The sequence below is a fragment of the Micrasema longulum genome, unplaced genomic scaffold (assembly GCF_059751315.1).
Source record: "Micrasema longulum isolate JH-2025_06_02 unplaced genomic scaffold, ASM5975131v1 h1tg002168l, whole genome shotgun sequence".
Taxonomy (NCBI): domain Eukaryota; kingdom Metazoa; phylum Arthropoda; class Insecta; order Trichoptera; family Brachycentridae; genus Micrasema; species Micrasema longulum.
In genome coordinates, this window is record NW_028279333.1 from 1 (window position 1) to 106124 (window position 106124).

Here is a 106124-nt window from a genome sequence, read left to right on the forward strand (position 1 = left end):
TTACAACCTCATACTCCACATCCGCAGGTATTTTTACATTGCCAAATTTAGAAATGGCAGAAACAACTAGCCTTTTTTTTAACAACAATTTGTATCACACATCGTGATAAATTAATGTAAAATTAGTGCCACTGAATTTATTATATTTCAAAATAACATATAGATAACAAAGTATATTGTTTAGCAATAATTTAATGACAGAAACAGCTTGACATAGAAATGTCAAATATTGTAGTTCTCCTTGGAATCTTTTGTAATGTTAATGTTCTATCTGCTTGCATATTTTTATGAACATATGAGTGGGCACCTAAAAGAAACCGACCAAAAAAAAAGTAATTTCCAAAAAAAAAACATTCATCTCCTCCAAAATTCTCTCCATTGGTGCTAATGCACTTGTCCAATCTTCTTTACCATTGTTGGAAACAATTTTTAAATTCATCTTTCGTGATGCTTGACAGCCCCTCTGTCGTTTTTTTCTTCACCTTAGCAATCGGCTGAACGCTATCCTTTCATCTATCTTTTCATTCAATAAAAAGAAGTCGCAGGGGGCTAGATAGGGTGAATAGGGGGGATGGGGTACAGTGGTCATACCTTTTCTCATAAAAAAATTGCAGCTACCCTTCTTATCCCTAAATCTTTGATTAAAATTCGCTGCACTGAAATTGAAATCACTAACAGGGCCACGATTACAATCGGAAGTTAAGGACATTATACCTTCATCATGATGTCAGATAAATTTTCCTGAGTGATTACGAAGATACTCTACTGAAGCTCTATCTTTAAGTTTTGAGGTAGGTACATTAGTATGTACTGACAGGTCTAGTACGCGTCATAGCCGCCATATTGGATCATTTCGGTGTATTTATTGGATACACCTCGTATACCGTCTCGGTATGTTTCGATGAAGATAGCCTTTGCAATCGCCCCCCAGATAGCTCCATAACTTCTTCGATGGTCTGTCATCGGTCTTTGTGTCTAGGTTTAGCGACATTTTCATAGTTTCAGGTCGTCAAAGGTCGTCCAGAGCGGGGTTGGTCATCAAAAAGTACTTAATTTTAATTTTTTGATATCTATTGTATTCTTCCTAGTAGCCTTTATTTAAATTTAAATGAAATGTATACCCCACCCCACACACAGGCCATGCCATGACTTTGTGGGTTTTTTTTTGTGTTTATGTAACGGTTCTTTTTTGTATTTGTAACTTATGCATACCTATTGTAAAATGTAAAGAAAAAATTATAACTAAAAAAAATAATTTAACTGACATTTCCCATCTTTGAAAACGGGAAAACCACAAACACTTCATCGCATCATTTTTATAGGCCGTTGTTAACATTTCGAGAGTTTCTGTCCAGTTTTCCCCAGCAGAAAGCAAAACTTCATGGCCGCGCGCTCGATCATCCTTTGCAAAAATGATAACCACACAAAACAACTGTCATGAAAAAATTCACACCCGCCAAATGGAACCTTCTCCAGCTAGGACACTTGGCAGTCTGACTGGAAAAGGTTAGCTCTACACAACACTTCCGGCAAACCCGGTACTACAAAATCTCCGCCTACCACAATATTAGTTCGGTTTCTTTTGGGTACCCCTACGTTTACGACTCCCATGTATTATATTAATTTATAGCTGAATACAATAGTAAATAAGATATAATGTGTATAAGATGGCTATTGTTCGGTGTGTTAAGGTGTCTGGGCGGCCTTCGCTGGTGTCGTCCATCTCCCTGGCCACGGAGCACGCCTCCCCCCACCCCCACCCCCACCCCACCCAACAACAGAGTCTGGACCGGGCCGCCTATCGCCAGCGCCACCATTACCACTTGGACCGCACTGCGCGGGATAGGTTCTCTGACAGGTAACTCTCATGTTCTTATAGCAATATCTTATTGTAGCATTTCAGCGATATTATAACAAATACAATCGAGCAATATTTCAATAAACAGCAATTTCCTCTACCAAATTTCCAGTGTCATTAAAAAAATATATTTTAAAGATGAAAAATGTACATAGAAAGAAATATATACATATCTTATAACTACTTATGAGAAAAATTTGATATGATAAGTTTCAATTTTATGAGTTATTCTTGTTGATGTTTTGCAGGCATATTGACAAGGAACGCATAGAGGAGAAATTATTAGAGCGTAATTTAGAGCGTGGATACCCGAGCGACAAGCAGGCCATGTACAGTGACAAGGGTTTCAGGCAAGCGAGCCTCGAACAGCCACGCACCGCACCTGCTTGGACACCTAAAGACATTACTAGGTTACCTATTCTTTCATTTACCTGCTTCTCAAAGTTATTAAAAACATATATATGTACATTAAAACCCCTAAATTACATTTTTCAAGGGACTGACAAAAAATGTAAATGGAGGGTAGTAAAAAGTAAAAAAAATTCAGTAAATTATTTTTTATTAAAAAAAGTTTCGGGGTTTTTTTTTAATATGCAATAAAGTAAATCGAAATTATTGCAGTGTAAGTGCTATTTCAGATTGTAAAAGTTAATGATTCTACCATCAATATTTTACTGCAGGAAGCAACAAGCTGAGCCCGAAAGACATTCGAGCTCAAAACATAATACCACGGGGAAGCAGACTTGTTCCACTCCTGATAGTCATTCTTCCAAGTCTTCTTACCACCACCCAGATGCTCATACACCAGCAGGTACTGCACCATTTAAAATATGTATACTAAATCATAAATCAATTTAATAGCGAAGGTATTATTTAATTTATTTTACTTGTATTTTTAGGTGTGGGATTTGGCATGAAATCTCTTTCTCTGGAACCACACTTGACCAAACCCAATATAGATAAACATAACATGGAATTAGAGCGAGAAAGAGATCGTCATAAGGACAAAGACAGAAATCGTGATAAAGGAAGAGAAATACCTATTAATGATAATACTGAATCTGAACCAAGGCAGAGGGGTCCTAGAAAACAAAGTAAGTCAAAATAATTTTGAGTATATAAATATGCTTTTTTTTTTGTAGCAAACCTATTTCTAAAATGTTTAAATCAACAAGATATAGTGGCAAGGTATTGTCTTAATAACAGAAGAATAAAAAAATAAAAATGGCAAAGACCTCTCCTCCGAGACACTCAATCATTCTATCTACATATTGCCGGGTTGTGACATCAATTTTTTTTAAAAAGTAGTTTATGTTACATAAAATCATGTAAAAATGCCTGATTGTGTTAATTATCTATTTATGTACATATTTTCAAACAACACGGTCTTCCATGACGTACAATTTATAATTATAAAATTTGTTTTTCTTGTGTTTACAGTGAAAAAAATATCAACTGTGTTTAATACAAAGGCTTCAAACCACAATTATGGAGAAAGTGGTTTCTTTATTGTAAACGTGTTTTTAACCAATTACGTGGGTCTTATACTAAAGTATTCTAAAGCACAGTCAAGGAGACATGACCACGAGTCCACTGCGTGATATCACGTGATTGGCCCATTTCACACCATGGAAAAAATCCACTCGGCGTGATAAAATAACATAGGGTGGATTGATGTTTATTGCATTATAATTATTTATTTAATGCCAGGCAAATGCAAAAACCAGTACACCATAAGGCTGACCGATCTCCACTCGATTTTCTTTTGCGGGATTTTCACCTGAACTTTCCTATTGCTACTTAGCCACTGAATAAAAATGAAATAAATACAAATAAATATAATAAATGTCGATCCATCTTTATTTCCTAAACATCGATACGTATGTCTCTCGGTGAACCTGCAAATTTTGTAAGGGGTGTTTTACTTTTATGTAATAACAAATATTGACGATTTTTAAGAACAAAAATCGACTATACCTAAACTTAATGTACAAAAGTAAACAAAATCAAAATCACGCTAAACTAACTAGAACAACAACGCATGTGATTTTCTTCAACTTAACATGAGAACGGTTAATTTTTGTTTTTACAACGAAAAGTATATCATTTGATAACTGGAATATAAAGCCTTAAAACCATTTTAAGATCGATTACAAAAGAAAGTCAATGTCGCATTTTTCGCACATCCGTCGTTCTATGATCACGAGGAAGTATAAGTTTGTTTGCACGTTTCTAATTGAACACATTTTTACACTCTGAAGTACATAATTTTTTTTTTTTTAGAAGTGTCTACTGCAATGGACACACTGGAGAGTGGCAGTGGCTGTGAAAACGGTAACACCTCTCCATTGTACTCCAACTGGGATTTACATATGCAGCACCTTCTACCTTTGCGACATTACATTTTGGAGCAAGCCAAATTATCAGGTAAAGTTCATATTTCTAGTAGGAAGGTTCTGCGCTAGATTTCCTTGCTAGAAACCCCGATAAAGAAAGAAAAATACCTAATGACAATATTGAAATGGGACTAAGACAGAGGAGTGGCTTAACTTTTTTAACATAACTGGATAATGGTTATAAGTTTGCGGACATTTTTCTCTCACAGGATTCACTCATATGGACTCATATCGTAACTTTCTTCATTTTTGGAATACATATTTTGCTTTCGATTGGATCGTAGTTGATGGTTTGAAATAAATTTTATTTACTCTTATTTATTTATAAATTTGTATAAACCACTTGTTTACGTCGGCCGGTTTCAAGGTTACTTCCTCATTATCGGGACTTGAAATAACTTGGAATTACTTGTGTTGCTATTTGTAATATTAAATATTGTAAGAAAGAAACGGAAGAATGAAATTAGGAAAGAGAAAAATATGAATCATAACGGGAATATTTTTAAAAGAGGACTCTAAGTTAAATTTAATGGATTATTTATTATGGAGAGTTTTCGGTTAATGGCTTTACTTATTTACAATCTTTCTAGATTGTCTAAACGAAGATCATTTTTATAAATATATAATATTTCTACACCAGTTTCTTGATTAAAATTGTGGATTTAGGATATAAGATGATTTGTGAATTCTGAGAAGTTATTATTATCTTATCTATTCTTTGATTATAATTTTAAATTTATGTGAAAATTTTTGCAATATAGAAATTTGGGCTATTTAAATAATTTAATTTTTAAATTCTGGAATGATTCAATTTATCATCCTTATCTTTACAATTTGATAAGATTTTACCTATGTAATTAAAAAAAATAATTTCATAGTTTATTCAGAACTAAATACAAATTTTATATAAATTAAATACAAATATTTACATCAACGTTTCCCATTACGTAAAAGAAAAAACAATTCTTGTGTACATAATGGGGAGTGACGTCTTACAATAATTATTTTATTTTGAATTAGTAAATATTTTCAGCATAACATAAATTTCCAAAAAATATATAAGGTGTTTTCAATCAGTGCTAAACAAAAAAGAATTATGAATATAACTTTTCACTTCCTATAAAAAAATAAGTGCAGTATTCCTGACTGCACTTATTTTTTTCCTTTGTTCATTTAATTAAAGAAAAATATTTCTCTGTAAGTATAATGATGTTGTGCTGTAGTTGTTTTTAATTTTGGAATTAAGGTGTTACTAGTTGTTCTAGGTTCGCGTACCTACGTTTTGTGACATAGAAACACTACTATTTATGTTGTCTTTATGGATTTGAAGTAAACAATTATTTTTAAATAACGATTTTATATCTAAAACCGTAAATTTTTTAAACAAAAGTAAGTTTAGGCAAAAGTAGACGGTTTTTTTAAATATAATTTTTATAATTAATTTTTGTATTTTTTCGGCCGGTAAAATATTTGTTCTAAAAGCACCACCCCTATTGCTAGTATAAAATGCTGACCTAATGTTGCTAGGCTAAATATGAGTGATATTATTAGTAAATGAGTTAATGTAAAATATTCTATGGCAATTATCATTATTGTTTGAAGAATTTTGAGAACAATATAAATATTTATTTCTATACTTGAGTTAAAGTTTTTTTTATTTAAAATATGATCAATTAATTCTGATTCATAGCCGTTACTGAAAGCAATGTTTTTTAAAGTGTAAAATGTCAAAATTATTTTTATTTAGTGATATTGAAATAAGACTTCAAAAGTTAAAGTGGTTTATGTGTGTGTCACCACAAAGTGGAAAATGTTTTTGATACTAACCTTGGACACCGAATGTTCGTATAACACCCCATTCGTTGATTCGACAAACGATTTTTGTGGTAGATATTCCTAATTAAAAACATATTTATTTATACACAGCATTTCTGCCATTTATATTACACATTATTGAAAGAGTGTTTCCGAAATAATAATACAATATGAGATATTATTAATTATCACATACATGTATATAAACAAAAATGAAGGTTTTTATTATGTTTACTATTCAGATATGTGAAACAAACGTTGCTGGACATAACTGTATTGAGAGACCGTGGCGAGCACTGAGTTGACAAGCTACAACATGATCATCATTGTGCACAGCAAAAAGATACAGCATATTTGCTATTTAGGGTTAAAAAAATAGATTGTATATGTATGTATATATACATACAGATCTTATTTTACTAATAAACTGCAGGGACACTTTTGTTGCAGACTGTTTTTTATAGGGACACAATATCTCCTCCTACATCATTATCATTTATCATATTTGACAAATTAAAGATGTTTTTAGAGAACCCTGCATTAAAACATAGATGACCTGTGTATTTATGAATGAAATGATTTATTTTTAGTGCTTTTATAAACACTAAAAGAGTCTTTGAAAAATCCCTCACAATGAATGAATGAATTAATGAATGAATGTGTTGAATGCTATATGCGATATTCCTCCCTAGTGAAAATACCCTATTATTTATTAGTATTATTAAAAATGTTGAATTTGTATTTTTGATATGCTGGTTTTACCATTTTTCAGGTTGTTATCGAGTGGGTGACCCACTGGAGGGCGGTTCCGGAGACTCGGACTCCCTCCACTCCTCAAGATCCAGCTCCGGGGCACGCTCCCTGTCGGGACACGAGCCAGACAACGAGGACTCGGACCGCTCCGGCTCCAACGATACCTACCTGCAGCACCAGCCCCCGCCGGCGCCGCTTCCTCCCCCCAGCCACAGACATGATGGTTAATACATTACTAGAGAAAGATAGTATAAACTCGAATATTGTTGAAATATTACCCATATAAATAACAGTTATTAAACAAAAAAATAAAACAGTTGCAAGCTAAAAGTTTACAATGACAGTAACAGATGCCTCCTTAAAACTTGTCACTTAAGTCTATGTAGAATACAGGACTTGATATATCTCTCTTATCATATCTTAACTCGTTTTTTATACCCGCATTTCAAAATATATATTTTTTTTACTTAATGTAGCAGCGTCTCCGCAGGAATTTTTTAGCGCAGTCTTAGTTAATTAAGTCTTAAATGTTTTGATTTAAAAGTACTCCTCACTGATGACTTGTTCTAAAGAGGACTGTATTGTATTGATTTATTTTATTAATAACTAGCGGACCCGACAGACATTGTCCTGCTCTAACATTGGCTTGCCTGCCATTTGGATTTTGTTGGATTACCGTATTTTTGTTGTCTTTTAATTTTTCTTATCATAGTTGTTTTTAAATAAGATATTAAAATATTGTTATTGTTCTTCGGGTTTTTATTATACGAAATTGTCACTTTATAATTATTATTGAATTCAGTTTACCGATGTTATTTTATTCCGTTTAAATATGCCATTTTGTCACGTGGTTTAATTTGTTTGCTTTTTTGACATTTGCAAAGTCACATTCCACAGTGTAATGTGTAAAAAATGAATAAAATATAATATTCCATTTTTGAGATTTGGAATCGAAAAAACAGGTTAAATTTTCCTTAAGAAAAAAGGGGGTGAAACAACGCATTGATAGTAAAACCGAATTCGTTAATAAATTAAACTATGGTAAAACTCCACTTTTATTAACGATCAAACAACCTGGCCCAAGAGTCCTTGTCGTGCTCAAATCAAAATCATGCAAAAATCACTGCTATAGTGCCATAATCCAGGGAGAAAATACGGGAATACGTGTTAATGAAGAAAAGTCAGACTGCGTTTTACCCTAAGCCCTCTAAAATTATGACACTCAACTCATGCCTAACATGAATTTAGTCTTTATTTAACAGCCAGCCGGGTTTTGACGCGATCTTGACATTTAATTTGAAACCAAAAGAAATTTCAAGAAAAATGTCCGATTGTGTCGTGAAAGCGTGCAAAAACTGTCTGGATAAAAGAAAATAGACTTTTCATTGTGTGATTAAATTTCAAAACTAAAAATTGTTAATATTCATATAATATTGAATTTAAGTAGGTAACTAGGTACCTGTTAATGGTTGAATTCCAAAACATAAACTAAATAGTTTTTTAAATATGGCATTCTTTTTGCAAACGCCAAACTCTGGTCTTCTCACAAACAGAGGGGTGTACTTGCATTGAAATATGATTTTTAAAAATGTATTGAATTTAATATTATTTTACTATTACCAAAAATCCAGTAAAAATAAATAAATACCTAGAAATTATAATCAATTTAGGCAAAAAATCTGATTGAGATCCACAAAAAACAAATGCTGTTTGTAAACATTCAAAAACAAACTTTTTTTATACACAAAAAAAACAACATTTTTCCATTTTTTTGTAAATGCATTCTCCTCGAATGCAACCCTGGTAGATCGATGAATAAAACATTTATGCTCCTTACTTCTTTTTTACATATTAGATTGAAGATTTTTATATCTACGAACACGCACAGCGCAAAGATCTATATTTCTCTGAAAACCGCACGTAAATCGGTTAAGCCGTTTAGGAGGAGTTCGGTGACATCACACGTACAGAGGAAATATAAATATAAAGATTATTAGTAATTTTGGTTTGAAATAAATTGATTTATTTTTATACTGTTACAGAATATATGAATCACGGTGTGTCATACTACAATACCTTTGTTGGATTTGAAAAGGAGAGAGAACCTCCAATTGGTGTTCATAGGGTATGTAGTTTTTTTTGTGTTTATGTTACATATTATGTTGTCTGTGTGTAAACATTATACAAAATGTTTGAATATGTATTTGTAATGTTTTACTTTATGATATTTCAGTCAGCTAGTGGCACAGGCATGGGAATGGGCATGGGGATGTCGGTACCACTGCCATCTGTCCCCATGGCCGTGTGTGAGGAGTTGTATAGTCCCGTAAAGTCGCATCCTGCCCTCCATCACACCCTTAAAGAAACTGATATCGAGAAATTCGCTCAGGACAATCTAAATCTACATTCCAAAGGAATATTTAGGAAAAAGGTAAGAACAGCACAGAAAATTGTATTAAGAGCACAGAGTATACACAATGCATTTATCTGCGTATAGGGAAAAAAGTTGAACAGAAACAAGTAAAAAAAATATAAGACTGAAACTTTAATTTACTTAAATCATTTATCGTTTATTTTTTATAATCAATGAGCTGAATCCGGCAATGCTTTGCTATTGCTAGATTTGAGTACATACTCTTATGTATATATTAAATGAACACAATCGAAAGTTGGATATCAACTATTGTATTTAGTTAAAATTAGATATGTACATATACATGATTATTTTTTTGTTTCGGATGACATAAATTGTGAGGATATGCGGTGACAGGGAATTTCGATAAATAGGTATTTGAATGTTGTTTTCCTGTCACTGTCTTGTAGATGCCTCCCTGATGCTATGCGAAAAAGACAACTGCATTTCGTACCTTTTGTTTGTTCATTGATCATATCGACGTTTCCGAGTATCAGAATGAAATTTTCTGTATCGGTATGTTTTGTGGTTTTCAAAAATAGTTACCATATTTGTATACCGCGCACCCGAAGACCGCAGATAAAACTAGTAATTTTTATGGGTTTTTGGATGATTCTAGTTCCCTTAGTAAACTTAATCAGTAAAGCAAAACTATTGAGACACGCCAATGGTAAATATTTAATGCCATAATCCAGGGTGAAAATACGAGAATATGTTTGTATGAAGAAACGTCAGAGCGCATTTCCTCTCGAGATAAAGCATTATAAGGTATACTTACAAAGTTTGCTTCATAATGCTTTTACGTAACCAAAGAAACAGGTTCGGTTTTCTTAAATAAAACCATTGACCTATTAGTACACATGGACACACCCTGAGCCCTCTAAAATTATGACACTTAACTCATGCCCAAACGCTTAAGTCATGGCCAACGCGTATTTAGTTGTTCTTTAACCGCCAGCCGGGTTTGACCTGAGCTTTATATTTCATTTGAAACCCAAATGTCGGATTATGCGTGTTAGCGTGTAAAAACTGTTCGGATAAAAGGAAAAAAGATGGTGTAACTTTTCGTTGATAAGTAGGAACCTAGGTACTTGTATGAATTCCAAAACATAAAATACTTACTTTTCAAAAATAGAATTGTTTCTGCAAATGTCAAGCTCAGCTCTTCTACCAACAGGGGTGTACTTTATGTAAAAATGCGATTTTCATAAATGTATTGAATGTCGGTTAAAATTATTTTAGTATTACCGAAAATTCAGTAAAAAGTAATAAATGGGTAGAATTTGTAAGGAATTGATTGGGATCCTTAAACAACGAATGTTCGAAACATTCAAAAACAAACTTTTTTTTATATACAAAAAATTACATCCTTCAATTTTTTGTATATGCATTCTCGGCTAATGCAGCCTTATTCAGCGATGAAAAAAAACATTTACTACATTTCGCTGAAAACCGCATGTAAATCGGCCCAGTAGGTATTCAGTCTATCAAGGACACACATATGAACATTGCCTTTTATATATAAAATAGGAAGATTGTAGTGAACTTTTACCAAAAATTTTTACTTTCTAGCTTAAATGTTTTTATTATTTATGTTCAAAGCATTAATTTTTTGGTCAAACTTTTTAATGAATGTTAATAAATATTAGTATTTAACCACTTATCGACTTTTTATGTCTACCGGTTTCGAGACATACCCGTCTCTTCGCCAGGACTCTCACTGCATCAACATGCAAATACTAAAATACACTTTCACCTTTACCATCACCGTAGTATACATAGTATTTATGAAAAAATACATAAATTATATGCTGAGTTAGTTGAAGGGGATACAGACACCATAATGTCTGAACATGCAATGAAACTAGGTTGATAATATTCAGCGATATATTGCAGAATGTGTTGTGGTAGGGATTAGGAAGTGGAGGAGCTAAGGGGTTGAATGTTACACGATTATTTAAATTTTATTAAACAAATTGCAATACATAACGGCCACCCGCCAACATGAACTGAAACCCTTTTAAATAGAAAACTAAAACAAAAATCGATCAATAAATTCTTAAATACTCCTGTAAATACTAACAAAGATCTATATGTAAATAATTCCTCTACTAAAATTTCAAAATGCTTGCCAAAACATACTAAAAATAACTTTGGAAAATTACTGATAAATTATAAAGATAAACATAATATATAGATTTTATTACTTTTACTCTTTCTTGACAGTAGAGTTTTGTATTGCTTATTCTTAATAATAAAGAAATGTGTAATTTGAATTCCAGGCATCCGTGCGAGACATGCTCTCGTGGACATGTTCTGGAATCAGTCAACCCATGTTGGGGGACAGGAGAGATAAGGCGCACAAGAAGGCAGCGGCTGAGGTGTTCCGACTGGTCCAGATATATATGGGAGATAGAAAGGCTAGACCCGGCATGACGCTTAACTCAGTTGCAATAGATCTACTGCACTCTGCTTACACTAATCCTGCGTAAGTCTGGATTCTGTATTCTTTTGACAATGTATATGTACTTTACAATAGAGTGGTAGACAATATTTTTTTATCAGTTGGAAAAATAATGTTTAAGTGAAATGTCAAATTTACATTATCTGAATATTTTCTTCTTTTAATACTTTTTATGTGTAGTTTTTGAATACTCATTTAATGTTATTGGTTCACACATTTCAAACCCAACCTTGAGTTTTTTGATATAGAAAACATTAAAACAGAATTATTTGTATTGAATATTGTCATTTAAAAATGAACTATTTTTATTAGCAGTCAAAACAATTTATAGAATTTTTCTTTTTAATGCGCAAATATGAAATAAAACTAGGCTCATGATTTTTTTTAAACACTCCCATCTCGGGTTTCTTGGTCTCTTGAAAAATTTAAATTAGGGATGTATTATTATGATATTATGCATTGTTTGCTAAAATTATATTTTTGGTTGTTTAGTTTATTGTCATATTCATAGTCCCCGGGCCGGTACCTGAATCGTAAGACTGATCATCTTACCTTCATGTAACAAAAATGATCAAGATACGCTGCAATCGGTGTACCAATGCAGTGCCCTATGCACCGTTTGATTTGGAAAGGGAATGATGATGAATTAATTGTTGTTTTTAAACCTTATAATAAGGAGATAATTTCAGTATGAAGCTGAAAGTAACTATTGATGTTCGTAGTTTACACTGAAAATTACTACTTCATATGCTCTGAAATAATGTACTCTTTCTTACGGTGTGTACAATTTTTATAGTAAATAATGTTGATTATCTTTTACAGTTTGCGAGATGAATTGTATGTTCAGCTGTGTCGCCAGACTACAGAGAACCCCCAGCGTGACAGCTTACTGCGAGGGTGGGAGTTACTGGCCGTTAGCTTGGCCTTCGTGCCCCCCTCCCCAGCCTTCCAACCCCCACTCCTCAACTACATGAACAGGCACCGCGATCCTGCCTTTGCTGACACATTTCCCGAGGTATTCATTAGTGTTTATACAGGCAAGAGAGCACAATGGTTTTTATTTTCACACAAAATTTTTAACCTGCAGTTGTTCCATTTGTTTTAATGATGGCCTAGATTTTTCAAAGATATGTGTTTCTTGCCCAATTCATCAACCAAAAATTGATTGGAACTGACTCGTGAGAGATGTTTAGTTCACGTACAAGCTCTCGAGCTGTAATGACGATTTTCAATGTTTTCTTTAGTATTCGACATTGAAAGACGTCCAGGGCGAGGCGAGTCTTCAACGCTTCGTACCACCTGAATGCCCCTATTCTCGACAGAAGAGTCACCGTAGGCTTTCTGCAACATTTTCAACATGTCTGAACTCTAAATTTCTTTCGCAACACAAAATTTTAGATAAATTCTTTGTTAAAAAAAAAATCCATAGTAAACGTTGCAATACGCACTAGAGTAAATATACCCGATACTTTTGACTGCTGATAACAAACTAAATGAAAGATCGCGCTCAAACTTTGGGTTAATATAGAGTACAGTTGTGCCAACTTAGTGGAACAAATATTTATCAGAAAAATCATTTACCAGGGCCTTTTAAATGACTCAGTCCCGGTATTTATTTGACAGAAAGTATACCTAGAAGACTATAGGTACTTTTAACAAGTATAAAGCTAAAAAGAGAGATCTTGATTCCATATTATGTACATAATTGCCATAAATTGGTAAATAAAAAAATATATTTTAAACTCCTCCATAACTTTCTTTCAGGTAGGAAAATGGCCAATCCACGTACAAGTTTCTCACTATGCAGGTGTGGCCTGCAGACGACTAGAGAGAATCGGTCAGTGTGGAAAGAAACAACCGAGGAAACCTACCACGGAAGATATTGATCAAGCTCGGGTAAGTTTTCTTCGTCTACTCGTCAGTATTTCATTGTTCTTGAGGATGTACAATAATGATATACAATGCACGATCCCATATATAAATCATATTATGTTTCTACCTGCGAAATTAAATGCATACCTTTTTTATAGATACAAATATTCCGAACGTCAATGTTTGGAAATACACTGAGTGAAGTAATGGTGCTACAGAAAGATAGATTCCCAAACAGACAACTACCGTGGGTTCAAGTGGCACTATCCCAGCAGGTATATTCCTATACTAGATACGTATGTGGCAACACAGTGTATACTCCTGACTTTTTCTATATTATATTCTGTAATCTGACACAGGTTTTGGCACTGCAAGGGAAACAAACTGAAGGCATTTTTAGAGTTTCGGCTGACGTAGACGAAGTTAATGTTCTGAAGTCTAAACTAGACAACTGGGAATTGCCTGATCATATGCATATAACGGGTATGTAAACATAAATATTAACTTTCTAGTTAAATAATATGAACACTGCAATGTTTTCTTATATTATTCATCTATTTTTTATTTGTCTTCAGATGCGCACGCACCAGCCAGCTTACTGAAATTGTGGTATCGAGAGTTGTATGAACCCCTCATTCCTGATACACTATACGCTGAATGCGTTGCTGATCCTGATAATACTAATAATGCTTTTGATATTATCCAACGGTTACCTAGAATTAATAGATTAGTAAGTAAAATATTCGTCTTCATAGTATATATTTTTTAATATGGTTTTTAAGCATTTTTAGAAAATTAATATGACTGCATCGTCAAAATATAAACAAACTCTCCAGTTTATTCTCCTTAATTATTTATGATTTTGCGTTACCGATCATATCATATCACCGATTAAAATTTATGAGGTTGTCTATTTGAAACTCCATTTTCGGATCTATTAAGATTATTTAATTTCATCTATCATAACAGCGAGTCAAATAAGATGTCTTTAACCTGCGTTGATTGTTTTTAGGTGCTGACTTACCTGGTATGTTTCCTGCAACAATTCTCGACCCCGGACGTGGTCAGCCAGACAAAGATGGACTCGGCCAACCTGGCGATGGTGTTCGCCCCCAACTGCCTCCGCTGCACTTCGCAGGACCCGAGGGTGATACTGGACAATGCTAGGAAGGAGATGACATTCATGCGATGCCTGATACTCAATATGGATACGCAACAAGTCAGAGATATGCTGTGATCTATTTATTTATTAGTAATGCTTTCAATTTATTCATGGCCTCACTACTAACCATCTTCATTTTTCGATGAGATCTGCATAGTTACATTATGTGTATCTCTATTATTATAAGCAATGGAAATGTAAATGCATATGACATGTAGTTATTTATTGGAATGGCGTTTTTTTTTATATAAGTGATGTGTTTTTATAAATTATTTATTTAATAAACTTACTTTAAAAAAAAGGTTACAATGCAGAAAAAACTATTTTAAAATCCATAATCAATTGCTATCCACTTTTACAATTATGATATAGATACTTAGTTTCAGCATATAACTATCAGTAATTAAACTAACAACTAAATCATAATCAACTTAACTGGTTTCACAACCGGTTGTAGGATGAGGAAAAAGTACCAAAATCTTTTTGTTTATTTTTTTTAATATGATCAATCATCACCATCTAATATCTGATTGATTACTTTAAATGTGGTAATTTGAGCATGGACTTAAACATGTGTACGTGTATGTGCATATAACAAAATATTGTTTTGTTTTACACATACGAATGTAATGAATGTTCAGAATTTGGAATTATCAAGCATTCTTTATAGTGGGTATCCTACTTGTATGTAGGTGTATGTACTACACTTTGATTTATTCAAATATTTACTTTTACTTATGTTTCTGCAGTCGATATTGTCTAATAAATAGAACTGCATAATTGTACCATATTTGATGAATAAAATATTTTAATTATTTATTGCAATGAAATAATAATTATTTCATGTAGTATTATTTTATTGACGTGCAAAGTTTACTAAAATATGTATTGAAATGCATAAACATTTCTGCATAAATTATCGCAAGTTACATCCATAAATAATTAAATAATCAATCACACAGTTAATAGCAGTTCCACAAATCATTTCCAGGAGTATTAAAGTATGAATGGATTTTCTGTACATATAGTATGTATGTGTATTGGAAAAAAACATAAAGCACTGAAGCATTAGTATGCTACAATGCTTTATGCTTTTTTCCATCTAATTTAATGAAACATTAATGTCTGTAGATAGTAAACTGTTTCAATCTATGAAATAAAACTATTCTCTCAAACATGGTTACACTTTGTTATATATATTGCCATTGGAATCAAATTTTAAATTCCATTCAGTTTCAGTTTTTTTGAGATTTTAAACACGTTTAAGTGCCATTTTAAACTAGGTGTTAATTGTTTTACTTGTAAAATATTATTTCGTATAAATAATAAATAGGAATACTTAAAGAGCAGATATGTAAATATTATATACACAATATTAAAACCTTAACATAGTCTTAATGTAACTTGAAATATGTTTTGTGGTGCTGTGTGATGTTGATATTCTAAATTCTTAATTCTTAATATAGCCCTGGCAAATTAGACTTTTTGAGGGAAAAAAGCCCAGAGTCAAACTTGGCACGATTGTTTGTTGGTATCTACTGCATAACATACATAGTCCCCGAAGGGTAGGAGGAGGGGTTTCAAGGTTGCTTTTCATGGTTTTTTTTAAATATCTCCGTAACTATCAGTCGTAGCGAAAAATTATTAAATAGTAGGTTTATATAAATAGTATTAAAATAATCGCACCTTTTCTTAAAATTTGAATAGTTTTATGTTCAAAATTCATCTCCTGCTGGCAAAAAATCCTCATCGAGTTCCTCGTCTTCTAGCTGAATTCCATTTGTACAAGTTCGCTGACAGTTTCCGCATACTAAAGTGCATTTTAACGTAGTTATGCAGAAAGCACCCAGCCTTAGAAAAGTGAAACTGAGATAATACCTTTGTGAGAAGAGTGAATTATCAAATCTACACAACAGTTGGAATGTTTTAGACTTGACAAATAATTAACAATGAATACATTAGTTTTTTTGGTATTACAAACAAGAATCTTATTATGTATTTGAACAATGAAAGCATTCACCCCTTTCCCGAAACTGTTCATAAAGACTTTTGTCTTTCTTCAGTTTCGCATATCACTATCAATTTTTAAAAAACTAATTAAGCGAAAATTTTACATTTCTTCACAATCAAACCGCGACAATAACAAAACAAAGAAACTTTAAAAGCTTTCATTGTACCCCTCACTGCAGTATTGTCAATTTGTGATCAATCAAATACACATGGTCAGCACAATCACCTTTTTCTAATTTCCCAGTATGACAGTGAAAGAATACAGTGTTAGTTCCAAATTGAGACCGCGGATCCCGCCTCGGAAAGGAAGAAGAACGTAGTAATACAAACAAATCAAACAACGACACATAACCCAAATACATATAGGAAACATTAGAATAATTTGCCCTATACAACATGCACTCGAGCAACAGAAGAAAAACAATACACATCCATACCAAATCACAGAGGAACATCAAATTATCAAGACACTACTGGCAAAACCCTAACACAGATCTTAACATGATTCCTATCGAACCTCAGGCGAAATTACTTCTCTTTGAACAGTGTAAATGAATTTCAAAGTACTGTAAGATTTTTCTAGTCCTGTTAGTGTTTTCTGCAAATTGAGAAATTCCGTTTTTGTGATCGGCACTATTTTCAGAAGGTGATTTTTACAGTTTTTTTGTATGAAAGCGGTCTGGCTGTTTTTAGCAGAACATATAATTGATCTTACTGCACCCGATAACACCAATATCTAATTTTTTCGAAAGAGTGCTTTCTGCATAACTACGTTCATTTAATTCCGGCCTTTTGACATCCACATGCACAAAAATGGTGTTCAAGATAGTCAGGTATTGCACAGTCCTCTGTTCATAGAATGTTCCGTCGTTACCTTGTATCCACCATGTTATTCAACCACTGCTGCACTTGCATTGATGAGGCATTGTAAAATACATCGGCAATGGCCCTAAGAAGTTGTTTTTTTCTCAAAAATTTTAATAATCTGTGCTTTTCCTTTTCTAAATAAAGATGAGGTGGGGTCCCACCCCCTAAAATCGTGTATAAAAAGATTACTTTGTGAACTACTTTCAAGTTTTTGTAACTCTAAGGATGAATATATTTTTGTGTCAATTTCCCTCCCACCCCCTTGGTTTGATGAAAAAAAATTGTTGCGGAGCTAAACTAATCAGCAAGACGAGCAAATCAATATCTTCTCCCATACCTGCAGTGTTAGTGTTATTTAATGACTACTTAATTACACATCGCACAATGCTGGTGTCGACATCTCCATCAGCTATTTCTGTTTTAATGCGTACGGTTGGGGATGGGTACTATGAAGAGCCCTCGTATCTTGTAGATATAAATCAATAACTTCTCCCATACCTGCGCAGTGTTAGTGTTATTTAATGATTACTTATTTCCACATCGCACAATGCTGGTGTCGACATCTCCATCAGCTATTTCTGTTTTAATGCCTACGGTTGGGGGTGGGTACTATGAAGAGCCCTCATATCTTGCAGATATAAATCAATAACTTCTCCCATACCTGCAGTGTTAGTGTTATTTCATGATTACTTAATTCCACATTGCACAATGCTGGTGTCGACATCTCCATCAGCTATTTCTGTTTTAATGCCTACGGTTGGGGATGGGTACTATTAAGAGCCCTCGTATCTTGCAGCTATAAATCCCCTACCCTCGGGTACTTATAGTATGTTATGCAGTAGACACCGACAGACAATCGTGCCAAGTTTCAAAACTCCGGGCTTTTTGTCCTTCAATCACCCTTTTTTGGTCTAATTTACCTGGGCTAATAGTCCAGAGCTGTTGACCACAATATATTTGCTCTTTCACTATTGTTTACTTTTTCGGCTATTTCCTAACCACACATGTTCATACATAATTATATTATTTATCACCTAGAATCTAGTCCTTCGAGTTATTTTATGCCTACTATTTTGTTATACAGTATTTTTATTTTCGACAAGATTTTGACTTTTAAAATCCCCATTTTCATTTTTACTCACAATATCCCACTGTGTCGCCTTTTTCGTCTAGTTGTTATACATTTCCAAATGAGTGTTAATGATTTGCGAACTAATTTGTGAGTGATGATGAAATGACATAGGTGTGTGTATTTAAAATTTATTCATTTTTAACCTATTTTTTTGTGTATTGTTTAAATGTTTCACCATACAACTAAATGTTCATATCATTATTACATATACCCATGAAAATATTTTTTACATACAATTTTTAGGAGCACTTAACTTCCTCAATTATGTTGACTTCTGAACTCATAAAATATATAATTATTACTTATTATTACTATTCTTATATTAAACTACTTATTTTAGTTGATATCTGTATAGGGTAAAGTATGCAGTTGTCGGCACTTAAAGAGATAAATTATAATAGATATTAGAGTAAGTGCTAAATTAGATACGTTTATGATATTTTAATAAAAATAATGTTTTTTTTTTATCATAAACAATTTGCATGAATATATTTTTAATACTCCGATAACAAATTCTTTGGAAAATTAGAAAAAAAATATCGATATCCGATGCTGATAAACTAACGCACTGCATTATTTTGTTTACAGATATTCAGCGCCATGCCCAAATGCTAAATTTAAACAAAAGTGGTTAATAATTTAATCTTCTTCAATTGATATAAAATATTTATCGAAATAAATACTAAAAATAAGATTTTAAATTCTGATTTAAAAGATGATGACAGAAAACCTTACCTTGTTCCTTACGAGAAACACAACTGCCACCATCAGATTCTAAATTGCCACTGCAGTAGGCAAAACAACTCCTTATAATACGATTATGCTGCACTCTGGCGGTAGACTACGTGCATTATATTTATCACCAAAAATGTATCTATGAGTAAAATAACTCCACAAAACTATTAGATGTCAAACAATCTTATTTTTTACATTCAAATTAAATGTTCCGAAAAACTGGGTAGTGACCATGAATTGTATACTTTACCCCGTTATGTATATCAATAATTAAATTCAATAATCATTAAATATTAGAGAAGAAAGTACACATCTTATACCAGTGAGACATCAATTACGGATATTGCGAAACTTTATTATTTAACATGTACCACTAGCCCAAAGCACAACGGTGAGGTGAAGCTGAAATTTTCGATTTTCAGATACACACGCAGATATGCTAGTATAATGTTTGTTAATGACTCACGGATCAGAGGTCCGAGGTTCGAACCCCACTCTACCCCACTCGTTGGAAATGGCCACCGAAATTGAAATATTTGGGTAAATTATAAGATAGCTACAGATAGACACTAATATTTATTTTTTACAATAAAAAACAAAAAAAAAGTTTTCAAATAATAAAGTATTGATATTAGATAGGTTAATTACTTCAAATGATTCCATTCAGCCTGACCCTTTGCGCATTTCGAAGTCCAATTATCTCAGAATATGTTTTTCAGAGTTATCTCACTGTTGCTTTGGGCTAGCGATATGCATGGGTATAATGTCGATAGAAAACATTTAAAAAGCCAGAAAAAAAATCTAGTAGGCTTCTGGAAAAAATATAACATGGATACAATATTTTTTATTTACTTTTGTTAGATTTTATGTAAACAACTTAGTCATTGAAAATATAATGTATACCTACCATTTATGTTAAAAAACTAAATATTGTGTGGTTGGAAATAGACTTAGTGACAATGTTTCGTGTAACTATAAATAATTATTTTGTTTATTGCGAGTTTAAAATTTAACATTGTTTACCAAAATCTTGCAACCTTTCACTAGTCAACCATACTTTGTTCACCATTTTGATTTTATTTTAATAGATTATATATTTTTTTATTAAATAATACCTACATTTCTCAATCTTTGTCATAAATTTTTATGAAGTGATAGATTCACACTGTAGTGTAATAAGTGTCTAAAATTTTATTTTAAAACTTATACTTTCCCCACAAAGGATCCATTTATGTGTACAGTAAGATTTGTAAACTAGTTCGTACGATTTTATTATGAATATGCACTACATAATTGATTATATCTGTAACAGAATCTCCAAAAGCTTAATAGCCTTATTTCGACTATTAAATCTAATTTGAAGTTCCCCAATGTTTGATTGTACTGTGGCATTTTGGAACATTATTGTGATGTCACTATATGCACTTCATACATATTTAATTGCCGTCAAATAATATAGATAATAAATGTTCCCATTTTTTACAGTGTAAGAATGGCGCTACTTACTTTTCTCCCGAGCGTTAAATGTTCACGTTTTGTGACATCTCTAAAGGTGCGATGTACATTGTACATGCCTCTATATTATTTGAGAAATGGCAAATTTTCAGCATCAATATTAATCAGTTCCAACTTCACTGACTAGATAAGATAGCTCTTATCGTATATAATTATAATGTATCAATTTATTTAAAGTACTACCACCTAGTCTTATCCCATATTTTTTTACACAAACATTCATTAAACTTCTTTATATTTTGTTTTAGATTCTATAAAAACAGCTTATTGTTTTCATTTAATTTCATTGAAAACACATTTATGTATCAATAATTCAAGACTGTTTAAACAGATAATTCTTTACCTACCGATAACCGATAATATTGGGAAAGTACTAAGATATAGTAATTGAATATGAATACAATCTTATTATGGTAGGACATATTTCACTACTTAAGTTTATTTTGTATTTAGTAATAATTGCAATTGTTAACTTTTGCCACTTAAGATAAAAGGAATCTGCAACTCAACAGCTTATTAGTTAGCAAAATGGTGTTAATACATATTTATAACAGATGTAATATAGTCGTGCACAAATCCGAACTGTTAATATGTCATTTGATACATTATTTTGTTTTGCCTGCCAACAAATCACGTGGAGAATAATGGATCGTGTTCCATCTTCATATAATATAATGTTTGTACAGAAGACATATCTAAATGAAACATATTTTCGTATGTTTTTTCATTTAATTTTACTTAAATATACTTTCTAAGCCGCCTATGAAGGTGGAAGTCGTCGAGCCTATTTAAATGTAGACTAAGTAAAAGTTGCCTAATAGTTATAAGTATTTATCTTACAATTAGTAATATTCACAAAGATTATTATTTTTATGAAATGATAAAGGGTTTTCTCCATGACATAATTTATCGATCAAATGTAACACTTATTTAAAGGAGCTTTAATCTTTTTTAATTCACCGAATTAATTTATTCCTTAACTATTTTAGAGGGCATAGTATTATATTGAATCAAAACTTATTATTATTACAAGTTATTTTTTAGTGCTTGAAATATTTCAGATATAGCAGAAATTATTTTCTTTGATCAAATAGGTAATAAAATTAATTAATGAATCTTTAACGCACTTGAGCTTGATTGCGATTCCATTTTAAGACTTACTATATTTCATTGAAATGTTTATAAAAAATGCTTTTTTTTTTCATCATCGTCTATTAAAAATTACGAATGGAATATTGGAATTCAAATAGTTATGCTAATTTGAAGAATGTAGATGACTGTAGAAACTTCACGAACAAGTCACTATTTGCTGTCTGCTAGACTTAATGAACCCCCTAATTCTTTTCGAGGTATATAAATTAGAAATGGTGCTGCCGAGTAGGTAATACAACAGATGCTATCTTTGACCAATGTCTTTCTCATGAATATTATTAAATATGTTTAATATTTTGTTGGAACTTTACTTCAATTGGATACGCATACATTAAACCCTTTCAGACCTGAATTAATTACTGTGTATTAAAAGAAATATTTTGTATTCTGTATGTACTAAAGGAATCATGTTTGTATTTTTGTTTTTTAGAAATGATTTAATGTTCATTTAAATTAACACTTGGTCTCAAACTCTCTGGGTAATTTCATGAAACGTTTCTTATTATCTTAGAATATATCGCTGGGTAATTACTACAACTAGGTAACTTCATAGATATAGAAAAAATAAAATTGATTTGCTACATTAGTGTATATATACTTCCAGAAAAATTTAAAAAACAGTGAAAAGTGGAAATTGACAATATTTCTTTTTCCTATTTCAATGATTTCACTAAAAATATTTTTATACTTTTTCAAACAATATTATGTAATCTGTTTTTTTATTTGATTTAAAAACCGCATCTTAAAATTATAGAATTTTGAGTTTGCATAAAATAACATAAAATAATTTTCCTTTCAATGTTGGGAAATTTTATTTATACGGTATCACCTTTTTTCTATGGTATCACTAAAAACAACTGTCATATAGATTGCGACAAAATTGTTTCCACTTTTATGACAACTTTTAAAACCATCTTTTTTATAACTTTAAATATTTCTATTGTTATGTTTTAAACATCGCAATTTAATTAAATTAAAACTTTATTATTTCTAAACGTTTGTCAACTGCGTATCATGATTTGTTCATGTCAATATGACGTTTTTGTTCGAATGAAAACTAAGACTAACCCTAAAAGAAGACACTTAAACAAAAAGGTCAATTACACTGCGCCTGCTTTGAATTTAGGTAAAGACAATAATTTATCCTTTATTATTTGTTTACCTGTTTTTATTCTTCATTCGCGTGGTAAACGCGGTGGCGCCCGGGCCGCGGCATCATTATTACTACATCATAATAACGTAAAAACGAGGTTTTACTGATTGTGTTTCGGTGGTTAACTCAAAAATCCTGATTTTTAAGTTACCTAGTTGTAGTAATTAGTATATGTTTATTCAATCAAATTAGGTTAATTTTAGTGAAATTTATTTAAAACTTTCCTCAAATATTTTGAAAGATGGATTCGGCCGAAAACAAATGAGCCAGCTCTTAAACTAAAAATGAACTTTTCTGTGAAATGCCAACTACCAACTTATGCAGAAAAAATAGAGACACATTAAGGGATACTAGTAGTTAAAAAATAATCTCACGTGTCCTCAATGTCCGAAAGGGTTAAATTATTGTCTTTTTTTGTGATATTTTTTTATTTACTGATTAAATCCTGTTCAGATTTGTTCTTTATTTTTTAAATATTTTTTATTCTTAATAGATTTGAACAACATTGTCATTTTAGCTTTTAGTTTACTCAAAGGGGTCTGATAATATTTATTTTAAGTCAAATAACTTCTGCCCTAACATCGAACAAACAAACAAACACTATAGCAATATGTCGTCGCTTACAATATAACACCGCACATTTTAGTTTAGACAGGATTTCAGGAGCGACAAAAAACCTTAAAGTTGTCTCGAGAAATTATCTAGAAACATTGCATTTGTTTTACCGATACAGTGCCCTTTGCATCATTGGATGCGAATGGGGATATGTTCAAATGAAGAATCTTGAGGGATTGAAATATTCATCTAAATCGCATGCACAGTTTTAACTCTTAAAAGACTGCCAAAAAATTCCTCTGGAAACGGTGCTGTGGTGCTGTAATGTCGTGTAACATTGAGCAAAAGACAAGATTTTGAAATACAGGTATTTTAAAACAAAAATCTAACATGAACATGCTGTTTAATAATCTATTTTCCCTAATTTGTAAAAAGAACACACGCCTGTCATAGCAAAATACTAGTTTATTATTTAAGAAAATAAGAGAGATATATCGAGTCATGTATTCTATATAGACTTGTGTGGCAATAGTCACACAGGAGTTATAATACATAATTTGAAGATATGCAGTTGTTTTATGTAAGCGGTGATATACTACAAATTAAGAATGTTTAGGCAAAGACAATTTCATTCATAGTCTGAACTTAGGCTCAATTTTTTTGTGACCTCATAATGTAATCAATATGAAAATCAAGTTTAACATATTCAATAAAATAATTTTAATTGTACTTCTCCTAAGCCTTAACTAATTATTGTTTAAACGATCTGCCTAATAATATTATTAAAGCTGTATTTAGTCACAAGTTTATATTTTATATCTCAAGTATTGTCACTTAGTAAGAAGTCCTAATTGCATTCACCGAGTAGTTATTCAACTTTTAATCTCAAATAATTCAAAGTTACTAGTTTCGAAGATTTAGTGTCGTAGTTTCCAGTAAGCGATAGATATTACCGAATGGATTTAAGCTGTGCATATCTGTTTAGTAAAAAAGTTACGCAAATATTAATTTAATCATTTTTCAAAGCAAACTATTATTGTTAAATAATATTAAAACAATATTTTTTTTATCGTTATTATTTTTGTATACATACTATAATAATTATGAACAATTACTATGTTTCTCAAACAGTATGCCAAAAATATAGATATATAAAGCTGCTAATGTTAATATAATTAATATTGTAATAATTATTAAAAATATTGAAATGAGAATGTCTTTTATATTGCATAACCTTACCGATATAATTTTCCCATCTCTAGAATTCTATGCATTTACTTAAGCCTATGATCTGTCATTGGTTGGTAACATTACTAATTCTGCTTGTGTGTGAACTTATCAGGTGGTGCTCATAACACTCTTATTTATTTATTTATTACACTATTTATTTATTTATTCAACACTTTATATACACATACAATTTATATACATATAAGTGCGGGCATATTGCCTTAACGTAATTTCTTCCTACCTATCCAAACCGTTCAGTTTGAGAAAATTACAAGTACATGGACATATTGAATCTTGCAATTTTATACAAAAATTAAAAACAGATTAACAAAATAAAAATATATTTAAAAAACATATGAATGTAAAAATAAAAAATACATTATACTATGAAGAGAGGAGAGGGGATGGGAAGGAAAGAAGAATTTATTATATACATATTTAGATAGTGACATTTCAATCTTGACCTTAATGTAAATAAAGAAGGGACGTCTCTAACATTAGTGGGTAGATTATTCCACAATCGAGTGGTATAATTTTAGCCTATTTAAGTTTTTCGGAAAATATACCTTATACCATCGCTAAGTTATTGTGGTCTACTAAAGGTTCAGCAAGTTCAAATTTACAATTTTTTACCGTTGTTGGCGTTACACCGTCCCGCAGTTGCTCGTTGCTCGTTGCTTAAGAGTAGAAATTATTATCAAAACTTCAGTTTTAGATGTTTTAGTCATGAAATGATTAGGCAGCTTTTGTTTGCGCCTTTATTGTATATAAATCACTTGGAAACTTTTTTATTTTTACAGCCAGTTCTTCTCCGATCAATATGAATAAATTATTAAATGATTTATTTATTTATTTCTTTTTATTTATTTGGGATTTTTACAACTATTTACAAAAAAAATAAGTACAAATATATTAACAATACTAGACAGTGGCGGCGTAGCGTGGGTGGGTACCCGGGGCGGTTTTCAAATGAGCCCTCCCAAAAAAAAACAAATACTTAACATGCTTAAGTGACTTTATTTGACTAAAATATTTGATAACATGGTCAAAGCTTACTTTTCTTTCCCTTTCAATTGACAAAATAGAGAGATTGGATAGTCACACTTGGCTCATAGTTGATCTTAAATACGATTTAATTAACTTTAATTTTGAAAAGCTTCTTTCACATGAAACTACCGAAACGCAAATAGTTAGTAAGAATCTGAGACTCAGCACTAGATTCGGAATGGACTCAGAATAGTCCCATTTTTCAATGAATCTCAGAATCTGCAGGGTAGTCCACTGGACTACCACTTGGCAAGAAATGCTGGTGTCTTCCAAGTGGCGCAGCAGTCGGACAATCTCCAAAAAAATGTCTTCTTCAGAAAATTCATCATAGATTTTTGTCAAATTTGCTACTATACCACGAAGTTCTTCTTCTGTTGACGTAAATAAAGTTTTAGGCTGCACAACACCAAATGAAATTAGGATGTCATCCATTGCTTTGTATCGATGGTTTAGTTCCTCATTAAATCTATCGACACATTCTAACATTGCTCTCCGCAGCTCTTCTGCAGTCCAGAGTCTCTGGCCTCTTCTCCTGGCATACGTTTTCGGAAACTCCTCCTTCCTCTTCTTTCAATTGAAAAATCCAAGTCCTAATACTTTTTAGTTGCGTTGGAAATAGCTCTTTCCACCATTTGGATACGTTGACTATAAAGGAAATTTTTTAGCGCTTTAATTTTTATCACACACTTTTCCAGGGATGACCCAGATGTCTGTATGTACTTTTGTGTCTGGTTCATTTCTTATAGGACTTCACACCAAAAAGAAATGTAACATAAAAACTAAAGTCACATAAAGCCGGTAAGAGTGTGGATGCTGCTTCTCCTATCTGTTTCTACTCTGCCGCTGCTGGGACTACACATCTCTTCGAGTGTGAAAAATTTGACGGTTTGACTAAAAAAATGTACAGTTTCTTGTGCGGTTTGTAAACTGTCCCGTATAAAGCGAAAACTGTATGGAATATTGAATGGTCGGCGCGACGTTTGGCTGACCTGACAGTTAAAGTTTTTTATTTAAATGTTTAAGTAGATATTGATATATTTAATGGTTTCAAAAACGTAAAAACAAAAATCATATTTACGTAATTAGCTATACTAACAATATTTTGCGTGTAAATAGACAACAGTAACTTACGAAAGCGCTTCAAAAAAATAAATATTTGTGTCATGGATAAGCGAATGAAGAATTTGCTCGCCCTCCGCGCTCACCCCGCTCACCCCGCTCACCACGCTTGTCAAGCGTGCTCGTGGTTGTGCGAGTATTTTTTTTGAGCTGCGCTGCGGATGGTGTCACCCCTTGGTGCTGGGCACCTGGGGCGGACCGCCCGCACCGCCCCCCCTTTACGCCGCCACTGATACTAGAGCCAATTAAAAAAATCCACTGTTAATCTTAATACATAATATATAAGAAAAGAGTTTATAAAATTGTATGTGTGCGATGTTTGTATGTGTATATAAATGTGTGTGAATAAATGTGTGAGGATGTGTTTGTGTCGGTGCGTAAATAAAAAAAGCTATTCAAAACGTGTATATGAGAGAACTAGGTAAGAGGTTTGACTATGATACTACTATTTGTTCCGATTCATTAATAGCTTCGTCATTAACAATAAGGCAGACACATTTATCATTAGTTTTTTGACGATTATTTGTCAATACAGAGTTTAAAGTTTGCCAACTGTGATCATTTGCACACTCATTAAGCAATTTACTCAAATATTTTAATTTAATTACTCTCGTGTAGTTTGTTACAATATTTCTAGCTTTGCTTTTGAGAGCCGTAAGCGACGCGTTTCCAGGATCCAATTTACATTGTTTATGTAGTTGATTCCTTTTTTTGATAAGTAAATCTAGTTTCATATTAAACCATGGAGTATTACCTTGTCCTCTATTACCAATATTCCTGTGTCCACGTTTGTTTTCCTCGATGGCTGCTCTGACGTGTTCATCAAAGGCATTATAGTTTTCATTTACTCTCATTATGAAGAAAAGTCAGACTGCGTTTTACCCTAAGCCCTCTAAAATTATGACACTCAACTCATGCCTAACGTGAATTTAGTCATTCTTTAGCCGCCAGCCGGGGTTTGACGCGATCTTGATATTTAATTTGAAATCAAAAGAAATTTAAAGAGAAGTGTCCGATTGTGTCGTGAAAGCGTGCAAAAACTGTCTGGATAAAAGGAAAGACTTTTCATTGATAAATAGGTGTGTGATTAAATTCCAAAACTAAAGATTGTTAGTATTAAAATATTGAATTTAAGTAGGTAACTAGGTACCTGTTTATGGTTGAATTCCAAAACATAAACTAAATATTTTTTCAAATATGGCATTCTTTTTGCAAACGTCAAACTCCGGTCTTCTCACCAACAGAGGGGTGTACTTATGTCGGAATACGGTTTTTAAAAATGTATTGAATTTAATATTATTTTACTATTATAAAAAATGCAGTCAAAATAAAAAAATACATGGAAATTATAATGAATTTAAGGAAAAAACCTGATTGAGATCCACAAAAAACAAATGCTGTTTGTAAACATTCAAAAACAAACTTTTTTAAACACAAAAAACAACATTTTTCCATTTTTTTGTAAATGCATTCTCGAATGCAACCCTGGTAAATCGATGAATAAAACATTTATGCTTCTTACTTATTTTTTACATATTAGATTGAAGAGTTTAATATCTACGAACACGCACAGCCCAAAGATCTATATTTCTCTAAAAACCACACGTAAATCGGTTAAGCCGTTTAGGAGGAGTTTGGTGACATCACACGTACAGAGGAATTATATATATAAAGAATATAAAACGGATATTTTTATCATGTTAAATAATATTTTATGTTTTAAAGCTAATGTCGGTCGAATGTCCACCACGGCGTTGTTTAATCCGAGATCCAATTTTCATTAGTTTTCTTATTAGATGAGCAAAGTAGGGTAAAAAAATTTACTACCCTGGCAACACTAACGAAATGTCCATTTTGTTTTCTTTAACAATCTGACAGATGAAAAAATAATTCAATTTTTAAGCAATGTATTTGCTACTTACATATGAATTTACTAATTACACATGAAATGTGATCCCATCCTGTTTCTTAAAGATCCCAGTAATCTTTCTACACTTTAAAACGACGCAACACCGCATAGTTGATTTCAAATCGGGAGTTGCGTACTGAGCGACGTCTACAAAGAAACTAATGGGTCAAAACGTAAAACTACTCTTTTAAGAGTAGTTTAGTCGCCTTCTGTTTGATGCGCGTATGCGGTTTCTGGACTATTTATAATTTCTATATATTTGAGTATATTTGTGATTCATTCCTTGAATGCTATCTGACCGTATCTTCAATTTCCAATAAAAATGATGAAAAATCAAATTTGCCGATAAACTCGATGCATCGATAAAAACACATTGATTAGATATTGTTAAAGAGGAAACGAGAATCCTTGTTACATATATATATATTTTTTTGTACTAACGACAGTATTGTTTCCTTTTAAATTTGTAGGATTAGGTTTTTGAGGGTTGGTTGGAGTTCCTACCCCAGTTAGAGATTGACAGAGAAGACACGATATTGCTGTTTGATGTTTATTTATTACACGGCGAATAAATAATGAATTATGTCGCACGAGTGTTACGGCGATTAGGAGTTGAAGTAACTGCACTTGGAGCGGCCTTCGTTGTATACAAAGAACACGAAAAGATAGACCGGCGAAAACTAAAACTTGGAAATTAGTGTTCAGTCTTCCAGGCAGAGCTGATTGGTATTGAAAGTGCAATTTTATGGTTACAAAAAAAAAACTAGTCCCACAATTATCACAATTCACAGCGATAGCATGTCTGGATTACTCGCGCTCAAATCTGTTTACTCCACGAATTCCATTATAAGCAACATTCAAAAACTTCACTATGCGCTCAGCACACGAGGCATATATGTTCGATTCTGCTGGGTTAGAGCTTATGTTGGGGAAATCGGAAATGAGAGAGCAGATGAGCTAGCCAAGGCTGCTACGGTCAAAAAAGTGAGGCCGAACTTTGACGAAGTCCCAATAAGCCATGTAAGGTGGTCCCTTTCAAAAGATAAATCAAATGAGTGGAGGAAAATTTATGAAGAAAAAACTACCAACAAGTGGGATCAAGCAACTTTTGAGAAGCACAGACGAGGCCAAAACATTTTGGAAGCATGAAACGCATACATATGAATTGACTCAGGCTCTCTATAGGATATATAGGAAGGAAACTTTTCAATAATTTACCATCAATTCTACAGGAAGAAATAAATTTACCAAAATTTATAAATAAATGAAAGAAAAGCTTCCTTCCATAGTCAATATTAACTGTATTTTTATTATAAAATGTATCTTAGTATACATGTAATGTATGTATTGTATAAGTAGCAGAGGCGAATCGTCTACATAAGCGATTATTCGCAGCTTACCATTATATTTGACTTCCATAATAATGTTTTACAGTAACTTTATTTACAGAAAAACAAACAAATTATTATTATTTCTTATAAATCGTTGCCACCGTTTGTATTTTTCTCCAAATAAAAATAAAAATATTAATTAAACGCGCCCAGCGCCAGCAGTAATCCAAGAAACTAGCTGATTATTCCAGATTATTTCTTCATACAAAGTATACTATATTTTGAACATCTTAAACCCAGTCGTGGTGTTTTTCTCCTAGTGTAAGCTTGCAGATTATACAAATTATTTGTAGATTCTCGATTTGGAAAACAGTATTTTGAATTTTTTTTCTTAGGGGCTATTTTTCTTTGAGACTATACAGTTGACATAAGACCATAATTACTTTCATGCGTCATATCGCAGGACATGTGGCGCTTGACGCGGCTGTTTTTGGCACTATTCATTTCTAGAACAAATCGGCCAGTTGACATTTCAATCGTAATGGAAATACCTAATACCTACTGAATTCATTGTGCTATTTATTATATACTTTTATATAATTTATATATTGAAGTCATGGATAATATAGCTACATAATATAATAAATCAAGAAGTTAATAATAATCGTTATTTAAGTTTATTTCATAGATGAGCGATGCTCTTGTATCACACAGAACCACAGAAAAAATAGCAATTTATAGTATATACGAGCTGAACCCGGTAATGCTTTGCTATTAATGAATTTGAGTACATACTCGTGTACATATATGTATATAATGAATATATAGTGTATATATAGCTCGATTGTTGTGAACTCCTGAATCTCATTAACTTCAAAATACCTAATCGAGTCACTAGAAGTACGGAGTTGTTTGCAACTACGAGTACATACGTGGGTACTAACTATGCACGACACTCTCCGATTCCGCGTTTACATTCCTTAGCCAACAAATTTACTTGTGAAATAGACATTTTTAATACGACAATTATTAATTTTAAAACGTTCTTAAATGCACTGTTTGAAGCAAATTATTAATGTCGTAATAAAACTTTCTTTTTCATACAATTCTTTCTCTGTTTTTGATGTGTATTATTATTATCTTATCTCTTTCTGATATTAATTTATCAAATATTTTTGTGTACCGTATATTATATTATTTTCACACATATACTTACTGTTAACTAATTTTCATTATTTGTTTTTAAGATTAATTTGTTAATAACATTTTTTTTTATACGTATATATGTGTATATATGTGTGTATATATATATTTAGAATTCTTAACAAGTTATTTACAATTTGTTTTTTAATTTTAACATTGTTCTTATATTCATATTTTTAATCTTTTTTTTTTATGCAAAGTTTCGCTTTTTATTTTGCATTGCAGTTTGCTTTTTATTGTTTCTACATGTATATAAAATCTTTTTTTATTTCTTTTAATGTGTTGTGTATTTATAAAATTATTACTTTCTTTGTTTGTAGTTACCTGTATATTTATTTTTATACTTATAAATATATGAAAATGTATTTATTTTTTTGTTTGAATTCTTTACAAGTTACTTACAATTTGCTTTTTAATTCAATTACTTTTATTATATCCATATAAAATTATTTTTTCTTTTTACTATGTAAAGTTTCACTTTTTATTTTGCATGGCAGTATGCTTCTTATTGTTTCTAAATGTATTGTTTATCTTTTAAATTTTTACGCACTATGTTTGTACTTAACTGTATATTTTTTGTAAATGCCCCTTGGGCGTATTGTAAAATTAAATAAATAAATATATAATGAATGAATCCATTTTCCAAAAATGTATCAAAAGTCAGTTATTTTTTTTAAAGCATTACTAAAAATCCGTTAAAAATAAGTTAATATGTAGAAATTGTAAGGAAATTTATCAATTTAGTATCCATTAAAAATAATTTTTGTTGGTAAATGTTAAAATTAAAAAAAAACATTTTCCGAATTTTCCAATTTCATTTTAGTCGACTGCAACCCTGGAAAATCGACGAAAAACAAAAATATGCTTCTAACTTGTTAGATCAACATATTGAAAATGTTACTATTTATAAACCTTGATGTAAATTAGATAATTTTGCAAAAAACACCCGTAAATCTGTTTAGCCGTTTTCGAGTTTTTGCGAGACTAATAACGGCGATTCATTTTTATATGTATAGATTACTTATATTATGTACTATTTTATGCTATTTTTTTATAGGTTACTTGTAAATAAAATCACCGTTCGCCACTAATAAATAGGTATATATGCATATTATGTATAAATATACCTTAACTAATTAATTTGTTTTTTTCAGTATTATATTTTTTAAATTTTAATTGTTTATTTATTTATGATTTTTTGCTTGTTATGCATTTTTTTTTCTATTTTATATTGAATACTGAGTAGAAGTGATCGATTTTAAACTTCCTGGCAGGCAGTTCTCTTACGCCAACGTAGGGTACAAATGCGGAACCTATTTTGCCATTTAAGAGACTGCCATTAGTGAAGATCCTCAATTTTTCCTGTTTCATGTCAGGCAGCGTTTTGTCATTAAATCCATAGTCCATCTGGTACCGCTCCGCAGGGAGAAAAAGTTTCCGGTTCCCTGATAAAACCTGACAGTTGGCAAGTCTTCTTGACCTCTTAAGCCCCTGCAAGCTTCTTGATTCTAAGGCTGAGTGGCATGAAGCCGCCTTGCAAGACCTGATGGCAATTTGTCTTTGAAAAGAGTCCAATTTCTTTCTGTTATTTTTTTTATTAAACACACCTTTCGACACACTTGAAGCATACGTAATCAGAGCCTCGAAGCTCTTACGTATATTTGCTACATTTGATGCACCCCATGTTGGTTTAGCGGCTGGAACAAGTTTGTTTGTCGGTAACATCTGCAGCTTTTTTACAAACATTGTCAATATGTTGAGATCAATTCAGATGCCGATCTGTGTTTAGACCTTACATAATTACTAACTCAGGCTACTAATACTAATTACTACTACTAATTAATACTAACTCAGGCTCATATTTATTATGCTGCGGTTCATGCGAAGCCGAGTACGTGGGCCAAACGGGAAGGTCGTTCGAAACAATGATTAACGAACACTTCCAAAGTTGGAGAAATAACAAGGAAAACTCCACGTTTGCGAACCACCTTATTGAGTCAAATCATGTTTTTGATAAAAATACAAATGTTTAATTCCTTCACACATGCAGCAAAGGCCAGAAATTAGATAAACTTGACATTTTAGAAATAAACCGCTTAAAGAATTGCCCCCATAAAATAATATTAAACGATCAGGTAACACACGTTCATTCCCCATTATTGTATCCATTAAAATACAAACAATGAAACTTATCGAAAACAATTAACTGCCGGGAATTTTGCTTTCAGAGAATCACTTAATTACCTCGGGCCCGGGGGACATAGCTGTCGATGGGACTACCAACCAGCGGCCCCTGTTATAGTTTTAATAAAATTTAAAAACATATAATTTCAACACATTTTCATTATAAAACTTCATAAAAATTACATCATTTACACCAGTTTTTATTATATACATTTAAACAAAACTTATATTCATATAATTGTTATTTCCTTATACTTAATAATTTACAATCCCTGCTTGCACTTGTATATAACATAGAAATTTGTTTAGTCTCCCACCAGTCTGACGATGTCGGTCACGACAAACCCGGTTTCTGGTAAAAATTTATAAATAAAAGTGTAATAAATACAAATACGTATTTTATTATTATAATTAAACATAAACAAGTTTCATTTTTAGTTTTTAATTTTTTTTATGTATGTTTTGATGTAAAATAAAAATTATGGAAGGACTTCATGCCAGTGCCCGCGGTCGAGCCGAATCCCGGCAGCAGGGGCTGCAGCAGCGATAGGTAGCTTCATGTCTCTTCCTTCCTCTCTGAATATAATGAATGCGTTTTAACAAGGCGCATTTATTAGCGGTCCCTGATACATTTGTATGGGTCTTACCAGACCTTATCGGCGCCAGCTTCCCGAGGTCTTAGAGTCAGATTTATAATAATTCGTACGCCTAGTTTTTCATGTTATCTTTTTTTATGTTTTTTTGTCTATGTATATATTAGAAATATATATAACATATCTTTTAGAAAAGTCGAATTCATTATTCGTTTTATATTAAAATGAACATAATATTGACATTACAAAAAACCTACTTTTAAATATTAATGTTGTCAACATTCTCCCCTATCTAATATTGCCCGATCAGATCTGATAAGTCCGCATTTATTTCAACATTTATCAGTAGCGACATTCAAAACAGTGTTTGCGCAATAGCAGGAAATTTCGTTTAAATTGGTTATATGTATTAATGTTAAGTACGTTTAAAATGGAGAAATCAAATACAGATGGTAGTGACTCTTTGATTACACGATTTAAAAGGTATTTTTTTATTAAGTTATCATTTCTGCGCAACAGTTTTTGTTGTATTATTTCGTAATGACTTGAAAAGGGATACACCTCAATTGTCAATATATTTCTAGAACATTCTCCAGACGAAAGGGAAAAAAGAGGACCGAGGCAACAACTCCGCAAGTTATAAATCATCTATCGACAAAGGATGCCGAGGTTTTCGTTGAAAGTAATGAAGATCCTCCAAAAAATATTAAAACTCCCGTAAACGAAATCAAAGAGACTCTGTCTAACAGCGCGGTTTCTCCAAATCTCGAACGTTACTACAAACTTGATGACCGAAGAGAAAAAATAGGAATAATATTTAACCATTATAAATATAAACAGGATTATGCACAAGAAAGAAAGGGAACTAAACAGGATGCGAAGAGAATGGAGAACTGTCTGCTAAATTATTTAGGATTTAGTACAAATCTCTTTCAAGATCTAACTGTAGACCAAATTTGCGCTAATATTCAAGAAGGTAAAAAATCAAAGTATCTAGATAGATATCTAGTAGAATTTAGATTCAGTAGCAAAAATAATTAATCACCAAAGCAAAAGCAATAAAACTAACTGCGATCTTACATGTTCAGGACTTGGATACAACAGATAAAATTAAATATCTTGGTGTATACATAGACCAAAACTTAAAATGGACAGACCATATTAGTGAACTAGTTTAACGAATCAGAAAATGTAGATACATATTTATTAGATTAAAGAGTATTTTAAAAATCAATAATTTAAAATTAGCTTATTACTCAATTGTACAGTCTTTGTTGAATATGGTATTGTAGGGTGGGGTGGTTCATATGCCAATATATAAAAACCTCTTAAAATAGTACAAATATTAATTATTAAAGTAATTCTAAAGAAACCCTCAACATTCAATACGTAAAGTATATATAAAATATTTAAAGTTCATACAGTAGACACTCTTTATAAAATAAATTCTATTATACAAATTTATAAAGAAGAAAAAATAAAAGAATTTGAGATGAATAAGTCACTCAGATTCCAACATAATACTAAAATTCCTAATTTCCACTTAAGTCGTGGTCAAAATAGCTTTGTCTTTAAAGGTGTAAAAAAATATTATAATCTTCCTCGTGAACTAAAAACTATTAAAAATAATATATCAATAAATAAATTTAAAGTAAATCAAAAGAAATTTTTCGAACACGTGTAAAAACTACATTAGATTTTAATTAGTATGAATGTATTATTGTTTTATGATTTTTCTTTATATATCCTGTTTTTTTTTCTCATGTACTCGTATTTAAAATTATATAAACTCTTATAAATAAACAACTTCAAAAGTGTAAGTCACTCTCCAAGACAAGAGATCTCTTTTTTTGGAGAGTTACAGTGATAACATTTACTAGATGTGTAAAAGTAGATATGTTTAGAATTTTTTAAAAACATATACATTTTATGAAATTTATTAATGAAAAAAAATTTATTTATGGTGTAAATACATAATACGCATTTCACACGTTCTGAAAAAACGTCAGTTGTTTCAAACTTTAACTAAAGGTTGAAGAGAAAAAAAAATCCGTTCAGAAACTAGGTGAATGAAAATGAAATAAATGCAAAGAAATAAATATACAGCTTAGATTATTGAATTTTATGTACATTTTGATAAATATGAAATCTTACATTCGTGTAATCGAACGCTGCATTTCGTACACTAATGCTAGAAACATGATAATAATTATACAAATGATAATACAACGTACCTATTACATATGAAAATTTGGATAAGAAATCCTTACTAAAAACCAAAATATTATTTTATAAAATACCTTAAGCATTTATATATATATATATTGAAAGCCCCGTAAAGCCGAGACTTGTCTAAATTTCCTTCTCAAAAGGGTTTCTTCTTATTTATTAGAACAGCTGTTCTTTTGCAGTGAGCAAAAAATCGTCCGCTGATGTGAGTTGTATTGTGATAGTAGTGATGACCCACGGTGGGAACAATGGAGTACTGTATGCCAACGACAGGGTGTATCCAAAGAGATATCTAACGGACCCATTTCTACAAAATGATACAAAGCTAGCCGGTGTTCCTAAGCTTTTCTTCATTCAGGTAACAATAACTATTTCATTTAAAAAAAATATCAATAGACATTTCATAGACATCTTAACTTAACTGGAGATGCAGGAATACCGATCACAATTATATGTCTTCCTGCAAAAAACACCACTTGCTTACTTTAGAAGATCGCCGTCTACTGTTGGACATGGGGGTGCTTCATGACATACTCAGTGGACGCCTTGATAGTCCGGCTCTTTTGTCGAAGTTATCATTAAATGTCCCCGGCTACCGCACCCGTCACACGTGGAGCTCTATATTTCATGTGCCAGCAGTTCGTACGAACTATGCCCAGAACTCTCCTCTTATACGTTTTGCTAGTTTTGAACTTTACCCTTATTGATCCATTTGATTGTAAAAAAATAACATTTAAAATGCGCGTCTTAAAACACACTTTTTTGTCTTTATACTTAGTTTCAATAATAAAGTCTTATTTTATCTTATTTTATTTTATTTGATTATATTTTATCTCTAATTCTTAATATTTTATATATATTTATATTTTCGACACTTGACACTTGTGCAATATTTACACACATGTCCACCCTCATTCCAATATAACACCCACTCACCCACCCTCTCACACTAGTATGTATTGTACGTGTATTTAATGTATTTCTGTGGATATCTGTCATTGGTTTTATTCTCTGTATATTTTATCTGTTATATTTTTGTTATTGTATAACAAATATTTAAAAAAAGGTTTTGTACAATCTGTTTGTTTCAAGTTTGGTAAGGTGTGTAAGATAAATTTCCATCGATAAAATATATTAGCATACTGTTAAGCTAGAATTTCCTAGGACAGCGGTGCCCGTATCTTAACGGCCGTAGTGAACGGTGATGCGGTGGACAGCCGTCGTAACGGTGACTAGAAAATGATTTTCTAGAAAAACGGTGTTAAATGGTGTTAATAACACCGTTTTCCTAGGAAACCACTCTCTAGTCCCCGTTACAACTGCTGTATACCGCATCACCGTTCACTACGGCCGTTAAGATACGGGCACCGCTGTCTTAGGAAACCCTAGCTTTAGCCAAACATCTCTATACTTATAAAAATGCACAATCAATCGATACAAAATCGTAATATATTTTCGGACGTGACGCCAAACTCGTTCCTTTGTTCTCCTCTGAGTCCCGCGCATGCGCCAGTTGGCGCATTATAATTGGTGTGCCTAGAGCTTATGTCGCCCCTAGCGGTAGATCACGGAAGTTGTACTTGTGGCGCTAATATTCAAATATTAGCTAGCAATACATTCTTATTCATATTTTCGTCCCTGCAATAATGAAAAAGTTTAGTGCTACCCGAAATTCTATTCTAAAAGTATTTTTTCAGATAGACTAACAATATTTTTCTTCAGATTTAAATCGTTGGAATTGTTTGCAACAAAAAATCACATCTTCTACTCGATGACCGTTCAAAGTAGATCAAATCAACGAAGGCGGGAAATGTAACGTCCAACTAACAAGCATCGCCAAGATCATGAAATCTAAAACATTAATAAAACCACATTGTCATCGAAATCGCATTAAATATTATTATTATTTGATATTTCTTCGTATATTTTCGATAACTTAACAATATTTTGCGTTTGTCCAACCAAATGTTTCTAGATAAGGGCTGGATTTTTTTTTTCAGCCCCTAGAAAGTTATTAAGATTAATATAATGCAACAGAGATGGAGAAAAAAATGTAGGAAGGATACGGAAGCCTAGGCATTTACAGGGTTCATCAGTCACTTTACACACTGTAACATCCACCATGCCCATGTTTAAACATCCATATTTCTTCAATTTTTCCCAACACAACCACAAAAATCAACAGACGGGAGAATCGATCCCCATTTAATTTCTGGTGTCAGCTAATAATATTTGTGTATTTGCTAAAGGCGTGTCGAGGAGAATCTCTCGATGGGGGGAATCGAGTGTACACAGACGGAAGCGGTTCCGGAGAAGTTTCTACACTGCCATCGCACGCTGATATACTCACCATGTATTCTACTGTAGAAGGTTAGTAGTTAGTATCCCCCGTAAGATTTTTTGGGTTATTTCTTCTTCCTTTTCGTATTTTCCCTTTTTTCCTGTTCTTTCATTGCGAGTCTAAGATATTCTTATTTATTTTAAAAGAGTGGACTCGGTGGTTAAACATTTCTACTGATCTAAGTAAATATTAGTACCCATGTGACCACTCGACGTCTACCGGTTTCGACAAGTACTCGTCTTTTCGTCGAGACCTTACCACGTTAACATGCAAATGCTGGAACAACATTTTGAATGTTAAAATTCAGTGTTCAGAATAACCCATCATCGGGTGTTTAATTAATATTATTGTATTCCATCATTCATCAACTCTGCTTTCAATATTCCCAATACGAGTATATTTCCCATTTACTCTACAAAGATTTATTTAACATTTTAGATTTATGAATCTGTGGTTGGAAGACTGGTACAAAAGTTAGGCAAAGTTGATTCCGTCTACGGATTGCTAAGTGTGATTCTAATTTTAATTCAGCCGCATTAATAGTATAATGAATATATTTTTATCGTATGTTCGGATTGATCTTGAGCACTGCAGCCATGTTTACCCCTACCCCTATTTTAATCGCAAATCGAATGTCACAATTATTTTTACGAAAGTTTTTTTTTGTTTGGATATTTTTTTACTGTATAAATTTTCCATATTGCATTTTCATATTTTACAAAACAGTATCCTTTAATGCAAATTCAATGCGAAAATATGTATGTATCAAATGACTAAAATACTTTATTGGATAAATTATCGCTTCAACCCTCTAAGAATATTTTCAGACCGGTAGAAATATAAACTAAAATAATGATTTCCTTTTAGATTTCATATCCTGGAGGGAATGGAACGGGACGTGTTTCATCCAATCAATTTGCGAACAGTTGGAAGAAAATAATGGCCAATGGGATCTCTTGCAGCTACTAACATTCGTGAATGGGGCAGTAGCTAGAAATTATGAGAGCAATACTTACGTATCTACCATCCCCACTAGTATAATGAGGCACAAAAAGAAGCAAATGCCCCAAATTGAATCTACCTTGACTAAACTTCTCAAGCTCCCGCAAATCAATTAAAAATAAATTATTTAATGTGTTACTCTCAAGAAATCCAACAAGTTATTTTGGAGTGGTGTTTTGTTTTTAAAATATTACATTATCTAAGATAAGATCTAAGTAAGCTCTTATATGATATTTGAAAGTTTCGATATTAGTACCTACAGATCGGGAGGACTGGAGTGCCAACCAAATGTCTATATCAAATGTATAGTTTTATGACCAATGCAGGTACGAAATGTATAACTATTAAAACCGTTAAAGTTAAGTATAAGTATATAGTAAGTATAATTATCTATAAAGTTTGTGGGAATCATATAATATAATGCTTTTTGCAATTGCTTATAAATGTTAGTTTGTTTTTTATACGAGTAACTATGGAAAATAAAAATTAATCAAAACAAATCTCGCATTATTCGCAGGAAGTTCATGAAACCTGGTAGTAAAATTTGATACGTGAGGCTTTTAGAAGTATTAAAATGTTTTTAAAAAACGAATATTTGAAAAGAAAAATAACAAAATACTGATTAACATTGAAATTGTGAAAACTTAGTATTTTAATATTCCGTTTTTTTATTATTTGTTTTTAACCGTTTAAATATGTTTAAACATTACGATAGTTTAAGTATTTTTAACTGACTGAATCGCTCAAATGCTTGGATGTGAAAATATTGATAATTTTTTATGAGCGGCCTGAGTTCTGAGTTCTTTGTCCTAAAATTTACCAAATCCGCCGGGTATTCAAAATAGTAACAGCAATTATACTCAAAGGTTTAAAAATAAATCAATTTAAGGAATGGAAAATGTACCTTCACCACATAATATGACGGTCATCCAGTCAGACGAGTCCGCAAAAACTAAATTGAAGTTAAGTATGCAGTTTTATGTAAAATTTTCCTCTCTTTCTGATGCACTCCTCGGGTGACTGCAAAATGTAGAAATATAATGGCGAAAAACTTCTACAGAACTAAATGTTAATATTGATTGGGACACTTCAAAAATATTCAAAATGCATGTTTTAATAAACTCGCTAAAATGCTAAATAGCAGTCATATTGCCAATGTACGCAATCACTAAACATCGATTAAAAAAATATTTTAATAATCATGCACAAATCCACAATATTAGATTTTGTGTGATGATTAAAATATTAATTTTTCCAGTATCCCTGAACTTGTAATATGTAGATGGCCGACTGATGAACTGGACGATCGATGGATGTGCCATCACGCTAGTAAGTACATATTAAATTGCAGTTCTGAGATTTAAAAACCGCACAATTCGCATATTACGCTTTTCATTGTATTTATCTTTTTATTTATAACTCGGCAACATCGAGAACTCCAAAAACATAATTTTTTCAATTATATGCGAGTATTTTATTCAACTTAAAACACCAAATAATTTTTCGTTACCTATATCTGAATCCAAATCTCGGACGAAACCGAATCGCAAACTTAGCTACGATATGAAGTTTAAAATATTCGCGTAGATACGATTCGATGGGGTTGTCAATTTGCAAAAGTGCCCCCATCCCTCGTCCGAACTTCTCTACATCCATCGGCATAGACTCACTTACCTGAGAGATTTTCCGTGCTCTTTTTTATTTATCTTACGCAAAAATTATTTTGGTCTTCCGAGGAGTCTCAATTCTCAATGCTAGGATAGTTTTTCTAATCAACCGACGCACCCGATAAGAGTACCGCGTTTAAGCACGGCGCACTTAGAGTGGTTTTCACAAAAATCTTCTTCTAACTTTATTTTATCCAACGTTTATTTCGTAAAGTTTCAATTTCCTTGAATTAAATATTGTGGTTTTCTTAATTCCTTTTCTTTATCCGCATCATAGGCCGCTACAATTGCCAGCATTAATCTGATGGTATCAATTATTCGCAGTACTATTTTGACCGTAAATCACATTACTCGATGATCGGAATTTTCATTCTAACCCAGTCGGAACTCGAACCGAGGATTAAGATTTTATATTAACTAAGATTTTTTAAATAAGATTTAGTCTTGCCATGTATGGGTAACGCAGCCTAAGTTGAGGCGATTACAGTACCCTTACAAGCATAGATATTAAATACAGAGTGATTATTTTATCTCCATATTATATTTTATTTCTTAAATATTTCATTTTAAACCCTTTTTCTTTTATTTTAAATAAATTCACGAAGGCCATTTACAAAACAAAACAAAAATATTGATGTGTTTATATATTTAATCTAGAAGTATTCTAGTAAATTTGTAATATGTAATACAATGAAACATTTTATTGTAACACGTCAGATACTATTTATCGTAATGTGAGGTTGTTTATTATTGGTATTGGTGGTTTATTATTGAATTCTTTGTCCTTATAATTAGGATTATTACTATAACGTTTGCCTCGTTATCAAAATCTAATAATACTGAATAGGCGGAAAAACCTTTAATTGACATTCGGCGCATACGTCTAGTAATTAATTATTAGAATTAGTATAATGTAATAATAAAGTAAACACCTATGCCATAGCGAACGGAGAATTCTCAAGCGTGCACATAAATTGAAACAGCGTGAAAAACTAATAGTTAATGATAAAGATATTAGCAAATGGATAATTTGGACACACAATACACATTTTTTGCGTTTTTCTGAGAAAACTAAATTAATATAAATTTGAAGCTAAATAAATGACAAATTAAAAATCATCATTAGTAAAGCGTCTGCATACCTACAAAAAACAAAAGCATAAGATAAAAACCTTGGTTACTCATGAAATATCTATTGAAACTAATTTATTTACCCTAATATTATAAAATGGTATAAAAATAATATGTTTAGTCTTCCAGCAGGTAAAACGAAAAGCACCAAAATAATATATACAATACGGTATAGTGGTTAACGTGTTTGGTTTCCGTGCATGGGGTAAACTTTAAATATTTATTCAGAGTGATTTTACGCAGCAATGTTTCCTGTTAATGCGGAAATAATTAATGTGTATTATTATATTTATTTATTATTTAGTTTTAATTCTTATTTTGTCTTTTTATTTCATGTTTTATATTTTTGATATTATATTTTTCATGCATACACCAAAATACTTTTGTTTTTATTTACCACGAATCAGCACCGAAATAAAACTTGCTTTACTTTGTATTCACTGGAATTGCTGCCGCACCATAACCGTTCTGTATTATTATTTTTTTTATTTTATTATTATTTTGTCATTGTATTTCTTAGTAAATTATACGAAAAAAAAGGGAAAAAAAACATTTTTTAATAAATTCTAAAACCATCCTGTACCTGGGTTACAATTACTCTAATCATGTCATAAATCATACCTGGAAATATGGACCATTTCACACAGCGGTAAAATCCGCGCGGTACAATAATATAACCGAAGGTGGGTTGATAGAATTCTAGTTATTTTCTGAAATTACATTTATTTATTTAATTTCAGGCAAACGCAATAAGGTGACTAATCTTTACTTGATTTAATTTTGCAGGATTTTCACCCAAGAGTAGCCCCTGAATTAATTTTAAATAAATACAACATAATATAATCAATGTCAATCCATCCTAATTTTACCGTGCCGTGTGGATTTGGACGATTCGTGTTAATTGGGCCTACGCGTTCAATAAATACACACTATTGTATCCTTCGGAACCTGTGGAGACACACTAATACTTAGGCTGTTTGAGTGTATGGGATGCCCTCAACTAGGATTGAGTTACCTATACGTAGTACGTATATAGTTTTACCACGCATTCACCCGAGGAATCGCACATCGACAGAATTTAGCCTACTTTGATATAATCCCATACTTCGCTCTCATAAATAAGGGTCGGTACCAGGACTCCACTGCGAACTGCTAATTTTGCCTTTGGTGACAAACATTCATATGCCAATGTTTATTTATAATTTATTTTACTTTATTTATTAAAAGAAAACAACAGCTATTGTTACAAAAAATATCTATACTTATTTACAAATAAACCAAAATTGTAGGCTAATTATAGTTTTCTTTATATAAGTAGTATTTACATTGAACAAAGACAAAAAAATAAATAAGAAAAGAAGTGTACTCGTGAAAACTCACTTCGTATACTTCCACTTGTAAAAAATAAAACATAATATAACAATAATAATGAAAAAGATCATATGAAAATAATTTTGTTTATTTAAGTAATCTGATACATGCATAACTGAAAAGATTAAAAAAAGGTCACTAACATGGTTGGTCATATGGAACGAGTGGATGACGAAAAATGGTAAAACAAATATGTATATATATATGGTAACGTAGGAAGAGGATGACCACGTAAAATGTTATCATCAAAGGGCATCTATGACAAGATGCATGAATGCGGAAGAAGGAATGTATGTTAGGACAGACGCATGTGGCATTCCGTTCTCTCTGCCTGCTCTACAGGAATATGGCGTGATGGCAGAAATAATAGTAGTATGGTTATTTAAAATATTTTAAGTGATGAAAAAATAATCGTTAGAAGGCACAACTCGAATTAGGTCTTTTTTCTTTGACACGTTTTTTACAAATATCGACTTAGGTTCAAATGTAAAATAGCGTTTTTATTGTCAAAATGAAGATACATAAGCTTGTACCCGTTTCCCTTGTGTGTTATTGAATGGAATTTCAAATGGCAGTATAAAAAATAACAAAATTCTAACAGAAGGTTATGAAATATGTGTTAAATAAACTAAAAATTAAATACGTGTACATTTTTAGTAGTATTAGAGCCCACATTAGAATATGTTTTTGTGCGCCCTATTTCAAGATTCAAAATAAAAATAAATTAAATAAACCAAAAAAAACCTAAATAGCAAAAAACCCGACTTGTGCCCCTTTTCCGCGACACCACAGATTTGTCAGATTTCAATGCGGTATACATGGTCGTCTGGATTTTTATGACACATGTGAAAAGCAGCACATTTTGTATGCGTTTATAGGATGTACCCGGTAAATTTACATTGGCATTTAATTTACACCCGGTAAATTGACATTAATATTGCCTTTTTACACTGATCAACACAGCACAAACTATGGCTTGCATGCACCAATGTCCCGATTGTGTCGTATTGTAAACTCGAGACAAGATCTGGAGTTTTTTGGTGTAAGTCTTTATAGATTTAAAAAAATCACTAAGATAGACCGGATCTTGTCTTGAGGTAGTAATTTTTATTTTTTCTGTCCTAGCTTTAATTTTATTTAGTTGTATTTTATTTTATTATTACCTGTATTTATCATAAGAAATTGTATTTACCATCGTTAGAACGGACTGCATAAGTCCGTCAAATAAATAAATAAAATTAAAAAAATATATACATAACAAAATTTCGAGATATAATTTAAATTTTAGTCGTTCAAGCTTTAGAGCGCATTAGCAGATATGATTATGCTTACAGTTAAAATTATTATTTAATATTTTTATTGAAAGTATTTTATTTTTTTTTGTATTTTCAGGAGCAAAACATTAAAAGTTTTCAAAAATACATAAAAAATATGATCAAATATATTTTCTGGAAAATATTCGATGGTCAATAAATAACTGGGAATGACGTATGACACGTGACAGGCATGTGAATTCACATTATGTAAATGCACTAGGCCCACTACCCACTACTCACTACTCACTACTTGGTTCATTAACTGTAAATAAGGGTTGTCTATCGAAAATGAAACAGTAAATTTACTTGCAGATTTCCAGATAATGTTGATTGGCGGTTCGACAAAATGACGCACTAAAACTATTTGTTTGAAGTGTTTATATACATACATATAGTATTTATTTATTTAACAATAGTTCAATTCAGTATTACTTCACGCGTTAGTAAATTCAACCCATTATGTAATTAACAAATTATAACAGGGATGGAGAATACCTTAAATAAGGGAATATGGAAGTCTAGGCATTTACAGGACTTATGACCTGTCATTGGCTGGTTTAAGTGGCCACTTTGAAGAATTGAAGAAATATGGATGTTTAAACATGGGCAAAATGGTGAGTGTTAAACAGTGTGCAAAGTGGCCACTTAAACCAGCCAATGACAGGTCATAAGCCCTGTAAATGCCTAGACTTCCATCTTCCCTTTTTTAAGGTATTCTTCATCCCTGTTGTAATTTGTTAATCTTAATGACTCCCTAGGGGGTGAAATCCAGTCTCTTGTCTACGAACATTTGGACAAACTCAAATACCATTATGTAATGTTGACTAAATATCAGGTCGTATTGTCGTGCATCTGGGGATTTGACACAAAAAAGTGTGTATCAGAAATACAAGTAATACAAAATAAAACTATAAGAAACATATACGGTAAACCAATACGTACACGAATCGGGTTATGGTCCCGTGACTAGTGTCTCGGACTCACGGCTCAAAGGTCCGTGGTTCGAACCCCACTCTACCCCAACTTGATTTACATTATCTAAAAGTGAGTTATTTACAACTCGTTGAAAATGGCCCTCAAAATGAAATATTTGGGTATATCATAGGAACGCAAATATTTATTTAAAAAAAAATGGAAAAGCATGTCAAAGACATTTACAAACTTACTGACATTCTCCTATTTTTGGTCAGACCGTATTATGAGATTGCAAAAACGGTGCTTCAAGGTGTAAATAAAGACTCTCTCACTAATATTGGCTATATCTTCAATCGTGACGTCCACCAGTATAATACGCGACAGAGTCAAAATATTCACGTACCTGGATCACGCACGACAAGGTATGGTCTAAGTCTAAGGTCTCTGCTGTAACTTGCTTGTAGTGAGTACAACAGGCTACCGGAGTCCTATAGAACGCCAAAAAATTACCACATGGAAGGTAAAGTTTGGTTTTAAGTTCTTATTTTTCCTCGGATATCTTTGTTTTACTATATGTAAATGTTTAATATTAATTTTTATTATAAATTGTTTTAATTTCTTTGTATTATATACTTGCTTTATATCTTATTTTAGTTTTATGTACATATTATTACTTGTTACTATATTATTATTATTATTACCATACCTTTATGTAAATATTATTCTTTCCCAAAATGAGTTTGTTCTAACTCATAGGAGTACTAAAAAAATTTTGTATGATTTAATAAAATAAAAAAAATATAAATATAACATTACGAATTACAAATTAATCAATAGAAAGCAGAAAGCTGCTGATATTTACAGAAGAATATGTCCATATTATGTATGTGCAGAAGTGGTATTCAGCAAACGAACTGCCCTATTAACGGGTGATTTCGATTTGGCTAGCATTCGTACGGCTTCTGGGTGAGTAAAGTGGTACAATAGATGTCGCTCTAGTATTGTTATTGGAGACATACAAACTGATCCCTTTCGGAATATTTGGATTATGATACATACATGTTCGTGGAAATCAGCTTATAGGAACGTTTCCCAAGAAAAATATGACCACGAAATTCAAGGGTGTTATAATTCAGCTGGAAATAATAATGGATGCAAAAATTATGTTCTTTAAGATACAAGTAGCGTAAAAATCGCTTCTAAACCTTCTCCAAGTATGTGCGAGTACGTACCATAAACACGTTCGTTTTTTGCACAATATTATAATGATCCACATCCAGTGGTGTATGCAGAACACTGAAATGTAACACGAATGCATGATGATTAGACTTACGCTTCAGGCGCCGGTCTAGAGATTGAGTATGTGCGTACATTCCTCCATAAACACGCTCGTAGTATGCACAATTATAATGATTCCACATCCACAATCACAATCCAAAGTGAACTTTCGTTGAGATTTTTTCATTATTTTAGGAACCGAAACAGTAACTTAAGTTTTGGGAATAAATTCTAATGAAATTCCCTACTTTCTTCGACGGCGGAACCGACATGAATATCGACAAAACCTTTGATTAATTTGAAAGCGCAGTAAAAATGCACGGATATTTTACGAATTCGGATCTTTTTAAAAGCGAGTAAGTATGCTGAGATTTTGTCTAGTATTTCAATAATTTCGGTAATGACGGGCAATCATAATTACATTTGAAAAATTCCCAGATATTTTCCCATACAATCACTCTTCGATTCTTACCATCGCCATCGGTCTATGCAAAATCTGCAGATTTTTTGCCGTCTCTGACCGGTCGCCCCACTGCTAAATGTATTTTGCGGCCTCCAATATTTTAATACCTAAGAGTTTTATCCAAAGTCATACGGATGCATGAATGGTATCTGTATTTTTTTCAATGGAATAAACGATTTCCTCTCTGGGCAGGTAACGGTTACAATATTGGAAAGGTTCTCTAAAATGTAAGGGTTTCAATCTGGCATCGGTAAAAAGTCAAATGGATTTCCGCGACTTGTAAGTGGAAGAATTGTCCCGCCCGAGACCCGCGACGTCACATGAATAAATGGATGAAAGCTGCTTCAAAACATAAATCAAAATACGCCATTCCCCGCCCCGCGGGTGAGGGGGAGAGGACTTTTCACCGAATGCCTTTTCTGTAAAAGCACTTCGATTTATTGCCATATTATGTACCTTTTTAATATATGGGTTCAAAGATATACATACTTACGCAAATATACCTAGATATAACCTTGAAGTATGCACAAGTATATATTTTAAATTACTTGCGTATGTACCTACAGACGATTCCAATTTATAATAAACTTTGCTGTTGTGTGCGTGGCAGAAAGCTTTCAAATAAAATATTATCATGTGTCTACTAATGCCACTAACACAAACGAAATGTGTGTGTTCACTTGTTTCACCGACAGACACTGGCACATTATAATATCTGCTGCCTTGGCTTAACTAGCATTTTCCCCATTTCTCAGAGACAAATCATCATTATTGTTATCAAAAACATTTTTCACTTTGTGGTATGACATTTTACACTTATTTGTTAAATTTTTGCTATATTATAAGAAAATGAATTAATGTACACAATTCTACGCCAGTTCTCATTTTTATTGGAAATATTTTGGGAACTGTATAAGTATTTTTTCCTAGAGTTTAATTTCAGTTTTTTACTCAAAATATTGTCAATTAAATTTAGTTCATTTATTGAAAGCAATACTCTTTATAGTATTTAATTCTAAGTCAAAATTATTTTTATTTAGTGGTATTGAAGTAAGCCGATGTATCATAGAATGGAAAGCAGAGTGTTTATGTGATAAAGGATGATTAGAAGATTTATGGATGACCGTATCTGTATATGTCGGTTTTATAAATATTTTAAATTCAATTTTATTTTTTGTATTAATTAAAGTTAAATCTAAAAAGTTAAGTTGTGAATTTGATTCAATTTCTAAAGTAAATTGTATTTTCTGATGGAAGGAATTTAATAAATTTAAAAATGAATCTAATTGACGATCTGATCCAATCCATATACAGATCACGACATATTTTCTCCACAATAAAACATTGTTTAAAAAGGAGATTTACAATCAAAAATTAAATTTTCTAAATAATTTACAAAAATATCAGCAATTATTGGACTTGTTGGGGTAGTAGTAGGTAGGTAGTAACCTCGAAACCGGTCGAAGTGTAATTAAAAAAAATAAAGTGGTTTATACAAATTTATCAACAAATCATTATAATTACAAAAGTCTGAAACCAAATGTCGGACTGCCATTTTGCCTTAGAGGTCCCGAGGTTCGAACCCACTATACCCCAACTTGATTACCATTTTCTAATAGTGAGTTATTAACTCGTTGAAAATTGCCACCAAAATTGAAATATTTAGGTAAATTATAAAAACGCTGTTTCTTTTATTAAAAAAAAGCATCAATAACGTTTTTTTTATTATTTGCTAAACATAGTTATAGATACTTGTATCTTAAATCTGATATTTTTTAATCACAAATGAAATGTTAAATTAGGAACCAACAAGTCAAACGGGCAGAAATTTAAATGAACCACACTGCTAACAAAACCGTACAATCAAATAATGACTTTAGTTTTCATAGCAAACTGATTGACCTGACCGACTGCCCATTTTTATCAACAAAATCGGCCATTCTCATACTCAGATAAAAATTATTCGATTATATTGACGTTAGATAATATCCATCAGAACATCACAACGGATTTTTTCCGAAAGTATTTATTTATAAGTGATGTACCATAATTATTCGTTTCAATTAGCTTCGATGACAATATCTAAAACCGATCTTCATTTATATTAAAGAAAATGTATCTATGCATCTGTTTCGGATTCATTTTCTTTTATTCAAGTGTCGAGCCATTCCTTCCTTTGATTCCGGTGGTCCTTGTTTTGAATCCCAATGTACCTACTTCTCCCTGGCGGCGAGTCAAGAAAGCAACGCGTGACAACACAACAAAAAACCGTACCGCGAACAACAACGAAAACCGTACCGCGAGCGTGACAGTGATTTCGAATCACCAACATATAAGAAAACATGCAAAGTGACCAGTGCAAACGATAACGGTGTCTTTCTGGACCAGCGCCAAAGGGAGGAAACCGTAAGTCCTTACTCCTTTCATTAATTCCAGGATTGACACTGAAAACCATAACGTCAATTAGTTTACCTAAAATCAAACGTTCCCTGTTTTCTTCGATCACGCGTATCGCGAGAGGGCAGGCCTTGTTTACAGTCCCGAGGTCGAAGGTGTCGAGCATCCAACAGTATCGGTAAAATTTATATTTAAATACAAAAACTTCCATTTATAAAAACTCATATTTAAATATAAGTTATAAACTTTTTGAAGACCCAAACTTATATTTTCTTTGGTGTTATGTTATTTTTCGACACCAATCTTTAAAGAAATCCAATTTAAAAAATCAGGTCTTGATTTGAAGAATGACACACCACTGCATATTATGTTTTTGTTATAAATTTATTCTTAACTTGTATAACGAACATTGTGAATTTTGTTTCTTGCAGAACCTCGTTTGAAATTATCTTAAAAGAAATTTTATTTTAGATTACTATAATTACGTCTCCTGTATGCCGACTTAACAAATCACATCTGACAGACGGGTATGTTTGTATGCGTGAAAATAATTTGAGCTATTTTTTATTTTGTCCACGGTTTTTAAAAATGCCTATTAATTATATTGTTCTGATAATTATTACAACCAATACAGTGTAAAGTTTTTGCAAATCGAGTTTTGTAGTATTTCCAGTAAAAATAAAGATAATAATCGCAAATATTCATCAAAATTGATAGAAGCGCCATCTACGAAAACTGAGTTTAATATTTTCGTTTCGAATCACCTTGAAGAATCTGATAAAATTCAATGGTTGTGTAACGATGCTGGTGATATTTTTGTTTCTGGAAGTAGGTTCAATTTAATACAATTCGAAAACAGAAAACTTTAAGAGCGGAAAGTCGGACACTCTAAAGTATATTATTAGGGCTTCTAAATCATAAAGTGGGGAAAGTTCTGATCATGGAACATTTAAATAAGATATCCGAACCTTAGGAATTTGATAAAGTGAATAAGTTACTACATACATAATTTACTCACATTCATACATCAGGTCCAACATCGTTTGTACAGGGAGCGGCATTGTTTCCTACATCCCTAGTTTTGTAAGTGGATAAATAATGAACAGCTGATCGAGGTACAACAAATTAATATTTATTTTTAAAAACTGCAATACGGGAAATGTTATCTTTTGTTGTTTTGATAAGAACGACATACACGTGGTGTCCGTCAGTTTAAGAACACTCCCAGGAGATCTCTGAAGCGTCACATAAGTCTCTGGAGCATTTCTTAGGGTGGACGATAACCACAGTTCGTTTCCCTCTTCAAAAAAGTAGAGCGCGATGATTCCGTTTTGTGACAAGAAGTATACGTCCACATCATGTTTGCAACTGACAGTACTGATACAAGCCCAGCTGTCTACACATATCTGACGATCGGTGTCCCATTCCCACCCTCGTAAGACCGATCCTCGCTTCGCACAAGCCTATTTAAACTACGGAGATAGCAATACCATATCCCGTATTTAGAGAAATAACAAATTGTGTAATAATGGAATGAACTTCTATAAAACCATCATCATAATTTCCCTATCCGCACCAAGCGGCGCCTTCTCCGGTTGCAGTGTATCTTAATAATTTATGTTACGTAGAATGTGAGGTGATCACTATTGCGCTTCAGGTGCAAATCCATGAATAATAAAATATAGCGGCGTAAAACTACATTTGAAATCAATATTTCATGTCTACACTGCTGAGAGAATCGAACCTAGGACCTCAAGCGTGGTAGCCGAATGCGCCAAATACTACACTACGAGTCAAAAATTCTCGTCGAGGAATGTGTTTCTTTTCCACACACATAACTGTATTCTTCATACCCTTGGACACAGACAAAAAGCTACTTATTTTATGTCAAATGTTAGGATTACTTCGTGGAGCTATAATCTAAAATATCGCACTTACATCTTCACGAATGACAAGCCATAAACTCTGTAAATGCTTTGAATTCCGTATTCTCATATGAAAAAGGTTTCGCTGTTGAAATATACATATTTATATATATTTACATATGAATATCTCGATTGAAATTAAAGTAATTAGGTAGGTATCTAAGTTTAAAAAATATGTGAATTGTTAACTTAGATGGAAAAAACGTACCGTATCTCAAATGTGAAAAACTTGATGACAAGTTTAACTGATTTTGAGTGTAATTTTTCGTTATCAGGCTTGTCGAATAATAAAAAAATGTGTTTCTTGAAAGAATACAGGGTAAAACTATGAAATATCAAATAATCCCTAAGGACATAAATTGTACTTTCACAGGATTCAGAGATAACAATTAGTTATGATGAGAATCCCATTGGAAACTTTCAGGGAGTGGTGCGCGAGTTGTAATATTATTTGGATGTGTACGTTCGTCAGCTGTTGGAACACACGAACACAGCGCGGATCCGGGATAAGTTGAAGACATTTGGCGGCTCTGAAACTCATTTACATTAATATGTTCATTATCAAAAGGTTTCCACTATTATATCTTCTCAAATTGCCTAACTTAACCGCGATATGCAGATGTATAAAGATCACCCGAAACTTAACACTCGTGGTTCTGTTTATTTTACTTACAGAAAGTTCTCGATTCAATTTAATTAAAATTATTTAGAATACAAAGATTCTTATTTCAGGTTATATCATACACATTTGTTTTAATTTCTACTCATAACAGTAATGTTTTATACATAATACGTGTATATTCCTGGATACTAACTAGGTAGATATATTTAAGCCTTCGTTCGTGGCTTTCTTTTGAGGTTTCTTAATTTCTCTGGCATTATGTCTCTAAAGACGCGTAATTATAAACATTCTATTACGCGTAATGTATTTTTAATGTTAGATTGGGGATTCCACAAAAATTAGACATATTTTTATTTGGCGTCTATCTAGTATTGATTATTTTTTAGTGACATATTATAATATACATAATACGCACGTCTGTTTCGTCGTGCAGTGGCCCGAGCATTTACCTAGCATGCACAAGGTCCCGGGTTTGTTGTATAACTATTTTTTATTATTTAGACTGTATTTATTAATGTTTTTTGCGCTTCATGTCTCGACGAAGAGACGGGCTCGAAACCGGTGGACATTGAAAAGTCGGTAAGTGGTTGTACATATATAAACCATATTTACTAACGTTGATTGTCAAGTAATGTTACACAGTGCGTAAAGCGGTCACTCAATCGAGCCTATGACAGGTTTTAAGTTCTGTTAATTCCTAGGATTCTATACTTATCTAAAATAATTAGCTAATTGTGGCTTTTTAGGCTGTGCCTGTGTTAAGCCAAAATGATAAATAAAAATAATAAATACGTAGAAAATATACTAAATTAAAATAACACGTGGTACAATAGAACAGCGATTCAGAAAATTAGCATAAAAGTTGTAAAATATAAATTACACAAATTAAGTTACAGACATAAAAAAATATACAAAATAATAGAATCGTTGAAATCAAAAACGTAATTAGGAAGCTCGGTGCAACGAGAAATCAGACATAAAAATGTTTTCTTAAGCGCGATAAAAAATAGAGCATTTCATTGTAACGCGAAGTTTCTCGAAAATATATAAAAAAATAAATGAAAATGAACTACTTTGAATTGATTAAACAAAACCATTGAAATTTCATATTTAAGCATTTTTCACGTCACTCTCCCTTAAGAAAGGAGCGATAACACCGCTTGTTTCTTAAATACTCGCCTTAGCTGTAGGAACACGTCGACAGTACTGTTTGGTGATATTTTATTAACTGTTCTGAGGATCCTCAGCAGAGGGGAAAAGAACCAGACGTCGGTTCTAAAATTTCGAACAGCAAAGTCAGCATCGGTACGCAAGTTACGGTGAGGCACATTGAGGTTAATCCTTGCAAGGATATCACGGACATCTATATAGTAATATGATATGTTTTATTACATAACTAAAAAAAATATAAAAAAATAGTCAGCTATCGTCCATGTGCTAGTAAATAATTCAATCAGACTTAAGGCCCCCAATGAACAGACTGCGGACAACACAGTTTGACAATAATGAATTTTAAATATATTTTTTAAATGCAATCCAATTCGTAATCATATAAAATTTTAGTAAAATAATAATAAACCGCTTAAAAAAGAAATAAACCGCTTAAAAAATTGCCCTGATAAAATAATATTAAACGATCAAGTAACACACGTGCATTCTCCATTATTGTATCCATTAAAATACAAACAATGAAACTAATCGATAAGAACTTACTGCCGGGAATTTTTGCTTTCAAAGAATCACTTAATTACCCCCCGGGCCCGGAGACATATCTGTCTATGGAATTACCAACCAGCGGCCCTTGTTGTAGTTTTAATTAAATTTAAATACATGTAATTCAAATACATTTTCATTACAAAACTTCATAAAATTATATATTTTACACCAGTTTTTATTATATACATTCAAACAAAACTTATACTCTTATAATTGTTATTACCTTATACTTAAATGATTTTAATTTATATTCTTTTATTTACATAATTATATAAAATCATGATTTACAACCCCTGCTTGCACTTGTATATGACATAGAAATTTGTTTAGTCTCCCACCAGTCTGACGATGTCAGTCACGACGAAACCCGGTAACTGATAAATTTTTTTCAAACATTATAAATAAAAGTGGAATAAAACTATAAAGTATTTTTACTATTATAATTGAAATAAGAATAATATTTTAGGTGGACTCGATGATTGACGCGCGTCTATATTACCTGAGTACGAAATGTGTTTATTTTAAAAAACACATACATTTTATGAAAAATACTATTAGCAGTAGAAATCTACCAATTAAAAGTAATTAACTAATATTTTAGCAAACAGATTGATTAAGTTAACACGAATTTTCAATGAAAAATAGGATATTCATACGAAATATTGACGGCATCATGTATCTGTTGAAGACAGCATGTCGTTTTGTACAAATATGACGATTTTGTCTAAGAAATTTGCATGAGTTTTTTTTAACCTTTCCCTCACTAAGCATCCAAAAATTACACATGATCCGAACGGGGGGACCAAACGACCCCAGCGCCTACTTGTATATGGCGTCAGGAGAATAAAATGTTGGAAGTGTTTATGACCGTGCAATAATTTATTCATGTTTAAGTGTACACATATTTTACTCTTTCGTGTATTTTATTCATTTTTGTTAGTTTGCCGAATGCTTATGTACATAAAGTGAAATTGACCCTTGTATTATTTACGTCTTTTTTGTTTCAATTTAAAAAAAAAAACTATTTCAAAATTTAAAAACAAGGACAGGAAAATGCTTTTTTCTATTAATTTCACGATCACAAAATATTTACGGCAAACAGACTTAATAATACTTGAGTTATAGAATTAAAATTGGCCTATGGAGGATTCGAATCCTCCTCTTCGGTCCGGCTAGGTGAAAGAAAATTGGAATATTTCTATAAAATAACATACATTTATTTCGTGTTTCACAATTTCACGAAAATATCTTACTAACGATGGTACCTAAAAGTTTATTAGTAAATTTCGTTACGATTTTTTTTGTAAATGCGAGGGAATTCGCACGTTTGCGCGCAGCGCTCGAGACACTTAAATTTTCCTGTAATACAATGAATTTATGGCTTCGTAATGTATGTCTCGATTTAAGTTTGTTTCCGTCGATATGACCCTTGAGTTATGTATTTGCTGACCGTCATGACGACATTATCAGCGCCAGCGCGATCTCCGCAATCCCCTTCCCCGCCTGCGCCCGCGCCCCTCGGGGACGTGGACAGTTCCATCAATCAACTACCCCGCAGAGCGTGACGAGCCGATGTTCCGTCAAATAGGATCTAACCAGTGATGCTGATTTGACAAATGGATATGGGATATTACTGTGATTTGGAGGACATTCCGCGAGCTCTTTCGCACCCTTTTGTTAATGGCATTAGATTCCAAACTCTAAGCCTCGTCCTTTATTTCGCATAAATTAGATACCCATATGATCTTGCTTCAGGTACCTGTCCGTTTTGAAACAGATATAGAAAAAAGTAAACATATTTTTATTTCACAAAATGCTTTTCTATATGAACACCTCACTGAGCATAACTCGTGTCAAAGCATTCATTTACGTTATTTTTATACTTTGTTCTAGTAACAGTAGTTGATATCTACAATAATATATGCGCATACATACTGTAACGAGTTAATTTAGACATGTAGGTACTCTAATTAAAATAACCTCCGCCATTGACACTTTAAGTTTTGTTGCCTAATACCGGGATTTTGGATTTAAAATGGTGGCAACACCGGATTGCCACAAAGAGATTTCTGCCTTCAAGACGAGACAAGCAAAAAGGAAGCGCAGTAAACATGTAGTCGCAGCAATTTGATGGGCGTCTGCTATCAGGCGTAAGTAGTAATCTTTATTCATAATAGCGCGATATCCGAAATCGATTTTTTCTGACGAATTTTGTATTTTTGCATTAGGTTCGGCGGCCTACCCATGTAAATTCCATACTTCCAACCATAGAATTAAGAATAGTCCAGAAACCGCATACGCACTTCAAACAGAAGGCGACTAAACTACTCATAAATGAGTAGGTTTACGTTTTGATCCATTAGTTTCTTTGTAGATGTAGCTTAGTGCGCAACTCCTGATTTGAATTCAACTATGCCGTGTTGTGTCCTTTTAAAGTGTAGAAACACTGCTAGGATCTTAATAAAACAGAATGAAACCACATTTCATGTGTAATTAGCAAATAAATGTGTATGTAGCAAATGCATTACTTAAAAATTGAATTATTTTTCCTTCTCTCAGATTGTCAAAGAAACAAAATAAACATTTCGTTAGTGTTGCTAGGATAGTATTTTTTTTACCCTACTTGGCTCATCTAATGAGAGAACTAATGAAAATTGGGCCTCGGATTTAACAACTCTGTGGGGAACATTTGACCGACATTATCTTTAAAACATCAAATATTATTTAACATGACATAAAAATATCCCTTTTATGAAAAATAAAAGTTCATTAATTCAATAACACTTATTAAATGTTTCATGTTTTTATTTTTCTTTTCACGTACTCGTATTTAAAATTATATAAACTCTTATAAATAAACAACTACAATAGTGTAAGTTACTCTCCAAGCACAAGAGTTAGTCTCTTTGTTTGGAGAGTTACAGTGATAACATTTACTAGATGTGTAAAAGTAGATATGTTTGGAATTTTACAAAAACATGTACTTTTTATGAAATTTATTAATAAAAAAAGACTCTTTACTTATCTACTCTGTTGTGTCAATCAATATTTCCGCGTGCACAATAAAATTTTAGAGAAATTAACAGATTGCTTTTTTTAACCTTACATTTGTGTTGTGATTATACTTTTCCCCGGCGTGCACAATATTACCCGGCGACATCACGAATGCGCGCGGCGAAAGTGGGGCAAAGTGGGGGGTGATTTTTGGATACAGTCCGATGTATTCAAATATGATTCTACGCTCCTTCTGGACTATTCTTAATTCTATGTTCCCAACCTTATTTCTCGTATCATCAATTTTGAATATGAAATCATGAAGAACCACCTTAATTCATGTGGGCATATTCCACCGTCAATTTGCCGATTTGAAGGTCGAAATTGTCACAGGACGAGCATGTCAAATGGGGAAACGTTCAATGTGGATTGACTCCTAATTTGTGCTCTGAATTTCGCAAGCATAATCATTCAATGATGCTTCAACGAGATATCTCAGATGTTTTACTTGGAAAGCTGGAGAGATAATTCTGGAGGAGTTCTCCATAAAACAAATATTCCCGAGGAACAATACTAATCTATCTTAGACCATGTGCTTCATCATTCAAAGTAGACGGAGAACGCCAATGTCTTTCACCTTGACGACATGCTGTTTTTACTTATCTTTCCAATTGAAATTCATTCGTAGATTTCATTATGTAGCAATTTATTTGACACTTTACATACATATACAATAAATATACATATAAGGGCGGGCATATTGCCTTAAGGCAATTTTTTCCTACCTACCCAAACCGTTTAGTTTGAGAAAATTATAAATACATGGACATATTGAATCTTACTATTTTATACAAAAACTAAAAACAAAGATTAACAAAAAAATAAATAAAAAATAAATAAAAATAACACCATACTATGAAGAGAGGAGAGGGGATGGAAAGGAAAGAAGGAGGATAAAGGAACAATTTAAATATTTAGATCACATTTCAATCTTGACTTAAATGTAAATAAAGAAAGGGGCGACTCTAACATTAGTGAGTAGATTATTCCACAATCGAGCGGCTACTACTGTGAAAGAGGAGGCAAGAAAATTAGAGCGATGACAGGGTATTAAAAGGGTTCTCTCGTTACTAGAACGAAGAGATAGTCCGTGTTGTGAAAGAGGTTGGATGAGCTCTCTCAGATAAACAGGCGAAGTGGGATTATTAAAAATATTGTGAAGAAGTGATAGAATGTGAAATTCTCATGTTAAAATGAGTATTTATTTGATAAAATCCTCATACATGATTTTGTAGTCTTCATCTTCGTTAAAAAATGCCATGGTATATTTTCTAGATTTAATAATTACATATTTTGGACAGGTCAAGTCACTATCGAATTAATTAATATAATTTACTAGCGGACCCGACAGACGTTGTCCTGCTCGAACGTTGGCTTGCCTAACGTACTCAAAACATTGTTGAAAATTATTTGAGTTTATTCGAAATTTATTGATTCTATCAAAAAAAGTTTACGTTTAGTTGAAACTTAAGTATGAAATAATTTGAGAATAAATTTGATTTACGTATGAATGCTAGATCACCAAATGTCTTGCAACTACAAAGCGCATGTAAGGATGAATTTCTAAAGAATTAAAAATGGTTACAATAAATTTAAAACAAATCATGTATCGGACTAGTGGGGATGGAAGTAGGTATGTTGTTTTAATTATAAAAATGAGGATTGTACAGATTTTTCAACCCTTACTGAAAAACTCTGGAAATATTTAGTTTTCGAAAAATAGGTTTACTTTTTTAAATGCTCTGCAGAGTAAATAGGTTTACTTGTGGCGATACGAGTTTAAATGCTCTGCAGAGTAAATAGGTTTACTTCTGGCGATACGAGTTTAAATGCTCTGCAGAGTAAATAGGTTTACTTGTGGCGATACGAGTTTAAATGCTCTGCAGAGTAAATAGGTTTACTTGTGGCGATACGAGTTTAAATGCTCTGCAGAGTAAATAGGTTTACTTGTGGCGATACGAGTTTAAATGCTCTGCAGAGTAAATAGGTTTACTTGTGGCGATACGAGCTTAAATGCTCTGCAGAGTAAATAGGTTTACTTGTGGCGGTACGAGTTTAAATGCTCTGCAGAGTAAATAATAATATTAAATGTAAAATTGCTTAAACGCGGTCCTCTTATCGGGTGCGTCGGTTGATTAGAAAAACTATCCTGGCATTGAGAATTGAGACTCCCCGGAGGACCAAAATAATTTTTGCGTAAGATCAATAAAAAAGAGCTAGGAAAATCTCTCAGGTAAGTGAGTCTTTGCCAATGGATGTAGAGAAGTTCGGACGAGGGATGGGGGCACTTTTGCAAATTGACGACCCCATCGCATCGTATCTACGCGAATATTTTAAACTTCATATCGTAGCAAAGTTTACGATTCGGCTTCGTCCGAGATTTGAATTCAGATATAGGTAACGAAAAATTATTTCGTGTTTTAAGTTGAATAAAATACTCGCATATAAATGAAAAAAAAATGTTTTTGGAGTTCTCGATGTTGCCGAGTTATAAATAAAAAGTAAATACAATGAAAAGCGTAATATGCGAATTGTGCAGTTTTTAAATCTCAGAACTGTAATTTAATATGTACTTACTACCGTGATGGCACATCCATCGATCGTCCAGTTCATCAGTCGGCCATCTACATATTACAAGTTCAGGGATACTGGAAAAATTAATATATTAATAATCACACAAAATCTAATATTGTGGATTTGTGCATGATTATTAAAATATTTTTTTAATCGATGTTTAGTGATTGCGTACATTGGCAATATGACTGCTATTTAGCATTTTAGCGAGTTTATTAAAACATGCATTTTGAATATTTTTGAAGTGTCCCAAGCAATATTAACATTTAGTTCTGTAGAAGTTTTTCGCCATTATATTTCGGCATTTTGCAGTCACCCGAGGAGTGCATCAGAAAGAGGGGAAAATTTTACATAAAACTGCATACTTAACTTCAAATTAGTTTTTGCGGACTCGTCTGACTGGATGACCGACATATTATGTGGTGAAGGTACATTTTCCATTCCTTAAATCGATTTATTTTTAAACCTTTGAGTATAATTGCTGTTACTATTTTGAATACCCGGCGTATATTGTAAATTTCAGGACAGAGAACTCAGAACTCAGGCCGCTCGTAAAATATATATATCAATATTTTCACATCCAAGCATTTGAGCGATTCAGTCAGTTAAAAATATTTAAACTATCGTAATGTTTAAATATACTTAAAGGTTTAAAAAATAAATAATAAAAAAACGAAATATTAAAATACTGAGTTTTCACAATTTCAATGTTAATCAGTATATTATTATTTTTCTTTTCAAATACTCATTTTTTCAAATCATTTTAATACTTCTAAAAGCCTCACGTATCAAGTTTTACTACCAGGTTTCATGAATCTCCTGCAAATAATGCGATATTTGTTTTGATTAATTTTTATTTTCCATAGTTACTCGTATAAAAAACAAACTAACAATTATAAACAATTTCAAAAAGCATTATATTATATGATTCCCACAAACTTTATACATAATTATACTTATCTTAACTTTAACGGTTTTATTAGTTATAAATTTCGTACCTGCATTGGTCATAAAATTATACATATGATATAGACATTTGAGTATAATTGCTGTTACTATTTTGAATACCCGGCGTATTTGGTAAATTTTAGGACAAAGAACTCAGAACTCAGGCCGCTCATAAAAAATTATCAATATTTTCACATCCAAGCATTTGAGCGATTCAGTCAGTTAAAAATATTTAAACTATCGTAATGTTTAAACATATTTAAACGGTTAAAAAATAAATAATAAAAAAACGAAATATTAAAATACGGAGTTTTCACAATTTTAATGTTAATCAGTATTTTATTATTTTTCTTTTCAAATATTCGTTTTTTAAAAACATTTCAATTCTTCTAAAAGCCTCACGTATCTCGTATTGGTTTACAACCACCATCAGGAATTTCCTAAAAAATATTTCGAGATTTGCTTTGATTAATTTTTATTTTCCATAGTTACTCATATAAAAAAACAAACTAACAATTATAAGCAGTTGCAAAAAGCATTATATTATATGATTCCCACAAACTTTATATATAATTATACTTACTATATACTTAAACTTAACTTTAACGGTTTTATTAGTTATAAATTTTGTACCTGCATTGGTCATAAAATAATACATATGATATAGACATTTGGTTGGCACTCCAGTCCTCCCGATCTGTTGGTACTAATTTCTAAACTTTTAAATATCATTTAAGAGTAAGATAATGTAGTATTTTAAAAACAATACACCACTCCAAAATAATTTGTTGGGTTTCTTAAGAGTAACACATTACATAATTTATTTTCAATTGATTTGCGGGAACTTGAGAAGTTTAGTCAAGGTAGATTCAATTTGGGGCATTTGCTTCTTTTTGTGCCTCATTATACTAGTGGGGTCGGTATATTCGTAAGTATTGCTCTCATAATTTCTAGCTACTGCCCCATTCACGAATGTTAGTAGCTGCAAAAGATCCCATTGGCCATTATTTTCTTCCAACTGTTTGCAAATTGATTGGATGAAAAACGTTTCGTTCCATTCCGCCCAGGATACGAAATCTAAAAAGAAATCATTATTTTAGTTCATATTTCTACCGATCTGAAAATATTCTTCAGAGGGTTGAAGCGATAATTGATCCAATAACACAATTAAGTTATTTAATTCATATATATTTTCGCATTGAATTTGCATTAAAGGATACTGTTTTGTAAAATATGGAAAATTTATGCAGTAAAAAAACATCCAAACAAAAAAAAAATTTCGTAAAAATAATTGTGATATTCGATTTGCGATTAAAATAGGGGTTGAAGAAAACATGGCTGCAGTGCTCAAGATTTTTTAAATTTTATTTGTTTATTGATACCTTTTATCAAAATACAATTTAACGTTCACTTTGCCCAGCTAACAAGGGTACATACCCCGTTCCAAGCTAGGCAAATACATTCTAATATATGATAATAGTTAACAAATTAATAGAGAGCACGAACAAATAAAATATAAACTTATTCATATACACATTTTGATACATATACAAATATACATACACATATTTCCATATATATATACACACACACATACATAAACCCATACACACATTCATCATACACATACATACATTCATCAAAACATAGACAATTTATTTATGCGAAACTTCATGGTTGCCATCTATAAATATTTTTTTTTTAAGTATTCCTTATTTTTATATTTTATTTTCGACATCCAGTAAGCATATCCAATCCGTGGCATGCATCAACTTTTCTGACTCCCTACGACCAATGTCATGAAAGAGCGAGGTCAACACCTTCCGCAACTTGACATCACTCCCGTCTTTCCACGATTCTAGCAAAAGGTTATGGACATTTTTGCCTACGTAATAGTGTTGTCTCGATGCCAAAACAGTGTTGACCCCTTCAATTAGTATCAGATCCCTATTAGAGTATCTTGTATTATGGTTGTGGTTGACGCTTGGGTAAATGTCTCTATTTATGTGTGTAACTACCTACCGTTCTCAATATATACTGTTGAATAATATTTAGTACTCTAAATTCTTTGAAGAGCAAGTCACTTGGATAACCAAATGTTTTTTTAAAAATTACTCGGATTAAAGATTTCTGTGCAATTGCTACAGGTTCAAGGGCGGTTTTTGTGCAATAATAATAATAATAATAATAATTATGGATAACTTATATAGCGCCATTTTCGTAATAAAATACCTCAAGGGCGCTTTACATGGTGATTCTATTGTTAAGTTAATTTAATTGAAGCTTTTAAATTTGTAATTTGATTAAAATAATTTATTTTGTTGTCACGTGCTACGGATTTATTCAAATGCCCCTAACCAATTAGACCGTAAGTCAACACAGAATTTACCAGTGCATGATATAGGTATTTCAAGTCCGGGACTTTAGGTTTTATCCTAAGTGGGATGAAAAAATGTATTAAGCGCTTAATTTTTGTAGTTATGGTTTCAACTTGTTCATCCCACCTCAAATACTGGTCTTTAGTTATTCCAAGATATTTTATACTTTCAACACTACTCAGTTTTTTGCAGTTGCAATTTACCATTACTGAACAATTATGTAGTTGAAGTTTGTGAACTTCATTAGGTTGCCCGGCGGAAGTTGCACTAAAACGTATGAACTTTGTTTTATCCGAATTTAAAGTCAACACGTTTTTGTCAAGCCATTTTTTAATATAACTTAGGTCAATACTTGCTTTTTTATGAGTTTTGACCAAGTTGATGCGCTATAAATTATAGCTGTATCATCTGCAAATGAAATGATTTGCCCAAGTGACGGCTTGTTACAAAGTTTGTTAATATATATCAAGAACAGCAGTGGTCCAAAAGTGCTCCCTTGTGGAACACCAAATGAGAGCTGAGCAGGTTCGCTTAAGTCACTGCCCACTTTCACCTTCTGAAATCTTCCACTAAACATAGCTGTTAAACCATTTATATAACTGCCTTGGATTCCTAAATTATTTAACCTTTTAAATAGAATTTTATGTGATCATATGTGGTCATATGGGTACTAATATTTACTTAGATCAGTTGAAATGTTTAACCACCGAGTTCACTTTTTAAAAATAAATAAGAATATCTTAGACTCGCAATGAAAGGACAGAAAAAAGGGCAAATACGAAAAGAAAGAAGAAATAACCCAAAAGGATACTAACTACTAACCTTCTACAGTAGAATACATGGTGAGTATATCAGCGTGCGATGGCAGTGTAAAAACTTCTCCGGAACCGCTTCCGTCTGTGTACACTCGATTCCCCCCATCGAGAGATTCTCCTCGACACGCCTTTAGCAAATACACAAATATTATTAGCTGACACCAGAAATTAAATGGGGATCGATTCTCCCGTCTGTTGATTTTTGTGGTTGTGTTGGGAAAAATTGAAGAAATATGGATGTTTAAACATGGGCAAGGTGGATGTTACAGTGTGTAAAGTGACTGATGAACCCTGTAAATGCCTAGGCTTCCGTATTCCTTCCTACATTTTTTTCTCCATCTCTGTTGCATTATTTATTTTATTTTATTTTATTTTATTTGGGATTTTTACAGCTATTACATAAACAAAATAATTAGAAAAATCTTAACAATACTAAAGCCAATTAAAAAAATCCACTGTAAATATAATGACACATAATATATAAGAAAAGAAGTTTAGTAATTGTATTTGTGTGACGTTTGTATTCATGTGTATGTGAATGTGTGTATGCGTGAATGAATGAGGGAGAGGATACATGTGCGTGTGGGAATGAATGAGGGAGAGGGTGCGTGTGTATGTGTATTATATTAATCTTAATAACTTTCTAGGGGCTGAAAAAAAATCCAGCCCTTATCTAGAAACATTTGGTTGGACAAACGCAAAATATTGTTAAGTTATCGAAAATATACGAAGAAATATCAAATAATAATAATATTTAATGCTATTTCGATGACAATGTGGTTTTATTAATATTTTAGATTTCATGATCTTGGCGTTGCTTTTTATTTAGACGTTACATTTGATCTACTTTGAATGGTTATCGAGTAGAAGATGTGATTTTTTTGTTAATAACAATTCCAGGGATTTAAATCTGAAGAAAAATATTGTAAGTCTACCTTAAAAATACTTTTAGAAGATAATTTTGTGTCGAACTAAACTTTTTCATTATTACAGGGACGAAAATATGAATAAGAATGTATGCTAATTTATTTTATCGATGGAAATTTTTCATACACACCTTACCAAACTTAAAACAAACAGATTGTGCAAAAACTATTGATATTTTCAAAAATGAAATAGTTATTGTTACCTGAATAATGAAAATCTTAGGAACACCGACTAGTTTTGTATTTTGTAGAAATGGGTCCGTTAGATATCTCTTTGGATACATCCTGTCGTTGGCACACAGTACTCCATTATTCCTACCGTGGGTCATCACTACTATCACAATACAACTCACATCAGCGGACGATTTTTTGCTCACTGCAACAGAACAGTAACCTATTCTAATAAATAAGAAGAAACCCTTTTGAGAAGGAAATGTAGACAAGTCTCGGCTTTACGGGGCTTTCAATATATACGAGTATATATAAATGCTAAAGGTATTTTATAAAATAATATTTTGGATTTTTAGTAAGGATTTCTTATCCATATTTTTATATGTAATAGGTACGTTGTATTTACATCAATTTGTATAATTATGATCATGTTTCTATCAGCACTTGATGTTGCATAGGGCACTGCATTAGTGTACGAAATGCAGCGTTCGATAACACAAATGTAAGGTTTCATATTTATCAAAATTTACATAAAATTCAATAATCTAATCCATATTTTTATTTCTTTGCATTTATTGAATTTTTATTCCTTCTAGTTTTTAAATGGATTTCCTTTTTTTCTCTTTTACATTTAGTTAAAACAACTGACATTTATTAAGAACGCGTGAAACGTGTATTATGTATTTAAACCATAACTAGATCTAGTAGATACCTGGATTATTTTACCTTCTTGAATAATAGCGCAAATTTGGTCTACAGTTAGATCTTGAAAGAGATTTGTACTAAATCCTAAATAATTCTTCAGACAGTTTTCCATTCTCTCCCCATCCTTATTATTTTCATTTATCTCAAGTGCATAATCCTGTTCAAATTTAAAATGATCAAATATTATTCCTATTTTCTCTCTTTGGTCATCAAGTTTGTAGTAACGTTCGAGATCTAGAGAAACCGCGCCGTTAGACAGAGTCTCTTTGATTTCGTTTGCGGGAGTTTCAATATTTTTTGGAGGATCTTCATTTCTTTCAACGAAAACCTCGGCATCCTCTGTCGATAGATGATTTTTAACTTGCGGAGTTGTCGCCTCGGTTCTTTTTTTTCCCTTTCGTCTGGAGAATGTTCTAGAAATATATTGACAATTGAGGTGTATCCTTTTTCAAGTCATTACGAAATAATACAACAAAAACTGTTGCGCAGAAATAATAACTGAATAAAAAATACCTTTTAAATCGTGTAATCAAAGAGTCACTACCATCTGTATTTGATTTCTCCATTTTAAACGTACTTAACATAAATACATGTAACCAATTTAAACGAAATTTTCTGCTATTGCGCAAACACTGTGTTGAATGTCACTACTGATAAATGTTGAAATAAATGCGGACTTATCAGATTTGATCGGGCAATATTAAATAGGGGAGAATGTTGACAACATTAATATTGATAATTAGGTTTTTTGTAACGTCAATGTTATGTTTATTTTAATATAAAACGATTAATGAATTCGATTTTTCTAAAAGACATGTTATATGATATATTCATAGATAAAAAAATCGTAAAAAAAGATAATATGAAAACCTAGGCGTACGAATTATTATAAATCTGACTCTAAGACCTCGGGAAGCTGGCGCCGATAAGGTCTGGTAAGACCCATACAAATGTATCAGGGACCGCTAATAAATGCGCCTTGTTAGAACGCATTCATTATATTCAGAGAGGAAGGAAGAGACATGAAGCTACCTATCGCTGCTGCAGCCCCTGCTGCCGGGATTCGGCTCGACCGCGGGCACTGGCATGAACTCCTTCCATAATTTTTATTTTACATTAAAAAATACATAAATAAATAAAAAACTAAGCTCGAAGAAGAGGTAAGTTGTCACACTTCGATCCTGCACTAGAGAAGATTACGACCAAGGAGTGTGTTCAGGGATCCCCATGTGGACTGAGCTTTTGGAACAACATGGTAGATTTTTTAAAATTATTTTTTTTAATTTTTTTTATTAATATAATTATAAATTTTCACATTTTTAACAATTCAATTTTCATATTTTTACTAAAATTAAAATCCCACTAAGCCACTTTCTGTAGCTTGTCGGTGTAATGATCTACTTTAGAACGGTTCGGGCCGGGGAGTCGAACTGACGACATTCGCGGATGACCTTCTATTATTAGTTGTTGAAGACAAAACAGATGAACTCAGAGGAAAACGAAAGATGCACAAGAGATCATAACAAAATGAGGATCAAAAGCAAAACTTAATTTTGCTGAAGATAAAACAAATGCAATGTTCATTTCCAGAAGAAAGGACCTGCAACTCATCATCCACACGAATGGAGTCCGGTCGAAATTCGTCGATCATTTAAGGTTTTAGGTCTAAACATAGACCGGCATCTGAATTGGTCTCAACATATTGATAATGTTTTCAAAAAAGCTACAGCTGTTACAAACAAACTTGTTCCAGCCACTAAACCAACATGGCTTGCATCAAATGCAACAAATATACGTAAGAGCTTTGAGGCTCTGATTACATATACTTCAAATGTGTCAAAATATGTGTTTAATAAAAAATATAACATAAAGAAATTGGACTCTTTTCAAAGACAAATTGCCATCAGGTCTTGCAAGGGTCAGAGAACAATCTCATTGGTGTCTGCTTAGGTTCTTAGCGGCTTCATGCCACTCGACCTTAGAATCAAGGAGCTTGCAGAGGCTTATGAGTCTCACATTCCTAGACTTGCCAACTGACAGGTTTTATCAGAAATCCGGAAACTTTTTCTCCCTTCTTCATCCTGCGGAGCGGTACCAGATGGACTATGGATTTAATGACAAAACGCTGCCGAAACAGGAAGCATTGAGGATCTCCACTGATGGCAGTCTCGTAAATTGCAAAGTAGGTGCCGCATTAATTTGTACCCTACGATGGCGTAAGAGAACTGCCTGCCAGGAAGTTTAAAATCGATAAATGCTCAGTATTTTAATATGAAATAGAAACAATAAATAAACAATTAAATATTTAAAACATTATACTTTAAAAAAAAACTTATTAATTTACACAGGCATATATGTTTGTACATAATATGCATATATCAGTGGCGAGCCGTGCTTTATTTTATAGGTAATCTATTAAAAATATTCATTAATTTGTACTACATATAAGTACTTACATAACATGTAAGTAATGTAATTATAAATGACTATTTTTTTGTGGTTCTGTGAAAATCAACTCAAACAACAATTATTATTAACCATGCGATAAACGTGGCTTTATTCTACACTATTTTAATACAATACTTGTTCAAAAGTTTATTAACAAATACCACAATGACATTCCGCAGATATTTCTATTATGATCTGTCATTGACAGTACTGTCAAGACTTGAGCACTGGCCGATTTCTTTTTAAATGAATAATGCCTAAAACGGCCACTACGAACGCCACCTGTCCTATGTAATACATAATATGTCAACGGTAGCCCATCAAAGAAAAATAGTACTTCGGAAACAATGTTCGAAATACTAGTTTCCAAATAGAGAATCTTCTAATAATACTTGTAATCTGCAAGTTTGTTTTAGTACTAAAAAGCCGACTTGGGTTAAAGACGAAAAATACCGTGTACTTTTTTGTATGGAAGAATAAGCTGAGGTAATCGGCTAGTTTCATCGTTCAGTAAGAATGGGTTGGGTGCACTTCATAGAAATTTTTTTGTAGAAATATATAAACGGTGATTTATAATAAATAACAATTACTTTATTTATTTTCCCATAAACATGGTTACTATAAATTATTATTATTAAAAGTCAAATATAATGGTAAGCTGTGCATAATCGCTTACTTTGACGATTCGCCCCTGGCATATATATATATCTACTTTACCATACATACATTACATGTATACTAAGATACATTTTATAATAAAAATACATTTAATATTAACTATGGAAGGAAGCTTTTCTTTCATTTATTTTAACTTATGACTTTAGCTTATGACCTCGGAGTAAAACAGCATCTAATAATTAAAAGAAATTAGTTTATGACGTAGTTAGTGTCACATATACGCGTAACGCGTGAAATCTGACAGCACTAAATGCAGACTCTAGCAGCGTAGCCAACCTCAACGTTTTTTGGAATTCGGCAGTCGAATTTGATTTAAGTCGATCTTGTAATCTTGGTATAAAATAAAATATCTGGTTGAGTGCTTTTGCAAAAAAAATTAATTGCTTTATCCCTTTATTTTCATGTATATGACAATGTCTGTATCATCACTGTATAAATTTCGGATTCTGAAATACCATTCTTAACACAACAAGATTGCAGCAATATTGTCAAAAACTTGTCTCGTCATATTTGACGTAGCAATTTATAATCAATCGTAAATCAAGTTTGCAGCAAGCTGGCCTGCTATCTGAGTAAGCATTGCATACAAATACATGTAATATAAATAAATTATACAGAGAAATGATAATCTGGTTGGTTTTAGTATAATTTTTAAATAAAAAGAGATTTGTCATAAATTAGGGTTATTTTATTATTTTTCATGACACTAGTATTATTTTTTTAATATAAAAATGTAATTAACAAACTAATTTGGATTTAAAAATGACACGTGATTTACGTAGGCACTACTGAATTAATTAAACAAGAAGCTTTTTGTGCAATTAATATTTGTTTGATTAATGTGTCATTTGCACATCCATACAGACCTAGCTTCCTCTACATTCATACATATTTTCATGCACGCACGCGGAATTTTAATCATCATCTTCAAGTATTTGGTTTGGACTTGATCGTCCCATGTCTTTCTCGGTCTTCCTCGTTTTTTTGCATTCATCAACATTCACATCGTAGATCTTTTTAGCCGTTCTTTCGCTGTCCATTCGCTCTACATGTCCAAACCAACGCAGAACCCCTTTCTTGATGCTGTCAATAATGCATGTCTCTGCCTTAAACAGTTCACGGATCTCGACATTTGGGCACCTATTATACATCGTTTTACCACACGTTCGCCCGAGGGATCGCATTTCACTAAAATACCACAAATAATAATAACTAGACCGCAAATTTAAATGGTTGTAAAATATAAAATTAGAAAATTTCTAAGGTCTAATTTTTTAAATCGAGTTATTTTCGGAAGTCATGTTATGTCGATCAAATACAAATAAAATAATCCAATACACATGGGAACTTCACTTTGGTGTTCGAATATCATATTCGATCCTACTCAAGAATGTATCGGTTGTTCCTAATAGATCTGGGAGGCAAAATATGTCAGTGGATGTAACAAAAAACACCCCTGAGTGGCGCATATCGTTGCTTACTGTCGTTGGTAAAAAAGAAATAAATATATGTAACAAGGATTTTAGTTTCCTCTTTAACAATATCTAGTCAATGTGTTTTTATCGATGCATCGAGTTTATCAGCATTTTTTTTTATTATCATTTTTATTATCAATTTGAAGGTAGGGTCAGATAGTATTCAAGGAATGAATCACAAATATACTAAAATCGAACAGCAAACAAAAAAAATAGTTGAAAATGTAATTTTATAAAATAAGTACAAAGGTCCCAAATGCACATATAAATGGAGTAAAATTTTCGATCTAAGTTAGTTTTACCCGTTAATAACAAGCCGAAATTGTCATCAGGTCAACATTATCTTTATTATTTTTATCTATCTTCTATTTTTCTATATATAAATATATATATATATATATATATAAAAGGCAATGTTCGAATGGTTGTCCTCGACGGACTCGATAATTACCGGACCGATTTACGTGCGGTTTTCAGATAAATGTACATCTTTGCCAGGAGAAGGTTTATAGCTCATAAAATCTTCAATTTATTAAGTACTAAAAAAGTTAGGAAAATGTAAATGTTTTTTTTATCCATCACCAGGATTGCATTCGCCGAGAATGCGGATACAAAAAAAAGGTTACGGAAATTATTTTTTTGTGTATAAAAAAGCTGTTTTTCAAATGTTGACAAACAAAATTCGTATTTTTATGGGTCCCAGTCGGATTATTTCATTGAATTCCTTATAATTTCTACACATTTATTTCTTTTTACTGGATTTTTGGTTATACTAAAATAATATTAACTAACATTCGATACATTTTTGAAAATCGCATTCCTGACTCAAGTGCATCCCTGAGCAGAGTTTGACATTCGCTAAAAGAATAGAACTGGAAAAGGGAGAAAACGCTTCAGTTATCACACCTGTGACCATCAAATATTATAAATTTTCACATTAATACGGTTTTTTGGTAGTTTTCAACATAAATGCACCACTATTTTTGTACTATCATTTAAGCAATTATTATAGCATTTGTTTTTGTGTAATTTAAATACCTCATACATTGGATTTACGTAATTAATTTTTTTTTTTTCAATCGTTTAAATCCAAATATTTCTTTATATGTTCAAGACATGCAAACTCGACGACCTTTTACCGAGTCAACCGACATCTGGAAATAATTCTTTCTCTTTTTATCTCACTGAAAGAATGTGAAATTGTCGTTCATTGAATGTAATTAAAAGAGATGACAATACATCTGCACCAATTTTGAATAGTATTTTTATGACCACTTTTTGGGGCGGCTCTTATAATTTAAACTGCCAGGACTGTGCATTACCTTAAAATATTACGTATTCACTTAAATGTTATTTATTAGTGTAATCATTTTATCATTAAATTTATAAACATTATAAAGTTAGTTAAGGTTTTTTTTTGTGGATTCCCGATAGATGAAATAAGGCGGAATAAATGGATCCATAAGACAGGGCGGAACAATTGTCCCCTTCAAATAACAATTAGGTGTGTTTCAACCACTTTCTATCTATTAATTTGGACAAAAACAAATTATTTGGTACGTGTAATAAATGGTGCCGTACCCCCCATGTTTTCAAAAACCTAACTCGCTATTGGTAAATATACATTTACTTCATATTTATATACCATAAAGTCGGAAAAATCAGTGTACGTGCATGAAAAAATGTATGAATGTAGAGGAAGCGAGGTCTACATCCAAAGACATAGTGATATGGTGTTCTATCCTCTCTGTGAAACGTAACCTCTTTGGTGAAATGGCATGATTTCTCCAAATCACCAAATTGGAAGTGGTATCTTCACTCTATCCAAAGATACAAGTTTAAATATAAAATTTAATAGAGATTACTGTTTTCAGTTCTCAAATCAAATAACGAATTCGGAAAATATTTTGGAATTGGAGACCCCGTTTAACCAGTTTTTAAAGATGTAAGTTACAACCTGCCGTCAGAGTAAGACAATATTTTAACAAATTGGTTAATTTTTAAAATCAATAAATTTACCTTATTGCAGTTTTACTTGTTTATTATATGTAATTGCATATTTGTTTTTAAAATTAATTTATGTACTCAACAATGTCATTTATAAGGTTTATTATTGCTTACTTTAATGTATTAAAAATGTTTTTAGTAAACTTGTTACTAAATTAAAATAAACGTTTTTATTGTACTTCCTACTCCCTATCAATCTCTGTAAAAAATCGCCTTAAGTCGTGCATTTGTGACAACCCTGTTTTATAAACATCTGGAAACGAAAAACGTCTTCACTAAACAAACGTACACGCCCCCTTTTCTAAAATTCTTACAAACTTTGGAATAGTACGGACTCTAAGATGTATATACTCAAAGTTCAAACACAAACAAGTACTTGGGTACCTATTTAAATTAAATATTTGAATATCTACGTATTACTTTTAGATTTGGAATTCAATCATAAACAAGTACCCACCTACTTACCAATGAAAAGTTACAACATCTTTTTTACGTTTATCCAAACGGTTTCTACTAAAGATTTTTTAATAAATTTAAAAGTATACTTAATTCTGTTTAATCTTAAGAGGAAACGCGGTCTGACTTTTCTTCATACAAACGTATTCACGTATTTCCTCTCTGCATTATGGCACTAGAGAAATGTTTTTTTACAATAACAACAACAACTACAAACTATCGCGCTGCTTCTCCGTTAGGGTAGGCAGAGAGGATAGAACGCCACATCACTATATCTTTGCATTCAGATCTCGCTTCCTCTACATTCATAGATCTTCTCATGCATGCGCGCCGATTAATCCAACTTTTACCATGTCCATCTTCAAGTATTTGTTGGATTCGCTCATGCCATGTCTTTCTCGGTCTTTCTTTATTTCTGCATTCATGAGCATTCGCATTGTAAATATTTTTAGCCGTTCTTTCGTCGTCCGTGCGCTCTACATGTCCAAACCAGCGCAGAGCTCTTTGTAACACATAATAGATATTTACAATTGGCGTTTCCCTGTATTGTTTCGATTTAAAAGAAAATGTTTACTATGGGAACTAAAACCAGAAAGCACAGTTTTATCCGCTGTCTTCGAGCGCACGGCGCGCGGTAAACAAATATAACTCTTTTTGAAAAACGCAAAACATACCGACAAAGAAAATTTTATTCTGATACTCTGTCTAAAAAACGAACAAAATTGGTTCAGTTTTGAGGCGCGGAAGACGGTAGAGCGAAACGTCGATTTTGTCTATTATAACAAAAAGTCTGACATGCAGTTGTCTTTTTCGCACAGTATCGGGGAGCCATCTGCAAGACAGTGAGAGAAAAATAATGTTCGAACACCTATTTATCAAAATTTTCTGTCCTCACAATTTATCTAAAAACCGAAACACAAAAATAATTATGTATACGTACATATTGGACTAAACACAATAATTGATATCAAACTTTCGATTGTGTTCATTTAATCTATTTGGAAAGAACTCAAATCTAGCAATAGCGAAGCATTGCCGGGTTCAGCTCCTTTACAATAAAATCAGATTCCATTAGTAGAGCGATATCAGATTACCAAAGGTAAAATGCTCCCAAAACAGATATATTATAAGAATTTGATTTAAAACAGTAATTGGGTTTCCTGGCCTATTGTGGTGTAATGAAAAAAAAAAGATCAATAATAATAAACGCTGGTGGCAAAAAAGTAGCTTTCTGAGAAAACAGAAAAAAGTGGATATTTGGATTATTAATTTATGAGTTTATTGCCCATTTTGGGGACGAATAAATGGTAAAAAAAATACATTGAAAAAACGGAAATGTTAAAAAATCGGTAGAATTTCGATTAAATTCGATAGATCGTTAAATTTCAACCAGTAGGTTTTTTGGAACCTTCCGTGCGTAAGTCAAGCGTCTTAACCACTATACAATGAAGGCCGCCGGGATATTTGATATACTATCTGTTTGGTTTTCGTAGCGTTATTCTGAGTGTCAGATTATTTTTTTTCTTATTTTTTTTAGAAGAAATATTTGTGTTTTTATGATTTACCCAAACATTTAAACTTTGGGAGCAATTTTCAACGAGTTATAGATAACAGACCATTAAAAATGGGAAGCCACTTAAACTAGCCACATACCTATGTCATAAACCCTTAAATGCCTAGAATTCCATATTTCCTCCCGAAAAATGTTTTTCCTCTCAGTTAAAATAAACTGAACTCTGGATAACTCTCTAGGGAGCGGAAATCACCCTCGTCTTTAAATATTTTGACTACTAAACATATCGTTAGTCAATAAATTATTGTATACAGTCATTTTTAATTAATAAGGGCTTAATGTCGATATTAACAAATTTAAAAACCTACATGCGAGTAAATGCCAAAATGCAAACCCGTTTTTAAAGGCAGTCTTTTATTAAAAATTTTATATTTATATATTTATATTTCAAATTGACGAACATCGTAATAATTGACGAACAATCAAATTGACGAACATCGTAATCGTAATCGTTGAATTTCATTAAATATGAGCCATTGGAATGTTTTGATATTTAAAAAAAAAAGATTATTTTGGTTGTGCAACTTTATTTATTATACGAGACGAAACAATGCGTTAGGTAAAATAAATTGCATCAGTAAATGAAAGTTTAGATAATGAATTGGATCAATTTGAAATAAACATCTGCACCCTGCAAGAGCCATGAGCGCGGAGCACGGGAAGAATCCTCACTACCTTCTACCCAATCAAAACTTAATCAAAGTTTTCAGTCTGAGTTTAATTCCTCCATTGTGTTCGGTGGTATTGCATTATTAAATTATTCCCCAGAATATTTTGGCACCGTAATTAAATCTCTCAGCAGACACGAGTACAGACAGAGTACCTGCTCCCCGCATAGTTAATCTCTTAAATTGCTCCTTCAATCCATCCGGCGCGGGCTCTGTGCTGTTCATGTACATACAATATATAAGGTGACCAGATTTCAAGTTATAATCTCTAACCATCATCATTGCTCCAGCTCATTATCGCGGAATGAAGTTTATTGTAAACTGGTATTCTTCTTCTTCTTATGGTGGATGTTAGTCATAACGGCAACATTGATTTTGTCCGCATTATTTTTAAATACCTACCTGCTGTGGAACCACTATCATAATTTTTCCCGCCAGAAACATTTCTTACATTCCGTTTCTTGTAATAAACATAATTATGACATTATCAAACTATTTCGTACTTCTCTTCCGGGATTTACTGTACAAAGTAAATTTATGTGGCTTTCTTTTCTTATGTTTAGTATTTATCTAAAAGATTAGGGATGTTGGGTCTATCGAATCGTTTCGCGAGGTGGCGATGGTTTTTGTTGAAATCAACGATTGATAGCTAGAGTGTCTAAAATATAAATTATCAAGTCCTACTGAACTGCATAAAATGCAGTTCGTCAGCAGGTGCTTATAGTTAAGTTCTAATATATATGCATAATCTTATCTCTTAAATTCAACAACATATAAAAACTTTTATTACTATGGAAAAAAAAAGAAAAATATTGTAATGAAACCATCTAGTCCAAGAAGAAGTTTAAAAATTGGAAAATTGTTTTCAGGCGTTGCCTAGTATGTAAAATAATTCAGTCAGATGAATCTCTTCACAACAATAAAGGTTTCAGCTCTTTAACTTCACTAAAATCAACAAATGGAAGAATTGAAGAAATATGGATGTTCAAACATAGGCAAAATGGTGAATGTAACACAGTGTGTAAAGTGGCCACTGAAACCAGCCAATGACAGGTCATAAGCCCTGTAAATGCCTAGACTTCCATATTTCCTTATTTCAAGTATTCTCCATCCCTATTGTAATTTGTTAAAAAAAATGTATTCCCATGAACATCGAAAATAAAAAAAAGGAAAAACACAAAAAAATTTCAATATAAAATATTGTATACTTAAGTCATTGCTAGTTGTCAATTTTAACAGTTATCAGAGCAAATACAATATATAAGTTCCTATTGGTTGCAAAAATTAAAATATCAATTAATATTTCATTGATAACCCCGTGGTTTTCAGTGTGTCTCTATTGCAAATGTTACAATCATAATAATGAATATCGTTTTGCTAACCGCATAAGGTATGCGACACTGCATTTAAACTCCAGCATATATAGATCATTTTTGCCGCATGAAAGGCAAGGATATCAGTTTTACGCTTCAGGTGCCAGTCTAGGAAAAAATAAATACTGCAATATAGAACTTTCTTTAAAAATCAATATTTCGCGTCCACCCTGCGAATCGAACCCAGGACCTCAAGAATGGTAGGCTTTAACTGCTACACGACGAGGCAGACTTAGATACCTCTACTCGATTTTCTATCTCGGTATTTTTCCCTAACAGCAGTCAACGAGGCGAAATCACCTGCCCAAGGTTCTAAATAAACCAGCTATGCGTGGACAAGGGAAATACAATGGTTAATAAATCGATTCATTTAAAGACTAAATCCGTTTTAAAATCTTAATTCAAACCTCTAAATGCAATTATTTACTCTTATATACAAAATTTACATTTTTTATACTTGCAACTCATATGAGGCTGTAAATATCCCGATCCCACCTTCATCCTTCCTAATTCAATGTGTTGTGTTCCTACCGTCCGCTGAACAAGCCACGTTGTGTCAAGTGATACGCTGATGAGTCTTCATCATATATCTGCATCTGCATAGTTTCTGACAAAATTAATTGCCTAAAAGATACATTTTATCCATATATACGTGGTAGCGTATCTGTGCAATTGTGAATTGTGAAGTGTTTCAGAAAAGGAACATAAACGGAAGACTTCAAAAGTTACAAATACCTATACAGTCCACAAAATTCCTTCTGTTTTCAGCGTACAGAACCTAAAAGGTTACAAACAACTGATAAAACGCTGAACAGACAACTTACATACATACATCATATTACCTGTCCATATACCTCTATCTGGATAATCCAGACATTATATGCTAAAATATTTATTTATCAATATTTGTGCGTCTCAACTAATTATTATTTTACACTTATTTGTTTATAAATTTGTATAAACCACTCCAATTTTTTTATTACACTTTGACCGGTTTCGAAGTTACTACCTCATTGTCAGGAATTTAACTTTAAATTTAAAGTTAAATTCCTGACGATGAGGTAGTAACCTCGAAACCGGTCGAAGTGTAATAAAAAAAATAAAGTGGTTCATACAAATGTATAAACAAATAAGTGTAAAATGTCATACCACAAAGTGAAAAATGTTTTTGATAACAATAATAAATTATTATTAACAAGATATTTATTTGACTGATATTTATTTGACTGACTAACTGTTTTTTCAAATAATTATATATTTGGCAGGACAATATAAGTCGTCCAGTTTTTAGTGAGTGCGTAACAGTTGATAGCGAAAGACAGCCAGTGGTGTCTTTGATACCATATTTCTAGTGAAGCTCAGATTTAAGGGCTAAGTATAATATGCGTAAATGTTAAGTAGGTCCAACAATGCTTGAGTATGTCCAAATGCTTGCAGACTGGCTGGATTTCCTCCCTAGGGAGTAATTTATGTTTAAACTTTGTATACAAATCGGAAGATTGTTTTCGGGCGTTGCCTAGTAGGTGATTTGTTTCAGCCGGATGAATCTCACCCGCATAAAAAAGGTTTCAGTTCTTTTACTTCACAAAAGTCAACAAATGAAAGAGTTGAGGAAATGTAAATGTTCAAACATGGTCAAAATGGTAAATGTTACACAGTGTGTAAAGTGGCCGCTTAAACCAGCCAATGACAGGTCATAAGCCCTGTAAATGCCTAGGATTCCATTTTCCCTTCTCAATAATGTTTTTCCTCTCTGTTGAAACAAATTTAAATGTTAAGTAGGTACCTACAGTAAATAACACAGTACAGACTATGTTTGTAGGCATCTTTGAGCATTTTTATATGGGTTGCTAGTTTTTTATCTTCATAATGTGTTGATATAATGCAAATTAAAATACATATTAGGTACTGGTGAATAGCAATGATTTCTTAGTGAGGCTTAGCCTCACTTGCTTCATATGCTCCTTCGTCCCTGAAGACAGCAATCAGCCATTGACGATGTAAACAATGCTCTCTTCATGGTGTTAAATGAGTATGATGCTAACAAAGACAAAATGCATTACATTTAGGACACGTTGTAAGAAAAAGAAATTCTTAATTATTAATTATTCCGTTATGGCACTGCATTAGTGCACCAACAGAAACGTATCTTGATCATTTTTGTTACATTAAAACAAGTAAGATGTTTTCTGTTTTAGCTTTAGGCCATTCTAAGGACTATGAAATATTCTAGTGTAAAAACGCATTTTTAAATTTGTCATGTCAACCATGTACCGGATGATTGGTAGATAGTCATTATAATTTATTATTACCTATAAAAATGTATATGGTAGGTTCTACAGGACCAGCCGGACAATCTATCTATCTATCTATCTAATACATATAAAAGGCAATGTTCGTTTGTGGACCGATTTACGTGCGGTTTTCATCGAAATGTAGATCTTTGCCACGAGCGTTTTTAGATCTATTAAAATCTACAATTTATTCAATAGTAAAAGAGCTAGGAGAGCAAACGCTTTTTTTTTATCCATCACCAGGGTTGCATTTGACGATAATGCATACGACAAAAATTCGGAGATGTTATTTTTTAGTGTTAAAAAAAGTTTTTTTGTAATGTTTACAAACAACATTCGTTTTTTATGGATTCCAATCAGATTATTTCCTTAAATTCCTTATAATTTCTATCCATTTATTTATTTTTACTGGATTTTGGTAATTTTAAAATAATATCAACTGACATTAGATAAATTTTTGAATATCGCATTCCTGAATACAGAGCTTCCCTGTTAGTGAGAAGAGTGGAGTTTGACATTTGCAAAAGAATTCTATATTTATAAAATAAATTATTTAAATTTTTGGAATTTAACCACAAACAAGTACTTAGGTTAGGTACCTACTTAAATTCAGAATTTGAAAGTGACTTTTTATAAGTTCTAGAATTTAATCATTAACAAGTACCTAGGTTCATAGGCTCCTAATTACCAATGAAAAATTAAATCTTTTTACTTTTATCCAAACGGTTTTTACTAAAGATTTTTTAGTAAAGTTTTGTAAGTGTACTTAATAATGTTTGATCTTAAGAGGAAACGCGGTCTGATCTTTTTTCATACAAACGTATTCCCGCATTTTTTCTCTGGATAAGTCACTAGAGCAGTGATTTTATAGATATTTACCATTGGCGTGTCCCCTTTGTTTCGTTTTTATGAAAATCGGATATTATAGGAACTAGAACCATCCGAACCCGTAAAAAAGCACGGTATAAAAATAAAACTGTTTTTAAAAAGCGCAAAACTTACCGAAATAGAAAATTTTATTCTTATTCTCTGTCTAAAATAATAATGAAATCGGTTCAGTTTTGAGGTGCGGAAAACGGGTCAGCGAGACGTCGATTTTGTCTATTCTAACAAAAGGTTTGACATGTAGTTGTCTTTTTCGCACAGTATGGGGGAGGCATCTGCAAGACAGTGACAGAAAACCAATGTTCGAATACCTATTAATCAAAAGTCTCTGTCCTCACAATTTATGCAAACCAAGACACAAAAATAATAATGTGAAGGTACACATCTAATTTTAACTAAATACCATAATTGATATCAAACTTTCGATTGTGGTCATTTAATATAAATATACGGCTATATACTCAAATCCAGCTATAGCAAAGCATTGCCGGGTTAAGCTTGTATCATATGAAAATTATTGATAAGGAACTGAATATTTTTATGCTCCTGTATTCTACGGTACAACAATAGATTCTAAGCTTCATTGGGGTTATTCCAAGCTTCATTTAATCATTCCACACATAGCTGGTTTATAAAAAAGATGTAGATCTGCTGCATACGCGCTTAAAAAGATTCAGCAACTTACTGACGTAAAAAAAGCCAGGTTATTTCAGCTATTTTCACAGTATTATATCGTACGGTATACTGCAGCAGTGAGGAAATGTCGCAGATATTAATGCTGTTTTTGCCTAGTCACATGCCAATGAAAATGTAATGTACGTTTACAAAAATATTAATGCCTTTCAAAGAAATAGAGATTTCCATAGTATTACCACTAGAAATAAAGGTACTAACAAATTGAGTAGGCTGGGCACTAACAAATTGATAAGCTTTTACAAAACAGATATTTAAGTATAGTCAACAAGTATTTTTTATTTCTTTATTAGGGCCTACTACCAAAACTTGATAACATCGGCCAAAAACAAGTTACATTTATAAACATAAGAAAAACATAAACAGACAGGAATAACAATATACATACGAACAAAAGACAAGAAAAATATAAGTACAAGAATAACATCAAAATATCAATTGTAATAATAAACACACATGCAAACCAACAAAAACTTCAACATAAATTGAAATAGGCACTAACAGAAAAACCCACCAAAACCTGATAGTGCCTATTTAACAGAAAATAGAAACTTACAGTAAAGTTAGAAGGAAGATAGAACTTAATAACTAGAAAAATAACAACAAAATAATCAAAATATTAACAAACGAAATCTTATATTAATGATAAATTATAACTTTTAAAATTAAAATTAAAAATTAAACGCCGGAAATAATAATGACAAAATATTTTACATAAACCTAAAAATGTAAGATAAATTTATTGTAAAAAAATAAAGAATTAATTTAAACATAATTATTTCAATGACACAATTATTACAAATCACAATAGGGAACAGTTTGAACTTAAAAAAATATAAACAGAATTGATCAATAAACAATTTGTACAAGAAATTTTTTTTCAAATTCAAATAATTTTTTCCTCCCAGTCATTAAAGGACATGTAAAAAAAATGTGATTAAGATCTCCAATGCCTCCACATTCGCAGGCATTGGAGTCTAAAATTTATATTTTAAAAAGATGGGACGGAGTGCAACAGTGGCCAGATCTGATACGGCAAAAAGTTACAATCCTAGACCTATTGAGTTTACACGCGCTATTGTACCAAGGTTTGGAGGGAATATCAGGCTGGATATTACTATAAAAAATTCCCTTTGACAATTTAGAAAAATTCCACTCCACTTTCCAAGCATCGAAATTAACTACTCTAATCAAATTAGAAATATCTGAGAAATCCACCCGGTCGTATTTTAAATTACCAACTTCAGATCCCCACCTTGCAAGAGAATCCGCTTTTTCATTGCCTGATATTCCAATGTGGCGTGTAATCCAGGCGAAAACAATATTTTTGGTGCATTGATATAATTTAAAAAGAGAAGCAAAAATATTAAAAATGATAATTAAAAAGTTAGAACTGAATGGGGATGACTGAAGTAATTTTAAGCAGCTGAGTGAATCAGTAAAAATAACGGACTGCGAATAGTTCATTTTTTCAATATGGATTAAAGATTCCAGAATTGCTATGCATTCAGCATTAAAATTAGAGAGTAAAGAAAGAAGTTTAAAAATACCAATTAAATATATACAGTTTTTTGTACACTTTGCCTAGCTGTGTGAAACAGTACTTATGATTTTCTTGTTGTTTTACTGTAGAATGTTTGATTATTTAAACTTTCCACTTAATATGCTGTATAATTTTTAGGTTATTTTTTAAATTATAAATCTTGTATAATTTTATGTTTAATTTTTTTTTATAAATCTTGGGTAAAAAAATTTCATGTTTGTTAATATTATAAATGTTTGTAAAATACAGATTTGCCGTTTATGTTGATAAAATAATATAAATAAATAAAATAGACATAATTATATGTTTTTTATGTCCCGACTTGTTAGAAAATTCCGTGTTAAGTCGGGACTCTTCGATATATAATCAAAACAATATGCAAAATTCGATGAGATAAAACCCCTTTTGAATAATTAACGGTAATAATAGTAACTTGCATACTGTGGAAAGAGATAAAAAAATACTTGGTCAGTTATATTTTATTTTGAATATGTCTAGATGAGTGTTGCTGTAGTCCTTAAAATATTGCTTGATTAAAGTGACTGCTGCCAAACTAATGTCAATACTGATCATTGATTATGTACCGAGCAATTCGATTTTATCAGTTTTTTCATGCAAACATGAAACTCTGTTTCCGAAAAATGATATAAAAACGCAAAAACAAGCCTATTATAGTGTGTTTAAGACAATTATTCACCAAAAAATAAGACATTTTCACTTTTTCATGAACAACATCAAATGAATGATTTTTTTATTCGATCAATTTACATTGATCAATTTGTCCCATCTCTAACGTTTTTACAAAATGATGTAACCTTGTAAGGACGTCGTTAATAATTGGGTTTATTTAAGTTTTTTTTAGTTGTAAAGCTGATTTTATATTTAAATTCATTTCAACAGAGAGGGAAAAATTTTTGAGAAGGGAATATGGAAGTCTAGGCATTTACAGGGCTTATGACCTGTCATTGGCTGGTTTAAGTGGCCACTTTACACACTGTGTAACATTCACCATTCTGCCTATGTTTGAACATCCACATTTCCTCAACTCTTCCATCTGTTGACTTTTGTGAAGTAAAAGAGCTGAAACCTTTATCACGTGGGTGAGATTCATCCGGCTGAACCAAATCACCTACCAGATGGAAGAGTTGAGGAAATGTGGATGTTCAAACATAGGCAGAATGGTGAATGTTACACAGTGTGTAAAGTGGCCACTTAAACCAGCCAATGACAGGTCATAAGCCCTGTAAATGCCTAGACTTCCATATTCCCTTCTCAAAAATTTTTCCCTCTCTGTTGAAATGAATTTAAATATGAACAACTCCCTAGGGAGGAAATCCAGCCAGTCTGCAAGCATTTGGACATAATCAAACATTGCTGATTTTATATATTTATGTTGATTTATATTTGAAGCATGGTATTAAAAAAATAAATTAACATGCCAGATACGAATGATTTTCCGTGTGTCAATATAAATCACTCCTTAGACGTTACTACAAAGTTATGTAATCACTTTTGCTTTTAACTGTCATTCTAATCAAGCCATATTTTAAAGACTAGAGTAATTTATTATTATCTAAAAAAAACTTGAAAGAATTTTCACTGATTTATCAATTGTTTCATTTTGAAGCGCCGCGTTTTATCACCCAAATTATATCCATATATGTTCTGGGTACCTGTGCCATCACAGAAACCCAGAGGGGTTGTCACCCAGTACAAATACAAATGCATGTGTTTACTCAAAAGAGAACATGGCGCCAATTTGACCAAATTATTAACTGAGTAAGTTTTGGCATTCTCATTCTCAGGCAGAGACGATGGCTGGCAGAATTATATTTCACCTCAGAGTAGTAATTAAATACATTCATTTCATGTTAAGTGGAAACTCAAATACGCTGTGTAACAATTTACAGTACGGAAACATCTCATTACATACTTACATGTAAAATGCATGTATCCACTTCGGTCAAGTAAATTTGAATAATGGGATTTTTTACTATATGTTTCAGGAGAGTGATTCTTTAAAGCTTCAGCAGAATTACGAATTTTGCACATGTTTATTTTATTACGTGTCCAGGAGTGCAAATAATACAATTTTGTGTGTGACATAGACACCAGAACCCTGAATGAATGTTGACTAGTCTTACTAGATTAGCTACTGGTAGAATCCTGAAAGGGGAAATAAGTATGTTTTTTAGTGTAGTGATTGGCAATTAAGGCTGTAGTCTGGTAAAACGCGCGCAAAATTAGGAAATCAAACGATTTTGCTATTTTTAAACGAATGTGCTAGCGACAAGGGCAGGTATGAAGGTCGAAAAACCATAATAAGATGTTGTTATAAATTGAATATTACAACCAGAATTATCCTCATTTAAAAAAATTAATAAAACAATTCCATAAAAAAAAGTTTCAACTAAAATATTTCAACAAATATATATTTTTTAAAGTATTACCGAAGGCATAACTTTACTTAGAAATAAAGGAAAATGTCACAAAAATGTATGTAATTTAAAATGCTTGTATTTCTTTTCAAAAACAAAAAATGAAGATTTTGCTGCAGCCACTTTCATGTCAAATTTATTATCTTTAAATTATCAAAACGAATTTTAGTTCAATACTAAGTCTTTATTGAGATCCCAGATACCCTAAGTTAAGTCTTAATTTAAAATGGCGTAATCTGACGGTTTAAAAGTAATTCTATTTTCTTTACATAAAACTTTTAAGTATATTTTTTACTAGAAATACCTTTAAAGTTTATTTGTTTTATCTAATTTATGTTTTTTTATTATTGCGTGATTAAAAAAAAACATTCGTTTTAAAATAGCAAAATCGTAAGATTTCTTAATTTTGTGCGCGTTTTACCGGACTACAGCCTTAATAACATAATTCCGGTGATTGCTTTAATGTATTTAGCTTTCTGTTGTATCAAACATACTGCTACTTGATATTTACTCATCGAGTGACTGTAAAACTATAAACTATACTATATATGTAAAGCGATGTTATCAAGTTGCGGTGGATGCATGAGTTATATAGTACTCCAGGAAAAGTAATGATTTCCTGGTACTTCGATACCACATGGTCAGGTTGACAGAGTTGCGAACTTGACCTCGCTCTGCCTAGGTATAAAGCTCAACAGATTTTTATGAAATATCATATTATGTACTCGTAAGTTTTATTACTGGTAAATATCATGCTTGTTATTCTATATATCTAGTTATTCTCGTTTTCAAATCACATTGTTGTGCCTTTCGTGTGATTTATAAATGCTAATTGGGAAGAATTAATGATTTTTTCGACAACATCACACAAAAATCACTTGCAGCGTATGAAAAATTGCAAATAAAATGTCTTAATTAGGTCATTTTACATAATCTAATGATAGCCATAAAAACACATTATACATTAACAAGTAGGGAAGAATAAGAATTTGTGTGTGTGTGTGTGAGAGAGAGAGGGCGGGTGAGGTTCTGTGGGCAAGTATGTGGGCGTGTATTAGGGTGCGAAAGTGAGGGTGAGGGCTTTTTGTCAAGACAATACTGGCAATGTCCAAACACAGATCCCAACATGACCCTGCCGAACTCACGCGAAATTACTTTTCGCCTACGGCCCATTTCGCAAGTGTCGTCCCGATCCACCGGGCCCGATATTAATAGCGGGTACATTTAATAAACGCATAGAAAATGTGTTACCTTTTCACACGGTGTCGTAAAAATTCAGACGACCCGGTATACCGGACTAAAATCCGATAAATTTGGTAGAGATGCGCCTTATCGTCAACGATAATTTATTATTAATATTTTTAGTTCGAATAACCGAGAAACTCAATTATGCCCGTAATCGAATTTTTATTTATGGATAATGGGTTGTTTTTTGTCACTCCTTTAACTATGATTTTCACAATTTGTCGCCCAATGAGAGAATAGTCTGTTATAAGGCTAATAAATTGTGCATTTGCTGGTTTGCAATGAAAAATTACAATAATACAGGTAAACGATGTAATAAATTACATTAAGTATCGAGGAGAAATTAGAAACATATTTTATGTTGGATTCACTGCATAGCCTGGAGTATATCATATTTTTTGTAGTACTGTACAGCAATCCACTTGGTTATATAAACTTTAAATGTATTTATGCTGTTTGTGGTTTTCAAAGAACTGTCCGACTGACACTTTCGGCGCAATAACACTATATTGCACCTGGGCAAAGTTCGTTCTCGCAGCAGGGTTTACGTAATTTTTAGCTAGAGCACATCTCGCGTATCTGTTTTGCTGGGTTCTTTGTTCACTAGTTTTGGTTCTGTGATCTGGCAAAGAGCTAACTTCACAAACGACTTCTCGACACACGATATATTTTGTACAACAAACAGTAGGGAAGTAGGCTACAGAAGAGGGCGTCCGTTCACTTCTTTCAAAATACGTGTTTGCACCACCGTTAAAGCTTCTATTCCGGTTTTGTTAGCTCCTCCCCAGCTCAATATTCCATATGTGAATGTGTTTATTTCTTTCTTCATACTTCATAAGTATGAATGAAAAATTATTGATTATCCTTTTTAAATGTTTATTGTAATAATGAAGTATTGTTTAAATAAGTATATCTGTACTCAATTTAAAATCAAATACAAAAAAACTTATGTACATATTTCAGTGTTTTATTTTTTTGAAAATTATTTTGCTCTCGTTTCTCTTTTAAGAATTTTTCAATTGGGTATTTCTTCTTAATTATTTTTTTTTATTTTTGTATTTTTTAAAACAGTAAAAAAAATATATTCTTTGAAACGGGTTTTGCCAAGGGAGCAGAAATAATGAAATAATAAAGGCAATTTATGAAAAAAAAAAATTAAGATAGGTATAAGTTAACTATTATAAAACTTAAAAAATAAAACGTAAAAAATTTATGTTATATAACACTTAATATGTAATTAAATTATATTAATTACTTAATAACTGATGAACGTTAATCAAAATATTTAATTAATAGAATTAAAATTATCACAATTTATTTAAGAACAAATTATTGTCATAAAGTAGAACTATTTTGATGAAAAGCAAAATGTTCATTCAAAAATTTTAAACGAAATAAATTAAGTGAACCCAGCTATAAAAATTCGATTCGAGAGAAAAACATTTTAGGCATTATCCATTTAAGCGCAGAACAGTTTAAATTGAATTAGAACAATTTGTCACTGAAGAGTCGATACAAGGCCGACAGCTGGAAAATTCGTTGCTTCCGGCACATAGGGTTGCCAACTACCCAAGTACATATTTCACAAGCGGCTGAGGAATTGAAGTTATTTGGCATTTAGATGTTAAAATTAAATTATTTTTATTTTATTTAACCAAAAAAGTTTTACAATTGCATTTTAAAATTTATACTACATGATACACGTGATATTTTTTCATTTAACGTTTCAACTTCAGAGGAGTTTGTTTTATATATTACATATTTTTTTGTTTTATTTATAATTTTAAAAGCCTTCGAAAATATATATATATATATATATATATATATTCGCATGTATTTTTACAAACATGGATTAATATAGAATGGATGTTAGAATGGAGTGGGTTTCATAATATGTGATTCTACAGTTTGGATTTGAATACTTTTTTTCAGAAGGTTATTTAAGTTCTATTTTCCCGAAAAGGAAAAAAACTTTGTGCAGGAATAACAGCACAAATGTACGCTTATATTAAATAGAAATTTAGTGTTTCGGAATTTTTTTTGTTTATAGGTGTAAAATGCACACAGTTAATATGGGTGTTATTAAGAAATATAACAAAACTATTTACATCAATAAAAGGTTAAAAGTCCATTACAAGATTTCATGTTTCACCATCTCAATAATCCTTTAAAATCATTAAGTGTTTGATGTTATTTTACGATAGAAGTTTTCTAAAATTGTATTCTGTGTTAACATATTGTAAGATGTGCCCGTTTTTTTCCAAATATAGAGAACAAGAGGTCACCACAAATTAGTCAATAATGTATTCTCATTCATTATTTTACAACAAATTAGTTATTAATTTATAGCACCTTCACCGTATACTACGCAAATATCGCGAGCAGCTTTGACAGTTTTATTTACTTATTTATTTTTACATAAATGGCATAAATTGCCTTTAGCAAGTGCACATTATATAAATATGAAGAAAAAAAGTACAAATGTACTATTGTATATTTAATGTATGTATGTATGTGTATGCGCATTGGTTTGTGTACGTGTGTAGGTATGTGTATATATGTGTGTATGTATGTATGTATGTATATGCATGTATGTATGTATATATGTATGTATCAGTGGCGAGCGGTGAGTTTTTAAATTTGTAAGCTATGAAAATTCTGATAAAATGACCATGGCGGTAGTATGGCATATAAAAAACAAGTCTATTTTACATTTAATAAATAATTCCTAACAAATGGCTCCAGCGGCTAATAGTTTCAGTAAAAATATTTTCTAATGTAGCACAAACATTTGATTTAAAAAATACAATTTAAAAAAACATAATTGCAAAAAAAAAATGGAACCCCTATGGACTCAAACCCCCGGGGGCGTCATTAGAAAGCAACGACCCATCCGCGCAGCTATTTCGCGTTTTGGCCTAGGCGTCGAAAAAGTAATTAATAAACTAGATAATTCATTAGCGTACCGGTGCATCTTTGGTTAAGTCAGACTATTATAACTTGTCTTGAAATAAAACACTATTTCTTAATAAATGATTATAATTAAATAATTTAAAAGTATTCCTTACCGAGTATGATAGTTCACCAAACAAAACATAAATTACGTTTTAAGAATCATTGTTTCATCGACTTTTATATCACATTATTATTTACAAAACGACATAAGTTATGCATATTATAATTCTTCATATATATTTATTCTTAACACTATACACTAGTAACGTTTTTACCATAATTCTAACTAAATTTTAAAAGTTTAAATAGATACTGAAGAATATTCAACTGTCATCGTATGCACAAAAACGAATTACAATTCAAAAACAATTAGCGAATCTTTGTTTTTTAAAACCCACTAAAGGATTTATACTATATTATGGATTAAAATATCAATTCGTTTCGATTAAAATATCAAAATATTTATTTATTTTAAAGCAAACTTACTTTCAAACCACCGAAACATAAGTATGATCAATTACTTACTTATTATTGTAACTTCCCTGTTAAGACAAACAAATATATTCGTTATCTCTTTCTCACACATAACGAGTGCGTATATTGTCACCTCCCTTAGACTGTCGTAAGTTGAATTGATGTATTTTTAAGAATACTAGCCCTTATAAAAAAGTATTGAAAGACTAAATTGCATTAATGAAAGCTGCAAGATTTTACTGTAATCGCAAGTGTAATTTTTCAAAAGAGATTCTAAAGTTTTAGGTTAAAGACGTATTTGAATTAGTGATTTTAAAGTGAGCAGAGTAATCTCGTGCAATACAGTAGTAATAATTTTGGCCAATAGAGGCGCAACTGGTCGCTGTATGGAGTAAAGGAATATGATACAAATGTACTTATCCAAGAAAAGTAATATATATTTTGGTGATGTGTTTTTTCCTTATAATACTACAGTATTATAAAACATTACTTACGATGTCAAAAAAATATGGTAAGCTGCATGTAATCGATTATAAGGAGCATTCGCCCCTGGTATGTATGAATATATGTATGTGTGTCTGTATATTGTAACGGTAGAGTTCAGTGCAGGTTGAAAAAAAAATATTTGGTCCCAGGTGGGCGACATTATAGAGATAGATTATCAAAAATCAATAAGCAAATTTTTAAGATTAAAAAGAGTAATGCAGATAACCAAATAAAGTGCCTACAAACACTTACCAGTTTCGCTCAATCGGCAAGAACATGAGATTTCTCCAAAAAGTAAGATTATGTTGTATCGATTTTTTCCTCTATGCGCAGCTGACAGAGAGTCCCCCAGGACTCTATAACAGCTGCGGGTGGATGGTGGGCTTAAGGATCTCCCCTCAATGAAGTATTTCATTACTAATTTAATTTATTAACTCGTTTGCTGAAAATAAACATTGCCTTTTGTATGAGTGAAACTGATAGGAAGACCCACGGTCTTTGATAAGGTTTTCGGGTACGTGGAGGAAGTACTTTCCTCGAAGTATTTCATTGTCCTTTGACTGGCAACTGAAGTGTAAGACTGATCACATTACCCTCCTGTAACAGATGATCGAGATAAGCTACTAGTTTGTTTAACAATGCAGTGTCCTATGTACCATCGTGTGCGGATAAGGGTTTGATGATGATGATGATGAGTTGATTGATCACTAGGTACAATGCAAGGGGTCTCGCGTTCGATTCCCGACATGGCTGATATGAAATATAGGTGTTTTCACTCTATAATATTTCATATTTCCTGGGCTGGAACCTAAGCCTTACCACTGTCTATCTCTTCTTGATGTAACAAAAATACGCTGCGGTTGATGTACCAATGCAGTGCCCTATGCACCATTAGATGAGAAAAGGAAAAGGAAATGATGATGACGTAGAATATTTTCGAAAAGGGAATGTGGAAATCAGGTAATTACAGGGCTTGTTAAAAATCATCAGATTACAAGAATTTAACATGAACAGAATTGGAATGATACACGGTGTGTAAATACATAATTTAAAACATTATCATGATGAAAGGTCGTGGGCCCTGTAAATGTAAAGACTTATTTATTTTCCTCATTTAAAAATTATTATTTTGCAATATCTATCGATTTCGACAAAATTCAATAGTTGTCTTCAAACATTTGGACGTTCTTGATATATTACCTTTCTAAAATAAATGCCAAGACTCCTCTTAATTCAACTGAAATAAAAGTGGAGTACCCTGAGAAGTGGGTAGGCGAGCAAGGTAAGGGGAGGGAGGGCCAACAACAATATGTCTTATCAATGTTCATTGCATTCTTTGTCTCGAAGCAAAGTGCTTCTGGAAAGTTTCGATATTTTAACGGCCACCCATAGCGACACGATCGATTGTAAATGGATTTGGCCCATTTATTTTGCCGATTGCCAGAATTTCTGAATCCGGAAAATTACCCCGAAACATAGTACACGAATTTGCTGCAATTGTTTTTGTGATTGAAATATGGCCACGTATCTGCATGGTTGAAACACTCATGCAGATACAGGCGCAAGGCTCGAGGCGTTGCCTCTCCACACAAAAACAAAACTATTTAATAATATTCTCTGCAATCATTTTAAGCACGATATAACTTTAAAATGAAATAAAAAAGGAAATATTAATTAGAATTAGTTTTCTTATAGTGTGTTCGAAAATATAAACATACACATTTGTTGTTTAAAAATAATATTCGATAAACTAATGTCCTCCGCGACTAATGGGACTGCCGCACACTCGACGAGTGGCATAGAGGGTAGCGAGAAAAGGAGGCAGAGACGTAGTTTGGCAACATTATTCGTCATGCCGCACGTCATGCTCCTCGTCGTGCCCACCGCTCCCAATATTGTCGGTTTTTGGGCGCGAGTCAAAGGACCGGCAATATGAGCGCGAGCGGTGGCCACATAATCGCGCGGTCGCAGTACGCATCAAGCGCTCACACAAGACGCACGCGTCATTTTTGAATGATGTATATTTATTTGTATGACATTGATATAATTAGCTATACTAAAAATGCATAGCACGCACGCTGCCACAGTTTCATCGTCCATTGTATAGCAAAGACAAATGGCAAGTGCGGAGCGTCGCGATTAATTGTGCGAGAAAGCGGTGTGTGGGCGGAGAGGGTAACATCGGGCGAGAGGGCGGCAGCGCGAGGAGTAAAGTGATTAGCAGCGCAAGGAGCATGTGGCGGGGCTATATCAGCACCGCATTCTGTCTGTTCAATATTTGGCCACAAATTTTCCAACAAATCCGGAGTTATTTTCGAAATAGCGCGTGTTTTATTGACTTCCAATGCTTCGAGAGTTATTAAAAAAAAAATATTTTTTTAAAAATCCTGAAAAAATACGTAGAAAATTACAAAATGGTTGGTACATACATAGTTAATAATAACGAATCTACCTCTCTAATATAGTGAAAACTAGTGTTCAAAGAAGGAGTTCGTTTATTGCTTTGTTTTCTTAAACCACCGACTTCACGTAGACCTATAGAAAATAACCTAATGACGTCAAATACCAGGATCGTAGAGGCCATTTTCAATAATTTTTTTTAAATAAGGCTGTCGCCAACTTGTCATGCAGTAAAGTTAATGGTTTTACGAAGAGCGAACTGAGCACTGATTCTTAAAAAAAAAATCCACAATTCGCAAGCGTTGTTCGAGTGTAAGGCGTTCCATGATTAATTTGAGTATTTTACAGCAAAAAGGCAAAAAAAAAACTTTCATTATTAGTTTGCCAAGAAACAGACCGATCGAAAGTTATATCACCACAAAAAAACACAAGTTAGATCACGTGATAATTTATTTGAAATGACACTCAAATATCGCAATATTGATTTAACAATATAAAATACTAGTTAAAATTCTTCTTAAACACACATTTTTTGAAGCCGAAAAAAAACCCATACAGGAAGGGGTTAAAGTAACCATTCTTGAAAATGCGGGAAATTTATCTCTCAGACAAGAGAAGGTGACCGGTGGGTGAGATGGGGGTGTTAGAAGAAGGGGTAAATGGGAATATTATTTGTCATGACCATGACGAGAAATTACCAAGGCAAAAAATAGCAAATATTTTACGTTCGAAATATAAAATAGACCTCGCTTATCTGACCGATATTTATTTATTTATTTATACTTTTACATTGTTTGTATTCTTTTTTTAATACAGGTGTCCCGTGCCGAGGGAAACATTTCACAAAATGTGAAACATGCCTTAAATTAGGTATTTAACAAAGTTAGAATAATACTAACAACAAAAAAACGTTATTAATCCAATAGACCTAATTATCATTAACATAATAAACAATAAAAAAACTAAAATAATCATTTAAAAAAACCAATTCATATAGACCAATATAACAAATTTCAGAAACAGTACACACATTTTACCTATTTGGCTTCATCCACCCATCGATCCGTGTGCAACCCACCTCCACTCTCCATTTCTTAATAGCAATTTTATATTGTGAGAACTTACTAATTGTCTTTATGGATAATGGAAGTAGATTGTACACTTTAACCAAGTAGTAGGCCAATCCTCTTTGACAGAAGGTTGTATTGATTTTTTAATTTTATTGCAATATCAGGGTGGAATGTCTAGTAGCTCTTGTATTTGTAACGGAAGGTAGAGAATAATTTTTACGTGCGTATAGTAACAAAGCTTTTATATAAAGTTGTTTTATAGATTTTACACTAAGATTTTCAAATATATTGAGGGAGCTAGTTTTGATTGGGACTCTGAAGATAATTTTTATCAAAGCTTTTTGTGCAATTATTATTTGCTTGATTAGTGTGTCATTTGCATCAATGCGTTATATATTTTTACAAGTTCTTTTAGGCTAATTATATTTCTCATAGTTTTAAAAAATGATTTATTTCGATGAAACGATATGACAAGTATTTATTTTTTTAAACTCCACTAACTTAATCTAAACTCAACCATAACTCTGTACACCTCTATCCCGGCACTTCCACAATCCCGAATCCCTCCAAATATAAAACCGAAAAAAATAAAACCACAAAAGTGCTGCAAACTAATCTCTGACATGCCAAGTAGGCAGTATGCCGCATATCCCAAAAAAAGAAGCTTGACAAAGATTCGATCCAAGAACCGTGGATTAACAACAACACGGTGATGGGGCTTAATTCTACGGGTAATGTAATTTTTGTAATAAGCCATTCAAATATAAAAACTGCCCAAAAAATGCTTCAAGAAGATTTTTCAAATCTCATTTTTCAAATCGCGCATGACTATGGCTTAGTAATAAATTCTAAAAAAACTAAAATTGTTCATGTATCCCCACCATATATTACTAAATGTGAATTTGAAATAGAAATACAAGCTCATATAAATTTTTGCCTTCATTCAAATTTAAATATAGAATCAGATAAATGTAATTGTCCTATTATACGAGTAGATGTTGTAAATAATCATAAATATTTAGGATTAATTATTGATTTTAAATTTAGCTGGGGTGTTCATATTGATGGAATCTGCGACAGATTAAGGTACTGGCTTTAGATTATTTATGAAATTAAAAGCATACTACCTTTCAAAACGTTAAGATACATATATACCTCGCTCATTGAATCCAATATATCTTACGGAGTGCGTGTCTGGGGTCTCACCTTCCGGTCTCATCTGGGTAAAATTTACGATATTCAGGTGAGACTGTTGAGGGGGATTGTACCGGATAGCATAATCCGTGAGGCGAAATATATGGGCGAAGGTGTATATTTTAAATTCTGTAATGTCCTTCCGGTAAAACAACTTTGTGACTACAAATTGATTGTAGATCACTTTGTTGATCCGGAATATAAAAAAAGAGTTTCCCACACTCACAAAACTAGATTAAAAACTAAGGGCTCCCTGTCTGTTCCCCGAATTCCAAATTACTTCGGAGAGCGAACATTAAATTGCGTTGCTCCAAGATTGTTCAATGATCTCCCACAAACCATCATTAACATGAAAAATCTTCAAATGAAAAAAAAAGAATTGAAGAAATATCTTCTAGATACTTTATAGTGCCTGTTTATAAATAAATCTGTAAAATATAAATAAAATAAATGTTATATAAACCTGTCATAAAAAAAAAATATGGATAACCGAAAAGTCTTTAGACTTAGTGGGTAACAAATTATTATATGTATTTTTTAATTATAAAATAAACGCTGCTCTGCAGCACTGAAACTGAATAATACTTGCGGAAATAAACCCAGAGTCTGCATAGTAAGAAATAAGAACTATATATTCTTGACTATTTTCCAGGCATGTGCACTGATGATCTGGTTGCGGCCTATATCGCCCTAGCAGGTAACGGAAATGCAAAAAGGATTATACGAATTCCTTCTGATTAACAACTTACAGGTGCTTAAAATTGGAAATAAACTAACCTTTGTTACTATAGCCTGTCAGGAGGTCTAAGATACGTATATGTACAAACCAACTTGTGAACCGTATTCACAACTGGCATGTCACAAATAGCGTTTCTATCTCTGATCACATACATGTACGCTTTGACATAGATCTGGACTAGTTGAATCATATTGTAACCCTAAGACAACTTACTGGGACGGATACCGAGACCAGCCGAAGTCAAACACGGTTACGATATGCAAATATATCCGATCAATTGAACAATTATAATCGGCGGCGGGGACCTTGAACGCAGTGTCATCACTGCATATCATAAAAATTGCTCCCTGAAAACTACTTAGCCCAATCGCGAGGTTTTTTATTTTGTTTTTTGAAAAGAGTTGCCTTTATTATTTTCCTCACTTATTATGTACACGGTTTTTAATTAATAAAAGTGGACTTTGCTGCCTTTAATAAACTTCTTTTTTAAAAAAAGTATTAAGGGTCAAGAGGATTCCATAGACCAATTAGGAACTTTTCTAGCTTTCCAGTAAAGAGAAAACCACTTAAAACTCTTGAGAAGAAGCTGGCCTGTTGACAGTCATCGACAGGTCTTCCGTTCCACTAGAAGAGTGTTCGGCTCGTGCACTACTTTGGTTTATTTTACCTGTCCTGCACTAACTTGACCATGTAAGATACTACCTCTCAGGTTAGTTTATTTATTTATTTATATTTGGATAATTTATATAGCGCCGTTTCATCCGATGTCGCATTGGTCCTCGGTTCGTGAGGTTGCCTGGTGAAACCGCAACTAGAATGTCTTAATTAAATAAAGCTAAAAGAGACCAAAACTAAGATCAATACAGAAAATCCCTTACTGATTCCAAACAAGAACGGAAAACAAAAAGAGCATCTTGGAGGAATTTCTGAAATGAAATTAATGGAGCCGTATAAATCTCAAAGATTCACCGGATGCTCTCAAAAACTTCTCCATCACATTTGGGGCTACTTAAAAGACCTGATTGTACGTTTACTGAAGTTGCGGAGGAAACACTGAGGCTCATGGTCTAAGTTCACTTTCCCGGTTTAGTGATGACTTGCAAAAGAGAGTGCCACCCTATCCTGATGAGAAACTTTGAAAGACCAGCGATCGAGGACTGGAGAAAAGCTCGGCTTGTCTTTCGACCACCCCAGGTGAAATGGACAGTTAACAAATTTATGCCATTCAAAACTGGGAGAGAGGATGGCATCTTCCCTGCTCTTTTACAACAGGGATTACACGTCATCCTACCTTTAATATTAAATATTTTTAGTTATAATAACAAAAATACGTTTATGGTTTTTTTTTAGGATCGCGTGGGTACCATACCATACAACTGGACCGAGGTCCGGGTAGCCTTCATTCCTAAGTCTGGATATAGAGACAAGTCACAGCCTAAGTCCTAGAGATGAATCAGTATCACCTCTTTCTTTGTTAAACAAATGGAGAAGGTGATTTATATTTACATGGCAAAGACTACTTTAAAAGTGGCACCACTTTATGTTAACTTACATGTCTAACAAAAAGGCAAGTCTATAGAGAATGCACTACTTGCATTAACCGGCAGAGAATGAGGAATGATGAGTTTGCAGCAATATCTCATCGATAATCCGATGTGAGCTATGATATCGGATGTAATGACCATAGAATTCAACGTCCAAAAGTACTTTAAGGTACTTATACCTGAAAGGGAACGGCTGCCCGATAGCTCCCTACCCTACATCGAAGGAGACATTATGTGGTACGCCGATGGTTTCAAGAAAAATAGACAAACGGTCCCAGTATGCATGGAATGAGACACGCCAAATAGTTTTCCATTAGCTGAAAGCTTTATCCCACGGTCTTTCAAACGAAACTCTACGCCATCTATGCCTGCGCACATGAAAATTTGCACATACAATAAAAGAACAAAATAATGTTTATTCTATCAGACAGTTAGGCTACTCTAAAAGCACTGATCTCTGTCGAAATTAATTCTAAATTAACATTGAAATGCCTACTGGTGCTTAATTGTGTCGTTGAGTGTAACAGTGTGACATTGATTTGAGTACCTGGACAATTAAACATCGACGGTAACGAGGCAGCTGGGAGCTGAGATTGCCCCAATAGGTCCTGAGCCAAAATGTGATCCAATAACGATCATAACGAGCTTAAGGTTGTTTGCCAGGAAGCAGAACATATTGGTCTGGGAAAAAACACCCGGTTAGCACCACGTAAAATTACAGATAAAAGGGTACTTGCAAAGGTTTGCTTTCGGCCTAAGAAAGCGCAGCCGAAATCAAGTAAGGCTTACAGGGCACAGCAGATTCAACAAACACCTTACTAGAATGAACTTTTCCGAAATTTCTAGGTGTAGGTTCTGCGATGTAATGCTTTTCTTTGATAAAAGAAACCTTATCCTCGGAAGACCACTGTGTTAATCTGAGGATGTTCGATACTTTCAGGATTTGGGTTTGGAAGGGGAGATTTATTAAAATGAGAACTCTCGCCATTCTTTAAAAACCTGGGCTAGAACGGCCAGAACTATTCTCGGGAATCCACCAATCACGGTAGATGAGAGGCCGCAGAGACGTCAGAAGCTTGTAGAGCACTGACTTCTACCTCTAAAAATTATAGAATAAAAACTTCTTCCCTGGCTGTCAGCGAGAAATTTCTGTTTTAACAATCTATTGTTTGCATGCAGGAAATGTATGATCTAATTTCTGCACTGTCATTTAGATGATCGTAGGTCAGCTAACAGTGGGTATGTTAGTTGACCTACGATCTACGACCTACGAGTGGGTATTTCTTCAAATGAATAAGAGAACAGTTGGGCTCGATTTTTTTTTTCGAAACAGCTTCACTCCTACAGTTTTGGATAATAACCTTTCCTATTGCTGTATATGTTTTGATAATTGATAATATGAGATACCTAAAAAAAAAAGATAAATATTTTTGAGAAGCAAATGTTATGCATAGAAATTTGGAATTTTATGCTCTTTTACTACACAGCAATCCAGAGATATAAAAATTAAAGTCGATGTTTAAACATAATAAAAAAGTGTTACTCAGCGTATAATGCTGTAATGTGATCACCATAATCAGTCAATGCCAATGGACAGACATCCCTCTTCAAAAAGTTTTCCATTTTTGTTCAGAAATCAGTAAAAAATAAATTTTATAAAAAGTAAAAAATACCACAAGATATCTAATATGGCTTTAGGCTTCTCAACAACTGTTTTCAAGCTGTACAACAAAAATACGGCCAAAGGCACTTAACCACGTAAGTAGAAATGGGTCTGTTCATAGTAATTAAATTTAAGAGGCTGTAGTATTTGTCCCTTCCCGTACTGTGTGGAGTAGAAAGGGGGTTTTCATAATATGTTTACCTATCGTCTGCCTCACTTCAGCCGGTTGTGGAAAAACAAATCCACCCACTACCCTCTGCTCACTGCGCTAAAAGGGTCACTGCACTTTTCATAACAGTAAATGGAATTCTTTTTCGTTCAACCCTTTAACACACGTTTAACTGGTATATCATACATCATAAATAATCAGTTTTTCATTAATCATATCTAAGGGAGATTAAGAAAATTCAGTGGCGCTTGCGAGTGAAATTAAATTTTATTGGCTATCCCAAAACACTCTTATTAATATAATTATAATATACAAAATATTTCATTCAAAAAATAATTACTTTAACAAATCTTTCCAATATTATTTTCCGTACCTTATTTAATTATTTGTTAAAACCCCTTTACACTGATTTATTTGTTATTTAATTTATTATGTTTTTAAATTTTTTAAAATTATATTATTTACCGCGAGATCTAATGATAAAAACTCATATTTTACAATTTAACAAAAAAAAAAAATACTTCTGCAAACAGTTCAATATTAAATTTGAATTACATAATGCTTTCCTGTTTAACCCTTTTAAATTGTTGAAATTATTATTGTATTTTATTTTATTAATTATTAACATTATTACTTAGTTTCTCGCGAGATTTATCCAAACTCCTTTTTAATTTGTTGTAAAAAATACTGCCCGCCTATTATTATTTTTCAAATATTTTGCTTTATTATACGAATTTTTTTTTCGCTAATTTCCGTCGTAAATGAGATTGATTTTATACCAAAAAGACTTAGAAATCCATAATTTGAAAACAGCACAATTTATAAGAAATTGCATCTAAAATGACGACATATCATTTTAAAGAAGTTCTTGTGACGGACACAAACGTATCGTCTAGCGTCCCTGGGTACATATGTACCCACTAATGTTAGAGACGCCCCTTCATTATTTACATTTAAGTCAAGATTGAAATGTCACTATCTAAATATTTAAATTGCTCCATTATCCTTCTTCTTCCCTTCCCATCTCCTCTCCTCTCTTCCCATCTTCATAGTATAGTGTTATTTTTTTTTTATAAATATATTTATTTTTGTTAATCTTTGCTTTTAATTTTTGTATAAAATTGTAAGATTCAATATGTCCATGTATTTATAATTTTCTCAAACTGAACGGTTTGGGTAGGTAGGAAGAAATTTCCTTAAGGCAATATGCCCGCCCTTATATGTATATTTATTGTATATGTATATAAAGTGTCAAAAAAATAAATACATATGTGAACATCGGTGTTTTATTTTTTTAATACTCAAAACGTATTTTTTTAACAGTAGAAATACTTTTAAATATCTCTCTAGTATATCCTTTGACTACAAAAGCAGTACATAGCATTTTTAAAGAAAGATTTTAATGGTTATTTTTTTCGTCGTACTCGACGTGAATCCTCGTGTTTGAATTACCAAAACTGGCGTTCAGTGATGCAATTTTTTTTGTTTGGTAAAAAAATTTTTGAAATAAATTATTTAAGTAAGAATGTATTTGAGTAAATAAAACGTCAAAGACAGGTCATAAGCCCTGTAGATGCCTGGACTTCTATATTACCTTCTCTTAAATGTTCTTCATCTCTGTTGTAATATGTCAATATAAACAGCTCCCCAGGGAGTTGAATCCAGTCCTTGTTTACAAAAATTTGGACAAACTCAAAATATTGTTGATAAATCCACCCGGTCCGTGAAGAAGTATAGAAATTGAACAAATAACATTTTCAGGCGTTGCGTAGTATGTAGGAGAAATAATTCATTTAGATGAATCTCACCCGTATAAATAAAGGTTTCGGCTCTTTAACTTCACAAACATCAACCGATGAAAGAATTGAAGGAATATAGATTTTCAAATATAGGCAGCATGGTGAATGTTACACAGTGTGTAAAGTGGCCACTTAAACCAGCCATTGACAGGTCATAAGCCCTGTATATGCCTGGACTTATATATTACCTTCTCTTAAATGTTCTTCGTCTCTGTTGTAATATGTTAAGTCAAAAGAAATATTATTAAGTCGTAAAGTTATTTATTTAATAAATTAATACAATTGAGTGATTATTTTGTAACAATTATTTAATAATTTTAAAAAAATATTTATATATTTTTTGGATTGTTTTGGTTTAATTTTACCATTACCCTACGATTTGTAAAGAAAAAGTAAGTTTTTTCAAAATTAGGCCACAAACTATTTGGAAAACATCATATCGCGGGGTTATTACAATAAATAGGTTTAGGTAACGCAGCCTTAGTTGAGACCATCACAATACTCACACAGAGGCTTTTATACAGAGTATTACCCTTCTCTCCAAGTTATATATTTTTTAATAAATATCATTAAAAAGTAAGTTTTTTCGAAGGCAAAACGTTATTTTTTTCAAAATTAGGCTACAAACTATTTGAAAAACATTATATCGCGGGGTAATTACAATAAATATTATTATTAGTTGAGACCATCACAATACTCACACAGAGGCTTTTATACAGAGTATTACCTTTCTCTCCAAGTTACATTTTATTTAATAAATATCATTAAAAATAAAGTTTTTTATGTCCAACTGGTGGTAAAGTGGTTAGCGCATTTGAATGCCATGCTTGAGGTTAACATGAAATATTTATAAAGAGTGACTTTTCGATGTTTTTTGTTGGTGATGTTTCGTGGTAATATGGAAATATTGTTTTATGTATTCCTAAGAACAATAACATTTTTCGTATTTTTTATACACGAGGATAATGTTTTAAAATCTGCAGTGATTAATAAAACCCGGACGGTTCTTAGTAATGTGGTTTTTTTCCAGTGCCGCGTCGTAGTAAATTTATTACATATTTATAAATATATTTGTTTTTTTATAAATTCTAATGTGCTAATAATTATTTACAACTTATAATGACGGAAAAGATTTATTTAGTGTTATATTTTTCTTAGAATTCTGTCTGCACCCTAATAAAGTAATTACTATTGAGTGGGAATTACCAGGGTTAATCATATGCTGGAAAGTGATACCAAAATATTTTACCATTAAAAATAATTGTATGTTCACAGAAATGTTTTCTTAAAATCGTTTGCCAACTTTTTTACTTTTATTTAAATTGGTACTTACTCGAATGAATTATTTTCCTTTCTTTTTCTTACCCTCGGGTTTAAAGGCAAGTTTTGTCGAATTGAAATATAATACGATTTTTGGTTGAAAATTGTTGAGATTACTTATTGATACTGCTATTTGCTAAGTGGCCCGGCCCTATCACTTTTGAGCCAAACCGGGTAAAAGCGTAGAAAAAATGTGACCCAGAACCAATTCATGGAATAATAATATTTTAGTATTTATAAAATATCTAAAGGCACATTTATAATACTGATTGCATCATTTTATAAAATACCTCTATTGTATATAAAAGTGAAATAACACGTAAAATAGTATGTTTATTGTTATAATTTTATATTGAGTTTTAAAAATGGTGAACGAAAGCACATGAACTTTTCGACAAATGCGCGATGATCGTGAGACAGCTGATTTATAAATAAAATATACATAAAAATATATCACAATGGTTAGCTTTAATTATTATTTTGTCTTTTGGATCCATGTTATATATTTGTGATATTATATTTTGAATTCATATACCAAAATACTTATTTAATATATTATGTACCGCGACTCCAAAATTTAACTAGATTTATTCTCATTTACTAGATTTTCTACCGCAGGATTACCGTTCGTTATTTAAACAATTAGTAAATGGTTTATACGAGTATGTCACTGTATCTCAGTGAATAAAAGGAAACATTAAATAATACGTTCAAATATCATCCTATACCTGCGTTAGGAATACACTAATCGTATCATAAATTATACCTGGAAATACGGCCCATTTCACACAACGATAAAAATTCACTCTGGATAATAATAAAAGATAGAGTATGGTGGATTACTATTATTTAAGGTATTCTTATTAATTTTTAATTACATTTATTTATTTAATGCCAGGCAAATGCAATGGGGTGACTACTTATCTCCAAATGGTTTCTTTTTGCTGGATTTTCACTTAAGAGTAGCCCTTGAATTATTTTTTTTTTGTTATAAATTCTAAATAATATAATAAATGTCAATCCGACCTAATTTACCGTGCCGAGTGGATTTAGACGATGCGTTTAAATTGGGCCCACATTTTCAATGAATACACACTTGTACCCTTCGGAAATGTACATACACATAACCAACACACGAATCTTACTAGTATGCGTGGCCTCACGTCGAGTACATTATTTACCTATAACTTAAAAATCAGCAATTGTGAGTAACCCATTAAAAACTCATTTTGTTATCTTCCTCCGCGGATGCTACGGATAGAACTGTCCCGTAGCTCAATCACAAATAACTATCGACGTGCTTAAAAACATGCTAAGTATTTGAGCAATCACAATGAACAATAATGCTTAAGTTATCGCAGTCATAAGTCAACGCGTGTGTAATCTCTAAGTTAACGCTCGTGTCGGTTTATTTTTTATTTTCCCCGTAAATAAATATAGTTTACTGGCGAAAAATCAGCGTTACTATAAAGACATTGTACAATATATTTCATTTGCAAAATAGTACGGAGTATCTAATACAAAAAAGAGAAAATTGAATTACAATTACTTTAGCGACTGCTTTTCTTGACATTTGGCTTGTCAACTGCTGACTAAATCTAATAAATAGCATGATAAATGATAAAAAAAAAAAATTAGCAGTTATGGAATAATTTCCATATTTACACCGGTGAAATTAAAATATTTTTTTGTGCAGCAGGATTATACGTCGCAAAACGTAAATATACTGACATTTAATATTATAGCCCCGCCACACTTTGCTCCTCGCGCTGCCGCCCTCTCACCCGATGTTGCCCTCTCTGCCCACACACCGCTCTACTCGCCCAATCAATCGCGACGCTCCGCACTTGTCATTTGTCTTTGCTATACAATGGCCGATGAAACTGTGGCAGCGTGCGCGCGATGCATTTTTAAAATTATATCAATGTCATACAAAGAAATATACATCATTCGAAAATGACGCGTGCGTCTTGTGTGAGCGCTCGATGCGTAATGCGGCCGCGCGATTATGTGGCTAACCACTCACGCTGATATTGCCGGTCCTTTGACTGGCGCTCAAAACCCGACAAAATAGGGAGCGGTAGGCACGACGAGGAACATGACGTGTGGCATGACGATTAATGCTGCCACACTGCGTCTCTGCCTCCCTTTCTCGCTACTTCCCATGCCACTCGTCGAGTGTGTGGTAGGCCCATTAGGCGTTTACGGATGTTGCATTGCGATCGCGGATACGATATGAGACAACGTAGAGAATTTGTTATCACGTCGAAAGTTATTTGTGATTGAGCTCCTAGATTCAAACTATCTTAATATTTTATGTCTTGAATGAATCACGACTTGCCTATTTGTAGCATTCACGGAAGAAGATACAAATGTGAGTTTTTAGTGGGTAAGTCAAAAATGCTGATTTTGAAGTTACCTAGTTGTAGTACTCCATAATACTATATGCACAAGTGGGAAGCGGACTTTATTGTATCTATGTATGGTGTTTTTAAGAGCATATTTAATGAAATAAAACCGTTTTTTTTTTATTTTACAAGAAATAAATAAAAATACATTACATCTACTTTGACTACTACAATAAAACAGTTGTTCTAAAATAAATTAGCAAAAACATGACTTAATTTTTACTTTTATAGATGTACATAAAGCTCGCAATAAAACATTATTATTTTAAAGTGAAACTTGTGTTTTCGTATTGTAAATATAGTGTTGGTGCAAAAAGAAAAGGCTCAAGTTTTATTGAACTACCCATTTATTGAAACAACATATACACATATTTATATATTAATCAATACACCCAGGTAATATTTCTCTATTTGAAAATGACAAAAGTCGTTAAACTTTAAATTGTTTGAATTTGTTTATTGTTTATTAAAATTGTACATAACTGTTTTTAGTTGTCTAAAAACAGTTATGTACAATTTTAATATATGAATGATTTACAAATATTTTAGAAAATGTACAAATTATCGTTATATTATGCCATTTATCGGTTTATTTTATGAAGTTTAATTTAATAAAAAATTACAGTGAAAAAAATCTTAGAAATTGTTATATGAGAAATAATAATTAATCAACAAACAATTTAAACTTGCCTAGGGCCTCTAAGAGACCTCTTGGCCCCATAAAAGTTTATTTTTGTATTTATTTGTTATTATTAAGGAGGCAAACATGAACAGAAAATATAAAAGGAAAAATAATGAAACCCACTAAACCGCGAAACCGGCTTGTCAGGTTTCTTATTTTTCCTTAACAAAGAAAACTATCAGAGAAGTCGTATAAATTTAAAAAGTAATATAAACATCATTAAGATCTAAAAGCATACGTATTTTTTACACAAAATTTATTTACAAAAATTTAAATAAACGACTGTTAACATAAAAAAATAATCAATATAAAGCCTTGTTACATATTAGTCATTTAATTATTGTTTTCTTAAAAGTTTTGTCAACATTTTATTTTAAGATCTGATTTGGAATCTTATTAAAAATTTTAGTTATTTTATAATGAAGTGTTCTTTGGCCAAATCTGATTCTATTCTGAATAATTACTTTTTTTTGTTCATTTGGATAATGATAAAGGTATTAAGAATGATTTTAAATGATTTTTACAAATTTGATTGGTAAAAGTATAAATATCCTTAATATAAACGTTCATACAGTTAACATAATATTACATGGTAGTTTAACACTCACAGACTCGATTTTTTAAATCATTAAATTACCCTAAACAATATTATATGTGCAGTAGAACTCCATTTATCCGAACTCCAGTCATCCGAATCGCCAAATATCGGGATCCTTATCAGGAAATAAAAAATAAAGAACATGTCATAATAATAACTAAAAAAGGGCGCTGGCTGGTGGCACGTTTTTTGTAAAAACAATTACCTTTGCTGGAAATGTTGATAAGTGAAATCGTCTGGCACTCATTAATCCGGATAGTTAGAGTTTTACTGAATATCAGTTAAATCAACAGTTTGATGTTTAAATATGAATATTTTAACGTCATATATGTACAAATTGTTGATTTAATAAAAGTAATATTGTAGTCAGATTATGATATTTTTAATTAAAGCAATATGGTTTTGGCGTATAAATGTTTTTATATCACCCATTAA

General features: G+C 32.1%; 3 protein-coding genes across 4 annotated transcripts; 2 read left to right on the top strand and 1 right to left on the bottom strand.

Moving 5' to 3' along the window:
* Positions 1-1667: 1667 nt before the first annotated feature.
* Positions 1668-23762, top strand: LOC148272888 (uncharacterized). The gene is made up of 16 exons (XM_088239434.1): positions 1668-1858; positions 2107-2268; positions 2539-2669; positions 2758-2952; positions 4142-4285; positions 6842-7045; positions 8865-8947; positions 9056-9253; positions 11518-11723; positions 12522-12714; positions 13464-13595; positions 13730-13846; positions 13931-14054; positions 14147-14301; positions 14584-14790; positions 19331-23762. Exons 1-16 carry the CDS (start codon positions 1668-1670, stop codon positions 19355-19357), a joined length of 2469 nt encoding a protein of 822 aa, XP_088095560.1. The 3' UTR covers positions 19358-23762.
* A 10974-nt stretch (positions 23763-34736) lies between these two features.
* LOC148272889 (caspase-1-like) lies at positions 34737-43274 on the top strand. The gene is made up of 5 exons (XM_088239435.1): positions 34737-34951; positions 35053-35444; positions 36880-37055; positions 38947-39067; positions 39906-43274. Exons 1-5 carry the CDS (start codon positions 34881-34883, stop codon positions 40154-40156), a joined length of 1011 nt encoding a protein of 336 aa, XP_088095561.1. The 5' UTR covers positions 34737-34880; the 3' UTR covers positions 40157-43274.
* Positions 43275-61334: 18060 nt separating this feature from the next.
* LOC148272890 (caspase-1-like) lies at positions 61335-67065 on the bottom strand. Of its 2 annotated transcripts, XM_088239438.1 has the most exons (5): positions 66926-67065; positions 66434-66825; positions 65740-65912; positions 64618-64738; positions 61335-62494 (listed from the first exon to the last, which is right to left on the bottom strand). In XM_088239438.1, exons 1-5 carry the CDS (start codon positions 66994-66996, stop codon positions 62244-62246), a joined length of 1008 nt encoding a protein of 335 aa, XP_088095564.1. In that variant the 5' UTR covers positions 66997-67065; the 3' UTR covers positions 61335-62243. The 2 variants fall into 2 exon arrangements, with proteins under 2 accessions (XP_088095564.1, XP_088095565.1); XM_088239439.1 differs by lacking the exon at positions 66434-66825 and having other exon boundaries at positions 66926-67047.
* Positions 67066-106124: the final 39059 nt, after the last annotated feature.

Bases quoted from the DNA above. Each gene is read 5' to 3' on its own strand.
- LOC148272888 (XM_088239434.1), top strand. From the start codon at position 1,668: ATGGCTATTGTTCGGTGTGTTAAGGTGTCTGGGCGGCCTTCGCTGGTG. The intron at 11,724-12,521 runs GTAAGTCTGGAT...TATCTTTTACAG, and splicing joins TCTGCTTACACTAATCCTGC to TTTGCGAGATGAATTGTATG. The intron at 14,791-19,330 runs GTCAGAGATATG...TTTTGTTTACAG, and splicing joins TCAATATGGATACGCAACAA to ATATTCAGCGCCATGCCCAA.
- LOC148272889 (XM_088239435.1), top strand. From the start codon at position 34,881: ATGTTAAGTACGTTTAAAATGGAGAAATCAAATACAGATGGTAGTGAC. The intron at 37,056-38,946 runs GTAACAATAACT...TATTTGCTAAAG, and splicing joins CTAAGCTTTTCTTCATTCAG to GCGTGTCGAGGAGAATCTCT. The intron at 39,068-39,905 runs GTTAGTAGTTAG...ATTTCCTTTTAG, and splicing joins CATGTATTCTACTGTAGAAG to ATTTCATATCCTGGAGGGAA.
- LOC148272890 (XM_088239438.1), bottom strand. From the start codon at position 66,996: ATGTTAAGTACGTTTAAAATGGAGAAATCAAATACAGATGGTAGTGAC. The intron at 65,913-66,433 runs GTAAAATAATCC...GTTCTGTTGCAG, and splicing joins TTGCGCTATTATTCAAGAAG to TGAGCAAAAAATCGTCCGCT. The intron at 62,495-64,617 runs GTTAGTAGTTAG...ATTTCTTTTTAG, and splicing joins CATGTATTCTACTGTAGAAG to ATTTCGTATCCTGGGCGGAA.